Raw genomic sequence first — 125,623 nt, 5'->3', positions numbered from 1 at the left:
TGGACCTAATCTTCTCCCGGCTTTGCGCAGTACATGACTTTACTAACTCTCCCCTTCCACTCTCTGACCATAATCTTCTTTCATTCTCTGTCAAGAACTGTGACTACTCAAGAAACCCCCACTTTCCACACTTATAGAAATGTACTCGCCATTAACACCCAGAAATGTATGAAAAAGTTGCAATCATCATTGGCCCCAATCTCCTCCCTCTCATATCCAGACTCTGCATTGAAGCATTATAACGAAATATTGCTATGCGCCCTGGATGACGCCGCACCTCCTACACAATTCGACGCCGCACCTCCACACAAGAACAATTCGACATAGGCGGCGACAACCCTGGCACACGCCTCAAACACATCTTCTCCAGAGGTGCTCCAGGTGCGCTGAACGGCTGTGGAGAAAATTAATCTGCCCGAAGATTTCCTCAATTATAAATTTATGCTGAAAACATATAACTCTGCCCTTCACCCCTCCAAACAAACCTACTTTAACAATCTCATCATCTCACTTTCCAATAATCCTAAACGCCTCTTTGACACGTTTCACTCTCACAGGCCCCGACCACCGACCTCAGCGCTGACTATCTGGCCAATTATTTCAAAGAAAAAATTGACCATATCCGACAGGAAATTTTCTCCCAATCCCCAAACGTTATGCATGCTCTCCGCCGCCACATTGTATCTTGCTCACTTTCTGACTTCGAACCAGTCACGGAAGAAGAAGTGATCAGGCTCCTTGCATCTTCTCGCCCTACTACCTGCACCAGTGACCCTATTCCCTCACATCTCCTTCAGTCCCTTTCTCCAGCTGTCACCACTCACCTAACTAAAATTTTCAACCTCTCCCTCTCATCTGGTATCTTTCCCTCTTCTTTTCAACATGCCAGCATACATCCATTACTTAAAAAAACATCCCTTGACCAGAACTGCACGGCCAACTACAGACCTGTTTCCAATCTTCCCTTTATCTCTAAACTCCTGGAACGCCTGGTCCATTCCCGTCTAATCCGCTATCTCTCAGACATCTCTATTCTTGACCATCTACAATCTGGTTTCCGCTCTTTACATTCTACTGAATCTGCCCTCACTAAAGTCTCTAATGATCTACTAACAGCTAAATCTAATGGTCACTACTCCCTGCTGATTCTCCTGGATCTCGACATTCGAAACTGTGGATCACCAGCTCCTCCTCACTATGCTCCGCACTATTGGCCTCAAGGACACTGTTCTCTCCTGGTTCTCCTCCTATCTCTCTGACCGCTCCTGCTCTGTGTCTTTTGCCGGCTCCTCCTCCTCTCTCCTTCTCCTTACTGTCGGGGTTCCTCAAGGTTCAGTCCTAGACCCCCTTCTTTTCTCCTTATACACCGCTCCTATTGGACAAACAATCAGCAGATTCGGTTTTCAGTACCATCTCTATGCTGATGACATCCAATTATACACCTCTGCTCCGGACATCACCCCTGCATTACTACAAAAGACCAGTGATTGTCTTTCTGCTGTGTCTAACATTATGTCTTCCCTCTGCCTAAAACTGAATCTGTCAAAAACTGAACTACTCGTATTTCCTCCCTCCACTAACCTACCTGTGCCCGATATTGCCATTTCCGTTTGTGGCTCAACCATTACTCCCCAGCAACAAGCCCACTGTCTTGGGGTCATCTTTGATTCAGATCTTTCCTTCACTCCTCACATCAAATCACTCGCTCGTTCATGTCATCTACACCTCAAAAACATCTCAAGAATCAGGACATTTCTCACCTTTGACTCGGCAAAAACTTACTGTAGCTCTTATTCATTCTCGTCTCGACTACTGCAACTCTCTATCGGTCTCCCTCTTACTAAACTCTCCCCTCTCCAATCTGTCCTTAACGCAGCAGCAAGGATCATATTCCTTGCCAACCGCTACACCGATGCATCTTCCCTGTGCCAGTCATTGCATTGGTTGCCCATCCAATATAGAGTTCAATTTAAACTTATCACGCTTACCCACAAAGTGCTCCATGCTTCAGTACCCCCCTACATCTCCTCCCTTGTCTCAATCTACCACCCTACACGTGCCCTCCGTTCTGCCAATGACTTAAAACTAAAATCCTCCACAATCCGAACTTCCCACTCCCGTCTCCAAGATTTCTCGCGTGCTGCGCCAATTCTTTGGAATGCACTACCCAGGACAGTTTGATTAATTCCCAATACCCACAGTTTCAAGAGGACCCTAAAAAAACATTTCTTTAGACTGGCGTATCGCCTCAACACACTATCTGTCCGTCCCAGTTTTCCCCCATATTAAAATCTTCTTCAACTTCAGATTCATACCATCCATGTACTTAATAGCCTCGGTCAGGACTGTACATATACTGGCTGGCGACCAGTCCATGTATTATTATTTATCCTATTTAGTATATCAAGGTATCAAGGCTGCATTATACAATATATGTTCATTCTATCTTTTGTATCTCCCCCATTTCCTCATAGACTGTAAGCTTGCGAGCAGGGCCCTCACTCCTTTTGATTTGAGAAATGCTTATTCTGTATTGTTTGTATAAGTCCCCCCTAAAATTGTAAAGTGCTGCGGAATATGTTGGTGCTATAAAAATAAAAATTATTATTATTATTAGTTCCCTACCCCTTCTGGGAAGGCACCTGCTGTGAATGGGGAAGTGTGCCACTTTTTCTATTTAACTCTAATAATCGAGTACACTTTCTCCCATAGAAGTCAATGGCCTGCGTCATCCGAACAGTTAGATGGAAAGGGCTCTATATCAGCCCATCAGCCAAAGGGTTTCCAAGACTGCTGGGGGCTTTCATTAGGACTCTGCCCTTTTGGTACTCATTTTAGTCTAAAACTGTCTTCTGACAGAGAGTATAATGCACTGCAATATAAAACAATCCCTAACTTGCTGTTTTTTTTTTTCTCAAACCCCCATAATGAATGAAAAATACTCAAAAAGCTACATGTACTCCAAATTGGTACCAATGAAAACTACTGTTATGGATCCGGGTGGTGGAACCTCTGCTGCGATGCAAGGAGGGACCAGAGGGGCGTAGCTAGGTATCAACTCGGACCGACCAAGGTCGTACGGCGGTTCAATTGACTCTGTGACCAGGGAAGGACCGAGCAGAGGGACCAGGTGCTACTCTGGGACCGACCTTGCATGAGAGCAGTTGACTCCCACGGGTCAGAAGGCAGGGACTGACCGGTACAGCAGAGGAGCACGGCAGGCAGGCTGACGGGTGATCCGGGCAGACGGACTGGCAGACACGGCAGGTAACAAGCAGGAGCTTCCAGGTAGGCTGGCTGGTAGGCACGGCGGGTAACAGGCAGGTGCTTCTAGGTAAGTGGGCTGGCAGGCACGGCAGGTAACGGGCAGGTGCTTCCAGGTAAGCAGGCGGGCAGAGCCCATAGACAGACTGTCGGGCTGGACTGGTAGTCAGGCTGTCGGGCTGGACTGGTAGTCAGGCTGTCGGGCTGGACTGGTAGTCAGGCTGTCGGGCTGGACTGGTAGTCAGGCTGTCGGGCTGGACTGGTAGTCAGGCTGTCGGGCTGGACTGGTAGTCAGGCTGGTGGGCTGGACTGGTAGTCAGGCTAGCAGCGGGACCTGAGGGCTGAAGCAGAGTATTACACCCAAAGCTACAACCTTGCACAGGCACCTCCATTTTGGAGGAGGTGCCTTTTATATGAAAGGTCCTCCGGCCATTGGCCGGGGACTCCTTAGGACGGCGCGCGTGGCCCCTTTAAGAGGGAGGGAGCGCGCGCCCTAAGCACAGTGCCCGGGAAGCTGCATGTGCCGGCAGCAACAGAGGCAGGAGCGCCGGAGGACGCCGGGCAGGGAGTGCGGCGGTAAGTGGGACGGCGTCTCTGCCTGTCAGGGGGCAGAGATGCCGATACTACAGTACCCCCCACCTTTACGCCCCCCCTTTTTTTTTAGGCCTGAAAGAAATTTTTTAAGGAGAAGCGGGGCGTGGATGTTCTCCCTGGGTTCCCAAGTTCTCTCCTCTGGGCCAAACCCCTTCCATTCCACCAGAAAAAAGGTTTTTCCTCTTACTCTCTTGGTGGCCAGAATGTTCTCTACCTCATAGACGTCCTCAGCGGAGACCGGAGCTGGGGAGGTACCTGGATTGTCTGAAAAAGAATTAAGCACAACTGGTTTGAGGAGAGATACGTGGAAGGAGTTGGGAATCCGCAAGGTGGCCGGGAGTTTTAACTTGTAAGCTACTGGGCTGATTCGCTGGAGGACTTCAAATGGGCCGATGAACCGTGGACCCAACTTATAGGAGGGTATTTTGAGACGAATATGTTTGGAGGAGAGCCAAACCTTGTCTCCCGGACGGAATTGAGGCGGATCCAGACGTCTCTTATCAGCATGTCTATTCATCCGCTCGGAGGATTGAAGAAGTGCGGACCTAGTGTCCTCCCAAATGGTAGAAAATTCGCTGACCAGAGACTCCGCGGCAGGGTTGTCCACAGCAGCACAAACGGGAAACGGAATCTGGGGATGTTGACCCCCAGTGAAGAACCTTCTTACGATCCGGAACCGCTACAAACGTCTTACCGGGTGGGAGACGAGAAAGGTCCAAGGGGGCCACATTCATCACTTTGGAGGGATCGATGATATGCATAGGCTCCTCCTCTTGATCAGACGACAGGAAGGATCGGGACAATGCGTCGGCTTTAACGTTCTTGTCCGCCGGGCGGTAATGTAGGGTAAAGTTGAAGCGGGCGAAGAACAAAGACCACCGGGCCTGACGCGGATTGAGTCTTTGGGCATTCTGTAGATAAGCCAGGTTTTTGTGGTCAGTATAGATGACCACCGGGTGCAGAGTCCCCTCGAGCAGGTAACGCCACTCATCCAGCGCCAATTTGATGGCTAGCAGTTCTCGGTCTCCTATGGAGTAGTTGCGCTCAGACGAGGAGAAGAGCTTGGAGAAGAAGCCGCAGGTTACCATTCTCCCGGATGGAGATTTCTGGGTGAGCACCGCTCCGGCTCCGGAAGAGGAAGCATCAACCTCCAGAAAGAACTGTTTGTTGCTATCTGGACGGTGCAGCAAAGAGGCGGAAGAGAAGGCTTGTTTTAAGGAAAGGAAGGCCTCCTCCGCTTCGGACGGCCATTCCTTAGGATTTGCTCCCTTTCGGGTGAGCGCGGAGATGGGAGCAGTCCGGGAAGAGAAATGTGGAATGAAGAGACGGTAATAGCTGGCGAAGCCCAGGAATCGCTGAATCGCCTTCAACCCCTCCGGATGGGGCCACTTTAAGACGGCAGAGACCTTCTCGGGGTCCATCCGTAGACCAGTTTTAGAGATAATATAGCCCAGGAACATAAGGGAGGTCTGCTCGAAGAGGCACTTGTCAAATTTTGCATAAAGGTGATTCTGCCTGAGCCTAAGCAGGACCTGACAAACATCCCTCCGGTGTGTGGGAAGATCCGGAGAGAAGACCAAGATGTCGTCCTGGTACACCACCACGCAAGAATATAAGAGGTCACGGAAGATGTCGTTAACTTATTCTTGGAAGACGGCGGGAGCATTACAGAGGCCGAAGGGCATCACACGGTATTCATAGTGACCGTCCCGGGTATTGAATGCCGTCTTCCACTCGTCTCCTTGGCGGATCCGGACAAAGTTATACGCCCCACGAAGATCGAGCTTGGTGTAGATCTTCGCGCCTTTAAGGCGGTCGAACAGCTCAAAGATGAGCGGCAGGGGGTATTTGTTTTTGATAGTGATTTGGTTGAGACCTCTATAATCGATACATGGGCGTAGTGAACCGTCTTTCTTTTTTACGAAGAAAAATCCGGCTCCAGCCGGGGAGGAAGATTTCTGGATGAATCCCCTAGCCAGATTTTCTTCGATGTACTCTGACATGGCCCGGGTTTCAGCCAACGACAATGGGTAAATACGCCCACCGGGTGGAGTGGCACCGGGTATCAGGTTGATGGGGCAGTCATATGGCCTATGAGGTGGCAGTGTCTCTGCCTCCTTCTTGTCGAAGACATCGGCATAGCACCAGTAAGGTGCCGGTAGACCGGGTAAATTAGTCGGAATAGATGGAGGTCGAGCCAGGCGAACCGGAACCAGTCAGGTCTTATGGCAATCCTGCCCCCAATGGAGCACCTCACCGGATTGCCAGTTCAGAACGGGTTCATGTCTCTGTAGCCAGGGTAGACCTAGCAAAAGAGAGTGAGAGAGTCCGGAAAGCACATGGAAGGAGATACTCTCTGAGTGCAGCATTCCCACCTGCAGGGTTACGGGCTCTGTGACGAGCAAGATGGTCACCGGAAGGAGTCTTCCATCCACGGAAGCGACTACCAATGGTTCAGCCAGAGATTTGGTAGGAATCTGATATTTCTGTACAAGGGACTGGAAAATGAGATTCCCAGTGGCTCCGGAGTCCAGATGGGCGTTCTCAAAGAAGCGGTTCTCTCCACAGGAGATAGAGACGAACAAAGTCAAGAATGGAGAGGATTTACTCTTGCCCAGGACGACCTCTCCGAGCGGTCCTAGACACTGGAGTTTCCCGGCTTCACCGGGCAGGAACGGATCAGGTGCTCCTTACTACCACAGTAGAAGCAGCTCCCCTCGGCTCGGGGTGTTTCTTAGCAAGACTTGACCATCTTGGTCTGGTTGATCTGCATAGGTTAGAGCGAGCGTGCCCGGGGAGTTGCTGATTGGGAAGCCGGTTTCTGGAAAACAGGAGCAAGACGAGGAAATCTTCTCTCCCGGGTAGTCTCCTTAGCACGTTCTAGGAAACGGATGTCAATCCGGGTTGCTAGTGACACCAGGTCATCCAGGGTGGTAGGAATGTCCCGGCCGGCTAACTCGTCCTTAATCCGACCGGAAAGGCCCTCCCAGAAGGTGGACACCAGGGCCCCGTTGTCCCAGGCAAGCTCAGAAGCGAGGGTACGGAACCGTATGGCATACTAGGCCAAGGTGAGACTCCCTTGGCGGAGACGGAGCAATGAGGAGGCAGTAGAAATCCTTCGTCCGGGTTCATCGAAGACCTTCCGGAAGGCAGTGAGGAAAGCCGAAAGATCGGACACCAGGGAATCCCCTCTCTCCCATAGAGGGTTAAGCCATGCCAATGCTTCCCCGGTGAGGTGAGACATGACATGAACGCCACCTTGGCCCGGTCGGAGGGAAACTGATGTGGCAGAAGTTCAAAGTGCAACGTGCACTGGTTCAGAAAGCCCCGACATAGGACGGGGTCACCTCCAAAACGAGGAGGCGCAGAAAGCCGGGGTCCTAGGCTGGATGCCGTGGTATTGGTAGGCAGCGGTGCTGCCGGAGCAGGTGTCGCTTGACTTGGGGCGGACACAGATGGAACAGACAGCGTGTCCAGGCGAGAGTTGACAGACCGCAGGTAGGTCAGGATGGTTTCCTGTTGGGATCTCTGACGAGAAACCTCCTGTTACAGGTCAGCAAGCGAAGGGGCCTGGGGGCTACCCGGGTTCCATGGCCCGTGCAAACTGTTCCGGGTGGTGGAACCTCTGTGCTGCGGTGCAAGGAGGGACCAGAGGGGCATAACTAGGTATCAACTCGGACCGACCAAGGTCGTATGGCGGTTCAATCGACTCCGTGACCAGGGAAGGACCGAGCAGAGGGACCAGGTGTACTCTGGGACCGACCTTGTATGAGAGCAGGTGACTCCCACGGGTCAGAAGACAGGGACTGACCGGTACAGCAGAGGAGCACGGCAGGCAGGCTGACGGGTGATCCGGGCAGACGGACTGGCAGACACGGCAGGTAACAAGCAGGAGCCTCCAGGTAGGCTGGCTGGTAGGCACGGCGGGTAACAGGCAGGAGCTTCCAGGTAAGCGGGCTGGCAGGTAACGGGCAGGTGCTTCCAGGTAAGCAGGTGGGCAGAGCCCATAGACAGACTGGCAGACTGGACTGTAGACAGACTATCGGGCTGGAGAGTAGACAAGCTGGCGGACTGGACTTGTAGTCTGGCTGGCGGACTGGACTTGTAGTCTGGCTGGCGGACTGGACTTGTAGTCTGGCTGGCGGACTGGACTTGTAGTCTGGCTGGCGGGCTGGACTTGTAGTCAGGCTGGCGGGCTGGACTTGTAGTCAGGCTGGCGGGCTGGACTGGTAGTCAGGCTGGTGGGCTGGACTGGTAGTCAGGCTAGCAGCGGGACCTGAGGGCTGAAGCAGAGTATTACACACAAAGCTACAACCTTGCACGGGCACCTCCATTTTGGAGGAGGTGCCTTTTATATGAAAGGTCCTCCGGCCATTGGCCGGGGACTCCTTAGGACGTCGTGCGCGGCCCCTTTAAGAGGGAGGGAGCGCGCGCCTTAAGCACAGTGCCCGGGAAGCTGCGCGTGCCGGCAGCAACAGAGGCAGGAGTGCCGGAGGACGCCGGGCAGGGAGCGCGGCGGTAAGTGGGACGGCGTCTCTGCCTGTCAGGGGGCAGAGACGCCGATACTACAACTACTGCTCGTCCTGCAAAAAAAAAAAAACTTCACATAGCTCCATTGATGGAAAAATAAAATAAATTTTGATTCACAGATTATGGCAATACAATATTGGATATTTACTATTGGGATGGGTGGTGGTTGGAAGAAGCAAGATATTTAATATTCAGTGTGCTCACCCCTAATTAGCCTATGGTCCAGTTACAGACTTGCGACTTCAATATTACAATCTAGGCCATCCTGGAAACTTGAGCGCAGTACCAGGCATATAAAAGATGGGATACACAATAGAAAGGGGTTTGCATGAGAAGGTCAGTTTCAGCTGGCTGTGATCCATAAATCCTTTTTCCTACCCGCAAGGAAAAAGAATAACTTTAGACTAAAACGTTTAGGTATTTGTGTTATTTCACCATTTTGCGTTTCGCTTTACTTTTCTCTTTTTATATCTTTTCTTGTAAGCACTGTATTTTGTTGTATTAAAGCTTAAAACTTTATGCTTTCAGAGAGTGTGTGGCCTTTTGACTCTTGGAAAGTCATAAATATTTTGGGAACTCATCACCCCGTGTGTTTGATGAGTGGCGGCAGCGTGTTGTGTAGCTGGGGTGTGATTTATGCTCACCTTGAGACCTATAACAGAGGTTGAGTGCAAGATTGAGTGAGAGGAAATAAACTACCTCTTGCGGTCACAGCTCATGTCACGGGCTGAGAAGTGTATATGTTACAATCATAATCTTTTTTTAAAAAAATAATAATGCATAATCTTGCAATTTTCACACTGGCCACTGGGGCTATTTTAGACTTCGAGTATGTGCACATGATCCTTTCTGGCAGCGCTTTGAAGGCAGTATACTTTATGCTGCGTCCAAAGTTCAGCACGCAGGTGTATCCGCATGTGCTGATTGAACCATGCGGATTCACCGCATCCTATACATTGTATTGATCTAATTTCTCTTTCTGAGACTAGCGGCTCCGCAAGAGAAATTGACATGCTGCGGTCTGGAAGGACACGCCGCATGTCCATCTCTGGGGATGATCCGCAGGTGCACGGAGACACATAGTGGGCATGGCATTTCTACAGATACCATCCACTATGCTGTAACATCTGGCCGCTGCGGATTGCACACAGCTCAAGTGCTCTGCATGCAATCTGCAGTGATTACTGATCGTATGCACATACCCTTTTTCTTCCTGTTCTTTCCAGAAGAGTTTTCAGCTAGGCTGTAGCAGTATTACAATGACGGGTAACACCGAATCCACCAATCCCCTATCTTTAAAATGGCTTTTACACAGGCTTCAATACAAAAGATAGGGTCGGACTCCGTGGTCAGTGTGAAAATTGCAAGACTGCTATTTGTTATTTTAAATACAGATTGTAATATGGAAGAAAAACTGCCAAAATTAAAACAATACATTTAGAGGGGTATTCCATCTCCAAGATCCTATCCCAGTATGTGGTATGTGTAGTAGTAGTAATAATAATAAATTAATGAATAATATTAGAAAATGCCTCCAAATAGAAATGTAGTATAGTTCTTCTGGCTCACTATGTCGCTTACCTCATGTGGGGCATTGCAGTAGTTTAGGTATCCATAGTCACGACCACCAGGAGCTGTCTGTCACTGTATGAGTGGTCATAACCATGGATACCTAAGCTACTGCAATGCCTGCACATGGGGTGAGAAACATAGCAAATCAGAAGAACTATACTACATTTCTAATTGGAAGTATTTGCTGATATTATTATTACACTTACTACATAGATCTTGGAGATTAGATTACCCCGTGAAGGTTGCTTCCCATAGAAGTCTATGGAGAAGAGACAAGGAGAAAGAAGCTAGAGAATGACACAGATAAACCTATTAGTAGGTGTAATAATATTAGCAAATTCCTCCAATTAGACATGTAGCATAGTTCTTCTGATTTGCTATGTTTCTTATCCCATGTACAGGACATTGCAGTAACTTAGGTATTCATGGTTATGGCCACTCATATAGTGACAATTTGTTGTTAATGGTCATAACCACTAAGCTACTGCAATGTCCTGCACATGTGGTAAGAAATATAGCAAATCAGAAGAACTATACTACATTTCTAATTGGAAGTATTTGCAAATATTACACCGACTACATATTGGGATAGGATCTTGGAGATGGAATACCCCTTTAACACAACCCGATTTTAGCAATATAATCTTTTTTTCTAATATATTTAATTTAAGCTACGGTAATTTAATCACCCAGCAGAGTTGACAATATCCTAGTCAGTGCGCATAGAGAAATTAAGTGGTTACAGATAAAAAATTCTGTTTATGCCACATATAAATCATATGTTTGCCAATCTTTATGGTAATATTAATCATCACTAACTATATAATATATATATTGTAAATGATTAATGGTGAATGAGACTTCATATGCAGATATCCTAAGCCAGCACCAGGCAATCATGCTGAGATAAGATTGGGCCACTATGTTCTGACTCACAGCCACCCACAAAGTGTGGACACATGGCTAACATGTAGTAGGAGCATCGGAAGCAGCATAGCCATAATTTTTAGACTAGGTTTAGAACCTGGAAAAGAGGTAATTTTCTTAGTGTGGACTCAGTTTTTATAGCTACAGTGGTGGCCAAAAGTATTGGCACCCCTGCAATTCTGTCAGATAATACTCAGTTTCTTCCTGAAAATGATTGCAATCACAAATTCTTTGGTATTATCTTCATTTAATTTGTCTTCAATGAAAAAAACACAAAGAATTGTCCTAAAGCCAAATTGGATATAATTCCACACCAAACCTAAAAAAGGGGGTGGACAAAAGTATTGGCACTGTTTGAAAAATCATGTGATGTTTCTCTAATTCGTGTAATTAACAGCACCTGTAACTTACCTGTGGCACCTAACAGGTGTTGGCAATAACTAAATCACACTTGCAGCCAGTTAACATGGATTAAAGTTGACTCAACCTCTGTCCTGTGTCCTTGTGTGTACCACATTGAGCATGGAGAAAAGAAAGAAGACCAAAGAACTGTCTGAGGACTTGAGAAACGTAATTGTGAGGAAGCATGAGCAATCTCAAGGCTACAAGTCCATCTCCAAAGACCTGAATGTTCCTGTGTCTTCCGTGCGCAGTGTCATCAAGAAGTTTAAAGCCCATGGCACTGTGGCTAACCTCCCTAGATGTGGACGGAAAAGAAAAATTGACGAGAGATTTCAACGCAAGATTGTGCGGATGGTGGATAAAGAACCTCGACTAACATCCAAACAAGTTCAAGCTGCCCTGCAGTCCAAGGGTACAACAGTGTCAACCCGTACTATCCGTCGGCGTCTGAATGAAAAGGGACTGTATGGTAGGATACCCAGGAAGACCCCACTTCTTACCCCAAGACATAAAAAAGCCAGGCTGGAGTTTGCCAAAACTTACCTGAGAAAGCCTAAAACGTTTTGGAAGAATGTTCTCTGGTCAGATGAGACAAAAGTAGAGCTTTTTGGGAAAAAGCATCAACATAGAGTGTACAGGAAACTCAAAGAAAAGAACACGGTCCCTACAGTCAAACATGGCGGAGGTTCCCTGATGTTTTGGGGTTGCTTTGCTGCCTCTGGCACTGGACTGCTTGACCGTGTGCATGGCATTATGAAGTCTGAAGACTACCAACAAATTTTGCAGCATAATGTAGGGCCCAGTGTGAGAAAGCTGGGTCTCCCTAAGAGGTCATGGGTCTTCCAGCAGGACAATGACCCAAAACACACTTCCAACAGCACTATAAAATGGTTTGAGAGAAAGCACTGGAGACTTCTAAGGTGGCCAGCAATGAGTCCAGACCTGAATCCCATAGAACACCTGTGGAGAGATCTCAAAATGGCAGTTTGGAGAAGGCACCCTTCAAATATCAGGGACCTGGAGCAGTTTGCCAAAGAAGAATGGTCTACAATTCCAGCAGAACATTGTAAGAAACTCATTGATGGTTACCGGAAGCGGTTGTTCGCAGTTATTTTGGCTAAAGGTTGTGCAACCAAGTATTCGGCTGAGGGTGCCAATACTTTTGTCCAGCCCTTTTTTGGAGTTTTGTGTGAAATGATCAATGATTTGATTTTTGCTTCATTATCTTTTGTGTTTTTTCCTTGCAAGCAAATTAAATGAAGAGAATAATACCAAAGAATTTGTGATTGCAATCATTTTCAGGAAGAAACTGAGTATTATCTGACAGAATTGCAGGGGTGCCAATACTTTTGGCCAGCACTGTATGTCCGATTCAAGAAACACATTGTAGTGATGTACCGAAATTATCCTCTGCGTATGATGACCTTGGTGGGGAAAGATATGGCACCAACCTGTAGTATTACAAGTACACATGTAATAAAATTACATATATAGTATTTTTTTTTCAAACCCGTCTCCTGACTATTACAAAACTTCCTATTAAATCTTGATGGCGAGAGGGGAGGTGCAGAGTGCAACAGCCACAATTTTCACTGCATCTCAGGCCTCCGGCTAGCACCTGCTAGAAGTCACCAGCTACTATATCAATGGGGATCCATAATTCAATGACCATGCATATTATGATGCCACGTCTTTATTTAAAAATGATGATGTCTAGAAATGGATGTACAAGGCCATGGTGGAGGGACGGAAGTGTTAGTTTGTTAATACTGTACTGCGTGACATCTTGGCTTGTTAACGTATGATTTCTTCCTGTAACCCTCCATGTCTTGATGATTCAGATAACGGTTGCTGTATGACCCAAGTACAACAGTTCCTTCTCCCACAATGTCTGCATGCTGGTGACTCCGCTGAAAATCTGAAACAGAACATACATTACAACACAACTCCCACCCTTAGAAAAGCAAAACTATACAAAAAAAACAACCCTAGCGCTCCTACATACAAGTATATTATCTCAGAGTCGGGCTCAAATAACATGTATTTTTTTCCTCAAAATTGTTACTTTTCATCGTTCTGGATCTGATCTTGATAAGTTTTTGGTCCACAAATTGGACAAAAGGAAGACACTTTTTCGTTTCCATCTATACAGAACATCGATGCGCAAAACAGAAACCTGACGGGACTAGCCCCACAGAAAGTGCGTTAGTGTGCTGTCCGTGAAAAACACTGTCTCCGTCATGCCTTCCATCTGAAGCCTAAAAAATGGGATTCGGACAGATGGAGTCAGTTTGTGCTCCATCTGGCCTCCAATCCGGAAGTGTTATGTCTTTTTTTAATTTTATTTAGGTGGGCACAAAAGCGAGGTAGATGGCAGCGCTATTATGCCTACTTAAAAAGATGGACACTGCTAGATGGAGCACTGACTCTGTTTTAGTGAATGGTTCCATCTGGAGTTCAGGCAAAAGCCCCAATTGAGCCATGAATGTGTGGCCTGAACATAATGTGAACTCCGCCTTAGGTAAAAACAAGAGATTATTCAACGTACTGAGTTTCATAATGCATTTTGTATCATAAACTCAACTACTCTAGAGCATGTGATGTTGTTGATCCATATCACACTAATTTGTGGCAATAGCATTGTATCTATTTCTTCATGTGGTTTTACATTTATGTAAGAAAAAAGAATTAGCAACTTTGTTATAACTTCCACAAGAGCGATGTCTTTTATATGTCACACTTAAAGAGGTTGTTCTCATTCAGCATTTTATCTGCCAACATGTGCAAAATGGCCATCCAAGAAATGATCGAATAGCTTCTTATAAATCCTGACCGCCTGATTCTGCTCTGATTCGCAGCTATGGCAGGCGAGTCTGTAGTTTTAGTCTCTCAGCCACAACGTCTGCCCCCTTTAAGCTCCTGAGAAGTATTTTGTCTATATTATTAGGCTATAATATTATTCTTAGTAGTAGAGATGAGCGAACCCGAACTTTAAAGTTCGGTGTTCGTACCGGACACCTAGTGTCTCCTGGAAGTCCGTTTCAGTGTTCAGAGGTCCGGGTGAAGGAGAGAGAGAGAATTTTACAACTACAAAATTTGGGTCCCCATTGACCTCTATGGGGTCCAGGTTCTGGTACCCGAACCGAACTTTGGACTAAAGTTCGGTCTAACCCAATTAACCCAGACTTCAACGGGTCCGATCATCCCTACTTATTAGCCATTGTGTAAATTTCAAGATTTCAGATTTTTTTTTTTCAATATACTGTTATATGGGGGGGAAAAAAGTAAACATTATCAAAAATGTAAAAAAGAATATATTTAAAATGAAAACCTGATTAAAACAATAGGATAATTTCTGATGACACTTTCCCTTTAATTTTGTACATAACTGATAACGTGAGTGCTTAAAGGGGTTGTTCACGACTAGGAGAACCCCTTCTTGATCTGAATGTTTGCCACCGTGAAAATAAAAACATTTATACACTCCTCCGGTGCCGGTGTCATTCCAGCGGTGTCGGCAATCGTGTTCCTGGGGCTCACATGCGGCTGTTATGACACGTGAGCCCTGCGTCCAATCATGGCTGGCGTCACTGTCTCTGCCTTCAGACGTATAAGTAATCAAGAGGTGGTTGTCCTAGTAGTGGACAACTCCTTTAACTGTTATGTAATAAGTTATGACCGTCTGCATCTTTGAGTAGCCCATAGCCATGATCTCTGCATTTACAGGGATGTATGTTTTTACTTATTGAGAGATCGTGAGGAAGAAGAGGCTTGTCTTACAATCAATGGTTGTCAGGAAGAGCCGATGGAAGTAGAGATTAGGAGCCAAAAGTGATTTCCATACAGGCATAGACCTGTAGGCTCCATTGCCCAGGTGACAAAGAATTTATCTTTATGTTAACTAATGTCGCTGACAGGTAGTAGCTTCCTCATATGGCACTAAATGAAGACCAGAGAAGTTTGCAGTACAAAAATTTGCAGACAGGATTGCACATTAGACTTCAGTCTCTTTTTTTAATTTTTTATGTTTTTAGGCTAGTGTCGGACTGGGGTGCCTGGGGCTCACAAATGCAATTGATTCTCAAGCCCACCATACATGGAAATATTACATGTTCATATTTAGACCTCATGTACGTGAGAATTTTAGCACATAATACAGTGCACAAAACAACTATATTGTACACTGCTAATAAAGGACAGCAATATACTGCACATAAAAAAAGACCTCCATGTAATAAAGGACGGTGCTATATATAAGCAAGAAATAACCATCTGCACATGCACCATCCCTGGAAATGACAGCGCCTGCGTGGAGTGAGCAGATAACAGAGAAGAGTGACCTGTCAATCGCTGGTAGGAGGTCGCCGACAGCAGGAGACAGAGGCCTGGGAATCCAAAGAGCTGTAAGTGCAAACCAAGCCCCTGTGCTTGTAAGCTCAGTTGCAGAACAATTACGCTGATAGACTACAAGACACCAGAGACTTGGATTTGTAATCTAAAGGTAAAGAAGTATTTAGCATTATATAGGTACTTTGCAGATGGGATATAAAAAAAAAACTTCTGACGGGTTCCCTTTAAATATACCCTCCTCTTAAAATTGCAACACCAAGAAGGGAAAGTCATGGAGTTATGCAAATCACATGATTGATAGATATGTTAATGATATACAAATGATTAACCCCTTAATGACCGGAGCATTTTCCGTTTTTGCGTTTTCATTTTTTGCTCCCCTTCTTCCCAGAGCCATAGCCTTTTTATTTTTCTGTCAATATAGCCTTGAGGGCTTATTTTTTGCAGTACAAGTTGTACTTTTAAACGCCATCACTGGTTTTACCATATTGTGTACTGGAAAATGGGACAAAAATTCCAAGTGCAGTGAAATTGCAAAAAAAATGCAATTCAACGGTTGTTTTTTTTTTACCACGTTCACTGAATGCTAAAACTGACCTGCCATTATTATTCTCCAGGTCATTACGAGTTCGTAGACACCAAACATGTTATTTTTTTATTTAAGTGGTGAAAAAAAATCCAAAGTTTGCTAAAAAAAAACAATGGCGCCATTTTCCGAGATCTGTAGAGTCTCCATTTTTCGTGATCTGGGGCCGGTGAGGGCTTATTTTTTGCGCGCCGAGCTGAAGATTTTATTGATACCATTTTGGGGTAGATCTGATGTTTTGATCGCCCGTTATTGCATTTTATTGCAATGTTGCGGCAACCAAAAAAACGTAATTCTGGCGATTAGAATTTTTTTCTTGTTACACCGTTTACTGTTCGGATTAATTCTTTTTTTCATATTGATAGATTGGGCGGTTCTGAATGCGGCGATACCAAATATGTGTATGTGGGGCTTTTTTTTTATTATTTTATTTTGAATGGGGCGAAAGGGGGGTGATTTAAACTTTTATATTTTTTTAAAAACATTTTTTTTCTACTTTCTGCTTGCTTCAATAGTCTCCAAAGGAGACTAGAAGCAGCAGTTAACTGATCGGCTCTGCTACATAAAGCAATGAGCAGATTGCAGCAGAAATGCTCATGTACTAAGAGCTCCGACCACTAGGTGGCGCTCATAGCAATCGAGACATGACAACCACAGGGGTCTGCTGCAGACCCCAGGTTGTCATGCCAACCGATTGGTGACCTGCGATCATGTGACGGGGTCACCGATGGGCGGGCTAATGATGCACTTCCGGCCCGGCGATGTTAAATGTCGCTGTCAGAGACAGCGGCATATAACTGGTTAACAGCCGCGGGTGGATCGCAATTCCAACCGCGGCTGTTGCGGGCACATGTCAGCAGTATAAATCAGCTAATATGTGCCCGGTTCAGTGCGGGCTCAGCCGGGGGTTACGACGTGATGCATACTATTACGTACCACGTCGTAAAGGGGTTAAAAAATGAAAATACACGCACTTACACACCTTGGCGTGCTATCAGTGAGGTTATTAAGGGTCTGAGGAATGTTCTGCCATACTGAATGCACTTAGGAATGCAAATCATGAAGATGCACAGCTGGCAGGTTCCTTTGCAATTGCAGACCAATGACTCGTGAATGAATCCTAGATGTGCTCAATAGGCGACAAATCTGGAGATGCTGCATCCCATTGTAGCACGTTTAGGCCATACAGGCTGCTCACAGTAACCTGAGCAAAAGGCAGCCCGATTGTCTTTTATCCTTGCATCATTTATACACTACATCAGTTTTTGTCTAGCACAAAAAACATACTGTCACATTTACGCCACTCTCTGTGCCCTAGGGACATTGTGTGTGACAGCTCAGCCTCCTTATGGATAACAGGGCCATGTTGAGCTATCAGTGCTGTGATTGACAGCTCAGCTGCCCTATGGATAGCAGGGGCGTGTCGGGCTTTTAGTACTGTGTTTGGGTTTCCCCAGGTATTTTCCTTTCCAGATATCTGCCAGGCTATCTAACTGGCTGGCAATGCCAGATCATTGCCAATTGTAGCTTCAGCTCAGTGGTGTGCTTACTCTGTGCTATCTATTTTGATATTCTGATCTTTTGTTGCCGTACCTTGGATTTGCCTTTCAAATACATGTTTGAATATTCATAGAATCATAGAATGGTAGAGTTGGAAGGGACCTCCTGGGTCATCTGGTCCAACCCCCTGCTCAAAGCAGGATTCACTAGATCATCTCATGTCTGTCCAGCCTCTGTTTGAAGACGTCCATTGAAGGGGAACTCACCACCTCTCGTGGCAGCCTGTTCCACTCATTAATCACCCTAACTGTCAAAAAGTTTTTTCTAATATCTAATCTGTGTCTCCTCCCATTTAGTTTCATCCCATTGCTTCTAGTCTTTCCTTGTGCAAATGAGAATAAAGATGATCCTTCTACAATGTGACAGCCCTTGACATATTTGTAGACAGCTATTAAGTCTCCTCTCAGTCTTCTTTTTTGCAAGCTAAACATTCCCAAATCCTGCAACCGTTCCTCATAGGACATGGTTTGCAGACCAGTCACCATTCTGGTCGCTCTTCTCTGAACTTGCTCCAGTTTGTCTATGTCTTTTTTAAAATGTGGTGCCCAAAACTGTACACAGTATTCCAGATGAGGTCTGACCAAAGAGGATTCCCTTTTGCCTTTGACGTTTTCTGACTTTAGTTACCAGACCCCGGACTTTGCCCCTGACTATCCGTTTGTGTTATCCCACTGTCTTTGACATACTTTCCTGGCTTTTGACTGTGGACCTCTTAACCGCTCTGCCTCACAGCTAGTCCATGAGTAGTGACTAGCGTCACACATATATTTTTTTTATCAGTGTGCTGGATTCAATTCTTGCTTGTCTTTTGTTCAAGAGTCTGCGTTTTTACCATCAGTATGTCATCCATTTTTATCGGATGCAAAAAAAACTGAGACGGTTGCAATTCGGATGATAAGTGTACTGTCCATCTTTTTTTTTTTTTTTACCTTACCCATTCACTTGAATGGGTGAGTTTGGACCACAAATTGTTTTTTTTTTTTTTTCCACTGCAAAATGCAGTTTCAATAACTCAGGAGAGCTAGAATAAAGTTGCAGACTCATTTCTTCTTGACAGCATAACAGCATAAAAGACCACACATAATATAACTAAAAGGTTTGTCTGAAAATGTTGTTCATGCATTGATTGCATAAATGCATGCTTACACTGCTATATAGTGACTAGCTATTGAACCCGTTCTACGCCTGGGTGGCGAGCATTTTTATTGGTATATGGTCTCCATCCTGGTCCATGCTCCGTCATCCTACTCCCCCATCCTGTTATGTGCACCTGCATCCTGTTATGTGCTGCCCCCATCCTGTCATGTGCTGTCCCCATCCTGCGCCCCCATCCTGTCTTGTGCTGCTCCCATCCTGCGTCCTCATTCTGTCATGTGCTGCCCCCATCCTGTCATGTACTGCCCCCATCCTGTCATGTGCTGCCCCCATCCTGTTATGTGCTGCCCCCCTTTTGCGCCCCCATCCTGTCATGTAATGCCCCCATCCTGTCATGTGTTGCCCCCATCCTGCGCCCTCATCCTGTCATGTGCTGCCCCCACCCTGTCATGTGCTGCCCCCACCCTGTCATGTGCTGCCCCCATCCTGTTATGTACTGCCTCCCTTTTGCGCCCCCATCCTGGTATGTGCTGCCCCCATCCTGTCATGTGCTGCCCCCATCCTGCACCGTCATCCTGTCATGTGCTGCACCCATCCTGTCATGTGCTGCCTCCATCCTTCGCCCCCATCCTGTCATGTGCTGCCCCCATCCTGTGCCCCCATCCTGTCATGTGCTGCCCCCATCCTGCGCCCCCATCCTGTCATGTGCTGCCCCCATCCTGCGCCCCCATCCTGTCATGTGCTGCCCCCATCCTGCGCCCCCATCCTGTCACATGCTGCCCCCATCCTGCCATGTGCTGCTCCCATCCTGTGCCCCCATTCTGTCATGTGCTGCCCACATCCTGGTATGTGCTGCCCCCATCCTGTGCCCCCATCCTGTCATGTGCTGCCCCCATCCTGCGCCTCCATCCTGTCATGTGTTGCTTCCATCCTGCGCCCCCATCCGGCGCCCCCATCCTCCTTTGTGCTGCCCCATGGTGAGGCCGGGGGGAGAAGTGTGGCGCCAGAGTACGCGCGTGCCCATACCGCGGTGTCAGGCGCCATTTTGTTGAAGACACACTGCAAATGTGCCTTCACTAAGATGGCGCCAGATAGTGCACTATGCGCATGCGCTGATTCCGGCGTAGCACTCCTGTCCCGGCCTCTGACCCGAACAGAGGCGCCGCGGCAACACTCCTCCCGGTCAGGTATGTACTTATGGCGTCGGAGATCCCAGTATGCATTCAGTGTCTATGAATACTGCGATCTCCAGTGCCATCCACTCCTCTTACCTGTAACGGCTGGATGCGTTCTTCTGTCTGGAGCCAGACTGCGCAGGTGCATCGCGCTTGTGCAGTCTACAGAGGCTTCGGACAGACGGACACATCTACCGTTATATTATAGATATGACCCACTTCCTAATATTTGTCAGAATTACCATTAAGGGGCCTGAGAAAAATGGGTGATTTAACCAGCTCAATACCAGGCCATTTACCCCCATTCCCGACCAGGCACATTTTTTGCTCGTTTTTTTCATACACGCGGTTTACAGCTCTCTAAAATTTTTCTTGTATGGTTATACATTTAATTTTACATCTTCTTTTCGTGATACATAGGGCTTATTTTCTTAAGTCGTTTTCATACTCATACTTTTTTTTTCCGTAATCACAAAAATACATTTAAAAATGTGTTCCTTTCTCTGTAACAACTATTTCTTTACATTATATATTTTCCCTATAGAGACAGGACTTGTATCAGCAATTTAATTGATGGTGTCTTTTTTTTATTTAATTTTTCTATTATTTTTATTTATTGTTTACCTACTTTTTATTTTCTTTTCATTTATTTCACATATTGTGCACCATAAGGTCATAAAAGACCTTTGTAGGGGCATTTCAATATTACATTTTTTGTGTTGCTTCTTTTTCCCTAATTTCTTATGTAACTGGGGCTGGCATTTTGGGCCACAATTACAGCTCCTGCTCCCTCCCTAAACCTAGCGGTCATATAGCAGCACTTCGTATTACAGCATACACAGTGCTTGTTCAGCACTATACACCTATCAAGAAGGCAGAGAAGGAAACAAACTGTTCCTACTTTCTCTATGGGGAGGCCGGCTGTGTCACACAGCCAGATTCTAGCTTCTGCAACTGGACAATATTGGACTGGACAGTAGTATGAACAGTATCACAGTAGGTGAACATAAGAAACATTGCAATATATTTTATTAGAGAAATCAGCTGCCTTCCCCACTTATTAGCCACTTCTTCCACTCCCTCGCCTCTTGAACTTGTCATTTACTTTGCAAAAAAAATAACAACTCAAATCTGTCTTTCTCAGGCAAGATGGACTGCAGGCTTACTGTGGAGTCATGTGACTCAGCCCATTATTCTTTAGGGAGAGGGTAATGGGGAGGAGGCGCACCCTAATAATGGGTAACCACAGGGGATGACAGTGCTGTTACTAAAAAAAAAAAATCTCAATACAAAGACCAACAGTGATATTACCACCATATAGTGGTAGATACCAGTGCTGCAGAACCCATAAAAGACTACAGTACAGTTATAGATAGTGACTTACAGATGACGTTCTTTCTGATGGAATCGTTCACTTTTCCATCTGGCACAGACCGTTTGATGGCACCAACACTGTACAAAGGCCTCCATATAGTATAATGCACTTCCCAAGTTCGCTACTGCAGGAAGCTTGTGGCGGCAAGAGTGGGGCAATGCTGAGGCAGGAGTGGGGCGATGCTGAGGGCGCTGGACTGGGAGGAGGAGGTGTTAAGCGGTGCGAGGCTGCAGCGGGACCTGGGCTTTCAAAAAATGTCGGGACTCCCCACACTTCCCATCCTCTTCACTGTGGTGGACTTCGGGAAAATGGCCGCCGGAGGTCCACCACAGTGAAAAGGATGGGAAGTGCAGGGACTCCCGACATTTTGTTAAAGCCCAGGTCCCACCGCAGCCTCACAATGCTGAACACCTCCTCCTGCCAGCTCAGGGCCCTCAGCATCGCCCCACTCCTGCCTCTGCCAACACCACCAGCTTCCTGCAGCAGCGACCCTGCCTCCTGAGACCCCGCTCCACCGCAGTCGCCCCCCCTCCTAGTAAGCTACATTCAGATTATAAAACGCATCCCCATTTCCCCCCCAAATTTTGGGGATAAAACGTGCATCTTATAATCCAAAAAATACGTTACTTTCTAGGCTGTATTAATAGAACTGAATTCAATTGCAACCAAAGTGTAAAAGGTTTTAATATGGCTTCCCTTGTGACAGGTAGGATAAAAAATGAATTTTGGGTATAAATCAGTTATAACTGGTGTTATATCTAAAAGTATAGGATCTTCAGCATGGCTATTTGTGGGTTTCTTAATAGCGAAATGTCTAGTGAGTGCCAGTTCCCTAATGTAGGAATTTAGGCCTGCGATCAGGATAAACTCGTTTATAGGCCCTGTGGGCAGAAACAGAGGTCTTTGTTTAGAATGTGTATCTTGGAATCCTTAAGGGATTACTTTGACAGGTTAAATATCTTCACTGTATTGTTTTGATCCATTTGTGGGACCTATTATCCTTTCTATACCCTTTGTATTAACTCTCTCTGTTTTTTTTTGTTTTAGCACAACGGGACTGAATAATTCTGTGATCCTTGTACTGTGTGTGTTGGGTTCTCCCGTATATGGTACCTTGGTGTAAATGTTGGGGGTGTTCTAAAAAACAAAACAAAAAAGACTCAGTATTCGATTGAATTGTGCAATGGAATACACTAAAGTAGTAGAAGTGGAAGACAGAGTAGGGGCAATAAAGATGGAATGAGATGCTGACAGGGTGTTTAGATACAATAAGCAAAGAGTCCTCTCTAATGTACCGTTAACAGAGTTATGGCAGACATCCTAATCCTCATTATTATTGTCTGAAATTGTTTCAGAGACAGTGGCATAAGTAGTAGGCAGTAAATACAACCCCTGGCAAAAATTATGGAATCACCGGGCTCAGAGGATGTTCATTCAGTTGTTTAATGTTGTTGAAAAAAAGCAGATCACAGACATGGTACAAAACTAAAGTCATTTCAAATGGCAACTTTAGGGCTTTAAGAAACACTAAAAGAAATCAAGATAAAAAATGTGGTACTCAGGGTAATTTTTTTCAGATCAAGCAGAGGGAAAAAATTATGGAATCACCCTATAAATTTTCATTTCCAAAACTAACACCTGCATCAAATTAGATCTTCTCGTTAGTCTGCATCTAAAAAGGAGTGATCACACCTTGGAGAGCTGTTGCACCAAGTGGACTGACATGAATCATGGCTCCAACACGAGAGATGTCAATTGAAACAAAGGAGAGGATTATCAAACTCTTAAAAGAAGGTAAATCATCATGCAATGTTTCAAAAGATGTTGGTTGTTCACAGTCAGCTGTGTCTAAAATCTGGACCAAATACAAACAACATGGGAAGGTTGTTAAAGGCAAGCATACTGGTAGACCAAGGAAGACATCAAAGCGTCAAGACCGGAAACTTAAAGCAATATGTCTCCCAAACAGGAAATGCACAACAAAACAAATGAGGAACGAATGGGAGGAAACTGGAGTCAATGTCTGTTACCGAACTGTAAGAAACCGCCTAAAGGAAATGGGATTTACATACAGAAAAGCTAAACAAAAGCCATCATTAACACCTAAACAGAAAAAAACAAGGTTACAATGGGCTAAGGAGAAGCAATCGTGGATGGTGGATGACTGGATGAAAGTCATATTCAGTGATGAATCGCAAATCTGCATTGGGCAAGGTGATGATGCTGGAACTTTTGTTTGGTGCCGTTCCAATGAGATTTATAAAGATGAATGCATAAAGAGAACATGCAAATTTCCACAGTCATTGATGATATGGGGCTGCATGTCAGGTAAAGGCACTGAGGAGATGGCTGTCATTACATCTTCAATAAATGCCCAAGTTTACATTGATATTTTGGACAGTTTTCTTATCCCATCAATTGAAAGGATGTTTGGGGATGATGATATAATTTTTCAAGATGATAATGCATCCTGCCATAGAGCAAAAACTGTGAAAACATTCCTTGAAAGAAGACACATAAGGTCAATGTCATGGCTTGTAAATAGTCCGGATCTCAATCCAATTGAAAATCTTTGGTGGAAGTTGAAGAAAATGGTCCGTGACAAGGTTCCAACCTGCAAAGCTGATCTGGCAACAGCAATCAGAGAAAGTTGGAGCCAGATTGATGAAGAGTACTGCTAGTCACTCATTAAGTCCATGCCTCAGAGACTGCAAGCTGTTATTAAAGCCAGAGGTGGTGCAACAAAATACTAGTGATGTATTGGAGTGTTCTTTTGTGTGTTTGTTTTTCATGATTCCATAATTTTTTCCTCAGAATTGAGTGATTCCATAATTTTTTCCCTCTGCTTGGTCTGAAAAAAATTACCATTACTGAGTACCACATTTTTAATCTTGATTTCTTTTAGTGTTTCTTAAAGCCATAAAGTTTCCATTTGAAATTACTTTAGTTTTGTGCCATGTCTGTGATCTGCTTTTTTTCAACAACATTAAACAACTGAATGAACATCCTCCGAGCCCGGTGATTCCATAATTTTTGCCAGGGGTTGTACATGGCCATAATGAGGCTGTAATACTTATTAAATTGATACCTGTTGTGAAGAAATCTGTTTGTGGTTTTTGATTAATCAGCGTTTGAAGTTTTCTTGTAGTGACAGTTCAGTGCACCAGGGCGGGACTGTGGGTAGGGTCTTTTCTTCCTACTCTGGCCCGTCCGTCTGCCTCCTATGTTTCAATGACAGGGCACTGATCTGTCTGTGACCTGCCTCCTATTGAAAATCTCACGCCAGCGCAGTCATTGTAGTGGTCGCCAATAAAACAGTAGGTCTCCAATAAAATCACGCCGTCGGCGGTGCATGTGCAGCTGCCTCTAAAAGTCATTGCTCCGAACTCTTATATTATTGATGCCGAGGTCACCTTCACTGGCAAGCTATCCATAGCACCAACGCTATGAGTGCCCTCTTCTGCGTGCTCCTGCACTGGTTGTTTGGGCACAGTGGGTGGCGCATGCGCAGATTGAGAATTTGGAGCACTGACTTTTAGAGTGTGACACACACGGATACACGGGACACGGATATCTCCGGTACCGGAAATATATGGACCTGTGAAACCGCCTTTAGAGCAATGTCCCCTTTGTAAAAATTAGCACGATAAAAAGGGCCATATCTCTGGAACCGTAATTCATCCTGTGTCATAGACGTTGCTCCAGGTAAACAAGTTGGGACAGAAACATTTTGCAGCATGAATGTAGATGGATTTTCACTCTGAAATGTGTGAGTCCAAAAGGATTAAATGAACAATTGAGTTTGGAAAGTTTTATTTTACCTCATTTTTATTACTCTTTTATTACTCTTACCCTCTATTCTCTTTTCTCTACCTTTTCTTATCCTGTATCTGGGAACCTGCTGATGGTTGTATTAATCTTGAATGATTACGTCTCTTCACTGGTCAACAGCATTTTTGGTGCCAAAGATATTTCAACGAATTTAGGGTAACTTTGGGGTGCTGATTCTGAATATGTCATCAGTTTTGCCAGATTGGCTCTAGTTCTTGATATTTTCTGTAAAATGTGTAAAAAAATGACGTAATTTGCTACACGCGCATTAACTTTATTGATATTGTCATGAATACTATAAATTAAACAAAGTAAATGTTGATTATAGTTTATTTTAACTAGTTTTAGAAAGTAATCTTCAAAAATGAACAAGACATGAAAGATAGGAGACATTTAATCTCTGGAAAAGCGCTTTTTATATGATTTTCTTCTATGTGAGCTTTTCGGGCAGTCACGCTGTAGATTCCAGCAGTAATCAGCCATCATATGTCTGTCCCATCTGCCTTGGTACCTTTCCTCCATCACCATACTATCCTGATGAAATCTCTCCCCTTGTTCTTCGCTAAAATCTCCAAGATTTTCTGGAAATCTGTCCAAGTGACTGTGAAGATAATGCAATTTAATGCTCATGTGTACACCCAGATTTCTAAATCTCAATAGCATGTTTTGTACCAGTTCTTCATAATTGTCTGCCTTTTTATTTCCCAAGAAGTTCTTCACTACCAACACAAAACTACACCATGCAGCAGCTTCCATGTCATTCATTTCCTTAGGAAAATTTTAATCTTTAATGAGTTTCCGAATTTGAGGACCATCAAAGATTCCTGCCTTCAGTTTTTCGCTACTAAGACCAGGGAAAGATCTGCAGATGTACATGAAGCAATTACCATCTTTGTCTAATGCCTTGACGAACTGCTTCATTAATCCTAACTTTATGTGAAGTGGTGGTAGAATGATTTTTTCCCTGTCCACCAAAGGTTCGTTCACTATGTTTGATGCTCCTACTGTCAAGGTGTCCCTTGGAGGCCAATTCACTTTCTCCCAGTGCTGATGTTTTGCTCTACTATCCCACATGCAGATGAAGCAAGGATACTTTGTGTATCTACTTTGCTGTCCAAGTAAAAAGTTGACCATTTTTAAATCAACACATATCAGCCACGAATGTTCATGGTAGCACAGTTTCTCCAAGACCATTTTGACATTTTTGTATTGTTCTACAAGTTTAGTTGAGTGAGCTACTGGAAGAGATGCACACTGATTGCCATTGTTCAACAAAACACATTTCAAACTCCTTTTAGAACTATCTATGAAAAGCCTCCAGTCTTCAGGACGATATACTTGTAAACCCATTTGCAGCATCAGGCCAGGAATATCCTTACAATATACAAGTAGGTCATCTTCACAGAAAAATTGAAGAAGTGCTTCTTCTCTGGTCCTGTAAGATGTAATTTTAGTTCCAGGCGTCAGACAATTTTTCTCACTTAGCCTGGAAGCTAAAAGTTCGGATGCACTTTTTGAGAGGTTGAGGTCTCTTATTAGATCGTTGAGCTCTCCTTGGGTAAATTGCGCAGGTGTTCTGAAACTTCTTTCATATTCTGGTTCACTTCCAGAATTAATGCTTAGCTCCATACCCTGCATTTCATCATCATCAGGTGGGGGAAGGTCAGGTAACATGGTAAACACAGGTACAGGCACATCTTCACAATGAGGGACAGGCCTTCTTGCTGATTCCATGTTAGGATACTCCCATTTTCGTTTTTATGCTTATTGAATCCTTGCACTTACACTGCACAGAAATAACAGTCATCATGATGATTTTTTTGCTCTCTCCACACCATTGGAACACCAAATTTGAAGCTTTTTCTTTGTCCTTTGCTCCATTTTCGTAATAATTCGATACATGCTTTGCACACTATGTGTGGTGCCCAAAACTTGTCTTGGTCCCCAAGCATAACCCCAAAATAGGCCAAATACACTTTTTTTACGAAGTCTGTTATGTTTCTTCTATGTTTTGGCAGTGTATATTCACCACAAATGTAACAGAATGAGTCTGGATCGTTAAGGCAACTTCTTCTTGATGAGTTCATGCTTTTCACTGGAAAACAGACAACAACATAAAGTTAGTATAAAAATCAAGCTATGAACAAACTTCTAGAACACTAATTAACACAAAACTATATTGAGAACTGCTCAGTTCAAGTACTAATCTAAAGAAATTAATGAGATGACGCGTCGCATTTACCAACATGTGCTATAAATAAGATACCAAAAATCTCAAAAACTAGAGCCAATCTGGCAAAACTGATTGCATATTCAGAATCAGCACCCCAAAAAAAACCTGGGTTTTCTAGTTTTATGATATATGCTGGTTCCTCTGAACTGCAGGTCAGCATATTCATGTCTTTTATTTGTATAACGTCCTTACTATGCAACAAATGATATTATCATTCACACTTTTTTTTGCTATTCACTGTCAAATCCAATAGGAGTAATAAATTAATATATTCCTTCAATTGGATTTGACAGTGAATAGCAATTTTTAATAATTGGGGATACTTTAATATCAATAGATAGTGAAACAATATTATTCACACTTTTCCATTTATTCACACTTTTCTGTCTTACGGTTACGCCCTTATGCCTTGGTGGTCCCTGAACACTACGCAGACTTGTACATGGAGTAGGATCCTAAGATTGATGCAATATATAACCGTTACTTTAGACCTGTACTACTATTTGTTGTTCCTGTCCTTGTACTTTTGGATATTTTGTGAACTACTTTTTAGATCTGGACATTTGTACTAATGACTTCATTTATCTAAATAGTAATGTGAAGTAATCCAGTTTGTTTTGTGTATCGCTCTATTCATCAGAATATTGGTGTGAATTATTTTCACAAAGGTTCAATAATTTTTAATATTTTTTTTTTTTTACTTTTTCAAGATATAAGAAAAAGGCCCATATCTCTGAATCCGTATATCGGATTAAAAAAAAAAAACCCTCAAGGGAGTAGAAATAGAATAAGAGCAAAAACTACTTCTGACCTGTAGAAAGGTTTTCTTTAACGGATGTATGCGGAACCAGAAGGACCCATTCACTACCATATATATTTTTATGCTGTTAATTTGCCAGGACAAAAAGCAAAGTCAAAATATACCTTTTTTTGTTCATCTAACCTTTCAAAAACAGGAATATTAAGTGTTCAATACACCCCTAAATAGTATTAATGATAACTATCAGCTGTTCTGCAAACACACGCTCATACAGTGTCTTCCAAAAGTATTCATGCCCCATGAACTTTTCAGCATATTTAACATATTGCCCACAAACGTACATGTATTTAATTGGGATTTTATGCCAACAAACAGTAGCACTTATTTGTGAAGTGTAAAGGAAATGATTCATGGTTTCATGGTTATAAATATACTTTATACAGTATATTAAGTACTGAGAGGAGTGATATCCTGCAGGATGGGGCTGTATATAGAAAGTTGAGAGTAATGATGTACTGCATGATTGTGCGGTATATAGAGGAGGATGAGAGGGGTGATGAACTGCAGAATGAGGCTGTATATAAAATACTGAGAGGAGTGATGTACTGCAGGAAGGGGCTGTATATGGAGGGCTTAGAGTATATAGGAGGCTGAGAGTAGAGTACTGCAGGATGCTGCTGTATATACAAATGAGAAGGAATTGGGGAGAGGTTGAGGGGAAAGGTTAGAGCTGTTCACACAGGTAACATGGATGAATCCGTTGCAGTGATTAGAAACCAGTGGGTGCCGTACCTGCTAGTGATTGCAGCTGACAGAGAGAAAAACGAGGGTAGTTTCCGGCACAACCGACTGGATAAAAAATATACAAGTTTATTGAATCAAGTTAAAAGTCCATCAAAAGTTAAAAACCTGATGCATTTTTGGCATACTAGGATGCCAGAAATGCGTCAGGTGTTGAGGTTTTTAATTGTTAATGGACTTTTAACTTGATTCAATAAAATTATTTTTTTTTTCCAGTTGGTTGTGTCGAAAACTACCCTGGTTTTTCTCTCTGTATATACAAATGCTGAGAGGAGTGATGTACTGCATAATGGCGCTGAATATAGAGGATACTGAGAGTAGTGTACTGCAAGATGCAGCCGTACATACAGATGCTGAGAGGAGTGATATATTGCATCATGCTGCTGTATGTTGAGGGGATAAGAGGAGTGATGTGCTGCATGATGGAGCTGAGGAGTGATGTACTGCAGGTTGTGATTGTACTGTATATAGAGAGGGCAGAGAGGAGTGATGTACTGCAGGTTGGGATTGTACTGTATATAGAGAGGGCTGAGAGGAGTGATGTACTGCAGGTTGGGATTGTACTGTATATAGAGAGGGCAGAGAGGAGTGATGTACTGCAGGTTGGGATTGTACTGTATATAGAGAGGGCTGAGAGGACTGATGTACTGTAGGTTGGGATTGTACTGTATATAGAGAGGGCTGAGAGGAGTGATGTACTGCAGGTTGGGATTGTACTGTATATAGAGAGGGCTGAGAAGAGTGAACCATCTGCAGCTGCATCATTTGTAAGACAAGTCTATGCAGCAGCATGTTACTTCATGCTACCCGCCGGAACACAGCCAAGATACGCCATTGTCATTGGCAGTCTGTGACGACAGGTGAGCTTGATCGCTCATACAGTTTATTGAGCACTGTTGTCAGTGTGCCACTTGTCTGCGTTATGTCATACCAACTGGTTATGTATTTAATGTAGCATAGTAGCACAGCTGCTGATTGATACTGGTGATGTGTACATACAGTATTTCTACAACAGGGGTGCACTGTGGGGGATGTTATAATCTGGGGTAGAGTGTGTTTAATTATTTTAATATAGGTGATCACTACAAGTGGATATAATATTATGATGGGAGATGATTTATTAATATACTTATGAGGGAATTATTACCGCAAAGGGGGAAAGTGTTGATGGGGATTCAAATTGCAGCGTTTTTCCACTGTATAATTAGAAATGAAGTGCTGATTGCTTTCTTGTTGTTAATGGTGGCACGTTTTTGCAGACATTAATGCCATGTGCACATGTTCAGTATTTGGTCAGTTTTTTACCTCAGTATTTGTAATGTCCAAAACCAGGAGTGGGTGATAAATACAGAAGTGGTGATGTGTTTCTATTATACTTTTCCTCTGACTGAGGTAAAATACTGACCAAATACTGAACGTGTGAACGTGGCCTAACATTAATTAATTATCCCATTTGTGATTAATTTCCAATGATACAACAGAGAAAGGCTGGATTTTCTGGAATGAGTTGTTAGTGGCCACACAGTGGACTATATGAGACCCGGGCTAATGACGGGCCTCACCTCTCCTGGGACTATGCTTTTTGGTTGCCCCTCAGGCCACAAGTTCCCCGTCCAGCCCCTGGGGCAGACTCGCCCGTGCTATGCCATTATTGGATTATCACACCCGACACATTCGATATAGAAGTCTGGCCTAAAGCATGTCAATAAAAGGTGTATGATTTTATCAGACAGGTTCATGCTTGAAACCCTCCTCCCTCTTACAGACTTAAATTCCTTACACAATGCAGATGTTGCTGCTGCTTCATATAACACCACAATGGCTGCAGCTCTCGACTCCATCGCCCCTCTCACACATACCAAATCTCGCACAATCAACAGGCACACCAAACTTACTAAAGAACTGCGATGGGCCTCCAAGGATGCGGAGGCCCAGATGGAAAAGGTCTCACTCCATCGAGCACTTCATCGCATTCAAACAATCCCTTACTATTTTCAAGTCCGCACTCACTACAGCAAAACAAACCTACTTCTCATCTCTCATATCCTCCCTGTCTCACAACCCTAAACAGCTATTTAACACTTTCAATTCTCTCCTTCATCCCCCAGCACCTCCTCCCTCTTCTCTCATCTCAGCCGAAGACTTTGCCTCATTCTTCAAGCAGAAGATTGACACCATCAGACAAAGCTTTTGCCTAAAGTCCGCACAACCCCTCCTCATATCTACTCAACCTTCCTCCTCCAAACCCCACTTTTCCACCATTACAGAAGGTCAAGTCTCCTCTTTACTCTCTAAATCACACCTCACCACCTGCGAACTTGACCCAATCCCATCCCACCTCATCCCTAACCTTACCACAGTCTTCATCCCAACCCTAACCCACCTCTTCAACCTGTCACTAACAAACAGTGTCTTCCCCTCATGTTTCAAACATGCCGCAATCACACCCATCCTTAAAAAGCCTTCCCTTGACCCATCCTCTCTGACTAGCTACCGCCCCATATCACTTCTCCCCTTTTCCTCAAAACTACTAGAACAACATGTCCACCTTGAACTGTCCTCCCACCTCTCCTCCTGTTCCCTCTTCGACCGCCTACAATCTGGCTTCTGACCGCATCACTCGACTGAAACTGCCCTAACCAAAGTCACCAACGACCTACTAACCGCCAAATCCAAGCGACACTACTCCATCCTCCTCCTCCTGGACCTGTCATCTGCCTTCGACACAGTCGACCATTCCCTCTTACTACAGATTCTCTCATCTCTTGGCATCATGGACTTGGCCCTATCTTGGATCTCCTCATACTTAACAGACTGGACATTCAGCGTCTCCCACTCACGCACCACCTCCTCATCTCGCCCCCTATCTGTCGGTGTCCCCCAAGGTTCAGTTCTAGGACCTCTGCTCTTCTCCATCTACACCTTTGGCCTGGGACAGCTCATAGAGTCTCACGGCTTTCAGTATCACCTCTATGCTGATGACACAAAGATCTACCTCTCTGGACCCGATATCTCCTCCCTACTAACCAAAATCCCACAATGTCTGTCCACCATCTCATCCTTCTTCTCTGCCAGATTTCTAAAACTCAACATGGATAAAACAGAGTTCATCATCTTTCCACCCTCTCATTCATCCCCCCCATCTGACCTATCCATCAACGTCAATGGCTGTCCACTCTCTCCCGCCCCGCAAGCTTGCTGCCTTGGGGTAACCCTGGACTCTGATCTCTCCTTCAAACCACATATCCAAGCCCTTTCCACTTCCTGCCGACGCCAACTCAAAAATATCTCCCGGATCCGCACATTCCACAGCCAAGAATCTGCAAAAACACTAGTGCACGCCCTCATCATCTCCCACCTTGACTACTGCAACCACCGGCTCTGTGGCCTCCCTTCCAACACTCTTGCGCCCCTCCAATCTATCCTAAACTCTGCTGCCCGACTAATCCACCTGTCCCCCCCCCCCCCCCACACACACACTATTCTCCGGCCTCTCCTCTCTGTGAATTTCTTCACTGGCTCACCATTGCCCAGAGACTCCAGTTCAAAATCCTAACCATGACATACAAAGCCATCCACAACCTTTCTCCTCCATACATCTGTAACCTAGTCTCCCGGTACTTACCTGCACACAACCTCCGATCCTCACAAGATCTCCTTCTCTACTCCCCTCTAATCTCCTCTTCCCACAATCGCATACAAGATTTCTCCCATGCATCCCCCCTACTCTGGAACTCTGTACCCAACATATCAGACTCTCGTCTACCGTGGAAACCTTCAAAAGGAACCTGAAGACCCATCTCTTCCGACAAACCTACAGCCTGCAGTAACCACCGCTCCACCACACCGCTGCACAACCAGCTCTGCCCTCACCTACTGTATCCTCACCAATCCCTTGTAGATTGTGAGCCCTTGCGGGCAGGGTCATCTCTCCTCCTGTACCAGTCGCTAACTCGTTTTGTTAATTATGTAAATGTTTTTTGCTATGTACAGTGCCTACAAGTAGTATTCAACCCCCTGCAGATTTAGCTGGTTTGATAAGATGCAAATAAGTTAGAGCCTTCAAACTGCAAACGAGAGTAGGTTTTATGAACAGAAGCATAAATCTTACAAACCAAAAAGTTATGTTGCTCAGTTGAATTTTATTACATTTTAAACATAAAAGTGTGGGTCAATTATTATACAACCCCTATGTTTAATATTTTGTGGAATAACCCTTGTTTGCAATTACAGCTAATAATCGTCTTTTATAAGACCTGATCAGGCCGGCACAGGTCTGTGGAGTTATCTTGGCCCACTCCTCCATGCAGATCTTCTCCAAGTTATCTAGGTTCTTTGGGTGTCTCATGTGGACTTTATTCTTGAGCTCCTTCCACAAGTTTTCAATTGGGTTAAGGTCAGGAGACTGACTAGGCCACTCCAACACCTTGACTTTTTCCCTCTTGAACCAGGCCTTGGTTTTCTTGGCTGTGTGCTTTGGGTCGTTGTCTTGTTGGAAGATGAAATTACGACCCATCTTAAGATCCTTGATGGAGGAGCGGAGGTTCTTGGCCAAAATCTCCAGGTAGGCCGTGCTATCCATCTTCCCATGGATGCGGACTAGATGGCCAGGCCCCTTGGCAGAGAAACAGCCCCACAGCATGATGCTGCCACCACCATGCTTGACTGTAGGGATGGTATTCTTGGGGTCGTATGCAGTGCCATCCAGTCTCCAGACGTCACGTGTGTGGTTGGCACCAAAGATCTCGATCTTGGTCTCATCAGACCATAGAACCTTGAACCAGTCTGTCTCAGAGTCCTCCAAGTGATCATGAGCAAACTGTAGACGAGCCTTGACATGACACTTTGAAAGTAAAGGTACCTTACGGGCTCGTCTGGAACGGAGACCATTGCGGTGTGTAATGCACACGCCCGGGCTGAGCGGCGTGTGCGTGTGATTGTAGTGATTCCACTGGACCGTGCCGGAGAGTGAATGCCTGGAGGTGCGTAACTAGGTATTCACCCGATCCGACCAGGGTCGCACGGCGGCATACGACGCCAGTGCACCAAGGAGGAACCGAGCAGAGGGACCAGGTGCTACTCCAGGACAGACCCCGGACACGGCTGTTGACCCACACAGGGGAATACAGGAACAGACTGGTAGGCTGGCACACAGACTGGTGGGTATAGGCAGGCGAGTATGCAGGCAGGGGGGTACAGGCAAGCACAGCTAGAGTGCAGACAGGGAGGCACTAGCAGGTAGGAACACAGGCGGGATAGGACCCAGTACACACTGGGACTCAGGAACAGAACCACAGATGTGGCGGACAAACATAGCAGAGTGAGGCCGCCCAGAGAGGTGAGCGAGAACAGGGCAGGACAAGGCCGCCTGGAGCGGTGAGCAAGAGTAGAGCAGGACAAGGCCGCCAGGAGCGGTGAACAAAGGGTCAGAGCTGAGCGAGACTGCCGGAGCAGTGAGCAAGAGTAAAGCAGGACGAGGCCGCCTGGAGCGGTGAGCAAGAGTGGAGCAAGACTGCCGGAGCAGTGAGCAAAAGGATAAGAGCGGAGCGAGACTGCCGGAGCAGTGAGCAAAAGGGTCCGAGCGGAGCAAGGCTGCCGGAGCAGCGAGCAAAGGAGTCAGAGCAGGCTAGAACCGCAGGAGCGGTGAGCAAAGGAGTCAGAGCAGGCTAGAACCGCCGGAGCGGTGAGCAAAGGAGTCAGAGCAGGCTAGAACCGCCGGAGCGGTGAGCAAGGCAGAGCAGGGGGGACAGGGCTCTGTTCACACGGAACAGACAGGAAGAGAAAGGCAGAGCCAGATACCCACAGGATACTTGCAGTGAAGTAGCGAGTGGACCACAAACTCACAAACGGGAGTACAGAGACAACAAGCAGGAGTTAGGTACGAGTGCAGACTCTGCAGAAAAAGGAAGGGAACGGACATAGAGGCAAAACAGGTAAAGGATAGGAAAGAGTTCAGACTGGAACTGAGTGTACGGAGGAGACCGACACTGCAGCGGGATACAGGAGCGGGTCTGGGAATACGGCCCCCAGAGAGGCGGGACGAACAGGCAAGGAGCGTGTTCAGACAAGATACAGGAACAGGTCTAGGTAATCGGCCCCTAGAAGGCGGGAGGAACAGGCTAGGAGCGTGTTCAGACAAGATACAGGAACGGGTCTAGGTAATCGGCCCCTAGAAGGCGGGAGGAACAGGCTAGGAGCGTGTTCAGACAGGCCTGGAAATACAGCCTCCAGGATAGGCAGACAAGAGAACACAGACAGGACTCAGTTCAGACACGGGAACTGATACCGCAAGGCAGGAGACATAGACAGGACTCAGTTCAGACACGGGAACTGATACCGCAAAGCAGGAGACAAAGAACGGGACTCAGTTCAGACACGGGAACTGATACCGCAAGGCAGGAGACATAGACAGGACTCAGTTCAGACACGGGAACTGATACCGCAAGGCAGGAGACATAGACAGGACTCAGCTCAGACACAGGAACTGATACCGCAAGGCAGGAGACATAGACAGGACTCAGCTCAGACACGGGAACTGATACTGCAAGGCAGGAGACATAGACAGGACTCAGTTCAGACACAGGAACTGATACCGCAAGGCAGGAGACATAGACAGGACTCAGTTCAGACACGGGAACTGATACCGCAAAGCAGGAGACAAAGAACAGGACCTGGCACCTTCAGCGTGCAAGCACACACTGAATGAAACACTATGCTCAGGCAGGGATAGATGGGAGCAGCTGAGCTATATACCAGGTGACAGACAGCAATAGGCTGAGGACGCACAAGGGGTGTGACCCACAGCAGGTACAAAAAGCAGGAAGTGATCGGGCGCCGCCCTTAAGCAGCAGAAACAGACACAAACAGACAGCATGGAGGGAAGCCAGAGAGACATTCTGGACTGGAGCTCAAGTGCGCGCTCTTGCACAGTGGGAGATGGACCACCATGCAAGGACGCCGCCAGGTATGTTACACGGTGGAGTACGTTACTTATGGTATTGACTGAAACCAATGTCCCCACTGCCATGAGATCTTCCCAGAGCTCCTTCCTTGTTGTCCTTGGGTTAGCCTTGACTCTTTGGACAAGCCTGGCCTCGGCACGGGAGGACACTTTCAAAGGCTGTCCAGGCCGTGGAAGGCTAACAGTAGTTCCATAAGCCTTCCACTTACGGATGATGCTCCCAACAGTGGAGACAGGTAGGCCCAACTCCTTGGAAAGGGTTTTGTACCCCTTGCCAGCCTTGTGACCCTCCACGATCTTGTCTCTGATGGCCTTGGAATGCTCCTTTGTCTTTCCCATGTTGACCATGTCTGAGTGCTGTTCACAAGTTTGGGGAGGGTCTTAAATAGTCAGAAAAGGCTGGCAAAAGAGATCTTTAATCCACACATGTGAAACTCATTATTCTTGGTGCCTGAACTACTTCTTAATACTTTAGGGGGACCAAACAGAATTCTTGTGGTTTGAGGGGTTGAATAATAAATGACACTCTGAATTAACTTTTTACGTTTTAAAAAAACAAACAAAAAAAATTTGCTGCAGTGCATTTCCCACTTCCAGGCTGATCTACAGTACAAATGTCACAATGCCAAGTTAATTCCGCATGTGTCAACCAGCTAAATCTGCAGGGGGTTGAATACTACTTGTAGGCACTGTATATCCCTATCACATGTAAAGCGCCATGGAATAAATGGTGCTATAATAATAAATAATAATAAATAATAATAATAAACCAACAATTGCCACCATTCATAATATTTTGTTTCCTAAACCCTGACTGCCACCTGCTAGCACCACCAGTCTTAGTAATGCTAGGTGGGTCACGTGCCCTCATATTTCCTCATGTTTTGCGTCACTAGAAGCACCAAGTAGGAAGGCAGTGACTATACACTGGCAAGGAACGGGTTAACCGGGAATTTAGTCACAAGTTTTGGGCGAGGGGGCGGGAGTAAGCGGTAACTAGGCACGACCTCCAGCGCTCTCCTGATTGGTGAGTGAGTTGTCAATCTTCCTGGGATCAGGGCTAATGCGCCTGTGATTGGTCCGTGGCCTTGCTACGGGATTAGAACCCGGAATATAACGCGACGCTGTAGTGGCAGCCTGGAGATGGGCAGCGGCGCATATTATGATAGCAGCCACCGCCATGGCTGACCGCAGCTGAGCAGGACAGTGCTGAGTATGGCGGCACGTGTGTGACAGCAGAGGCTGGAAGCTTGTCCCTGGCAGTGCTCACAGCTGAGCAGGATGGCAGACTCTGCGCCCACCCTGAAGCTGCGCCAGAAGCTGGGCTATGCCACTGGCCACTACCTGAACGACCTCTGCGCCTCCATGTGGTTCACCTATTTCTTGGTCTACTTTCACTCGGTGCTGGGGTTCGACTCTTTCTACGCCGGGCTCCTCCTGCTGGTTGGGCAGGTAGCCGATGGCATCTGCACCCCCCTGGTTGGCTATGAATCGGATCGGCACTCTGTCATTCGGTCGTATGGGCGCAGGAAATCCTGGCATCTAATAGGTATGTGTCGGGTATGATGGGGGGAGGTGGGCAGTGATGACAGCCCCCACATACTACTGTGGATGAAGCTGCAACACATTAGAAGTTCCCAAGGATGGTGGGCATTGTGTGCCAAGGCAAGAATGTACCCCTGAGATGCTAGAGCCTATACAATCTGTAGGGTTTCCTATAGGGCCAGATCATGGGGGACTACTGACCAGTGGCCAAAGCAGTACCATCAGCCTCAAACCACTGATCTGATAGTCCAGACACCGCCATGTCTAGGGGTCCATATCATTTAGCTGGGTGGGTACTTGTCATGTCCTGTAATGCAGTCAGTGGGGTTTATTAAACTGGTGGTCCTGGTATTGAGGCGTTTCCACATCAGGCATATTACGAGGCCTCATTCGGCCGTCTCACCTGTTTCCCTTACCTGTTCTGTGGCTTTCACAAGTCCCTACTGTTATGGGGTTGTGTTTGGGATGCAATTTGCAACCAGATCACTCCCCCATTCTAGTGAATGTCTATGATGTGCTTTTACTGTTTAATAAGCAGGAGAAGCTTGGGTGGGGGGGTGTCTTATATTTACAAGAAAAACTGGTAAAGACCTAAGTGCTCATCCAGACCTCAGCGGCTCACCATTAGTGTGTGCACATGACGTCTTTTAGATGACTCTACCCATTTAGTCATCGTTTTCTGATCGTTGGTTTCGCCGATGTATGCGTTTTTGACATTTTGAAACTGAGTGGTGTCCAAATGGAAGCTGCTGGAAGAATGATCAGGTCACTTATATTAGCCCCTTCACGGCTTTCAAAGCCTGACGCTGTTAATAGAAGCTGAAAAGGACTAAATGGAAGACCTGTAGCTGAGTGCAAAGCACTTTAGATAATGTTCTTGAGGAGATCCAGGTAACTTCGGCAGTCCAGGGTTTCTCAGTTTCAGTTTTCTAGGTTCCCCCAACAGGTCATGTTTGAGTATTTCGTTAGTATTGCACAGTGCCATGCATTTATTGCCGCCCTCCATAAATTGCCATAGGTGTTCTCTTAAGGATATCCTCAAATCATGACTTAAGTACTGCAGTATGAGGACTGGTGATGAGAAACCCTGATTTAGTTTATTTTATCACATTGGGCAAAGTGGTTAGACCAGTACCTGCAAACATTAAGCAACTAGCTGCCGAGGTGTTATTATAATGTGTAACACCAGAGCCACTAGCAGGAGGCTGCAGAGGAAATGTGGTTTTGTAGGGAGGGGGACATGTGACAGTTATCACCCATCAGTTATACAATAGGAAGTCGGCGTGGTGCATTGGGGTCTATTATGAAACCAGCTCCTACAGGTTTATCTCAGGCGGACAGACATGGGCCTTCCGTATTCTCCTTCATATATCTGATGCCATAAACCCGATTTTTGAAGCTTCGTTCTGACCAGATGTTCAGAAGGAAGCGAAAGATCAGTCAAGGATTTCAGCATGTGCCGCAAGATGTCCAAAACGCTATGCTGTTGTGTTTTGTAATGAATGCTTTGTGGGGGTAAATGACGCTTAACATGTTATATTTTATTAGTTGGCAGTGATACAGTATCATTTGGACAGTTTTTCAGTCTTCTAATACCATGTGTCAAGTTCATATACCGTGGTATTGCTGGCTGTATGCCTCTGACTGTTTGTGTACCCTCAAAATGTCATGGGACACCTGGCATTGTGTAGATGACACCACATCCTCATCAGCATGACTAGCTATATTCTCGGGCCAGCTGGATATGGGAGTGCATTAAAAATGTGTGTGTGTGTGTACCAGTATTTCTAAAGGTGCTGGTGACATGAAATTCTCACCAGATGTCGGTAACAATCCATCCAATCCACACAGGCAAAGATCTCAAACAATTGATGTCCATAAATGAAGTTAGTGGCCCCTTCTTTATTTTTTTCCTAAATCAAATTGTATAATATTTGCACATGGCAATATTATTTTACTCTTGTTGCAAAGGCAAAATTATTGCTGTAAAGTAAAAAATGGTTATAGCCCACCTATCAAGATTTATTCATATCAAGTGAAAAAACTGTCCATGCACTATACAAAAATTATATTGGCCTGTAATGACTTTTTGTAACGGACCATAGTTTTTAAATTTTCTTTGACACTTTGTCATGGTAAAAAAAAAAATCATAAGAATAGTTAAGTGCACATGCACACTAGTTGTTCATTGGTGATGTCAGTTTTTAATGCAGGCAGCACATGACTCCATAGCATTTTAATGGAAGTTGCACATCTGATTAACCACTCCCTAAGAAGATTTTTTTTTTATTTTATTTTTTTATTCCCATGTAGCTTTGTCCAAAGAACACTACAAGGCAGGATTCAAGTATGGCACAGCAGACGAGGAGGCAGAAACAAAACACTGGCTTTATTAAATAAGGGGATATATGCTGGAAGATAGAAATAACAGTTTTTATAACAATGATGTTAATGGGAATATAAGGAGAAATGGCTGAAGCATATCACAAAACTATGCTTTTCCTGAGAGAACATCAGGTCCTCTTATCTCTCCTTATCAGGACACGGGCAAACGTCCTGTCTGTTACCTCAGATGCACACAAGGTCTCCCTCACATCCTGGTTCTTCTCCCTTGAACAGCACACACCAAAAACGGGGAAGGTGACTAGTCCAAGAGCAATAATCAGAGGGAAGCATGGTCTCTTAAAGTGTCATTCAATGTCCAGTAAGGGCTGATCCCCCCCCCCCCCCCCCTACACCCACACTGCTGGTTTTCAAAATCTACCATTTCTCAACCTTGTAAAAATGCAGACTTTCAGGATATCTCCAGGTCTTTGTTCCAATGGGGCGGAGATCCAGATTGCTGCGGTATCCTTTACTCAAAACTACAGCAAGCAGTGTTAAAGTGTTATCCACAGGGGATTATTACTGAGAGGTCCTAAACTGACTACATGTCATTTTTGTTTTTTGTTTTTTTTCTCATCTGTTTTGTGGATTGGCTTTGACTACTAACGTTTATAGGGATCCATTAAAAATGGTGTAACGATAGAAAAAAGCTCTTAAAAACTGAGCAAAAAAAATGAGTGTAAAGGAGATGACACCATACAGGGGAGAATAAATCCATCTTTAGTGGATGTGGTCTAAATTGATGTGTGGATGTTTCTGGCAGGGCTGTGGAGTTGGTGTCCGTTTTGGTGGAGTCGGTATAAAATGGACTGACTCCAACTCCTAATATATAATCGGGTACAGTAGTTCAATGCAGTTTGTGGGGAATATTTTTTTCATAAGAATCTGGGAAAGTTCTGAAATGTCCTATTCCTGATCTAAGGGTCTAGACTTTTTAGCTGAGATGAATTTGTGCTACAGTAAATTTATCACTTAAACAGGAGCCGTGTATCAGGGAGTCGGAGTCGTGGAAATTGAGGAGTCGGAGGTTTGGCTTACTGACTCCACATCCCTGGTTTCTGGGGGCTCATCCACATTATGGACTGTTGCAGATGTTGCCTGCTATTGCATGCACTAATCTGTTCTGTAAGAAGGATCAACTAGTGCAAGCTATGACCGCTTTCTATTTTGGGGGGTCTGTGTGGAAAAGCACTTGTGTGCATGTCAACTTGCATTGGTCAGTGTCCTTTCTGTTGCAAACTGACCAAAAAATACAGCCTTTTGAGGCCTAAGAGTAAAAAATTCTGTTGTCTAGGACTAGTAGCCTAATGGATAGGTTATCAGCATATAAAATCAATGGTCCCGCTGTGTTAAGTTGTACACAGTGTACAGAGCCAGGACATCATGGCTTCACACAATAGTGGCCATTCCTGGGTACTGCAGCTAAGGTATGATTAATTTCAAAAGGATCTTAACTACAGGCTCAAGAATGGTCCTCCCCAAAATGTATAGGGTTCTGGTGCTGTAGATGCTGTACACTTGGCCACTGCAGGACCTGATGACTGTTGATGGGTGAGGTTGTGGGACCTTTGCAGTATATATTAGTAACTTTTCTAAAGATGAGACCTAAATGTAAGCGTCCTGGACAATCCCTCTTAGGTGGCAGTTAAAGGCCAAAACAACGTTTAACACTTCTTTTGCATAATGGATAGTAATTAAGAAACTGCTAGACAGTGCAGCTTTCCTCTTTCTTCATACAATGCTTTAAACACTCAGCAGCAGTGGTCGGCTATATATCGTGTGTAACACCCTCGCCAATAAAGCAAGCTGTTCTGGAAGTTAGCAGCCTTATCAGAGGTTGCCAGGCTATGAATGACATGTAGAATTGTCCATACTACTTGGGCCCTCGTTTGCTGCATAAGAGTCCCAGAAATGTCGACAACCTCTTCCTGTAGAATAAACCCCTCAGACAGTACTGACCTTTGTGTTGAATATTTAACCAGGGTGTATTTTTGCTGGTCTTGCAGTCTATGGAGGTTTTTTTTTCTTAACCCCCACCTCCCCCCAATTACATTTGAAAAAGTTCTGTAATATAAAATAGGAACTTCTGCTTTCACATTCCTATTAAAGAAAACTTGACACTAGATTCAGGCAGCATAAATCATAGCCTCACTGCATCATTGCACCCAGGTATGCTTTAGTCCAAAATGCACCAGTTTGAAAAGCTGGCTAGGGATTACAGCCTAAAGCAGGACTTGCCCTATGTTCACCTGTCCAGTAGTGATCAGTTACAACGGATCCAGCGGCAATTCACTGGCAAAAAGTTGTGCCGACACCACTTTATTGCAGCAGTAGTGATAAACACTATTGAATTTAACCATATTAAATGTAGCAAATAAAATATAACTTTTACTAATTGATTAAAGAGCAATCAACAAACACTTTAAAAATAGTAAATTGTGGGATGGTGCTTTACAGTCTTGCATAGGGTATAACCTTCAAGAATAGACAATGTAGCCAACAACCACCATGTGAGAGGTATGAAGATGAGAACATGTTAAACGTCCAATCTTTGGTTGTTAGACTAATTTTTAAACCCATCTCAAGAGCATATATCCTCAAAAAGGACAGTTTCAGAAATGGGTAGTACAACAGTCACATACAAGCATCTATACAGAACTCATAGTGCAAGTGTATATACTCAATTGAAAAAGCAACGACCAGCCACTCCAATGGTGGATCAGCATATTCAAATTGTTCAATTTATTTATTACTATCTCACCAAAAGATAAATTTCCATAGAGCAGGCTGGGGTATTCACCTGGTATGTTTCAGCTGCCACATCGGGATCAATGGGCAGTACTGTCCCTGGGGGGTCTGCGCTACCCTATTCCCCATAACTCCCGCCATTGCAAGGGTGGTCCACAGCTGACGCTATTGTACACTGCTCAAAAAAATAAAGGGAACACTTAAACAGAATATAACTCCAAGTAAATCAAACTTCTGTGAAATCAAACTGTCCACTTAGGAAGCAACACTGATTGACAATCAATTTCACATGCTGTTGTGCAAATGGAATAGACAATAGATGGAAATTATTGGCAATTATCAAGACACCCTCAATAAAGGAGTGGTTCTGCAGGTGGGGACAACACACCACATCTCAGTACCGATGCTTTCTGACTGATGTTTTGGTCACTTTTGAATGTTGGTTGTGCTTTCACACTCGTGGTAGCATGAGATGGACTCTACAACCCACAGAAGTTGCTCAGGTAGTGTAGCTCATCCTGGATGGCACATCAATGCGAGCTGTGGCAAGAAGGTTTGCTGTGTCTGTCAGAGTAGTGTCCAGAGGGTGGAGGCGCTACCAGGAGACAGGCCAGTACACCAGGAGATGTGGAGGGGGCCGTAGGAGGGCAACAACCCAGCAGCAGGACCGCTACCTCCTCCTTTGTGCAAAGAGGAACAGGAGGAGCACTGCCAGAGCCCTGCAAAATGACCTCCAGCAGGCCACAAATGTGCATGTGTCTGCACAAACTGTTAGAGACCGACTCCATGAGGGTGGTATGAGGGCCCGACATCCACAGATGGGGGTTGTGCTCACAGCCAAACACTGTGCAGGATGCTTGGCATTTGCCACAGAACACCAGGATTAGCAAAGTCTCCACTGGCACCCTGTGCTCTTCACAGATGAAGGCAGGTTCACACTGAGCACATGTGACAGTCTGGAGATGCCGTGGAGAGCGATCTGCTGCCTGCAACATCCTTCATCATGACCGATTTGGCAGTGGGTCAGTAATGGTGTGGGGTGGCATCTCTTTGGAGGGCCGCACAGCCCTCCATGTGCTCGCCAGAGGTAGCCTGACTGCCATTAGGTACCGAGATGAGATCCTCAGACCCCTTGTGAGACCATATGCTGGTGCGGCTGGCCCTGGGTTCCTCCTAATGCAGGACAATGCCAGACCTCATGTGGCTGGAGTGTCCGCAGTTCCTGCAAGATGAAGGCATTGAAGCTATGGACTGGCCCGCCTGTTCCCCAGACCTGAATCTGATTGAGCACATCTGGGACATAATGTCTCGCTCCATCCACCAACGTCATGTTGCACCACAGACTGTCCAGGAGTTGGCGGATGCTTTAGTCCAGGTCTGGGAAGAGATCCCACAGGAGACCATCCGCAACCTCATCAGGAGCATGCCCAGGCGTTGTAGGGAGGTCATACAGGCACGTGGAGGCCACACAATACTGAGCCTCATTTTGACTTGTTTTAAGGACATTACATCAAAGTTGGATCAGCCTGTAGTGTTTTTCCACTTTAATTTTTGGGGTGACTCCAAATCCAGGCCTCCATTGGTTAATAAATTTGATTTCCATTGATTTATTTTTGTGTGATTTTGTTATTGGCACATTCAACTTTGTACAGAACAAAGTATTCAATGAGAATATTTCATTCATTCAGATCTAGGATGTGTTATTTGAGTAGTGTATTTGGCCTTGCACTTTCCCTTTAACAGTTGCCCTGATGCATTTCCTCCGCTGGATTCATCAGAGGACTTGTGTGCTTTTTGCCCAAGGGGGCTAAGTTATAATGCTACACCTAAGAGCCACTTAAACTTTCACTAGCTTGAGGTAGTGATTTCTCCCCCACCCCCTCACCTGTGTAATTTGCCCAATCATAAGCAGGTAGAAAAAATGCACACTAAACCCCCCCCCCCTTTCCCCACCATAGCTTGGGGTTTCTCAGTGTGACATGTAATGATACAGCGCTCATCTCCTGTTCCCATCTCCCTGCATTTTTAGACACCGGAGATGAGGTCCCTGTGGGGCAAGGAACAGCAAAGTTAAGCTGTGTCACATTATAAACCCCTTCTATCAGCTCTCCTCTTCTCAGTCCTATCAGCTTTGCTGTACTGCCCTTCCACCACACTACCTATCCGGAAAGAAGTTGCACTTATGTCAGTTGTTCATGATGCAGTTCTGGGAAAAATTTGGTGACAGGTCCTCCTTTAAAGGGTTAATGTAACTTCACCCTGTGTTGTACACTTGACTGACTAATGTGTGAATTGATATGGGCTGACTCCTATGGAGGGATTTCTCAGACTGATTAATTTTGATGCAATGTTTGCTAAGTTAGGGGAGACCAAACTTCTAGCCTTTTGAGAAGAAAGCTTGCTGTGATATATAATCAGGGAGCTTTCTTGGGCTATGATCACATGTTCCTTTTTTTTGCTGGGTTTTACAGTACCAGTAAAGTCTGAAATTTAAGAAATCTCATATGCGTGCGCACACCCCTTATTATTTTTTTCCTGACTGTTTTGTCAGAGCTGTGTTTTTGCTAAATGCCAGAGCACCATCAAATTTAAAGAACATGGTACCACAATAAACCAGCCAAGAAAAGGCCACCCACCAAAACTCTCAGCCCGGGCAAGGAGGGCATCAATCCGGTAGCACATGGACCAAAGGGAACCTTGAAGTAGCTGCAGAGACAGGAGTATCTGTCCATATGACCACAAAAGCCGTACACTCCATAGCCATAGTGTTTATGGAAGAGTGGCCAGAAAAAGCCTTTACTTGCACACAAACTGTAAGGCTTGTTTTTGAGTTTGCCAAAAGATGTTGGAGACTCCCCAAATATACGGGGGAAGGTGCTGTGGTAAAATGTAACTTTGGCCACCAAGGTAAACGCTATGTCTGGCGCCAAACACAGCTCATGACCCCAAGAACATCAGCATCATGTTGTGGGGACTTTTTTTTTCGGCAGCAGCAACAGGGAAAATGGTTTGAGTCAAGGGGCAGATGGATGGTGCGAAATACAGGGATATTCTTGAGCAAAACCTGTTTCAGTCTGTCGTTGATTTGAGACCTGGGGCAGAGTTTCACCTTCAAACAAGACACAATGACCCAAAGCATACTGCTAAAGCAACACAGGAGTGGTTTAAGGGGAAACGTGTAAATGTTTTAGAGTGGGCTACTCAAAGCCCAGAACTTAATCAAATTGAGAATCTGTGGTCAGACTTGAAGCTAGATGGTTTCCTCTGAACAGCTTGAAACTTTGAGGAGCAGTTTTGCATTGAGGAATAGGTTAAAATCCCAGTGGCAAGATGTGGAAAGCTCATGCATATCCAAATGGAATTGCAGCTAAAGGAGGCTCCACAAAGTACTGACTTAATGGGGGGTGAATAGTTATCCACACTGAAGTTGTTCATAATTTTATCCTATGGTTTGTTTGTGACACAAACAATGTTCAGTTATAGGCATGTTCCTTACATGAACTGATGCAAACCCTAACAAGAAAAATGGCAAAAAGGGTGGGGGAATGTGAACTCTTGCAAGTCACTGTATAATACTAGCTGGGAAAACTGTTCACTCCATTATATTAAAATGCGTATTTATGGTAGATATGAAAACCAATGCAAGGCAAAAATGGAGTTGTACTTAATACTGACCGGGTTCATTACACCTTTGTGGTTTTAGGATTTGTTTTAATGTATGTTTCCTTCCTAACTGAATTTTTTTTTTTTTTTCTTCTTTGCAGGGACATTGAGTGTTCTTATCTCATTTCCTTTCATCTTTAACCCATGTTTGGGCTGTACAGAAAATACACCGCAGTGGGTTGACTTGATATACTTCATCCCTTTCATTGTCATTTTCCAGTTTGGATGGGCGTCTACACAGATCTCTCATCTCGCATTAATTCCAGACCTGGCTCACAATGAACATGACAAAGTGGAGCTTACAGCATTCCGGTATGTTCTAATGTATATAAAAATTTTTAGTGTTGGCACCCTTGACATTGTTCCAGAAAATGCAATAATTTAAGAGAAACACATCAATTACACATGTTTGTTTTCCTTTGTGTGTATTGGAACAACACAAAGTGAGTAAAAAGGCACATTGAACATAATTTCACACTAAAACCCCAAAACTGTTGGCACCCGCAACTTATTTGTTTGCACATCCTTTGAAATAAATAACTGCAACTAATTGCTTCTGTCAAGGATGACACCAGAGATCACACAGATCCCACTGCTGCCACCAATTGTCAAAGATCACAGCCGGGGGTGTCACACTGAACCCACCACTTCTTTTTGTCACAAACAACCCTCTGCTGCCCCATATTGTCAGAACAATTACACAATTAACCGATCAACTGAGGCCGCAGGCACTAATAGGCTGGTTATTGGAGAACTAACAGTGTGTGTGTGTTACAAAGGGGACAAAACAATACAGCATATGCAATTACAAAAGGATAAACAATCGAAAATAACTAAACCTGCTCACTGCAATGGCTTCAGAGATTAGTGGATGGAAGCAATTTGATTGCAAAAAAAAAAAAAAAAAACACGTGGATCATGCCTACATGGCAATGTATCTTTTGGCATTGAACACCGATAATTGGCTTGTCTTTTTGTCAGCACCTAAGTCACCCCTACTTGACAACTCATAACAGGGCTGGTCATGGAATGTGGCTTCAGTTTCAGAAAATGATGATATTCACAATATCTTCACTCCCGACTATCACAGGCATTTGATATCGCCGTTATATATATATATATATATATATATATATATATAGGGATTTTACCTTTTCATAGATGGCTGACAACAGCCATGTTTCCTATTGGCCACTATTGATTTGGGGCTTATAGGCATGCCTCAGTTATGAAAAAATATGCAGTTTCTTCTATTAGTGGAAAACGTATATTCCATCAATACTGGATCTGTACAAACCACAATATTCATAATTTTCCACCAGTGCCTAGTTGCAGATAACTTTTCTTCCCTTCAGAGGAAAAGAGACATCTCTAACAGTTAGATTTTCTTCTTCTCTGCCTCTTAAATCTACGAATCCTAGTCTGGGTGGCTGTTACCCACAATAGATGTTCTGTTTTAATCACCTGTCCACTGCAGTGAGTCTGGGCTTCAAAATGAGTTTTAATTAGTTTTGCCACTTAGCTATAAGTAATTTACTCTCTTCCCTTATGTTAAACTTGTGGTTTAGATTGTAAGCTTTCTCCTTCTACAGATTCTGGGAGGGGGTGAATGGCTCCCTCCCTAGAGTGGCCTTAGGGACTTTTTAATTTTTCTATGACTGCTTCTTACACCTCCCAACTGGAAGTGTGGACCACTGTTTTGCAAACTGCTTAGGGTCTCTCGTATTTGAAGGGTGCCTTCTCCCAACAGCAATTTTAAGATCTCTCCACAGGTGTTCAATGGGATTTATGTTTGGGGTCCTTGTCCTGCTGGAAGACCCATGACCTAGACACAAACCCAGCTTTCTAAGACTGGGCACTACATTGCAAACCAAAATCCTTTTGGTAATCATCAGATTTCATGATGCCTTGCACAGTGCCAGAGACTGCAAAACAACCCCAAAACATCTTTGAACCTCCACCATGGTTGACTGCTTTTCTTTGTAGGCCTCATTTTTGTTTTCAGTAAACGGTAGAATGTGATTTACCAAAGTGCTATCTTGGTCTCCTCTGTCCACAAGACTCTTTCCCAGAAGGATTTTTGGCAAACTACAGTCTAGCTCTTTTAATGTCTGTCATGATCGATGGATAGTTCGTGCTGATGCTGATGCACTCTGAGCCTGCAGGACAGCTTGAATTTCTTTGTAACTTGATTGGGGCTGATTATCCACCATCCAGACTATCCTGCGTTGCAACCTTTCATCAATTTTTCTCTGCCGTCCACGTCCAGGGAGAGGAGCTACAGTGCCATGGGTTGTAATCTTTATGTTGCGCACTGTGGACAAAGGAACATCAAGATCTCTAAAGTTGGACTTGTAACCTTGAGATTGTTGAAAAATATCAACAATTTTGGTTCTCCTTTTATTTTCAGTTCTCTGTGCTTAGTGTGGCACACTCAGACACACAATGCAAAGATTGAGTCAACTGCTCCCCTTTTTTATCTGGTTTCAGGTGTGATTTTCATATTGCCCACACCTGTTACTTGCTATAGGTGAGTGTGAACGATCATCACATGTTTGAAATTAGTGTGCCAACAATTTTGTCCGGCTGTCTTTTGGGGTTTAGTGTGAAATTGTGTCCAATTTGTGTGCGTGTGTTTGGCTTTTTTTTTCTTCTTTGCATTTAAATACACATGTATTCAAAATAAACACTGGTAATTGCAATATTTTTTTTGTGGAGAAACGCTTAATTTCCTGGAACAATGTCAAGGGTGCCAACACTTTCGGCCATGACTGTATTATATGCACCCTGAGGAAAGAAGTAGAACCCATTTCATGGAACAGTTGCCTCATGCAAAACTCAATAAAAATCGTGTGACACTTGCAACACGTTTGCTTTGGCGTTTGTCATCTTCATCAGCATTTTTAAAAAATGGAGTACTGTGACCTGACAATTGCATTAAAATTTATGCTATGAGACCTAAACTGTAGCAGAAACAAATGATGTACCATTTCTGTCTTTGGCGCATGGTAGGCCAAATGTATTGTGATGCACATGCATTAGGAGTGGTGTACAATCCACCAATCTTGCTGAATCTGCCCAATAGTCTTCTCCCTTTTGTAATGCACATGAGGTAAATGGTGCTGTTAAAGTGGTCAGTGAGAACTTAAAACTTGGGCTGTTAACATGTGTTTTCCCCTTCTCCCATGACAGCACCACCTGAGAGAGGGTATCCGCCCACTAAGGACAGGAACCTACTGAATAAAAAGGCGGTACCTCTCCTCCGCATCAGTTTTTGGTTCCTGTCCCTGATGGGAGCCTCACCAGGTGGTACCTCACGTACCTGGATTATGGACGGTGCGGCCTGGAGGCCGTGGAAGCAGCAGATGGTCCCTGTTCCCAGCCCGTCTGGCTGCTGCCCGGGTCTGCGTGTGGGGAGGAGGTGCTGTTTCTGGATTCCTCCCCGCGTGCGCCGGGGCCTGCGGCCGGGTCTGCGCCTCGCAAAGATGAACTGAGCGCGCCGGCCGGCAGGTCTTCCGGGCTGCGCACGTGGGGGTCGCGTCGCACCCTCTGACGGAGCGCGCCGGAAGTCCGGGTTGCGCACGCGCGGGGTGCTGACGCGCCCTATCACGGAGTGCGCCGGAAACCGGGTCAGCGCATGCGCGGGTGGGAAGCTGTCATCCCGCTGCAAGCGCACCAGGTGCCGCTGGGCTGCGCACGCGCAGAGGCAGGTGGATCTGCGGGTAGTGCGCCAGCTGGCTAAAATTTAAAAAAAAAAAAAAAAGGGAGATGAGCATGCTGCCGGAAGGGGAGGAGCCTAAAGGAGGTGGAGCCCTACTGCTTTTAAGGATGGGGAGCAATCAGGATGGCGGTGTCTGCATCCCCGCCATGATGGATGAGGAACCGCAGTCACCTGGGCAGCAGCTGTCACCGCCACAGGAAGTACAGCAGCAGCCACAGCCATCAAAGCAGCGCAAGCAGCTCAAACAAATGGAACGGGAATCTTCCCATCGACAAAGTCACAGCAGTGAGGGGCGTACGAGTTCCGGCAAGACTGGTCAGAAAAGACTTCGTCAGTCCACCTCCGCCAGATGGGAGCCCTCATGTGAACGGCAACCACCGCCTCCGGTACCCTAGTCTGAATGGCAGTGTGGTGAGTGATCTTCGTGAAAGTCTCACCTTGAATAATGTGCTCTTCTCTCTCTCTCTCTTTTCCTCCTTCTCCTTTTATTTCTTGGGGCAGGAGGCGAAGAAGTGTAGTGCTAAAAATAAAAACAGGGAGTGTGCTTTATGCAAAATCGGTCTTCCCACCTCCTATGCCAAAAACCTATGCTCAGACTGTATTCAGAAAACCATTGCAGAGGAGTCCCCCAGGTTTTCTTTAGAATTAAAGGATCTAATCCAGACAGAGGTCAGAGAGTCTTTAAGAGGCTTAACCTCACTCAAAAAGAAGCGAAAACTAGTTTCTTCAGAATCAGAGGAATCAGTGGAGTCCCGTTTTACGAGAGAACTGCCTTCCTCCTCTAATCACTCCTCATCGTCATCGGAGTCTTCGGATGATAATGGGGGGGGGGGGCAGACCTTGTTTTTCGGTTGATAATACTGAGAGACTAGTTAAAGCCGTCAGAGGGACTATGGGTATTACCGATACCAAAGTGCCCAGAACAGTCCAGGATGTTATGTTCGGGGGCTTAGACCAAAGGAGGAGACGCTCATTCCCGGTCAATGACAGGATTAAATCTCTGATAGAAAGGGAATGGAAGAAACCGGAGAGGAAGGGTCAGCTGCCGTCATCCTCCAAGCGGAGGTACCCCTTTGAGGATGAGGATGCGGCTAAATGGGACAAAACCCCTAAGATTGACGTGGCCATTTCAAAATCTTCAAAAAAATCCACTCTGCCCTTTGAGGATTTAGGAGCCTTAAAAGACCCGCTGGATAAAAAAGCGGAGTCCTTCCTTAAGCAAACCTGGGAGTCGTCAGCAGGGGCCCTTAAACCGGCAGTAGCAGCGACCTGCACTGCTAGATCTATGATGATCTGGCTTCAACAATTGGAAGACCAGATCAGGGGGAATGTGTCCAGGGAGAAAATTCTATCAGACCTTCCTCTTATGCAGGGAGCGGCTGCATTCCTGGCAGATGCATCGGCAGATTCAGTTAGGCTGGCTGCCCGGTCTGCAAACCTCTCTAATGCAGCCCGTAGGGCGCTATGGCTCAAGAGCTGGCCAGGAGATGTGCAGTCAAAGTCTAAACTGTGCTCAATCCCTTGTGAGGGGGACTTCTTGTTCGGCAAAGGTCTAGATGACATCCTAGATAAAGCCGCAGACAAAAAACATGGATTTCCCACGGTGTCTGGTTCCCGATTTAACAGTTCCTTTCGGAAGAGAAAATACAGCCGCAGTAAAGCTCCCAGAGACCAAGGTAGCTGGAAAGACTGAAAGCCGTATAGCAGAGGCTTCATGTTTGGGGGTCCCTCCTCCGAGAATAAGAAAGCCCCTAAGTGACAGTTCCCCCCAGGTGGGAGGAAGATTGTCCCACTTCCTGCCTGCTTGGAAGGACATTTTATCCAATTCTTGGATCTTAGGGATAATCAGGAGGGGGCTCACATTAGAGTTCAAAAGCAGGCCCAAGAACACTGTCAAAATATCAGCCCCCAGAGGTTTAGTGGAACAGATAGCCTTACAGCAGGAAGTTCTCTCTCTGCTCATGAAAGGAGTTCTGGTGGAAACACCTGCACCCGAGCAAGGAAGAGGATTCTATTCGACTCTCTTCCTAATAAAGAAGCCGGATGGCTCCTTCAGGACCATTGCGAACTTAAAGAGACTGAACGACCATTTAATCTACAGGCCTTTCAAGATGGAAACAATAAAATCTGCCATAAAGATGTTATTTCCGGACTGTTTTATGTGTCCTCGATCTGAAGGACGCCTACTACCATGTCCCGATTTTGCCAGATCATCAACAGTTTCTAAGAGTAGCTGTACAATTCGGCAGGCACGTAAGGCATTTTCAGTTCGCAGCTCTTCCCTTTGGCATTTCCATGGCGCCGAGAGTCTTCACAAAAATCATTCTGGAGGTCACGGCGCACTTGAGGGAAAGAGATATTTTGGTCATCCCTTATCTGGATGACTTCTTAGTAGTGGGCAGATCAAGTCAACTCTGTGCTCTAGCCCTGGCGGACGTCATGGCCAGTCTAAGACGCCTAGGTTGGCTGTTAAATCTGGAGAAGTCAAGGCTGGAACCAAAGAGGGTTCAGTCTTTCCTGGGTCTCATTCTGGACTCAGAAAACCAAACCTGTCTTCTGCCAGAGGAAAAGAAGCTGAAGATCAGATCCCTAACATCTCAGGTTGTCAGCAATCCGACCATGACCCTGAGGAGTGCAATGTCTCTGGGTACAATGACATCTTGCATCCCGGCGGTTCAGTGGGCCCAGCACCATTCCAGATGTCTTCAACAGGAGATTCTGGCAGCGGACAGGCGGCTCAAAGGTTGCCTGAATGGGAAAATATCTCTTCCAGATGTTGTGATCAACTCCCTGGACTGGTGGACATCTCCGGTCAACCTATCTTTGGGGGTTCCTTGGACCTTCCAGGTGTCGGATACAATTACAACAGACGCAAGTGCGGAAGGTTGGGGAGCTCACCTAAGGGATCGTTCTGTACAAGGCCTCTGGTCGGACAGCGAGACAAGTCTCTCTTCCAACATGAAAGAGCTGTTGGCAGCCAGAAACGCGCTAAAAGAATTCAGTTCTGTTCTTCAGGGTCCTCACGTCAGGATAATGTCAGACAACAGATCAACAGTCGCCTACATCAATCAGGGGGGTACCAGGTCTCTCCCTCTGATGTTAATAGCGGATCAGATCTTCAGGTTTGCCGAGAGTCGGCTGGTTACGCTCTCGGCACTGCATATAAAAGGGGAAGAGAACATAAAGGCCGAGTTCTTGAGTCATCACATCTTGAAACAAGGAGAGTGGGAGTTGAATCCAGCCGTTTTTCAGCAGATTGTGGATCGGTGGGGACAGCCCCAGATAGATCTGTTTGCAAACAGACACAATCGGAAGACCGAAACCTTTTGCTCCCTGAATCCAAAAGAGGGGGCATTTGCGGTGGACGCGCTGCAGATTCAGTGGGATTTCACTCTAGCTTATGCCTTTCCCCCTTTAGTACTGATCCCTACTATCCTGAGGAAGATCCGAGAGGAACGGGCGAGGGTTATATTGATCGCCCCGTTCTGGCCCAAGAGACCATGGTTCACTTGGATGAAGAGAATGTCCCAAGCAGATCCATGGGTTCTTCCGGACATCCCAGATCTCCTCAGGCAGGGCCCAGTCTGTCATCCCCAAAGAGCGGGCCTGCATTTGACGGCTTGGATTTTGAGAGGTCGCTATTGACGCAAAGGGGGTTTTCTCCGGATCTTGTTACTACCCTTCTAGCAAGTAGAAAGCCGATAACAACTAGAATCTATGGTAGAACCTGGGCTAAGTTCTTGTCTACCTCAGGTCAGTCTGCCAAAGGGAGGATTCCTATTGAGGCCATACTAGAATTCCTCCAGAAGGGGTTAAACATGGGACTAGCCACCAGTACTCTTAAGGTACAGGTATCTGCTCTGGGGGCACTGTATAATTATGACTTGGCAGCAAATAGATGGATCATTAGATTTATTAAAGCCTGTCATAGATCCAGACCTATTCCTGTTCCAAGAATGCCTCCTTGGGACCTTAATTTAGTTCTGGAAGCACTAACCAAACCTCCCTTCGAGCCCTTAGAGAAGGTTTCAGAAAAAATCTTAACTTTAAAGACTGCTCTATTGGTGGCCCTGACATCAGCTCGTAGAGTCAGTGACTTACACGCACTATCCGTTAACCATCCATTCACTCAAGTATGTATGGATAGAGTAATCTTAGGCCGGGTCTGGTCTTATCTTCCAAAGGTAGCCTCCAAGTTCCATAGGACGCAAGTAATCACTTTCCCTTCCTTCTATCCTAATTCTAGGGATTCTGAGGAACATAAGCTTCACACCTTAGATGTTAGGAGGGTGTTAGTCCAGTATTTGGAAGTGACAAAAGCCTGGAGAAAGAGTGACGCCTTATTTATATCCTTTCAGGGGGCTAGGAAAGGACTTAAGGTTACAAGGGGGACCATAGCTAGATGGGTCAGGGATACTATTACCTTAGCCTACTCTTCTAGCAATCTGCCGGTTCCTGAGAACCTGAAGGCCCATTCCACCAGAGCGGTAGCTGCTTCCTGGGCTGAGAAGGCGGATGTGCCCATCGACATTATATGTAAGGCGGCAACTTGGTCATCCCCCGCTACATTTTACAAACATTACCGTCTTGACCTTTCCTCTTCTACTGATCTGTCCTTTGGTAGAAGGGTGTTGCAAGCGGTGATCCCTCCCTCTGGTATTTGATCTCTATAAATCTCTCAGGTGGTGCTGTCATGGGAGAAGGGGAAAAGATCCTAGTTACTTACCGGTAACGGGATTTTACAGAGCCCATGATAGCACCCTATTAATTCCCTCCCCTTTATCACTGTGGTGTGCACTTTTTTTTAAGGTGTTTAGTACATATGTTGAGGTGGTGGTTATGTATTAACCTGTCTTCGGAGGCCCTCTCATGCTCTGAAACAAAACTGATGCGGAGGAGAGGTACTGCCTTTTTATTCAGTAGGTTCCTGTCCTTGGTGGGCGGATACCCTCTCTCAGGTGGTGCTGTCATGGGCTCTGTAAAATCCCGTTACCGGTAAGTAACTAGGATCTTTCCTTCTGTGTCTGCTCCCCGATATAAGAGCTCCTTTCGGAAGAGGAAATACAATCGGAGCAAGTTTCCTAGAGACCAAAGTGGTTGGAGAGACAGGAAGCTGAATAACAGAGGCTTCATATTCGGGGGTCCATCCTCCGAGAGTAAGAAAACCCCTAAGTGACGGACCTCCCCAGGTGGGAGGAAGGTTGTCCCACTTGGGAAAAAATATCGTCCAGTGCTTGGATTTTAGGGATAATCAGGAGGGGGCTGAAGTTGGAGTTCAAAAACATTCCCAGGAACACCATCAGGATTTCAGCCCCCAGAGGCCTAAGGGAGCAGATGGCCCTGCAGCAGGAAGTACTCACTCTGGTTGTGAAGGGGGTTCTAGTAGAAACACCTGTACCCGAGCAGAGGAGAGGGTTTTACTCAACTCTTCCTAATAAAGAAACCGGATGGCTCCTTCAGAACCATTGTCAACTTGAAGAAGCTGAACAACTATTTGATTTACAGGTCATTCAAAATGGAATCAATAAAATCGGCCATAAAAATGTTTCCAGAATTCTATATGTGCGTCCTCTATTTACTACCACTTCCCAATCTTTCCTGCACACCAACAGTTTCTGAGGGTAGCTGTACGGTTCGGCAAGCACATAAGGCATTTTCAGTTTGCAGCTCTTCCCTTTGGCATCTCCTTGGCTCTTCACAAAGGTTATCCTGGAAGTCACAGCACATCTAAGGGAAAAAGATATCCTAGTCATCCCTTACCTGGACGATTTTTTAGTGGTGGGCAGATCAAAACAGCTCTGTGCACTGGCTCTGGCAGAAGTCATGGCCAGTCTAAATGGCCTGGGGTGGATGTTAAACTTAGAAAAATCGAGACTAGAACCTAAAAAGGTTGTCATTCCTGGGTCTCATTTTGGACTTGGAAAACCTGTCTTCTGCCAGAGGACAAGAAACTGAAGATCAGCTCCCTCATATCACGCGTAATCAACAATCCATCCATGACATTGAGGAATGCAATGTCTCTATTGGATACAATGACCTCTTGTATCCCAGCAGTTCAGTGGGCCCAGTTCCATACCAGACTTCTTCAGCAGGAGATCCTGACAAACAAACGGCTCAGAGGTCAACTGGATGTAAGAATATCCCTTTCAAGTTTAGTAATCAACTCGCTGGAGTGGTGGATGAATCCAGTAAATCTATCTCTGCGGGTTCCTTGGTCTTTCCAGGTGTCGAATACGATTACGACAGATGCAAGCGCAGAAGGCTGGGGAGCACACCTGAGAGATCATTCAATACAAGGCCTCTGGTCAGACAGCGAGACAAGTCTCTTCTCCAACATGAGGGAGCTGTTGGCAGTCAGAAATGCGCTAGTAGAGTTCAGTTCTCCTCTTCAGGGTCATCACATCCGGATAATGTCGGACAACCGAACGACAGCCGCCTAAATCAATCGTCAGGGGGGTACCAGATCCCTCCCTCTGATGTTAGTAGCGGACCAGATCCTTCGCTTTGCGGAGAGTCATCTATTTACACTCTCGGCACTGCATATAAGAGGAGAGAACGTAAAAGCCGATTTTTCTAAGCCGACACATCTTGAGACAAGGAGAATGGGAATTGAATCCAGCGGTATTCCAGCAGATTGTTGGCAGATGGGGACAACCTCAGATCTGTTTGTGAACAAACACAATTGGAAGACCAAAATATTTTGCTCCCTGAATCCAAAGGAGATGCAGTTTGCGGTAGACGAGCTGCAAATTCCTTGGGACTTTACCCTGGCCTATGCCTTCCCCCTCTAATGTTGATCCCTACTATCCTGAGGAAGATCCGAGAAGAACAGGCTAGGGTTATATTGATCGCCCCTTTTTGGCCCAAGAGACCATGGTTCACTTGGATGATAATGTCCCAGGCGGATCCATGGGTTCTTCGGACACCCCCAGATCTCCTCAAGCAGGGCCCAGTCTTCCATCCCCAAAGATTGGGCCTGCATTTGACGGCCTGGATTTTGAAAGGTCACTACTGACGCAGGAGGGGTTCTCTCCAGGTCTAGTTACTACTCTACTGGCGAGTAGGAAGCCGGTGACTACTAGGATCTATGGCCGAACCTGGGCTAAGTTTGTCTACCTCGGGTCAGTCTGCCAAAGGGAGGGTTCCTATTGGGGCCATCCTGGAATTCCTTCAGAAAGGCTTAAGCATGGGGTTAGCCACCAGTACCCTTAAGGTACAAGTATCAGCTCTGGGGGCACTATATAATTGCGACTTAGCAGCGAATAGCTGGATCATTAGATTCATTAAAGCTTGCAGTAGATCTAGACCTATTCCTACTCCCAAGGATGCCTCCTTGGGACCTTAATCTGGTTCTAGAAGCACTAACAAAGTCCCCCTTTGAGCCCTTAGAGGAAGCTTTGGAGAAAATTCTCACCTTTAAAAACAGCCATGCTGGTAGCTCTAAGTTCAGCTCGTAGGGTTAGTGATCTGCACGTGCTGTCAGTTAACCATCCGTTCACGCAAATGTGTATGGATAGAGTAATCTTAGGCCGGGTCTGGTCTTATCTTCCAAAAGTGGCCTCCAAATTCCATAGGACACAAGTAATTACTCTCCCTTCTATCCTGACCCTAGGGATTCGGAGGAACAAAAACTTCACACTCTAGATGTTAAGAGGGTATTAGTCAGTATTTGGAGGTAACGAAGGCCTGGAGAAAGTGACACCTTATTCATTTCAGGGGGCTAGGAAAGGGCTTAAGGTTACAAGGGGGACCATAGCTAGGTGGGTCAGGGACACCATTTTTTTTTTTTTATTTTTTTTTAGCATACTCTTCTAGCAATCTGCCAGTTCCAGAGAACCGGAAGGCCCACTCCACCAGAGCTGTAGCTGCTTCCTGGGCAGAGAAAGCGGATGTGCCCATCAACATTATATGTAAGGCGGCAACTTGGTCATCCCCCGCTACATTTTACAAGCATTACCGTCTTGACCTTTCCTCTTCTACTGATCTGTCCTTTTGGGAGGAAGGTGTTGCAAGCGGTGATCCCTCACTCTGGTGTCTGGTCTCTGTCTGTCTCTCTGTCGATCCTAGTTACTGACCGTTAACGGGATTTTACAGAGCCCATGACGGCACCCTGTTAATTCCCTCCCCTTTATCACTTATGGTGTGCACTCTCTCAGGTGGTGCTGTCATGGGCTCTGTAAAATCCCGTTACTGGTAAGTAACTAGGATCTAAATGTTGTGAAATCTTTCCATTTATTTTACTTGCTGGTTTATTTCCCATGTGTGTGGTGTCGTTGTCCCCCCCACTTGTCCTGCAGTGATGAAGTCGCATACATGCACTGTGGAGATATTTGCAACCAAAATATTTGGCAGCTAATTAATTTAACTTTGTTAATTTCGCTGTGCAGCAGCTATTGCATTGTGGGGGGAAAAGGTCCTCTAAGGAAACCTGTTGTGTGAAAAAAAAAAAAAAAAAAATGCTATTAACCTGCAGATATGAGGGTTAATGGCGTTATGAACCTGCCAGGCGCCGACACTTACAGCCCTGCTGCCGGGAGGAAACTAACCTTATTCCTTCCCGGCAGTGTCTTGGTTTTCTGTCACTGGTGGCACTGGCACGACTTCTGTCACCCCTGTGTATAGAGCGGCAGCTGTAACCGCACCCCGGTGCTTACTGCAGCACTGCATTAGGGTCGGCTGTCATCCATGATGGGGGCACTGTTACTGCCAACTATTTATACACAGAGGTGACTGAATTGGCACCGGTGCCACCCCCATGACTGAAGCCTGAATGCTACCGGAGGGAATGAAGTTCATTTTGTCCCATCAGCGGGGGGTCTAAGTGCCAACACCAGGCAAGTTCACAATGTTATTAACCTGCAGGTTAAGAAATGCACATATTGCATTAGTATATTTAGTGTAACACAATTACAAAGTATAAAATACCATTTCATCCTGCTCATGGGGTCCTCATGTTTTCTCTTTTTTCTTTTTTTATACTATATGCAGGTTTGCAGGAGTGGTAGTTAAAGGTGTTGTCTGGCCTTACTCTGACTGCAGACTTGTGACTCCTCACATCGTATGTGCTGTGAGGACTCGACAGTGTCAGGAGCGGCGGGCGCATGAGTATGTGATTTGCATACACGCGGTCATGTGCTGGCTAGATGGGCGCTGATTCAGTCAGTGCAAGTGTATTGAGCATGATCAGCTACAGTTTAGTTGCAATGTGTCCGGAAGTATGCAAATCTCCCAGCACCGGAGAAGCCTCACAGCGTGCAGTCTTGTGTCAAACCCTCGAAGTTCCATTTACACTGCAAGATCACTGAATGAGTTGTTAAAAACGCTTGATTCACAATTATTCTGCCATGTAAACAGGCTACCAATTAACAAGCAGAATGTTTGTTCGTCGGTGAAGACCATCGCTTGGTGTGGTGCATTGTTTGACTACCTGGTTACACAGGCAGACCAAAGCAAACTACAGTCTATCATGCCACCAGTCAGTATAAATAGACCTGGGTGGGACATGCTGGCACTGAATTAGATTGGTCATGTAAGACCAGGGTCCATGTCTGTCTAATTTCTGTAGCGCTGCTTCTTCAATCCTGATTAAAGAAAGCTGTACTCTGCAATGTGAATCTATCCCATAAATACTAAATGGTCATGCATGACTGTGCTGCTCCTCTCAGTCAAGCTTTAACAAGTTATTTTCCAAAATTTAACAAAATACAATTTTACTGAATAACTCATATTACAATATGAATATATCAGATAGCCAGTAGATGGCAGCACATATCTGTTTACTTTCCGCCTATTCATCAGTATTCCTGAGTAAAATATTCATCCAGCAGTAGGCCCTGCGATTTCTACAACGAAATCACAGTACCAAATACATATTGGGCAAAAAAAACACCAGAGACAAAATAAAACAAATTGTATATTTTACCCCTGTCGTACTGCAATGCTGAATCCCCACTACACATTTGCTGTGCCTTCTCCCCCAGAAGGTGGCAGAGCTGAAACACATGTTGGGGATTTGGCACTGTATTACAAAGGGGGTAAAATACAATCGGTTTATGCCCCCGCCCCGCCATCTACTGGCTAATTGATATATTCATATTGTACTTTGATATTCAACAGTTCCTGTAGTGTATCCTCCAGAATATTCCAAATTTCCATTTTTACTCTTGTTGGTCAACAATCTCTTCTTGTACTGAACTATTGATTACCTATCTTGTGATTACACAATGTATTTTGAGATTTAAATGCCTCCTAAAAATAGATAGTTAAAATAAGTGTGAGCACAGATGAGCCTTGTTTTTCATCCCCATTTCCTCATTGCAATTTCACAGGTATGCCTTTACAGTCCTGGCAAACATTTCAGTTTATGCAATAGCTTGGTTGCTGTTGCATTTCGAGTTGGGTGCAGCAGAGGACACGGAGCGTTTGGGATGGCACGATGTTCCTATATTCAGGGTATGTTCAAGCCTTTAACCTTCAATCTACTTTTTTATAGCCATTAAAAAGAACAATAATCCAGAAGTGTTAACTCCTGCACAAGAGATATATCTCTTTCCCCCCCCCCCGACACCCGGGGCAAGACTTCAGTTTGGCCCCTCCATCCCAAGCACATTTGCGATTTGCATACTTGGGAAGAGCAGCTTGTCGGCACGTGACTATTTCTCTCAATGTCAGTTAACCCCAAGTTTACAATTTTCAAAAGGGGTAATGAGAAAATGTTACACAACTTCTCTTGAGTGCATCAATACCTCATAAGTGTCTGAAAACTACTTTTCAGGCACAATGCAAAGCTCCTAAGGGAAGGAGCACCATATTAGTGCAGATTTTACTGTTGTGGTTTGCCGGTGACATGACCCACTGGGAGACTCCCTGAGGTCCCAGAACAGCAGAACCCCCTCCCCCACCCCCATAAGTGACCTCATTTTACGAACTACACCTCTCAATGAATTAATCTAGGGGTGCAGTGATCATATTGACACTACATGTGACTCACAGAAATTTATACAATTGGGCAGTGAAAAACAAGTTTTTACCACAAAATTGTTTTAGCCTCAGATTTTACATTTTCATACAAGGGAATGGGTAAAAATGGTGCCAAATGTGTCACACAATTTCTTCTAAATGTGGCAATACCCCATAGGTGGCTGTACAGTACCGCTTAGCCATACAGCAAGACCCGGGAGGGACTGAGCACTATTTGAGAACAAATTATTGTAGAATAGTTTTGCGGACTCCATACACAGAGCCCCTAAGTGCTAGAGCAGAATCCTTCCTCAAGTGACCCCATTTTGGAAATTTCATCCCTCTAGGAATTTACCTACAGGTGTAGTGACTATTTTGAATTCATTGGTGTCTTCCAGAAACAAGCAGCAGTGGATGTTGCTGAGTGAAAACTTCAAACTGCCGTTGAAATGATCAATATGTTGTAGTGACCAGTACGTTGTGCCCAACTCATTGCTTCTGAAGACATGCACCTGTAAATTAGGCAGGCTCTCATCGCTACAGGAATGCCAAACATGTGGACCCTACATGTAGTTTAGGCACACTGTGGGGCTCAGAAGGGAGGCGAGCATTTGGATTTGGGAGCACAAAATTTTCCAAATTTATTTTGGGGTGGGGGCGACAAAAGCCATTTGGCTTTTCCAGAGCCTTTGTGCTACCAGTAACTTGGAAGTCCCTTTTATATTTTCGTTAACAGATGACAGACCTGAGTGGGGACTAGCTTTTTTTGTGGGCTGAGTTGAAGCTTTTATTGGGAACATTTTACGTAACGTTTAGCCGGCGCTCTAGGCTGAGCACTTACATTGTTTCCATCTAAATCTCTAAGTGATGTAATTCAGATGAAACCCCCACAGGATCCATTCACTGTAATGAGGCAGCAGATTTACTCTGGACTCCGTCTGGCCTCTGTTTAGCGTGGTCCCTTTTTTTTCAGAGGTGCACAACTCTGGCCAACCACACTTTTATGCACACCTAAAAAAGACATTGTGGGATCATAGGTAAGACTGCATCCACGGTGCCTCTGACGCGCCCCTGGGCCTGTGTCGCGCTGCGTTGCGCACGCGGGAGCTTACCCGGAGCGGGATCTGTTGAGGGTTGTAGTCTCGTGGCGGTGATCCGGTCCGTGCCCAGGGAGTCAGACTAAGTGGCGCTGTTTTAGCGGTAGATGTTGAACGACTACGCCACCCGTTGAGTGCAGCCAGGGAGCTGCTGCTGCAGGGCAGACCGCTGAGGCCGGTGGTAGGATTGTGCAGCGTGATAGTATAACCCCCAACGGGAGGGGTATGGCCTCAGGGCAGCCGACGTGGATGATGGGGGGTAGCAGGAACCACTCGGAGACGGTACGGTGTAGTTCAGGGTCTTTACTGGTGACAAAGATAGACCCTCCCGGAGTACTGGCTAGCGATTGGGGCCTGGTCAGTCCTTGAGCAGATGGGATCTCCCCTGGCCAGGCGGAGTTGTAGGCCTCCCAAACTAACGATACTCTTCTGGCTACCTTGCTAGAGGCGGGTATAAGTAGCCCACGTCCCTGAGTGTACCGTGTGGTGCTCACCCGTATGGCCGGTGACTCGGGGCCTTCTAGTAGCTTCCGCTCCACGACGGCGGTGCTGGTCCCACGCGTGTGACCGTGCCTTCGGGTTTCTGGGCCAGAGGACCTGCAATCCCCTGCCGGTCGGTTTCTGCTGTTGGATAGGAGTTAGTCCCCACAGCCTCGGACTCCGGGTCCGGTGATGGCTTCTCAGTCAGGGCGAGCTCTGCAGCTGCCAGCCCCTGACTCCTTGTAACACTGCTCCCACAGAGCTCCTGTTGTTTCTTCCTATATTTGCTTCTTTTCTCTGCTTCTCTACTCACTAACCCTGCCTCAGCCCTAGGTTTATATAGGGGAAGTTCTTCCCCCTCCCAGGACTGGGCAGGAGGTGTGGCATGCATAGGATCCCTGACCAAGAGACCTCCCACCTGCTCTCAGACATAACAGGGCTGTTACCGTGGAAACCAGACCCCTGGGGTGCCACACCTCCATCTGCTTCATTACAAGGAATCTTCCGCCGGGGGTTCTGTCTGAATCACGTATTTCAGAGATTTACACGGAAACCCCGGCGTGAGCGCAGGATTAGTGTGTGCCGAGCCTTACTGCGATCTTTGGGAAGCAGAATTAACAAATTGGCAGCAGGTGAACAATTTGGTTTTATTTTTTACGCTGTTTCTCGTGTGGTATAAGTGATTAGACTACTTTATTCTTTGGGTCGGTGCAATACCAGATTTATATTGGGTTTTTGTTTGGCTGCTGTCACTCACTAAATGATATATATATTTTTTTTTTTTTGCAAAATCTAGTTTTTGCGTCACCATATTTTGAGCTATAATTTTTTGCCATATTTCGGCCGACAGTCATGTGAACGCTTGTTTTTTTTCCAGGACGAGTTGATTATTTTATTGGTACCATTTTTGGGTACATGACGTTTTTTGATCACTTTCTATTCCTTTTTTTGGGAGGTAGAACGAACAAAAAACAGCAATTCAGGATTTGTTTGAGGTGTGGGGTTTGCTTTTTTTTTTTTTTTTTTTTTGCCGTTCCACGTGTGGTAAAATAGCTTTATTCTGGTCAGTACGTTTACAGCGATACCACACTTGAATATATATATATTTTTTTGTTTTGGCGCTTTTACACAATGAAAACTAGTTTAAAGTAAAACAAATTGTTTTTGCATCGCTATGTTCTGAGAGCTATAACTTATTTTTCGGCTGATGGAGCTGCATGGTGGCTCTTTTGCAGGACAAGATGACGTTTTTAGCGGTACTATTTTTTTTTATTTCTATTTTGGCTTTTTGATTCCACTTTTTGTTTAGCGGTATGATAAACACATAGCTTTTTTTTTTTTTTTTTTTTTTTTTTTTTTTACAGTTTGAAGACTCTTTTTAGACACTTTTCTTACTTTAGTCCCTGTATGGGACTTAAACTTTTTATTTTTCTAATCACTGTTCTCATGCAATAGACATGTATTGCATGGGAGCAGACAGTTTTACACTGTCATATCTCCTGCTAGACTTCAGCTGCTGGCTGATTCTTGCAGGACACCGTGCATGGCAGACCAGGAAGTTATCATGTAACCTCCTGCTGCCATGACAATGCCAGGTCCTATCACTGGGGCCGTCGGAAAGGTGAGTGGACGACCCCCTCACTATCTCCTAAATGCGGCATCTAGAAGATAGCAAAGGGTTAACAACATTGGGACCTGATCCAATCAGGTCCCGATGTCCCCGGTCACTGCTACTGATCTGAACCGCAACTGCAGTGGCTGCAGGATCCTGGGAGGGGGGGCTCCTGAGCGCTGCGGACCACCGACCGTTCATAAACGTCATCACTGCACAGAGCCCAGGCAGCGCCAACATTTATGTACAGTGGGCGGTTTTGAAGCAGTTAAAGGACTTTAAAATAGGACTCCTTATGTTCCTGTGGGATACAAGTTCAGACAAGGATTTAGAAGATGGTGAATTTAGAGGGTTTTTATTTGGATGTCTCATTTTCATCCTCCTTGGACAATGAGGGCCGTCCTTGTTTCCCAGCAGAGGACACAGATCAGTCAGGGCAGTTAGGGCCACAGTGAAAATTGAGGACATTAAGGAGCCCAGAACCGTACAGGGCGTAAAGTTGGAGGGGAGGAAACAAATGTTTCCCAGTTCATAAGAACGTATCCTCCCTGATAACTGAATGGAAGAAGCCAGATAATAATAGGTTTCATTCCAAAAGGGGTTAAGAGTACCCTTTTGAAGCTGATTTCTCAGAGCTGGGAAAAGACCCCAAAAATTGATCCAGCTATTTCTTGCGTATCCTGTAAATTGGCAGAAAGCTTCCTAAAAAGGGCCTGGGAGTTGGGGGCTGCTGCATTTAAACCAAAGATCGCTGCAGCTTGCACTGCAAGATCACTGATTATATGGCTGGATCAGCTGCACTTTCAGATAAAGAACAAATGCCCGCGCGATCAAATCTTAGCCATTTTCCCAACCATTCCGAAGGCGGCAGATTTTTTTTGTTTGTTTTTTTTTAGCGGACGCAGTAAGACTCACTGCCTGCTTTGCACTCTATGCAACTCTGCTCACAGTGCTCTTTGCAGAACTCCTGCCCAGTATTTTTTAACCAATCAAAAAGTAAATTATGCAAGATTTCATGTCAAGGAGAAATCCTTTTTGGGCCAGCCCTAGATGAAATACTGGGGAAGACAGCAGATGCCAAAAAGGATTCCCCAACAAATTCCTTTCAGATGAGGTCCTTCTGTCCCTCAGGAAAGACTGTTTTATTGTACAAGAGCCACGGACCCAAGATGGAAGGGCCAGAGGAGAGGGAAAGTATTCTTTAGGCTGTGTGCCCACGATGCATTTAAGTGTCTCCGCAGTGGCAATTCCGCTGCAGAAATGCTTAAAAAAAGCTTGGTAGAAGGTCTCCCATGTTCCCCAATGATGATCAGCATGTGCTGTGCACATGCTGCGGAAATTTCCGCTGCGGATTATCATTGCGGGAAAAACACAGCACTACCAATTATTTTGCGGAAGCGCTGCGTTTTCGCCGCCATTGACTTGCATTGGAACGCATGGATTCCGCATCACTGTATATGTAGATGCGCATTCCATGCATTTCAATGTGCGGATGGTACCCGGGTCTAGAGGAGAGGAGACTCGTGACTGGTCACGCGGCTGCTGATGTCGGCAGGTCCTTTCAGTGTACCATGAGCTGCCGGCAAGCAGACACAAACACCGCGGGCCATCAGAAGGTAAATATATATATTTATATTTAATTTTTATTTAACATTCTTTCGGTCACACTATAAATCCATGCATGGATTTATTTAGTGTGACCCAAGTTGTCACGCTCTTTCCAAGTGATGCTAAAAGCGCTTATCAACGCAGAAATGCATGTGAAGAACGCTTCACATCAGCTTGTCCCTGGCAGGAAAAACGCATGTACAATTCCACCAATCTCCCTGATCCCGTTAGTTCTAAGGAAGATTTGGTCGGACCAAGCCGAAGTGATCCTGATTGCACACTTTTGGCCCAAAAGGACATGTTTCTCCTGGTTAAGACAAATGGCAGTGGGGGATCCATGGGTTCTCCTGGAAATTCTGGATCTACTATCCCAGGGTCCAGTGGTTTGCCCAGGGATAGAGCATTTCCTTCTGATGGCATGGCATTTGAGCGTTTGCTCTTGGCGTCAAAGGGTGTTTTATTTTTTTTATTTTTTTTTTCAATCTAGTTTCTACCCTTATAGGGTGTAGGAAGAAGGTAACAACTAAGATTCATGCAAGGGTCTGGAAGTTGTGTTTTTTTAATAAATTTTCCAAGATAAATCCCTTTGTAAGTAACTCCGTACCTTGGGCTAAGATCTTAGAATTCTTACAGAAAGGACTGGAGTTGGGTCTGTGCGTTAATACCCTTAAAGTACAGATATCAGCCTTGGGTGTCTTGTTTGACAAAATTGACCACCCATGGGTAGTGAGGTTCATAAGGCAGGTCTAGACCAGTGGCTCTCTCAGGTTCCACTATGGGACCTTAATCTAGCCTTTAGACACCCTAACTAGATCCCCAGTTGAGCCTTTAGCGGATATACAACCTATAAAACAATTACTGATGGCCCTCACTTCAGCTAGAAGGATGGGTGAATTACAAACTCTTATTAGTCAGCCCACCGTTCACCAATATTCTCTCTGGTGGTCATTAGATCAGACAGACATCCAGAAGGTGTTTAATACAATACTTGAAAAACATGTCTGTCAGAAAACTGCTTCTTTGTTCCTTTTTCAGGGTCCAAACAAAGGCCAGGCGGCGTCTGTTATTCAGGTGGACACCTCCGCTCCTGAAAATTTGAAAGCCCACTCTACAAGAGCAGTACCTACCTCATGAGCAGAAAGGGCCAATGCCTCTCTTGATCAAATTTGTAGAACAGCAACTTGGTCTTCATCATCCATGCTTTTTTAAGCGCGATCTATTAGATTTGGGTGCTTCTGATCTTTCCTTAGCTAGAAAGATTCTTCAAGCGGTGGTCCCTCCCTAAGGTTTTTTGTCATCTCTCATTTGGTGCTGTTGTGGGGATGGGGAAAAATGATGATTTCTTACCAGTAACTTTAAAACACTTTTCTTTTGTCATTTATTACACCACTTACAGGTTCTGCTTAGAAATAGGAGAAAGCCACTATTGCTAACTTATGACATGTATCCTGCTCAGGACCTATTCATGATACTTATACGTGCCCAATGGCTTTATGTACTTTCGAGGCCTTTTTTCCCAGTTTATGGTAGCAAGAGCTTCTCTTTAAATCCCCCTCCATGCACATTAGATGGCTGTCCGCCAAAGCTCTTTTGGCCTACAGCTATCTCCCCAGGGAAATACTCAACTGAGCGCTCTTGTTTTCTAGGACTGCTACTACTAGAGTCCTTATGTTTATCAACATCTGTTGGGGAAGAGTCTAAAGGCCCCCCATTCTGTGTGTGTAAACTTTTAGTGTTTGGCTTGTGCCATTTGAAAAGACTTTAGTTTCTTTTGAGACTCTGAATAATGGCTCTGAAAACTTAATATGGTAGACAAAGTGATATCTAAGGGGTAACCTTTCTCATTGCAGAGAGCGACATGTTAAGCATGTCACGGTGAGGAGACTCTTAAAGCTGCAATGCTCCTCTGGGGAAATATGCAAATTCTCTTCAGAGAGGAAGAGAACCAGAACTTTAGTGCTACCTACAGGAAGTAGCAATTCTAAAAGTTGCCCCTTAGATACCTGTCTGACGACTCTCACCCAGCCAAACCAGAACTCACACTTTGCACTGACAAGGAGCAGTACCCTGAAACAGTGTCTGCAAATTGAGTTTCTGGTTCTGGCTTATATCACAAGTCATGTGATAAGGCTTGTTAAAGGGTCACTAGTGCAACCTACAGGAAGTAGCAATCCTAAAAGTCAATAGAGTTCTGGTCCTCTTCCTCTCTGAAGAGACAATTTGCATATTCAAAGTGAATGATGCCTCAGGTTCCTGGACTTTATTTTCTTAGTCTATACCCTTCTGTTTTGAATTTACCTCTTTAACTATCTTTATCTCATCAAAACACCCATCAGAAAGGTCTTCGTGGCATCCCATACCACATTAATTGGCGCCAAACTCCAATTTATAGCAAAAATTGCTCCAATATCCCTCTAATGTGATTATTATCTATAATTTTCAGCCAGAACGGATTTAGCTTCCAACCTTGTAAAAATCTAGCCCTTTATCAGGTCTGCTTTCATCTTGAACTACAAGAGAGTTAAAGATCTAGGGGAATATTTAATATAAGTGAGCACTGGTATAAGGGTTGCATTATAATAGGTCAATTCTGGAGAGGGAGTGATGGGTTCATGAGATGCAGGAGTAAACCTTTTTTGAGTTGGGAAACGTCTCCCTAAAGATGTGACCCAAGCCAGTCTCCGCTAGAAGACTGACAAATGGGGAGATGGAGTCCTCGTTTCCAGGAAATCTGTCCCTAGATGGGTTTCAAATATTATTGAAGTCGATCATGATTCCACTGGTATACAGTGATTCTTGGCGCACACTATGCCTGAAAGGTTTTATATTAAAGAAGTTGTCCACTACAATGTGTAGTGTCAGATTGATGAAAGGCTCATTTCCAAGGCTTAAAATCGAATACCTTGTCTCCAAATGTGCCTGTGAGTGGCACTATCGCTGTCTGCTCATCCCACATCTCGTGACCCCAGCTGCAGCTGCCTCTGATGTTCAGTGAGGTCACATCAACTTCTGGAATTGGAAGCTGACCCGGCGTCACTGAGGTGGGACCCAGTCTCCCTGAGTGACCTGTCTGTGGGCAGAGTTTCACCGCACGTCAGTGCAGCGTCGCGCGCTCTCCTGCACGGCTTTCATTAACAGAGCGCTGCAGGCCCGCGTGATGTTGGGATGTCAAAAGACAAATGCCATAGCTTTGAGTTTATCATACACAAGCCACATTGGGGGAATGCATTATTTTCATGGATGAATGGTCTCAAACTAGAACCAATTCCGCAAAACTAATGGAATTTTTGAATTCAGCACCCTCAAAATACTCTAAATCCATTCAAAAAACCTTGGCACCGGAGGTTTTTTTTTTTTCCCATTTGTAGATCTGTTATTAAAGGGATATCTAGCCAATTCGCTAGATTCATTATCATTTTCCGGAGTGGAACATTCGAATAAGGAGGGGGAACATTTACTATGAAAATGGCACATTCAAAATGGGAGATTAAACGAGCACCTATAAACCTCCCCTCATCCCTGAAATCTGTACATTTAAAGGGAATGCTTTTATGCACTATAAAACTAACACATCTGGAGTAATTGGTATGCAGAGTGCAAGCTGAACCCCCATCTAGGACCTATGCATCAAACCAACAAAATCTCATGTAACCATATTGCTTGATTGACCTTTTTTTACATATTCAAAAATTGCATGCCTTTTTTTTTTTTAATTATCCTTCAGACCTCTTAACTTTTACCCCCAATTTACACAAAGATGATGAGCAGCCCAAACACAATTGTATTGTTCAGAATTTTAACTTTCCAAGCACTCCACAGATTAGCAGGTTTGCATATCAGATGGGCCATACTCACCCATCCACCTTTTTATTTGACATTAAAACTACTCAAAACCATTCAGTGCATGCTGTAGCAATGAGGAAAATGTCTGTCTACATATGGACTCCATGTCGCACCTCGGCACCTGCTGCATTAAAGGGAATCTGTCACACAACCCCCCCCGCAGCCAAACTGGGCCAGAGGGAAACAAAGCACGCTCCATTAGAGTGGCGCTTTGCGCATGCACGGGAGGGGAGGCAGAGCAGGGCACGTCACAGGGCCGGTCATGTGCAGGGGAGGAGGGGAATATGGTAATTTAGCACAGAGGTGGCAATTTAGGGGAATAGTAAGCAGATAGGAGGGTTTGCTTGGTGTCCCCCGGATGCCAAACCTCTGGAAAACGGACTTTATAAAACCAGATTTCTCTGCATTCAGACCTCTGCTTATGGGCCATACAGGTAAGTATAGATTTACTTTGGTATCACCTGTATGGCCAAAGTAGAGGTCTGATATCGCCCAGGGGGGTGCCACATTCCCTTTAAAAGCCAGATCAGATATCTTGCGCATAAACTGAGTTAAACAAATCACATAATGAATAGAAAGCTCCACATTAAACCAGTCAGGAGAAAGTTAGACATGTATGTTAAAACACTCAATGATCAAACCACAGAGCCAGTATTGCCCACAGTGGCTTGAGGATCATTCGTTCACATTGCCTCATGTTGAATCTGGCGTTCAGGAGCATCCAGCCATCTCAAAGCATCCATTGGGGATTCAAAAAAAAAAAAGTAGAACCGAGGGCAATTGTTCTGTTTCGCTGGGTAGATCATAGAGTATTGCACTCAGCACCCTCAACCTACTATTGATGTCCATGAATAGGGATCTTTTGTGCTGGACCTCCACAAAAAAGGATATCTTCTGTCCTCCAAGCAAAATGTCCTGCTTTTCTCTGGCTTTCCTCAGGATGATGTCCCAGTCCTTTTTATAGTGTGAAATCTCGATCAGAGTGGGTCCAGGAGGTCTACCCACTGGGCCAGGTCTCGTGGGGACTCTGAAGGCCCTTTCAACAGCAAACAAAGGAGTAAGGGCTCTTAAAAAAAAAATCTGGTCTCCCTTCCATCTTCTCGGTGACTCCCACTAGCCTTATTGCACCTCTGGCGATTTTCAAGATCCTCAACTTTGTCCAGTAAGGTGATGGTTGAATATGGCTCGGAATGTCTATATGGAGGGAGAGCATTCACCAACTCGCTGACTTCGCACCACAGTGGAGGGGAATGTTCTGCCACTTTTTGTACATCATGCCGAACTATCGATAGTCTCTTGGACTTGGCCTGTTAGCCTAGCCAGTGTGGCATTGCATTTATCAACAGTGTTTAGAACATCCAATCTGAGTCCTCCAGGGGATTTTCACCAGGGACAGTTCTTAAGGGTTAACGATGCAGTATTGTGCCCCTTGGTAGCAGATGTTCTAGCTTGAGGGACTTCCTCTCCTCCCTCCTCTTCCAGTCCTAGTGCTGCAAACCGGGACCTTTTTTTTTTTATTTTTTTTGGAGGAATCTCCCTGCTTTGTCTGTCACTGACCTCTGGACCTGTGGGGTACCGCTCTGAGCATATTGCTCCAGTCTGGCAGCAGCTTCTCCTTCAACATCATGGTCTCTTGCCACAGGACTTGTGGGCGCCATCTTGGATTTCTGAGGACTCCACATCCTACACTCTGCAGATCTTCGTGCTTGTCATTTCACTGTTGCCTCCTGATATCTTCAGGCATCGGGTAGGTAGCTTTCTGTGCCCCAAGATGGAGTTTGCCAGCTGAATACAGCGGGTGCTCTCTGGAGTCATTTACTCACTGCATGCCTGCTAGGTCATGCCCCCTTGTTTGTCCAGTTAAATTTTTTTCCCTATCTTAGGTAACATTCTGTATGTCATCTGGCGCTCTTCTTATCTACCAGTCTCAAATGGCCTCATTATACTCCAACTCTCTTCTGTGAGCGTTTGGTGGCACTCAGGGTTTACAATTTTGTTGGATCAAGCTGGCTTTCCACAAGGCGCATCATACTAAAGGTATGGCTCCTATCTTCCATGTCTCTCCATCAAAGCTGTGAGGGCCTCTTTGGCGTAAGGCTGCTACCTTCTCTCCATACATTTTTTCTGTTTCTAAATCTTTATAGGGTGGACCATTTACAACAGACTCGTCTGAGTCTCTTGCAGCAACCCTGTATTACAGATGGTTGTATCTTCTGTTCATTACCCTGGGGGCTGTTTTTGGACTTCTCATTGCTTTGTGTTCCCACAAAGATTTGTGCAAGCACGGTATTTTAGATGTGGCTAACAAAATCCTGTGTTTTGTTTTTTTTCTTCCCCTGGAAACATTGTACCCAATGTAGACACCATGTTGGTTATTTGGTTATGTAACGTCAAGTGGACTAGATCTATTCTGTAGAGTCTATGAAGTGGTATTCAATGTGTGGGGTAAAAAAAATTCTAACTTTTTTTTTTTTCTTTCTGTATTGCAGACTTTGGCCCTCATTGTAGTGGGCATTGGGGCATTATTTTCTCTATTATTCCACATTGGAACTAAGGAGAATTCACATTTTCAACGCCTTCCAGAAACAGATGATGAAAATGGAGATCATCACAAGACACTTTCCAGCTCACCTGAGCCGTTGCTTCTGTGGAAACACTGGCTTTTAGAACCTTCTTTCTATCAGGTAAATTGTCTGAAGTGTGATTTTATATGCATGTAGTGGTGGCAGTGACCATGTATTTATGAAGGGTTTTATTCCATCTTCATTTCACCCAACTTGTTTTCAGGTGGCTCTTTTATACATGTGCACTCGGCTCATAGTAAATTTGTCACAAACGTATATAGCGGTCTACTTGACCTATTCCTTGCATCTTCCAAAGGTAAGATCTTTTTCAAATTTATTATCCTGCTCCTTTAGAGTAAGATCTCTTCAAAGTTCTTGAGCATTTTCCAAAGATTCTAACGGCTTGTAGAGAAAGTCATCATGTAGTTTGTCCTTGCATGTCATCGAACGGGCTGCTCAGCTCATCTGTGGAACAAAAACGTACAATTTTCCAAACGTTTACATTAAATGTATAACTGAAACTAGTATGTAAGGTTTCCTGTGAATGGCTTTTAATCTTGAATTTTGATTTGTATATAGGAAGCTGTCAACTTCTCCCTGTCTTTTTTAACCTGCATATATCCTCCCTGAAATCTGTGGACAGCAGAAATCATTTTATTCCAGTTAGCATGTTACTAGTAATTTACTAATGAGTATGCACATATCCACAAAAAAACTACATACTGTCAGGCTGACACTTTATTACATATTTTATACTAAAGGTACTTGTTCTAAACTGATCCAATGTGTTTTCATACGCATGTTCCAGGGTTTGTTTCCATTACCTTGCATAAAAGCCCGCTTAAGTGAAGTTTTCTGAAATACCCTTACAATGCACAAAGTGAAGTCTTTGGCATGTAACAATATTCCTGACTCTACAGAGCTCCCACCCAAAAATGAATAGAAATGTTTTTTGTTTCTGTTCTGTCACTTAGTAGGGGAACTAGCAGAGACAGAAAATAAAGGTGATCTGCCGTGAGGTGTATGCAGTCTCATCTGAGGGAATTATACAGTAGACATCAGGCACCCTGATTCTAAAGCTGGGCTAATTTTTGAAAATTTTTGAAGGCTATCTGAACATCGTAACTAGCAGGTGGCTACACAGTAAACGGTTTTGTATAAACCAGAATCGGGGCCTCAGTCCCTATATATTTTGACATTTACATTCCACCTCTTCCTGCAAAACCTCATAATGTATGTTAAAACCAGGGCTGTGGAGTCGGTAAGCCAAACCTCCGACTCCTCAATTTCCCTGACACTGACGCAGACTACCTCATACATGGCTCATGTTTAAGTGATAAATTTACTGTAGTAAAATGGTAACATCAGGCTTTTAATCATTATTATGATACAATAATCAAGCAATTTATATAGCTCCTAAATGTATTAAATGTTCTAAGAGGGAAAACAAACTAAAACATCAAGCATACAGAGACCACATATACTAGACTATTGACTTATGCACAGATTATTGAAAGTTTAGATATGCTTTAAGTACTTACCTTTAATCATGCTTTCCTGTTCACTCCAGCAGTTCTGAGGTGTGTGTGTGTGTGTGTGTGTGTGTGTGTGTGGTTTTTTCCCCCCTTATCTGTAGAGGAGCTTCACTACTTATGTACATAAACTGCAGCACAGACTTGTCTCAGCTAAAAGTCTAGACCCTTTGATCAGGAATAGATCAGACATTTATAGGACACTTCAGAACTTTCCCAAATTCTTATGAAAAAATATTCCCCACAAACTGCACTGAACTACTGTACCCGATTTATTATATAGTTTAGGAGTCGGTCCATTTTATACCGACTTCACAGCCCTGGTTAAAACGGCAGGTGATTTATTGCAATCTGACACAATTGCATCAGATGGTTCAGGAGTTGTGCCCATGCCACCTACAGCAGGGGCCAGCTATTCACAGGCAGACTGCTGCTACAAGTGCTGAGCCAGGACAAAGTTCCAATCTTGGCACTTGGACCCCTCATATGTCAGAGTAGTTACTTTGACATTTTGAGAAATCTGAACAAGGGAGATGGCGCTCCTTTGTCAGACCATAGGCTTCCTATTCTGCCGTTTCCCTCAGCCAATCAGATCTTGCCAACTGTCAGTTCAAAAATGGAAGTACTATAGTACATGTCATGATGATCAAATTCCCTTGTGGGATCAGTAAGTATTGTATTAATAGGCTTTCCTCCAAAAAAAATAAGTGCTTTTCAAAAAAAAAGTGACAAAAAAAGAAACTCGTCCTGCAAAAACAAGCCCTTGCACGGCTCCATATTCAGTGTCGTGCCAAGTGTGTATTGTACAAAACAGACTAAAATTATATCTCAATATTGTTACTAACCAACAGAATAAAGCCAATACTTTGTGTAGTTCGGCAAGCCGCCTACAATTTAAAACTCTAAAAGAAAACTGGCTGAAGTGTTTAGTTCGTTCCCATAGAGTTAATATGTTAATTTTATATGTACTCCAAAATGATGCCACTGACAAATACAACTCATCCCAGAGAGGGGGAAAAAAAATCCCTCCTAGAACGATCACCCATGAAGATATGGCTCCTGGGACATAACAAATATCTCACAGGCCAAAACTGACTGTAATGCCAAAGGGTTAAAGTAGAGTATCCAGAGCTTCTAGAATTTGTTTTATGTAAATCACTGAATAGGGGGCCAACACTGGCTATGGGAAATACTTATTGAAAAGTGCTCCCTTTAAAGAAGCATGGCCTTCTAAGTTTTTACCCTCTTAATATATTGCACTCATCATATTATACAGCATTGCGTACTTACAATTGCTCATTTTGCCTTTCTACCCAGCTAATTCTTCTCTGCTCTGTGTAGAAACAGGAAGTCTCTTGTTCCTGCATCTTTCATCCCCCTGCCAGGCACTTTTACAGTGACTCATGACTCGTACAGGGAAAATTAACCTTCTGTTTCTACATGGAGCTTAGAAGGATTCAGCTAGTCAGTTTTTAACCCCCTTTTAAAGCCTGGGGCGTATTAGTGCCATCACCCCCGGTTCAGTGAGGGCTCCGGCTCTGAACCGGGCACATGTCGCCTGATTCTTACAGCTGACATGTGCCCGCAACACCCGCGGCTGGAATCGCGATCCACCCGTGGCTGTTAACCAGTTACATGCCGCTGTCAATCTGACAGCGGCATTTAACAGCGCTGTTCCGGAAGGGCTGCCTTGGCCTCGCCCATCAGTGACCCTGTCACGTGATCGTGTCTGCAGCAGACCCCTGTGGTTATGTCTCACTAGCTATGAGCGCCACCTAGTGGTCAGCGCTCTTGGCACGAGCATTTCTCCTGCATACAGGCGATCTGTTCATCGCCTGTATGCAGTAGAAACGATCAGGAAACTGCAGCTTCTAGTCTACTATGGAGACTATTGAAGCATGCAGAAAGTGTGTGTGTGTGTGGGGGGGGGGGGGGGGTTTAAAATATATATAAAAAAAAAATGTTTAAATCCCCCCCCCCCCCCCTTTCGCCCCATTCAAAATAAAATAATAAAAAAAAAATTCCCACATACACATTTGGTATCGCCGCGTTCAGAATTGCCCAATTAATCCGATCGGTAAACGGCGTAACGAGAAAATTCTAAACGACAATTACGTGTTGTGTATGTGTGTTTTTTTTTGTTTTTTTTGTCGTTGCAACATAAGGCAATAACGGGCGGTCGAAACATCGGATTTATCCCAAAATGACATCAATAAAAACGTCAGCTCGGCACGCAAAACATAAGCCCTCACCCGGCCCCAGATCACGAAAGATGGAGACGCTACGGGTCTCGGAAAATGGCTCCCCTTTTTGTTAAAAAAAAGTTTTGGATTTCTTTTTCACCACTTAAATAAATAACCTATACATATTTTTGTTGTCTACGAACTCGTAATGACCTGGAGAATAATAATGGCAGGCCACTTTTGGCATTCATTGAACATGGTAAAATAAAAAACAAAACTGGAATTGCATTATTTTTTTATTTTTTTTGCAACTTCACCGCACTTGGATTTTGTCTTCCAGTACATGATATGGTAAAACCAGTGATGGCGTTTTAAAAGTACAACTAGTCCTGCAAAAAATAAGCCCTCACTTGGCCATATTGACCAAAACAATAAAAAGGCTATGGCTCTGGGAAGAAGGGGAGCTGAAAAACCCAAGGTCCTTAAGGGGTTAATCACATGATGTCATAGTCCTAACGGGAAAGGAAGACTTAGCTGGGTAGAAAGGCAAAATAAGCAATTGTAAGTACATGGTGCTATAGAATAGGATGACTGCAATATGTGAAGATAAAAACTTTGGGAGGGTTTCTTTAATAAGTTGACAACTATGTGGACTGGGGACGTGTCCCTACGCTTTGACAATGGACGTACATTTGAAAAGGGAGATACGGCAACAAATTGTCAAGTTACTACATTTTTTTTGGAGTTATAACAGGAATGGGACAACACAAAATGGCTGCTCTATATATTTTTTTTAAACCAATTTTTATTAAAATATAACAAATCATGAAGTTAGAATAGATGGAATGAAAACGTTCCTATAACTGATAAGACCTTTATCTTAAAGCTTAATACAAACACGCATAACAAATTTGATAGGGTCAGGATAGAAATAAACCGGTTTTCTTTTTTAGGCATTCCCTCCTCAGACACTTGCAGTGAAAGATGGCTGCACATCTCTCAACTTACAACAAGTCGGGGCCCTGTTCTTGAAATTGGTTCCCTTGCTGCCAGAAATATCCGAGAGTGAAAGCGTTTTGTGGGCATAGCCAAAATGTGGCAAATGGGTTTTGCTTTGAAGTACTGATGGTAGCAGTTCTTTCTTACATATATATTCTCTTTCATTAGAATTACATTGCTACGATTCCACTGGTCATGTATGTGAGTGGGTTTGTTTCATCATTCCTTATGAAGCCAATCAACAAATATATTGGACGCAATGTGAGTTTTTCAGTCTTATCAGAAAATAAAATTTATTTATTCTTTTTTCAGTTGCATTTTGTGAACCTATTCTTTTCCTCTCTAGATTACTTATTTTATAGGTCTCCTGGCCATTGCTGCTTTTTCTGCCTGGGTAGCACTCGATCCTGATCTCAGTGTGGCAGTGTATGGAGCTGCAGTTATTTTGGGATCTGGGTCGGCTACAATCTTGGTCACATCTCTTTCCATGACTGCTGATCTCATTGGACCCCACTCGGTAAATATATACGGTAGTTCAATGTCCGTATTCTGCAATACATATTTTATCCATTAGATGGAAATGGTGAGCTATAAAAGCGGAGCCAATGCATGAGTTGGGTCTATAGTTTGCACAACATGGACAGAATTAAAAGTGGTAATCTCAGACTTTGCTCCATACAAAGAAAAAAAAAAATACAAGCAAAGGCCTTACAGGCAAGTACAGTGGGTACAGAAAGTATTCCGACCCCCTTTAACTTTTTAATTGCAGCCATTTGGTAAATTCTATAGTTAATTTTTTTTCTCATTAATGTACACTCTGCACCCCATCTTGACTGAAAAAAAAACAAATGTAGAAATGTTTGCAAACTTATTAAAGAAACTGAAATATCACATGGTCATAAGTATTCAGACCCTTTGCTCAGACACTCATATTTAAGTCACATGCTGTCCATTTCCTTGTGATCTTCCTTGAGATGGTTCTACTCCATCATTGGCGTTCAGCGGTGTTTAATTAAACTGATAGGACTTGATTTGGAAAGGCACACACCTGTCTATATAAGACCTCACAGCTCACAGTGCATGTCAGACCAAATGAGCATCATGAGCTCAAAGGAACTGCCCAAGGAGCTCAGACAGAATTGTGGCAAGGCAGAGATCTGACCAAGGTTACAAAAGAATTTCTGCATTACTCAAGATTCCTAAGAGCACAGTGGCCTCCATAATCCTTAAATGGATTAAGTTTGGGACCACCAGAAGTCTTCCTAGACCTGGCTGTCCCGCCAAACTGAGCTATCGTAGGAGAAGAGCCTTGGTGAGAGAGGTAAAGAAGAACCCCAAAATCACTGGCTGAGCTCCAGAGATGCAGTAGGCAGATTGGAGAAAGTTCCACCAAGTCAACTGTCACTGCAGCCCTCCACCAGTTGGGCCTTTATGGCAGAGTGGCCTGACGGTAGCCTCTCCTCAGTGAAAGACCTATGAAAGCCTGCATAGTTTGATCAAAAACACACGAAGGACTCCCAGAATGAGAAATAAGATTCTCTGGTCTGAGACGAAGATAGAACTTTTTGGTGATAATTCCAAGCGGTATGTGTGGAGAAAACCAGGCACTGCTCATCACCTGCCCAGTACAATCCCAACAGTGAAACATGGCGGTGGCAGCATCATGCTATTGGGGTGTTTTTCAGATGCAGGGACAGGACGACTGGTTGCAATTGAAGGACACATGAATGTGGCCAAGTACACAGATATTCTGGATGAAAACCTCTTCCAGAGTGCTCTGGACCTCAGACTTGGCCGAAGGTTCACCTTCCAACAAGACAATGACCCTAAGCACACAGCTAAAATCACAAAGTGGCTTCAGAACAACTCTGACCATTCTTGACTGGCCCAGCCAGAACCCTGACCTAAACCCAATTGAGCATCTCTGGAAAGACCTGAAAATGGCTGTCCACCAACATTCACCATCCAACCTGACGGAACTGGAGAGGATCTGCAAGGAAGAATGGCAGAGGATCCCCAAATCCAGGTGTGAAAAACTTGTTGCATCATTCCCAAGACTACTCATGGCTGTACTAGCTCAAAGGGGGCTTCTACTCAATACTGAGCAAAGGGTCTGAATATTTGGACCATGTGATATTTCAGCTTTTCTTTTTTAATTTGCAAAAATTTCTACATTTTGTTTTTTTTTCAGTCAAGGTGGGGTGCAGAGTGTACATTAATGAGAAAAATTAGCTATAGAACTTACCAAATGGCTGCAATGAAACAAAGAGTGAAAAATTTAAAGGGGATCTGAATACTTTCCATACCCACTGTAGTTGCTAACTACCTGCCTGTATTGCCCCACGACTAGCTCTGTTTACTCAGGCAGTGACACTCCAGCTTCTTTTTTAAATCACGTCAACAGAACTCTTCCAGCCTGCTGTCAACAGGGCTTCACTACCGACATGCTGATGGGCAGCGGGGAGCAGGGTGTCAATCTGTATGACCTCTCCATGACGGAGTGGAAAAGATGCTCTGTCTCAGTGACATTGGCGACCAGAGTGGTCCATGACAGCTCTGAGCTGGCAGAGATCAGCGCCAGGCAGAACAGGCAACTACCTGCCTGGAAGTTCTTGGTCCCATACAAAAAATAAGCAAATTGCCAGATAACCCCTTTTAACTGAACTTTAAAGTCATATTTATATATCAAAAGTATGCAGATGACATGGGAAAACCATATGCACACAACAATCACATGATTTTCTCCTAGTGTTTATGGCTGTACAGGGTACTTGGAGCTATGTAAAGGGAGAAATCACTCCAACCACTGTAAAAATGCACCAAAGGTAAATTAAGAGTAGCAGTTTGCTCCTATTTTGTCTGGTGTTTCAACGATTCCCTTAGTATTCATATTTGGCTTTCCTGATACCATTTTGTAAAGCTGTAACCCAAGATAGTTAGTCAAAAAAAAATCTGACTTTTCTAATCCCAGACAAACTGCGTTTAACTGCCATAATCTTAGGGTTTTTTTTTTGTTTTTTTTTTTATATAAAGGTGGGGAGAAAAAAAAAATATGCAGGAGTCAATTTTTTTTTTCTTTCCAATTCACATTGAAGTTTGATTTCAAATATTGTTTTATCTTCAATTCCACAGCACAGCGGGGCCTTTGTGTATGGAGCAATGAGCTTTACTGACAAAGTAGCCAATGGCCTGGCTGTAGTCATTATTCAGTCTTTACACCCATGCCAGTAAGTATTTATAGATTTATCATTAAACAGACAGTAGACATGTAGTATGTGTATAGGCTGGCCAAACTCCTAGTTGGTATTGGCCCAACTCATGAAGGCTTTCACACCAGAATTCTGGCATAAAAGCTTTGAAAAGTTGCAAAATTTAGGCAAAGCTCTTGAGTGGAGTTCATATTTTGCTACTTTTGTAATTTTCATGCCAGTTTCCCAAGAAAATGTGTGGGGCAGGACGTCACAGGTTGTCTAATGCATGAGCTGTAGTCTTCCTCATCCTCACTCCAGTAACTGTAGTAAGATTTCTGCTGTAGTACACAGGCGCACACCTCATCAGATGCTCCAGAGTTTTATACTCCTCGTATTTTATTTATTTTTGGGTGCTTGATATTTCGGAGCCCAGTCTCCTTTTAAGAAAGTCATACTTTGAGATTGTACTAAGAATTACTTAACAGCCTGATGCCTTCTTTTTGTTCCCCTTAGGACGCAGTACTGTTGTCCAGCCTGTACTTCATTTTATCACTGGGTAATGGTGACCATAACCGGAGCTGTAACTCTAGTGGCTGCTTTGTCACTGAGCTCCATAATGATCTGGCCTATAAATGTTCGGTTTTGTAAGTACATGTTGTTAACTCCTTTTTTGACATTTGTACACTTGGTCTTGGTGTCCACTAATGTAGTAATCCTATTGCAGCCTGAAGTGTTGAAGTCAGTGGAGGTCCACTGGCTAATGTTTATCCTTGTTGGTCAATGTCTAGATCTAAGTTTTGGGCCTCATTCAGACATCTGTGAATCGTGGACAGTCTAGCCTTGATTTTCATGGCTAGAACACATACCCGTTAGTCTTTGGCGCTATACATCTGTCCATGAGGGTGTTTTTGTTTTTTTTTTTTTTTTTTTTTTTTTTTTTTCTTCACCATAAAATTCACTGATTACTGAATGGAGTCTTGGCAAGCTATAGTTTGTTGCTGCTTTGATATGTTGCAAATTTTATACAAGTGATAGCCAACTGAACTACCTCTTGAAGCTCATCAAGAGAATGCCAAGAGTGTGCAAAGCAGTCATCAAAGCAAAAGGTGGCTACTTTGAAGAACCTAGAATATAAGACATATTTTCAGTTGTTTCACACTTTTTTGTTAAGTATATAATTCCACATGTGTTAATTCATAGTTTTGATGCCTTCAGTGTGAATGTACAATTTTCATAGTCATGAAAATGCAGAAAAATCTTTTAATGAGAAGGTGTGTCCAAACTTTTGGTATGTATGTATTCTTTTCATATGTGGTCCTTTAAGTCAGGGTTCCCCAACTCCAGTCCTCAAGGCCCACCAACAGGTCATGTTTTCAGGATTTCCTTAGTATTGCACAGGTGATGGAATTATTGCCTGTGCAGGTGATGCAATTATCACCTGTGTAATACTAAGGAAATCCTGAAAACATGACCTGTTGGTGGGCCTTGAGGACTGGAGTTGGGGAACCCTGCTTTAAGTGACTGCTACAATGCCCACTGTCAATTGTCTGGGAGCCTATTGTGCTCTGTGACTGGGCACAATGCAGAAGCCTTTTTGCTGGCTGGGTCAAGGGCCACGTACACAATATATAGCTGCCAGACTTCTCTGCTAAGTGCTTCTGTTTTCTGAGAGCTGCTCATAGAAAATTTACCCAAGAGCAGAAGGATCAGCAGTCCAAAAATTGGACATGTTAAATTCTCATTCAGGAGAATCAGAAGGTCCCTTTTTAAACATTAAACTCTTAGCCAAGCCCACTGATGTTGTTCTGTGTATAGGATCCTTAAGCAGTTGCCTTTACCTGAAGCTTGGGCCATTCATCAGACAAATGCATCCTTCAAATTTAGAACCAATGACCTTGATATTTAAAAAGGTACTTCAGGGAGAATACTTGTGGATAGTACCTGCTATACACTGTTACAATGGAGCCGCCTCTGCTCCCCTCCTCTCTGGGACATAATGTCAGATTATGGGGCATGGCCAGCCGTCTGATAACATCTCCTTCCATGCAGTCGGAGATCAGGGGGTGAAGCCAGCCCCTTTCATTCTCAGGGCTCTGCATGCCCTACCCCTCCAGTTTACACTCTGGATTCATGCCTGCTAGTTTCACAGCTTCTTTGACTTGTCCAGGACCATGGAGGGAGCTATGACTGTATTTGCAGCTTCTTTTATTACAGACTGTGACTGACTATGCACTGTCAGGGCTTGTACAGAAATGCGCCTCTGCTCCCTGCTTGACACCTGACAGTTCAGAGTGCTGACCCACAAATGTCAGTGCATGTGTGATGCAGGAGGAGTCGTGGCAGTACATTTCTAATACGATCAGTATTAGTAACAACACTAGATATTGGCTTTATAGTTTAAGGTATGTTCAGGATTTTACCTTATCTCCCTGCAGTACCCTTTTTAAGGAAAATGATGATTCTTTTAAATTCTAGTGTTGATAGCCTGAAAGTACAGTTCAATTTGTGTGGGGCTTTTTTCCCCCATCTTGGTCAAGCTGAAAAAGAATGTTGCAAAAATATACATTATTGTGCACTTCCTTTCCTCTAGTTTGTTGCTTTGCATATTTTTGTTTTAGGCTACTAGGCCACATCCAGCTTTAAGGTGACCATTAGTGATGAGCGAGCATGCTCGCCACTGCTCGGTACTCGCCCGAGCATCTCAGTATTCGAGATGCTCGGAGCTCGCCGAGTACGTTCGAGATGCTCGGGTCCCCGTCCTGCATGTTTGGCGCTATTTAGAGCACCAAGGTGGTTGTGGCATTACAGTGATTGCCCAAATCGATGGGAACAGTGCTCACAGTGAAACATGAAAAGCCGGCAATTCAGCAGCGGCATACACCGGTACCTGACAATTTAGAACAGAAAGGATAGAAGAGAGAATCGCACATAGATTAGATAGAAACATGTCAGTCACATATATAAGAAGTACAGTGACAGTGTTGGTTACTGTACTTGTCATTTAGTGTTAAAATAAAGGATTTACTAAAAAAAAAAAAACAATTGGAGTGGGGTTCCCCGTAATTTTAGTCTCTAGTGGAGGTTATGCAGACGGCTGGGGCAGATGTTTGAAGCCTGGGAAGGGGGTAATACCCATGGAGCTTCCCAGGCTACTAATATCAGCCCCCAGCTGAATACCTAGCCTTTACCAGCTATTAAAATGGGGGACCCCCCAAAAAAAATGATGTGGGGTCCCACCTATTTTAATTGCTAGCAAAAGCTAGGCAGACAGCTGGGGGCTGATATTAATAGCCCAGGAAGGGTGCCATGAATATTGGCCCCCTCCCAGGCTAGAAACGCCAGCCGTCAGCCGCCCCAGAAATGGCGCATCCATAGGATGCGCCAACTCTGGCACTTAGCCTCACTCTTCCCACTGCCGTGTAGCGGTGGCAGTGGGGTAATAGGGCTGGGGTTGATGTCAGCTTATAATGCCAGCTGACATCAAGCCCAGGTTCGCAATGGAGAGGAGTCTATAAGACACCCCCATTACTAACCCCATAGTCAAAGTTAAAAAAAAACACAAACACCCAGAATAAAGTCCTTTAATTGAAATAAACACACAATTCTTTAATGTTCTAAATTAAACCATACTTACCATCACTCCCATTCCAGCTGAAGCCAACAATCTCCTGCAATAAAAATAAAATAATTAAACCAACCTCATCCTTACCTTTCCATGGTTCCCAGGATGACTCCTGCTGTACTACATTCACATGACAGGCTCGATCGCAGCAGAAAGCTGTCACCCAGCTTGCCATGCCGCAGACACTGAAGCGCAGGCATGATTGCGCTCCTCAGTGTCTGGCTGTGACGGCATCCAGATGAACAGAGTTCATGTCTAATGAACTCAGCTCGCCTCATGCACGTCACTGACAGCGTGGGAGAATTCTCCTGCGCTCACGGCAAGCGCAGGAGAATTCTCCCACGCTGTCAGTGACGTGCATGAGGTGAGCTGAGTTCATTGGACATGAACTCTGTTTATCTGGATGCCGTCACAGCCAGACACTGAGGAGCGCAATCATGCCTGCGCTTCAGTGTCTGCGGCATGGCAAGCTGGATGGCAGCTTTCGGCTGCGATCCAGCCTGTCATGTGAATGTAGCAGAGCTGAAGCTGTCCTGGGAACCATGGAAAGGTAAGGATGAGGTTGGTTTATTTTACTTTTTATTGCAGGAGATCGTTGGCTTCAGCTGGAATGGGCGTGATGGTAAGTATGGTTTAATTTAGAACATTAAAGAATTGTGTGTTTATTTCAATTAAAGGACTTTATTCTGGGTGTGTTTTTTTTTTTTTTTTTAAATACTTTACTAGAAATTCATGGCGGTCATGTCTAATATTGGCGTGACCCCATGAATTTCGGGCTTAGGGCCAGCTGATACCCAGCTGGCCCGGACCCCTTTATTACCCAGTGAGCCACCGCACCAGGGCCCTGGATGAGTTGGGTACAGCGGCAGAAGATGGCACTTCTATGAACGCACCATTTTCTGGGGGGGCCTAGAAAGCTTGGGCCTCCCTACGCTGCGGATTCCAGCCCCCAGCTGCCTAGTTGTACCTGGCTGAACACAAAAATAGGGCGAAGCCCCATGTCAATTTTTTTTTCTTTTTTTTTTTTTTCTCTAAATTATTTCATGAAATTCAGAGATGTACCGTCCCTGCACACAAGCACTTGTCCTCGTGTCCGTGGTTAGGTGGACTTTCCCAGTAACTGCGTTGTTGAGGGCACGTCTAATGTTGTGGGACACGTGCTTGTGTAATGCAGGAACGGCACATCGGGAGAAATGGTGGCAGCTGGGGAACGAGTACCGAGGGACGGCCGCCATCCGGTTGGGGAAAGCTTCCATCTCCACGAGACTAAAAGGTAACATTTCAAGTGCAAGCATTCGTGAAATGTGTGAATTTAATATGTGGCCTGTGGGGCGCTGGCTACGTATTTGCACTTGCATTCCAAGGACTGTCTGCGGCCACCGAACTGCTTCTTCCTGCCTGTTGTGGTGCTACGCCTCCCTCCCACTGTGTGCTGCTGTCCTTGCTCTGCATGTCCCCCTGCCAGGTTGGGTCAGTTACTATATCATCCACCACCTCTTCTTCCACTTCCGCACCCTGGTCCTCCTGCTGACTTTCTGGCAATTGTCTCATCATAATCATCCACTTCTTGTGACAGTAATTGACCTTTCCCACAATCGCCTTCGTGTGACCGTGGCTGCTCCAATATTTGGGCATCGCTACACGCGTTCTCCTCTTGACTCGCTTGAAGCTGGCGGGGCGAGAGGCCTAAATCTACAAATGGTTAAGTGAACAGCTCTTCGGAGTGTCCAAGTGTGGGATCAGTTGTCTCTGGGCACTTGGCATGGTGAGAGGAAGGAGGATCAGGGTTAGGAATATGCTGTCCAGACTCACGGCTACTGAGACTTGACTGTGTGGAAGATAGGGTGGTGGTGGTGGTGATGGCAAAGTGACTGGAAGCGTTATCTGCTATCCAACCAACAACCTTTTGACACTGCTCTGTTCAATATTGGTCTTCTGTGGCCCCCTAGTAATTTGGACAGGAAGGTCGAAGGACAAGATGTGGGTGTTTGTTGTGGCACAACTTCAGTTTGTCCTCGGCCTCTGCATACACCATCACGTCCACTTTTAATGGAGGACAATATTTTCCACATTCACGAGAAATGGCTAATTTTGAAATGCAGTTATGTGATGCATCTGACAGAACCACAGTTTTAAATAGCAGGCCTGTAATTTGCTAATACTATCCTTCAGACACCTAGTGTGAATAGCTTGACCAACAGAATGTAAGAGGAGGCCAATATATTCCACGTTCAGTTTAAATTTCTGGATTTTTATCACTGAAATATGGAACAGATCTGACTTTATTCTGCAGTGAGAGCAAGCAAATGGAGCAGAAAAAAATGGTGTACTCTGGATTGCTTTTTAAGCAAATAACCAGGATTAAGAGAAAAATAAAAATTTGCCCTGGCCCCTGATATCTGGGGCTTTGTCTACAAATATCTGTAATTATTGCAGCAGCAGCAGACAGGACGTTCAATGGACTTTCTTGCGCTATATGCACTGCAGTCTGCCACATAGCCAGCCTGCCTAACTCCTGCAATCACCACTGAATAGATGCAGCTGGATTAGTCCTCAGAAGGACTGTTAGTTCAGATGGATATATGTATACGTTGTGGAATACCTATACTAAAGCCCCCGTCTCACATAGCGAGATCGCTGCTGTGGCACGGTTTTGGTGACGCAACAGCGACCTCACCAGCGATGTCTCTGTGTGACACTTTGCAGCAATCAGGCCCCTGCTGTGAGGTCGCTGATCGCTGCAAAGTGTCCTGGACCATTTTTTGGTCGTTGCCCTCCCGCTGGTCAGCACACATCGCTGTGTGTGACCAGCGGGAGCAGCGATCAGTCTGGTAACCATGATAAACAACGGGTTACTAGGTGCATGTGTGCCCCTAGTAACCCGATTGTTTTTACCATGGTTACCAGCCTGCTCCTGTTTCAGCAGGCTGGTAACCAGGAGCAGGACATCGTGGAAAGATTCTTTCCACGATGTCGCTGCTCCCCTGATTGTTGGTGAGCATGCCTGTTTGACAGCTCACCAGCGACCACATAGCGACGCAGCAACGATCCCTGACAGGTCGTATCGTTGTCTGGATCGTTGCAGCGTCTCTAAGTGTGACGGGGCCTTAACTATAAACAAGCAAATCTCTCCCTAGCCCAGCAGCACCTCTCCCTACTCTGCCTGATTCTGGGTTAGACTGTGATGAGCATGATGGCGCCCGGTCTTATATAGACCTGATTTTGCTGTGCAGCCAGCCAATTGCTGTAATGTCCACAACCAGCATGGCTACAGTATTACAGTGCATGGTAGGCAATCCCTGCATGTTCATTGGCTCTCTAAACCGCGCCAAACGGGGAGGAGACCAGAGTTCCCGCCCGAGCAACCCAGAAATACTCGCCGAGCTTGTCAAGCACCGTGCTGCTTGGGCGAGTACTGAGCAGTGGCGAGCACATTCTCTCATCATTAGTGGTTACTGATCTGTTGACACAAACGTGTCCAATCATTAATTTTTCTACATAATTTTGTTGACACAGCAGTGAAATCCTTGACAGGTTTGACTAGAATGCATAGGTTTATGCAGGGGCTTTTAATCTGTCAACACTGATTCAGAAGATGTTTTAGAGCCCATTATGGGAATGGTAATGCCTAGTTGTCAAATTACAAAATATCTCCAGGAGGGATAATACAGTAATGACCATGTTAGGCTTTGTCCTGTAATCATCAGTTAATACGGATCCGGCAGCAATCCGTTGACAAGTTATGCAAAAGTTTCTGTCCCCCTGAACACAAACTGAATTCAGCTGATTTATTTTTAAGTGGCCATCTGTTTTTCTCCCATTTGAAAAGTTATTACTTTTTTTTGCTTGCTGGATCAGTTTCAAATAGAGGATTACTTGAAAGTTCACATGCCCAGTAGTATGTTAAAGGGAACCTGTCACCAGTTTTGTCACACAGCAGCTAAACATATCACACTTATTCAGCATCTGCGCTGCATTCCCTAAATCCTCATTTATCCACCTGACTCCCCCTGTATACCCCCGAAAAACCTTCTTAATTTCTCCCACGCTGTGGGGTAATCTGGTTCGTCCGATCCGATGGGCGATGCTTTGGGCCTCTGCTCCTCCCACCCCCTTCCTCTCCCTGTTGCTGCTTGACATGGATGACTCCTCCTGCGCACTTCTTCTGTTTTTTGGCTTTGTGCAGTATGCTTTGCCCGACTGCAGGCAGACGTGAGACGTGACTTGTTTGCGCAGGAGTGAGATTTCTCATCTGGTGATGAGGATGACACCGTAGGCGTCAAGGACCCCGGAGCAGCAGCCAGGAGGAGGACTAGAAGCCCGAATAATCGCCCATCGGAACGGACAGACCCTCCCCTGGAGTCCGTTCTAAAGGAAGATTACTGGACATGTGAACTTGGCCTTAAAGATTCTACAAAATTTGTTTTCTAGGGAATTTAAAGGTTTCTAAAACAGACCTGTCAGTAGAACAATCACACGCTTGGATCTATAGATAATGGAATTATACCGTGAGATACACTTGTCATGGCTGGCCACAACCCTATTATAAATTGTGCATACTTGCCCTGCATGCAGTCATGCCAGGCTAATTTCACTGGATTAGAGCAATAAGCTGCTAAAAGATGATCAGTGCCAATTCTTTACACTGTAATGCTACAGCACTCAGAAAAAAGGCTAAATAAACTACACCAATCAATTTGTTACATGCATTTATAAATACTTTCTTCTAAAGAGAATATAGCATCACAAGTGGTACACTGACTCTAAAATGCTGATTTCTCCCCCCCCACCCCCCTCAAGTCTCTCAATTTGACTAGTTTTCTTCTATTGCTGGTCAGGAGTTCAATCAACTATGATGCAAAAAATATGCAAACTTTTTTTATTTCATTGTGACACATGGAAGCAAAAAATGAAATTCTCGTAACTAGCAGGATTGTATAGAGCCAGGCTAATGGCACGCTTTGCTTTGTCTGTGCAGTAATGCCATTGTATAAAGACTTCATAATACATGCCATGGATGGACGTACCATTGGTGCAGCCGCATAGAAGCCCAATGGATAAGGGGGCCTACAAACCAGGTTTAACTGTACATTGCGATGACATATTGGACTTTAAGGGGTTCATATATTCTTGCACAGACACTTTTCTGTTTCTGCTCCTGCTGCATTCAATGTTTCAGTTCCTAAGCTGATGTTTTTTGTACTGTGATGTGCTTCGTATAAAGGCTTTATGGGTACTGCTGTGCATTGAATGTGTTGCTTTTCAAGAGCAGTTGGTGTTTGTTGCAGTCAGCATGTCTGTAAAATTGTGCTTAACTTGTTATGAACCTTGTCTAAGAATGTGGCACTTCTATTGTGAATCTGTCATTTTGGCTGACAATGGTTTTTGAGGCAGCTTTCCTGGTAGCACAGTTGGCGAAATGGTGGTAAAGCTGCAATAGTTTAATAAACCATTCTACTGTATCTAGTATGTACTCTAGCACTAATAAGTATTTGATTAGATGGGCACACTTATAAAAATGTTAATGTTGTAAAAATAACAAATATTTTCAGTTCTTTAGAACATGTTACCAAATAACCTAAAAATGCTTTAGGCTGTATGCCCACAATGCGGATTTAATGCGTTTCCGCAGCAGTATTTCTACCGCGGAAACGCATTCAAATTGCTTAAGAGGTCTGCCATGCTTCCCAATGATCCGCATGTGCTATGGACATGCTGTGGAAATTTCTGCTGTGGATTATCATTGCGGAAAAATCCGCAGCACAACAATTTGTGGGATTTTGTGGCAAAATCGCCGCCACTGACATGCATTGAACCGCATAACATCCACATGTATACATGCGGATGTTATGGGGTTCAATGCGTGGATGGTACCTGGGTCTGGAGAAGAGGAGACTCTCGTCCAACCCGGGTAAAGTTTTAAAAAAAAACAAAACAAAAAAAAAAACATACACACCTCTCCCGCAGCCCCTGGTCTGCTCCTGGCGGTGTACTGGCAGGACCTGCGGTGATGTCATTTAGTCAGCTGATTGTCATGCGACCGCTGACATCAGCGGTCAGGTGATTGTCATGTGACCCATTAGCTGACTAAATGATGTCCCCGCAGGTTGTGCCAGTACACTGCGGGCCACTGAGGAGAGAGGACTCTGTCTCGTGGGAAAAAGGGTTACGGTATATACATACTACATATTTAAAATAAATTGACAGGTACATACCCTGCCCTCACAGACTTGCAATCTACAGGGTAAGGCCACAGCCCCACTATCAGTATTTGGTCAATATTTTTTCTCACCAGTGGGAGCCAAAACCAGGAGTGGGTGACAAATGCAGAGTGGGTGATAAATGCGGAATTGGTGACTTGTTTCTGTTGTACTGACCAATACTGATAGTGGGGCCGTAAACTATTGGGGAAAATATTGTGTAATTGCTGTCCCATGTATCTGTTGGAATTGTGCTATTACAAGTAAGCATTTACACACCTGAACACAATTGTTGGTGCCCTTTTTAAAGTAATAAAACCCACAATGGTCATTGAAATAGCTTTTGAATCTGACAAGTAATTTATATTAGTTGATATTCAGTAAATTTCAGTTTGGTTTTTTTTTTTTTTTTTTTTTTTTTTTTTATATACCACAATTCATAAGCAAACGAATGACAATAGCTTGGAAGAGTGATTGAAAATAATTATACCATAGGGACATGTTAAACTATGTCCTGTAATTGGCATCACAAATTTGTAATCAGACTGCTTATTTAGAGGGTGTAAAGTAGTCACTGTGCTGTTTTGGTATCCTAATGTGTACCACACTGAACATGGACCAAAGAAGGCTTAGAGTCTCAGGGGGTTGAAAAGAAAATTATAGGCTAACATGTTAAAGGTAAAGGCTATATGACCATCTCCAAACAGCATGCTGTTACTATAGTTGCACATATTATTCAGAAGTTTAATGTCTATGGGGTTGTAGAAAACTTCTCTGGACTTGGCCACCAGGGATGTGGAGTCGGTAAGTCAAACCTCAGACTCCTCAATTTCTACGACTCCCAACTCCCTCATACATGTCTCATGTTTAAGTGATAAATTTACTGTAGCACAGATTCATCTCAGCTAAAAGTCTAGACCCTTAGATCAGGAATAGGACACACATTTATAGGACATTTCATAATTTTCCCAAATTATTATGAAAAAATATTCCCCACAAACTGCATTGAACTACTGTACCCAATTTATATATTTTAGGAGTCTGAGTTAGTCCATTTTATACCGACTCCACCAAAATGGGCTCCAACTCTGGTTTACAGCCAGATTGAGATCTATATACAGTATTATTGATTGTCTGATATCTTCTTGAGTATCTGGGCCATTAAGATAACTGACTGTTAGAAAATGAGTACCCATTAATTTCCAATTTTTTTGATTTACCACATGTACAGTGGTGGTGGCCCACTTGTCTTGGGGAGTGAATGGTGATTACACTCTTGCGTCCCCTTACACGGACTCCCACCTCTCACCTAATCAGGGACTTATAGGGTCCTTTAGGGTGAGCCAACGAGGAGCGGGGACGCCATTTGCGTTCAAGAGGGTGCCAGCCTCCGCTGTGAGGTAGGGACAGGTTGGGGGTCAGCTTAGGGCATTGCCCCTTCCCCACTCTGAGAATCTTTTTGGGCTGAGAATACTTTACAGACTTTTTAACCATTTTTGTTTTTTTGTGGTTCAGTTACAATTGAATTTTGAATTTTTAACGATACTAATAAAATTAAAATTTTAGGTGCATTTTTTCGGTGACCTTGTTTAAGTACTATACACTTCCATTATAATCATTAATGAAAAATCAAACTGACAAGTAATTTTCAGTGTTCATTTTAATGTAAGAAGTTATTTCAGTGACCATTGTGGAATTGTTTTTTTTAAGAGTAACAGCAAATTTTTTTTTTTTTGGGTGTATGTATGATTGTTAAATCCCATGTGTGAACTAAAATACCATTCATAGGGCAACAATAAAAATTGTAAGGTGCAAGTGTAATTAATCTGCAGTATATTAAGCCCTAAATGACTTTAGGAGATAAAACGTAGAGGTGCAAAGTGCTGTCCGCCCTCTGAGAATTTGACATTGCTAGGTTAGAAATCACATACGTCACTAAAACAAGAATAATCAAACACTGGCCTTTTTATAACTGTGCCCATTATGTGGTTGAGAAGGAGTCATTGTTGTGTAGTTATTGAATATGGTCCATACGCAGGATGTTTCTTAATGAGTTCCTTTGTATTTCTAGGGTATGAGAAAGGAAAGCACACGCGGAACTGATCTGCTACGACTTCCAAAGATTTTAATATTTTGAGAGCCAAGTGGCTCATTGTTAAGACTAAAGTGTCAAACTTTATTTTATAACTTTTTTTTATATTTTTGAGTCTTCACTCAGTTTTTTTATTGTGCTGCCATCTCAAGTTGGCACTCAAATTTACACTGCAGGTCTTGTTCATGAAGTAGTGCAGCCAAAGTATATAAATTGCCCATGACTGCTCCGATTGCAGCTGTCATTTTACCAGTCTAACTGAAAAGCCTAATCTGGCCATGCTTCTGTGTTACACAATGCTCATACCGCAAAGTGTTTGTTTATATATTTTTTTTTATGCCGCTGAATATTGCACATCGCTTGAGTTGTCCAGTTGGCATCCTTATATAGAGACTTTCTTCTAGAATTGTATTTACCTTTATGAAAGTATAAGAAAGCAATAAAGTTAGATATGGCAGTAGTAGTTTGTACCTGTCTGGTGGGACAAGCTGTGTTCAGGTTGCCACTACTAGACAAGGTGCAAGTCTCCTTGATGGCTTTCAGCTTAGACTCTGCTCACTGCATTGGAGGCTTTGTCTGGGGTCTGCTTCGCAGAGTCGACCAAAAAATAGTAAACCAGTTTTGTCCGGTAAAAGTACAGACTCGTGATAGAAACTTCATGGACTGTGTAAAACAGCATGTGCCTCCTAATGAATTTGGCTCATTTTTCAGCTTGTATGCGCCACCACAAGAAATGTCCTACTGTCAGGGACCAGCTGACACTTCTGTTGTATTTTCACCACTTTTGTGGCATTAATAATGTTACACAGATCAGAGCCTTTTATTTAGTCTCATGCTACCTGTATGGTGACGTTAGTCCTGGTAATGTTGCTGAGGCCGGTGACAACATCTACAAGACAGTCTCTGCCTGGATCAGACTTTCCTCCAATCTCTGCAGTTACAGCAGCAGTGCAGCTGTTGCCACCATCACCACCATCACCCTCCTCCTTCTGTTGATTCTGTGAACATAATGTCAGTATCTGCACCATCACCTTGATATATTATGTTAGAACCACTTTTGGTGCCCACTCGCCGTCGGGGCCCAGGCCGCTCCCCCAACATCTCTGCAGGACCTATGGCGCTGTTTGATTGCTGGCACTTCACCAGACATGGCCGAGTGAAGTGCGTTATATGGCTGTTTGCTAGTAATAACGGCAGGAGTGACACATGCACAATTAAAGGCGCAGTGCCACACCTACCTTGTCATTCCTACCAGACACTGCTCACTGCACGCAGCCATATCTGGTAAAGTGACTGCAATCAAACAGCACCAGAGGTCCTGCACAGATGCTGAGGGAGAGGCCTTGGCCCTGACAGCGAGTGTGCCCTCCTGATGGTCCAGGGCCCCAGTACTTGCCTGGGTCCTGCCCCCTCCCCCACATAGTATACAGTATATAAAAATTCCCCTTCCCCCCACATATAGTATACAGTCTATAGACAAGTCTTCCTCCAACAAAATTGATACAACTAGATCCACTATTCTATTGCGCACATTAATTGCTCATAAAATAACATTTAATAATATAAACTGCTTCCACTCAGTCTTCTGTGCCCACAGGAGTCTTAATAACATTAGCAGCAGACAGAAGATGGAGATCCGGCAGCTGCTGCATGCTGGGTAATGATTCTGTCAGGGTCAGCACTAGTGATGAGCGAGCATGCTCGGTACTCGCCTGAGCATCTCAGTACTAGAGATGCTCGGAGCTCGCCGAGTACTTTTGAGATGCTCGGGTGGGTGCTCGGGTCCCCTTCCTGCATGTCTGGCGCTATTTAGAGCACCAATCATGGAGGGATTGTCTGCCACTCACTGTAATGCCACAGCCATGGTGGTTGTGGCATTAGTGATTGCCCAAATCGATGGGAACAGTGCTCACAGTGAAACATGAAAAGCCGGCAATTCATCAGCGGCATACACCGGTACTCGACATTTTCTGATTTTTTAAAAAAATAAAAATAAAAAAAAATTATTTGTTTAAAGATAGAATAATAAAATACATCTTCAGTACAATAATTTCTTAACAAAAAGAATCCCTCCCCTTTTACGGACAACAATAATCCCTTATCGTTATATAACATATATGTTTCAATGTCTTATAATCATTACAATGTATTTTATACTGTAATGTAATCATCGGATTCTTTCCTCCGAAAGCATTAACATTAACACACCTTCCATGGTGCCCATAGGTTGTCACGGAGTTTGGAGTTTTTCCTTTTTTAATTTTTTTCCTCCATTTGTACCACATAATCCACCTGCCTTATGTACTCCTGTCTAGAGGGAGGTTCCGGTCGCACCCAATACCTATTACCTTCCTAGCTGCATATAAGAGTCTGGCAATTGCCAGTTTAGCGACATCATTCCCCACAAGTTCCTCCACATATCCCAGCAAGCAAACCACTGGATCTCTAGGAATTATACAATGATACCGTCCTTCAATTAGGGCAACTACTTCAGACCAATAGTTTGCAAGCTTTGGGCAACTCCACATAACATGCAATATATCAGCATTTTCTGACCCACATCTCAGGCAATCCAAATTCTCCCGTACCCCTATCCTGAACAAAAAATCGGGTGATCTATATGCTCTATGTACAAGAAGTAATTTGGACATTCTGGCAGGTTCATTTAGAGACAACTTAGGAATATATTCCAAAATGGATTCCCACCTGACATCTTCAATGGTACCAACATCTGCTTCCCACCTCTCCCTTGCCAAAACAGGATAGTTCAATAGAAAGGTGTGGAGCATATCGGCATACACCCTAGATAGAACGCCTGCTGTACAACCCCCCCCCCCCCCATACAAATAGTCAATAACAATATCCTTTTGAACAGACAGGTTCTTGATTTTCCTTTGCTTAATAAATGCATGTTTAACCTGTGTATACTGATAGCTGTGTCTGTCTAATAAATGAAATTCCTCTTTCAGCAGCTCTAAAGTTTTCATGTTTTGATTGTCCAACAGTTGGTAAAAGTACTGTATACCCCTTACCACCCATCCGCTCAGCTCTCCTATCTTATAAAATTCACCTAAATTTTTGTTATCCCAAATAGGAGTATACATAGACATTCCTACTATACATCTAATCCTCTTCACCCTCCTCCACCGTTTATGGACTAGACCAAATGTCGGGTATGACCTGCCTCTCTTCCCAAAAAGTCCCGACTCTAGGCCCACTACCAATGGACTCTTTTTAAGATGAGCTTCCAAGACCGCCTGGATAGTCCCCTTCACGGCCTTCAGTGCCCACCCTCTAATATGCTGAGACTGTGCTGCCAAAAAGTATATCCACGGGTTTGGTAAGGCGAGACCCCCCCCCCCCCCCCCTTTCGGCCTCTGGAGAGTCTCCAGCTTAATCCTGGGTTGTCCTCCACCCCAAACCAGATCCCTAAATATTGAATTAATACGCTGGAACACCGACCAAGGAATCCACACAGGGGAGTTGTGTAAAACATATAGCAATTTGGGCATCAGCACCATTTTAAGAAGATTGGTGCGTCCCACCACCGAGAGGCGCATTTTGCTCCACGTAGATGCTTTCTTTTAATTTCCCAATTATCGGGTATACATTCAACTGAAGGTACTCCTTTACTAGTAATGATATCGTAATTCCAAGATATTTAAACTCTCGTACTAATTTAAGTTGTGTACGTTCCACTTGTTCAACATCTAAGCCATCCAGGGTATCTATTTCCATAATATGAGATTTCTCCCAATTAATTTGCAGCCCAGATAGCAGGCCAAATCTTTTGATAGCTATTGCGCCATGTAATGACGCCTGAGAGTCCTGTAAGAATAATAAAATATCATCTGCGTACAACGCTATCTTCTCCTCAACCAGCCCATACCGAAATCCCTTTACCACGTCTGACTGTCTCATTACAGAAGCCAGTGGCTCTATGGCCAAGGCAAATAATAGCGGGGAAAGGGGGCAGCCCTGTCTGGTTCCTCTTGTCATATCAAATTTATCTGATTGTTCCCCATTTACTCTTATTCTAACCACAGGATGCGTATACAATAACTTTACCCAGGCCACAAAAACCGGACCAAATCCCATCAATTGGAGAACTCGCCAGAGATGGTGTAGAGTGGAGCTATCAAAGGCTTTCCGTGTGTCCAGTGAGACCACAACTCTATGCCCAGCACTGTCAGCGGCCAATTGCATATTAAAAAATAGTCTCCTCAAGTTAATGGCCGTTGATCTATCTGGCATAAAACCTGACTGATCTGAGTGAATAATACTAGAAACTGCACGGCTTAACCGGTTAGACAATACTTTAGCTAAGATTTTAATATCAGCCGGTAGTAGAGATATGGGTCTATATGAATCTGGCTGTGTCCGGTCCTTATCTGCCTTGGGCAAAACCACTACTGTAGCCTCCCGCATTGATTCTGGTAATTCTCCCACCTCCAGGGCCTCCAGAAACACATCCTTCAATTTTGGCAATAGTATATCTCTAAGATGTTTATAAAATTCTGTTGCTAGGCCATCCGCTCCTGGGGCTTTATTATTTGCCATTGAAGCCAGAGCTTCCTCCATGTCCTCTGCTGTCAGGGGGCCTTCCAAGCTATCCCTAGCCTCCTCACTAAGCTTAGATATCTGGGTTCCCCTCAAGAATTGGTCTGTCATCTCCTGAATTACTTAACTTAGTATGATATAGATCACCATAGAAGTCCCTAAACACCTTCAAGATATCCCGCGTTTCAGTGACTAAGGTGCCAGTTGGATACAGGAGACCGTATATATATCCCGGTTCTCTCTGTGCTGCTGCTATAATAGACAACAGGTGGCCAACTTTTTCACCTTCATAAAAGGCAATTTTTTGAAATTCCCTCTTTTTTTTTTTTTTTTTTTCCCCCCCCCACTGGCTAGAAATACTTTATCCACCCCTTTTTGAGCCTCCTTCATGATCTGTTGCGCCTCTACGGTGGGGTTAAGCACCAATTCCTCCTCTGCTTTCCTCAGCGCAGCCAATGCCTCTTTCCTCCATTCTGTTCTGATTTTTACATCTGGAGATATCTCTGATTAGTAAACCCCTAACATATGCCTTCATTGTGTCCCACACAGTTCTTATGGCTGTACTTCCCACGTTATTCTGGAAGAATTTCTCCACTTGTCCTGCTATTTTCTGAATATCCACCGTTTCTAACCATACTGGGTGAACCTTCCATTCTTTCCGTCCACAGCCCCCACATATACCGGACCTCAGCTCCACCAACAAGGGACAATGATCAGAGAGTATCCTAGGTAGATATTCAATATGCATAATGTTTTGGTCAACCATCCCATTTCCCAAGGCCAAGTCTATTCTAGACATAGAGCCATGCGTCGAAGAGTAGCAAGAGTATGTCACTCCCACATGTCTCACTCTCCACAAATCTATCAGGCCCACCTCTGATACATACTTGGCAAAGGATGTCTCCTCTTCTCCGTCATTTCTTCCCGATTGCCTATTAGTTTTATCCCAAATTTTATTCATTATGTTAACATCTCCAATCGGCAACACAAATCCCTATCCAATGCCTCGTAAGCTCTATAATCTCCTGCAGTTTCGTCCCAGTATATGGCGGTGGAAAATACACTGCCACCACACAATATAATTTGCCATAAAGTCTGCAAACTAGAAAAACGTATTGCCAGTCTTTATCTATTTTAATCTCAACCTCCTCGAACGGAGTCCCTGCATGCACCAGGATAGAGACCCCCTTTCATATGCAGAATATGTAGAATGGTATGCTCTTTGAACCCACTTCCTCGCTAAAAAAAACAACTTTGTCCCTAGTCAGGTGTTTCCATAAGGCAGATAATGGAGGGCCCTTGAGCCAAAATATTTTGAAGATTAGTGGCCCATCTTGCGGTCCGCCAAACCACGCATGTTCCAGCTTAATACCTTAACCATACCCGCCATTGTTTATCAGAATCAATATCTGTGTATATAACCACATCATACATTGCCCCCCATGCCATCCGCCTCCCCCACCCATACCCAAAACCAAAATAACTTCTAACGCTTCGAACCACCCCTATCACCCCCGATCCGCCTTCCAATTTGCGTTCCGTTCTCTCTCTCTATCCAAGAGTGGGTGAATGAAACCTGCCTACTCCACCAGATGATCCCTCCTGCCTAAACTACAGATAGACAAAAAACCGACTGTCTTCCCCAAGGTCTTTCCCGCCTTATGAAAAACATATTATATAGCAAATATATAAACTATATGCATCTCCAGCACACCGCCATTGTCCAGATTCAAACTTGTATCTTGCAACAAGCAGTTAAATGCATTTGAAAAAGGACAGCAAATGATAAGTATAAACACATGCACAAAACATATATTCTGCATCTCTTCAGCTGTCTTTGAATTCCTGCACTCTTCTAGAATTCTCTTCAATCCAGTCCAGAGCTTCTTCTGGAGATTGCAGAAAGTGTACTCTACCCCAGTGGTCCCCAACCTTTTTTGCACCAGGGACCGGCTTGAAGCAAGATCATTTTTCCATGGCCCAGCAAGGAGGGGGTGGGGTGGGCGGGGCTTTGGTCATATGGGGGCGGGGTAATGGAGGGATTTGGAGTTTAGTGCATACTTATCATATAGTGTAGACCAGGTCCCCGCCAGGAGCTATGCCAGGAGCCGCATCACTGAGGCCCCATCACGCCCTGCAGCAGGACAGGGCAGCTGTCCTGACAGCTGCTGTTCAGCTGCATTTACTTCATCCCAGGGGCGGACACAGACTGTAGTTGGCCCCTGTGCAAGAAATTTTTGGGGGCCCCCCCCGCCCTTCATAAGGCAACAAAGTTATGTAAACATAACCCCCCCATGTGCATCTCTCATCCCCCTCCGTGCATCTCTCATCCCCCTCCGTGCATCGCTCATCCCCCTCCGTGCATCGCTCATCCCCCTCCGTGCATCGCTCATCCCCCTCCGTGCATCGCTCATCCCCCTCCGTGCATCGCTCATCCCCCTCCGTGCGCATCGCTCATCCCCCCTCCGTGCGCATCGCTCATCCCCCCTCCGTGCGCATCGCTCATCCCCCCTCCGTGCGCATCGCTCATCCCCCCTCCGTGCGCATCGCTCATCCCCCCTCCGTGCGCATCGCTCATCCCCCCTCCGTGCGCATCGCTCATCCCCCCTCCGTGCGCATCGCTCATCCCCCCTCCGTGCGCATCGCTCATCCCCCCTCCGTGCGCATCGCTCATCCCCCCTCCGTGCGCATCGCTCATCCCCCCTCCGTGCGCATCGCTCATCCCCCCTCCGTGCGCATCGCTCATCCCCCCTCCGTGCGCATCGCTCATCCCCCCTCCGTGCGCATCGCTCATCCCCCCTCCGTGCGCATCGCTCATCCCCCCTCCGTGCGCATCGCTCATCCCCCCTCCGTGCGCATCGCTCATCCCCCCTCCGTGCGCATCGCTCATCCCCCCTCCGTGCGCATCGCTCATCCCCCCTCCGTGCGCATCGCTCATCCCCCCTCCGTGCGCATCGCTCATCCCCCCTCCGTGCGCATCGCTCATCCCCCCTCCGTGCGCATCGCTCATCCCCCCTCCGTGCGCATCGCTCATCCCCCCCTCCGTGCGCATCGCTCATCCCCCCCCTCCGTGCGCATCGCTCATCCCCCCTCCGTGCGCATCGCTCATCCCCCCTCCGTGCGCATCGCTCATCCCCCCTCCGTGCGCATCGCTCATCCCCCCTCCGTGCGCATCGCTCATCCCCCCTCCGTGCGCATCGCTCATCCCCCCTCCGTGCGCATCGCTCATCCCCCCTCCGTGCGCATCGCTCATCCCCCCTCCGTGCGCATCGCTCATCCCCCCTCCGTGCGCATCGCTCATCCCCCCTCCGTGCGCATCGCTCATCCCCCCTCCGTGCGCATCGCTCATCCCCCCTCCGTGCGCATCGCTCATCCCCCCTCCGTGCGCATCGCTCATCCCCCCTCCGTGCGCATCGCTCATCCCCCCTCCGTGCGCATCGCTCATCCCCCCCTCCGTGCGCATCGCTCATCCCCCCCTCCGTGCGCATCGCTCATCCCCCCCTCCGTGCGCATCGCTCATCCCCCCCTCCGTGCGCATCGCTCATCCCCCCCTCCGTGCGCATCGCTCATCCCCCCCTCCGTGCGCATCGCTCATCTCTCCCCACTCCTAGTTAATTGTATTTAAAAAAAAAATAAAACTTGTTATACTTACCCCCATGCGATCCCTGCAGAATCCTGGCGCTCGTCCAAATCGCTGACACCAGGTTCCCCTGACTTCCGGCCATGTGACGGCGCCGTCACATGACCGGAAGTCAGGGGAATCATGAAGGTGCTGCCGCAGCAGCGCAGCGCTAAGATGTCCCGGACCCGGCGCTTAGCATGCGGCCGGGGGCCCCATGAGGAGAGAGACGCACAAGAGGGGGGCTCCGAGGGGGCTCCTACCGGCCGGGCCCCATACTGGAGTCAGGGCAGTCATGCCCTGATGGCGGCCCTGCTGGAGGCTGGAGGGGCCCCCTCTCCCCGCGGACCGGCTGAAAAACCCCAACGGCCTGGTCCTGGTCCGCGGACCGGCGGTTGGGGACCTCTGCTCTACCCAATGCAACCAGTCTCAGCTTGGCCGGATACATCATAGAATATGCAAGTCCCATGTCTCTCAATTTTTTTTCTTTACATCGCTGTAACTCATACGTAATTTTTGCACCATAGGTGAGTAGTCTGAGTAAAACGAGATATCTTGACCATCTATTGTTAACTCCTTAGTCTTTCTCGCCATACGCAGGATAGTGTCTGTCTCTATAATTTAAGATCCTAGCCAACATGGCTCGGGGAGCTGCTCCTGGAGGTGGGGTCTCAGTGGGACTCTGTGAGCTCGCTCTACAACAAAGTCTTTTGATAGTTTATCAGCTCCAAATTTTTCCAACAGCCAATTCTCAATAAATTCTGTAGGGTTTGATCCTTCTGCTTTTTCAGGGACCCCCACTATCCTGACATTACGTCTCAACCTGTTTTCCAAATCGTCGTTTTTAGCAATAACATCAGTTAATAGCTTGTCCTGCTTTTTTTGAGCAGCTTGTACAGATATTATGGTGTCCTCAGCCGTGCTCACTCTTTCCTCTACCTCTCCTGTGCGGCTTTCTGCATGGCAGCTTTAATATTAGTAATTTCTGCTTGCACACCAGTAACCTGCTTTGACAGCTTAGTAAGCGTTTGTTTGCAATACGACATCACAGTGAACACATCTTTCAATGTGGGTTCCCCCACATCAGGATTAACAGCAGACTCCACATTTTTGTCCTGCCCATCTTCTCCAGAGCCATCAGCCTCGCAGTCCACTGTACCTATTGTGCTCTCCTGATCCTCCATGTCATTTTCTGCCCCAGCCTCCCCCTCTGAGAGTCCAGCTTTATTATTACTTGCTTCCACCCTCGCAAACCGCTCCAGGCGTGCAGCAGCCGTCATCCTCCTGGAGCACGCTGTGTTCTCTGGCTGCCTCCTCCTGAGCTACGGCGCCATCTTGGCCCCTACCTCCTCTTCCAGAGCCTGGATCCCGCTGCCTGATGCGGGTCATTACGGCAGCCTTGCTTATCAGGAACGCTCCCCGGGGCGACAGGAGACCTTCCACCACGATCCAGCGGTACTTCAAAGGCTTTGCGGCGTCCTGGCTCAACGCACACAGCTACGGTCGGCGGGAGAGTTCCAGACCTCATCCTCTCACATCGCTGGCTAGGCCACGCCCCCCACTGTCTGACTACAGGTCACTATGAGGCTCCGCCGGCCGGGAGACCGCAACTCTTTCTCTGGGACAGTCCCAGCCTCTCAGTACCCGACAATTTAGAACAGAAAGAATAGAGCATCACACATAGATTAGATAGAAACATGTCAGTCACATATATAAGTACAGTGACAGTGTTGGTTACTGTACTTGTCATGTAGTGTTAAAATAAAGGATTTATAAAAAAAAATTGGCGTGGGGTTCCCTGTAATTTTAGACTCTAGCGGAGGTTAAGCAGACAGCTGGGGCAGATATTTGAAGCCTGGGAAGAGGGTAATACCCACAGAGCTTCCCAGGCTACTAATATCAACCCCCAGCTGAATACCTAGCCTTTACTAGCTATTAAAATGGGGGGCCCCCCCCCAAAAAAAGACATGGGGGTCCCCCCTATTTTAATAGCTAGCAAAGGCTAGGCAGACAGCTGGGGGCTGATATTAATAGCCCAGGAAGGTGCCATGAATATTGGCCCCCTCCCAGGCTAGAAACACCAGCCGTCAGCCGCCCCAAAAATTCTGGCACTTAACCTCGCTCTTCCCACTGCCCTGTAGCGGTGGCAGTGGGGTAATAGGGCTGGGGTTGATGTCCGCTTATAATGCCAGCTGACATCAAGCCCAGGTTAGTAATGGAGAGGCGTCTATAAGACACCCCCATTACTAACCCCATAGTCAAAGTTACAAAAAACCACAAACGCCCAGAATAAAGTCCTTTAATTGAAATAAACACACAATTCTTTAATGTTCTAAATTAAACCATACTTACCGTCACGCCCATTCCAGCTGAAGCCAACGATCTCCTGCAATAAAAGTAAAATAATAAACCAACCTCATCCTTACCTTTCCATGGTTCCCAGGACGGCTTCAGCTCTGCTACATTCACATGACAGGCTGGACCGTAGCTGAAAGCTGCCATCCAGCTTGCCATGCCGCAGACACTGAAGCGCAGGCATGATTGCGCTCCTCAGTGTCTGGCTGTGACGGCATCCAGATAAACAGAGTTCATGTCCAATGAACTCAGCTCACCTCATGCACGTCACTGACAGCGTGGGAGAATTCTCCTGCGCTTGCCGTGAGCGCAGGAGAATTCTCCCACGCTGTCAGTGACGTGCATGAGGCGAGCTGAGTTCATTGCGCTCCTCAGGGTCTCTGAAGGCTGACAAGCTGGATGGCAGCGCTCAGCTGCGATCCAGCCTGTCATCTCAATGCCATCCCAGCGTGGGAGAATTCTCCCATGCTGTCAGTGACGTTCATGAGGTGAGCTGAGTTCATTGGACATGAACTCGGCTCATCTGGATGCCGTCACAGCGAGACACTGAGGAGTGCAAGCATGCCTGCGCTTCTCAGTGTCTGCGGCATGGCAAGCTGGATGGCAGCTTTCGGCTGCGATCCAGCCTGTCATGTGAATATAGCAGAGCTGAAGCCGTCCTGGGAACCATGGAAAGGTAAGGATGAGGTTGGTTTATTTTACTTTTATTGCAGGAGATCGTTGGCTTCAGCTGGAATGGGCGTGACTGTAAGTATGGTTTAATTTAGAACATTAAAGGAATGTGTGTTGATTTCAATTAAAGGACTTTATTCTGGGTGTTTGTGTTTTTTTTTTTTTAACTTTGACTATGGGGTTAGTAATGGGGGTGTCTTATAGACTCCTCTCCATTACTAACCTGGGCTTTGTCAGCTGGCATAAGCGGACATCAACCCCAACCCTATAACCCCACTGCCACCGCTACAGGGCAGTGGGAAGAGCGAGGCGAAGTGCCAGAATTGGCACATCCTATGGATGCGCCATTTCTGGGGCGGCTGACGCCTAGGGTGTTTCTAGCCTGGGAGGGGGCCAATATTCATGGCACCCTTCCTGGACTATTAATATCAGCCCCCAGCTGTCTGCTTAGCCTTTGCTAGCTATTAAAATAGGGGGGACCCCACATCATTTTTTGGGGGGTAAAAGGCTGGGTATTCAGCTGGGGGCTGATATTAGTAGCCTGGGAAGCTCCGTGGGTATTACCCCCTTCCCAGGCTTCAAACATCTGCCCCAGCCGTCTGCTTAACCTCCACTAGAGACTAAAATTACGGGGAACCCCACTCCAATTGTTTTTTTTTTTTAATAAATCCTTTATTTTAACACTAAATAACAAGTACAGTAACCAATACTGTCACTATACTTGGATATTTTATATGTGTGACTGACATGTTTCTATGTAATCTATGTGTGATGCTCTATTCTTTCTGTTCTAAATTGTCGGGTACCGCTGCTGAATTGCCGGCCGGCTTTTTTAAAGAGACTGATGCATGAAAACACTATTTATTTTTTTAAAATAAATCCTTTAACACTAAATGACAAGTACAGTAACCAGCACTGTCACTGTACTTCTTATAAATGTGACTGACATGTTTCTATCTCATTTGTGTGATGCTCTATTCTTTCTGTTCTAAATTGTCCGGTACCGGTGAATGCCGCTGATGAATGGCCGGCCAGCTTTTTTTTTAAAGAGAAGGGTGCATGAAAATCGGAGGGCACTAGTGTGTTCCAAGTGCCCTGCTATGTTTTTCATGCACCCTCCTATATACCCTGCCTGCTTGTCTGCCTATATATTCTGCCTGCCTGACGTTTAATTGAGCACTGTTCCCATCGATTTGGGCAATTTTTGACCTTCTGCAGACCGCCGCGGAGGGGGACTGCCAGAAAAATGCTCGCGTTTCCCATAGACTTAAATTGGGCTCGATGCTCGGGTCGAGCACCCGAGTATTCCAATGTGCTCGACCCAAGCTTCGAGCACCCGAGCATTTTAGTGCTCGCTCATCACTAGTCGGCACCAATCGCAGCACAGCCTCACCAAGCTCCTGCTCTAAGGTGCCAGAGAGGCGTAAGGGGCCTGGTGCTGTGGTAACCTCCTGCAGCCCCATGCCACAGGATCTCATTGTGCTGGGTGGGGGAGGGGAGTGGCACAAGCCACCGGTCAGATCCACACCTGCAAGAGAGATGTCACTCACAGCTATGCGCAGCTCCACTAATCCATGTCCATAGCAGCACACTCCCGCCCCCCACCTGCTGTGCTGGCCCTAGGTGTTGGAGTCAGGCTGACATCTGTGCATGAGGTGTTACTGTCTAGATCTCCTCTCATCTCCAGACGTAAACCAGCTCTATCTGCCCTGTATAAGTTCCCATTGCAGTAAACTGTGGGTGACTTGGTTTCAGCTGCATGTCAGCATATGGCGCATGGTCACTAGAAAAGCACCAAATACAACAAAAGGTATTCATTTAGCTTTATTATGCTTTTTAAAGCCGCAGCGTTCCTCTGCTACTTGAACCCTTTAGAGATTGGTCAATCTCTAAAATAGTTTAGAGATTGCAATAGTTATGTGTCGCAGGGTATTAGACCTGTCTGTTGCACTGGAAGGAGGCCTGATGGATCACATAGTGGGGGAGCTGATTGGGTGAGGGATCCCTCTCATGGATTGTGGTATCTAGGGGGTTAAACTGCCAGGGACCAGCCCTGGCTGCTTAACTGACTGCCAAATGCCTGCAGTAACAGAGTTCCCAGCAGTGATCGTAGGGGTACAGGCAGCTCTTGTGCCTGCATAATCACCATGATGTAACTGTAAATCATAAGGCAGAAACACCTTGACCATTTATGAAGTACATGTATGTGACATGTTGGGGGGGGGGGGGCATGGCCCTTTGAGCCCTCTTTTTGTCCAGGCTGATGTTCTTTGCACTTGGCTTTGCAATATTTTGCATACATTTTTCCTTCTTTCCACCATGTCTTAGAAGGTTCTTCCCTGTTCAATGAGTAGCAAACTTGTGAACAGTTTGCACTGTTGAAGCCAGGATGTCAATAAAGGTCTTTAAAGGGAGCAAGATTTTTAGACCCTGCTTGGTAATTCTTTCCTACTCGGGCTTTTCCTTGTTATATAGTTCAGTGTTCTGTTCTTTTCCAGTCCTTTTGGTGTTGCTGAGCTTTTCACCAATTTGATTTACTTTGACAGATCTGTAGGATAAGTGATCAATTTAAAAAAAAAAAAAACTGATTTAAAGCCTAAAAATCAACTTTAGTTCTGTGGGTGCGAAATACATAACATGAATCTATGTGACAGCCCTGGTCTCATACCAATATGAAGCATAGTCTGACTTGGACCCCAACAAGCTATCTTCTGTAATTGCAGGTTTTGTTTCAGCAGACCTTTTTTGTACATACGTCTTGTGCTGGTAAACTTATTTGCATATATTCCAGACCCAATGCTCAGGGCATGTCCTATTGTTAACGCTTCAGCCCTGTTTTTTTTTTTTGGGGGGGGGGGGGTTTAAATTGATCTACATACTGTACATGGATCAATGAAACTGTATGGGCCTGAGAACCTAAAAGGACAGCACGCATACATGCATCAAAGTAATCTGGAATAAAATGTTATGGGTGCATTCAGTTGCACATATTTTGCAAATGTTGATTTGGGGCTGGAATTATTTCATTGTTTTAATTAAATAACCAGATCAAGAATTTGTGCAAAAGTTTTTTTTGTTTCTATATATTGCACCACATGACCTTGTGCAGTGAGCCTTGGACCTATTGGACCTGGTGTGTCACATTACTACAAATTAAACTTTAGGTGCTCTGACTGATAATATCTGGTTTCTTTTATCTTTCGCTGATCTTTTATGATAAAGTTTACATACTATAGTGTGCACCTTTGTGATGTTTTATTACGGTTTTCAAATACTTAAGGCTGTTTTCAGAGTTCTTGTGCAGTGTTCACTTAAAGAGATTATCCAGGACTCTAGATAGACACACACAAATGGGCAGATGGCTGCTTCCTACCTGTTCACGGTGCTGATCTGCCAGCACAAAGCAGTCATAGACTGCTTCTGGCAGTGATTCAGCAGTGACTTCTCTTCCACTTTGCTTTGTTGACAGGGCGTGACTACCAACTCCCTCCCTGCTGCCTAACTCTGGGGATCCATCAATCCCCAAACACCTGCTGTCACTCCTCCATCGACGGAGCAGCCTGAGAGTTGCTCTGATTTGAATCGCAGTCAATGACCACTTTGCACCAGGTAGAACTAACAGGTAGTCGGCCACTATCTGCCTGTATTTTTGGGTTAGGCCCTTAGTTAAACTATATCCAGGGTTTTTGGTTGTTTTTTTTTTTAATGCATGCTCCAACGGATATCCTGGTGCATATGTTCAATGAATTGCAAGGCCCCCATTCCCTGTAGGAAGAGTGCCCAAATGGCCTTTTATGGCGTGTGTTTGACAATTCAGATATTTTTAAGGCTTATGCCTAAGGACATCATACGGGTCTGTAAATCTTTTGAGTTGTAGAGTCTTCATAGGGCATCCATGGACTTGCAGTGGGTACAGAAAGTATTCAGACCCCTTGAAAATTTTCACTTTGTTTCATTGCAGCCATTTGGTAAATTCTAAAGTTCATTTTTTTTTTTCTCATTAATGTACACTCTGCACCCCATCTTGACTGAAAAAAAAAAAAAAAAAAAAACGTAGAAATGTTTGCAAATTAAAGAAACTGAAATATCACATGGTCATAAGTATTCAGACCCTTTGCTCAGACGCTCATATTTAAGTCACATGCTGTCCATTTCCTTGTGATCCTCCTTGAGATGGTTCTACTCCTTCATTGGAGTTCAGCTGTGGTTAATTAAACGGATAGGACTTGATTGGAAAGACACACACCTATCTATATAAGACCTCACAGCGCATGTCAGACCAAATGAGCATCATGAGCTCAAAGGAACTACCCAAGGAGCTCAGACAGAATTGTGTCAAAGCACAGATCTGCCCAAGGTTACAAAAGAATGTCTGCATTACTCAAGGTTCCTAAGAGCAGTGGCCTCCATAATCCTTAAATGGAAGAAGTTTGGGACAACCAGAAGTCTTCCTAGACCTGGCAGTCCAGCCAAACTGGGCAATCATGGGAGAAGAGCCTTGGTGAGAGAGGTAAAGAAGAACCCCAAAATCACTGTGGCTGAGATGCAGTAGGGAGATGAGAGAAATTTCCTCAAAGTCCCTGCAGCCCTCCACCAGTCAGGCCTTTATGGCAGAGTGGCCCGACGGAAGCCTCTCCTCAGTGCAAGACATATGAAAGCCGCATAGTTTTCTCAAAAACTCATGAAGGACTCACAGAATGAGAAATAAGATTCTCTGGTCTGATGAAACGAAGATATCGCTTAGGATTATCACCAAAAAGTTCTATGTGTGGAGAAAACCAGGCACTGCTCATCACCTGCCCAATACAATCCCAACAGTGAAACATGGTGGTGGCAGCATCATGCTATGGGGGTGTTTTTCAGTTGCAGGGACAGGACGACTGGTTGCAATTGAAGGGCACATGAATGTGGCCAAGTACACCGATATCCTGGAGGAAAACCTCTTCCAGAATGCTCTGGACCTCAGACTTGGCCGAAGGTTCACTTTCCACCAAGACAGACCCTAAGCACACAGCTAAAATCACAAAGGAGTTGCTTCAGAACAATTCTTGACTGGCCCAGCCAGAGCCCTGACCTAAACCCATTTGAGCATCTCTGGAAAGACCTGAAAATGGCTGTCCACCAACATTCACCATCCAACCTGACGGAATTGGAGAGGATCTGCAAGGAAGAATGGCAGAGGATGCCCAAATCCAGGTGTGAAAAACTTGTTGCATCATTCCCAAGAAGACTCATGGCTGTACTAGCTCAAAAGGGTGCTTCTACTCAATACTGAGCAAAGGCTCTGAATACTTAGAAAAACTGAAATATCATGATCCTTTTTTAATAAATTTGCACCCAATCTTGACTGCAAAAATTCTGCATTTTGTTTTTTTTTTGTTTTTGTTTTTTCTCTCCAGAGTGTACATAAATGGGGGGAAAAATGAGCTTTTTAGAATTTTACCAAATGGCTGCAATGAAACAAGGAGTGAAAAATTTAAAGGGGTCTGAATACTTTCCGTACCCACTGTATATGAAGTTCCATTATACCTCCTATATGCCTCTGACTTCATTCCATACAAATCTAGCAAAGTGGGCAATGCTCCATGAGTTCCGCAGCTTTTCATTTTTTTTTCTCTCCTTCCCTGTCTAATTTCAACAAATAAGGGCTGTAGTTTTAAGTTCTAGAACTTTCCAATATACATGGTCTCGATAAACTCACTTGCTGCCGTAGAGCCTTTCCATTAGTTCAGACTGCTGTAGACTCTCGTCTATGAGAATTGGGCTGATTATGCAGCTATTTTCTTACACTCCACTCTCCTCCGGCATACACTGTCCGAGGGGGCAAAAATCTGATGTCCACGTCCCCATAGAATAATATTGAATGAAATATTCTCATTGACTACTTTGTTCTGTACAAAGTTGAATGTGCGGACAACAAAATCACACAAAAATCAATGGAAATCAAATTTATTAACCAATGGAGGCCTGGATTTGGAGTCCCCCCAAAATTAAAGGGGGAAAAACACACTACAGGCTGATCCAACTTTGATGTACTGTCCTTTAAAACAAGTCAAAATGAGGCTCCGTATTTGTGTGTGTAGGAGACCTCCACGTGCCTGTATGACCTCCCTACAATTCCTGGGCATGCTCCTGATGAGGTTGCGGATGGTCTCCTGTGGGACCTCCTCCCAGACCTGGACTAAAGCATCCGCCAACTCCTGGACAGTCTGTGGTGCAACGTGACGTTGGTGGATGGAGCGAGACCTGATGTCCCAGATGTGCTCAATCGGATTAAGGTCTGGGGAATGGGCGGGCCAGTCCATAGCTTCAATGTCTTCATCTTGCAGGAACTGCTGACACACTCCAGCCACATGAGGTCTGGCAGTGTCCTGCATTAGGAGGAACCCAGGGCCAACCGCACCAGCATATGGTCTCACAAGGGGTTTGAGGATCTCCTTTCGGTACCTCATGGCAGTCAAGCTACCTCTGGCGAGCACATGGAGGGCTGTGCGGCCCTCCAAAGAAATGCCACCCCACACCATTACTGACCCACTGCCAAACTGGTCATGCTGAAAGATGTTGCACGCAGCAGATTGCTCTCCACAGCGTCTTCAGACTGTCACGTCTGTCACATGTGCTCAGTGTGAACTTGCTTTCATCTGTGAAGAGCACAGGGCGCAAGTGGCGACTTTACCATTCCTGGTGTTCTGTGGCAAATGCCAAGCGTCCTGCACGGTGTTGGGCTGTGAGCACAACGCCCATTTGTGGACGTCGGGCCCTCATGGAGTTGGTTTCTAACAGTTTGTGCAGACACGTGCGTGCACATTTGTGGCCTGCTGGAGGTCATTTTGCAGGGCTCTGGCAGTGCTCCTCCTGTTCCTCCTTGCAACAGGTAGCGGTCCTGCTGCTGGGTTGTTGCCCTCCTACGGCCTCCTCCATGTCTCCTGGTGTACTGGCCTGTCTCCTGGTAGCACCTCCAGCCTCTGGACACTACGCTGACATGGCAAACCTTTTTGCCACCGCTCGCACTGATGTGCCATCCTGGATGAGCTGCACTACCTGAGCAACTTCTGTGGGTTGTAGAGTCCATCTCATGCTACTACGAGTGTGAAAGCACAACCAACATTCAAAAGTAACCAAAACATCAGCCAGAAAGCATTGGTACGGCGATGTGGTCCCCCACCTGCAGAACCACTCTTTTATTGAGTGTGTCTTGGAATAGACAATAGATGGAAATTATTGGCAATTATCATTTGCACAACAGCATGTGAAATAGATTTTCAATCAGTGTTGCTTCCCAAGTGGACAGTTTGATTTCACAGAAGTTTGATTTACATGGAGTTATATTCTGTTTAAGGCTATGTGCCCACGATGCAGAAATGCTCAGGATTTTTTCCTGAGCGTTTCTGCATCTCCCTGGCAGAAAAAAAACACATGTGGATTGTACATGCATTTTCCTGCCAGGGACATGCGGAAATGGAGCGTTATTCACTGACATTTCCGCATGCGGATTGACAAGCGCTTTCCAAGCGATTAGCATCACTTGGAAAGTGCTTGTGACAACTAGGTCACACTATATACAGTTATATGAAAAAGTTTGGGCACCCCTATTAATCTTAAGCTTAATGTTTTATAAAAATTGGTGTTTTTGCAACAGCTATTTCAGTTTGATATATGTAATAACTGTTGGACACAGTAACGTTTCTGCCTTGAAATGAGGTTTATTGTACTAACAGAAAATGTGCAATCTGCATTCAAACAAAATTTGACAGGTGCATAAGTATGGGCACCCTTATCATTTTCTTGTTTTAAATACTCCTACCTACTTTTTACTGACTTACTAAAGCACTTTTTTTGGTTTTGTAACCTCATTGAGCTTTGAACTTCATAGCCAGGTGTATGCAATCATGAGAAAAGCTACTTAAAGTGGCCACTTGCAAGTTGTTCTCCTGTTTGAATCTCCTCTGAAGAGTGGCATCACGGGCTCCTCAAAACAACTGTCAAATGATCTGAAAACAAAGATTATTCAACATAGTTGTTCAGGGGAAGGATACAAAAAGCTGTCTCAGTGATTTAACCTGTCAGTTTCCACTGTGAGGAACATAGTAAGGAAATGGAAGAACACAGGGACAGTTCTTGTTAAGGCCAGAAGTGGCAGGCCAAGAAAAACATCAGAAAGGCAGAGAAGAAGAATGGGGAGATCCGTCAAGGACAATCCTCAGACCACCTCCAGAGAGCTGCAGCATCAACTTGCTGCAGATGGTGTCACTGTGCATCGGTCAACTATACAACGCACTTTGCACAAGGAGAAGCTGTATGGGAGAGTGATGCGAAAGAAGCCGTTTCTGCAAGCACGCCACCAACAGTCGGCTGAGGTATGCAAAAGCATATTTGGAGAAGCCAATTTCTTTTTGGAAGAAGGTCCTGTGGACTGATGAAACCAAGATTGAGTTGTTTGGTCATACAAAAAGGCGTTATGCATGGCGGCAAAAAAACACAGCATTCCAAGAAAAACACTTGCTACCCACAGTAAAATTTGGTGGAGGTTCCATCATGCTTTGGGGCTGTGTGGCCAATGCCGGCACCGGGAATCTTGTTAAAGTTGAGGGACGCATGGATTCCACTCAGTATCCGCAGATTCTTGACAATAATGTTCAAGAATCAGTGATAAAGTTGAAGTTACGCAGGGGATGGATCTTTCAGCAAGACAATGATCCAAAACACCGCTCCAAATCTACTCAGGCATTCATGCAGAGGAATAATTACAATGTTCTGGAATGGCCATCCCAGTCCCCAGACCTGAATATCATTGAACATCTGTGGGATCATTTGAAGAGGGCTGTCCATGCTCGGCGACCATCAAACTTAACTGAACTGGAATTGTTTTGTAAAGAGGAATGGTCAAAAATACCTTCATCCAGGATCCAGGAACTCATTAAAAGCTACAGGAAGCGACTAGAGGCTGTTATTTTTGCAAAAGGAGGATCTACTAAATATTAATGTCACTTTTCTGGTGAGGTGCCCATACTTATGCATCTGTCAAATTTTGTTTGAATGCAGATTGCACATTTTCTGTTAGTACAATAAACCTCATTTCAAGGCAGAAACATTACTGTGTCCAACAGTTATTACATATATCAAACTGAAATAGCTGTTGCAAAAAGACCAATTTTTATAAAACATTAAGCTTAAGATTAATAGGGGTGCCCAAACTTTTTCATATAACTGTAAATCTATGCAAACAGCATGGATTTATTTAGTGTGACCCGAGAGAGTGCTTAAAAATAAAAATAAATAAATATATACTTACCCTCCTATGGCCCCCGCTGGCTTGTTTCGCTCGGTCCCGGCTGCCGGCAGCAGTGGATTGAAAGACCTGCCGACGTCAGCGTCGCGTGACCTGTCACATGACTCTGACGTCAGCGCAGGTACTTCAATCCACTGCAAAGTGCCGGGAAGCAAGTAGGAGCGCTGCGCGGGCCGTCAGAAGGCAAGTATACATTTATTTTTTAATTTTTTTATTTTTACAGATTTTTTAATGGTACCTGGGTGTGGATGAGACTCTCCTCTCATCTACACCCAGGTACCATCCGCACATTAGAACGCTTGGATTACGCATCTACATATACAGTGATGTGTAATCCATGCAGTCTAATGCAAGTCAATGGCGGCGAAGACGCAGCACTTCCGCAAAATAATTGGTAGTGCTGTGTTTTTTTCCGCAATGATAATCCGCAGCGGAAATTTCCGCAGCATGTGCACAGCACATGCGGATTATCATTGGGGAACATTGCTGCCCTTCTACCGTGCGTTATTAATGCGTTTCTGCGGCGTTTATTTTTGAGCAGTGTATAATTCCCCCCCCTTCTAAGTCTGTCTGCCTGCCTGCAAAGAGAGAGAGAGCGCAAAGCCCAATAGGGTTACACCTCTAGACATAGATAATAATAGTAAAATGGTGGTTCTCGCCTGGTTGGGTTGTGTGAGGACACAACTACCATAACATATAAAAGGCAGCTGCAGCGGATCTCCAATAGGTGTCCCACAGGACCAGAATAAATCCAAAGGCGGTGAAGGTAGAGATATACGTCCGCGCCGCTGAAAAATCCTCAAATCAGGAAAATATAGGGAACATATAATAAAATCCTTGTTTATTGGTAAATGCCTACGTGGTTCTGGGTGTTCCACACCCCCTCATCAGGGCACCAACAGATATATCAATGTATGCACTGAAACACTCCATTTATATACAGACATAAAGTGAAGAAAAAAAAAGTGTTCAAAAAGGAAGAGCAGAAAAAAACAACATAACCTTTGCACCTGAGGCCGTGTGCAAAAAACTTTCAACAAAACTTTATCAATGAGTGTCACCAATATAAAATGTGAGTATAAAAAACATGTATTAAGACACGTATTACAAATGTAGTGTAGAGATGTATAAATGATCAATATACAGGATAGTCAAATGGAGTAAATACATGAAAGGAATATTGCTTACTAATAAGTAAGCGTTCAATTAGGTAAGAACGATTAAAAAAAAAAATATATATATATATATATATATATATATCTCATTAAAATCTCTAATGAGAATTCACCCATCAGCTGTAGTTCCATAAAGGGAGATAGAAAACGAAGGAACAAAATAAAAATAAAAAGTACCCCCATGTAAAAAATAGCCCGTAATAACCTCTATCAGCGGAGGAATGGTACAAGGAACAGGTTATCTGACCTATATCATGTAGTGACATAGAGACCTAGTGTGTAGTAATAGGACCCAAAGAAAACGCTGCAATGTAGTGCAAAGGCTGTGGCACAGATAAAGGAGATGCACAAACAGGTAGTGAATCACCTGACGTGCGGCGGCGTAGAAGGAAAGAGGTGTGTGATTGTAGCAACCAGCAGAGCGCTACGATGTGGGTTTGAGTTGTACTGCTCCAAAAAGGAAACCCTAAAAGAGGGAATATTTATAATAGCGTGCAGGATTTTAGAGGAACACTGTGTCAGTAAAAACTATGATAAATGTAAAAACACAGATTTGTGTATATGTATATATATATATAAAAACTTCAGAGACATCATTCAGACCAAAGGGCTTAAGAGTATTCAGTCTGTAAATCCAATAAATTTCCTTTCTGTTTAGTTCTTGGAGTCTATTAGGATAATTCTCGGGAATTTGATCAATAGGGCTGATCTTTAGACTTAAAAAATCTTTATTATGCACCATTGTGCAATGTCTAGAAAGACCTTGTTTAAGAACATTATGCCTATGGGAGTTGAGGCGTAGGTGGAGAGGCTGTATCGTTCTCCCCACATATTGTTTATTACAACTGCATTCTATTAGATGGATAACAAAAGTAGAATTGCAGGTGAGATTTATTGATCTCAAAAATCTCCATATTAGTCTGATTGAAAGTGACTAAGACCATGTGTAATACTTTTACAACATAGACCAGTTTTGTTGCCACATTTATATATAAATGGAGTGTTTCAGTGCATACATTGATATATCTGTTGGTGCCCTGATGAAGGGGTGTGGAACACCCAGAAACGCGTAGGCATTTAACAATAAACAAGGATTTTATTATGTTCCCTATATGTTCCTGATTTGAGGAGTTTTCAGCGGCGTGGACGTATATCTCTACCTTCACCGCCTTTGGATTTATGTCTGTGTGTTAACATGCCAACCTACCATCGCCTATTCTGGGATCCAGCGCCGACCTGCTTGTGTTATCAGTGATGTCGCTGCTCTTCAGACTGCGACTCACTCAATGGTTTATTCGTGAGTAGGAAGTCTTTCTACACTGTGTTCCAAATTATTATGCAAATAATATTTTCTCAGATTTTCCCAAATTACCTATATGAATTGCAGTCATTGTAATTTTCCAGTCAAATAACTATTAGAGTACAATTGAAAGGTTTTTGTACAAACTGCCTATGATAACAGGATATTTTTAAAAAAATAAACTCAAACTGCACTCAATGCATGTTCCAAATTATTATGCACAGCAGAGTTTTCAACCTTTTCATTTTAATTACGAACAAAAAAATGGTCATTTTTGAAATTATAAGCATTAGCAGGTTATTAAAAACTGAAATCAAACAGTTTTCAACTCAAAACTTTATTCTAGGTGATGTTACACTTGCACATAGGACCCCTTGTTCGAAAGAAGCTTCTGAACTCTCTCGTCCATTGAATTTATCAGGTTTTGGATGGTTTCTGCTTCAATTGTTTTGCATGAGGACAGAATACCCTCCCAGAGCTGTTGCTTAGATGTGAACTGCCTCCCGCCATCATAGACACTCCTTTTGATGATGCTCCAGAGGTTCTCAATGGGGTTGAGGTCAGGGGAGCATGGGTGCCACACCATAAGTTTGTCCCCTTTTATGCCCATAGCAGCCAGAGATGCAGATGTGTTATGTGCAGCATGAGACTGGGCATTATCATGCATGAAATGATCTCGATGGTCCAGAAGCGCTGCGTTTTCGCCACCATTGGCTTGCATTAAAATGCGCCAATTCGGCAAGACTGCATCTGTACTTGCGTGATTGGTGCGTTCTAATGTGCCGATGGTACCCGGATGTGGAGGACAGGAGACTCTCCTCCACACCCAGGTACCATTAAAAGCTGTAAAAAAAAAAAAAAAAAAAAAGATTATATTCACCTTCCAACGGCCCCCGGACTCCTTCCCTGTGCTTGCCGGCACATTGCGAAGGACTGAAGGACCTGCGCTGACGTCAGTCGTGTGACGGCAGGACTTTTAGTACAGCGGACCGCGATCTGCCGGCAGCCAGCACAGGAGCGCAGCAAGATAGCGCGGGTCATCGGAAGGTAAGTATAGGTTTATTTTTTTATTTTTAACCATTCTCTCGGGTCACACTATATAAATCCATGCCAGTTGTATGGATTTATATAGTGTGACCAAGTTGTCAAGCACTTTCCAAGTGATGCTAAAATCGCTTGGAAAGCGCTTGTCAATCCACATGCGGAAATGCAAGTGAAGAACGCTTCACTTCCGCTTGTCCCTGGCAGGAAAACGCATGTACAATCCGCATGTACAATCTGTATGCGTTTTTTTTCTGCCAGGGAGATGCAGAAACGCTCAGGAAAAATCCTGAGCATTTCTGCATCGTGGGCACATAGCCTTACACACACTACTACATGCACAAATATTCAGAATTTGTAAAAAATCTTCTTCCTGGGAATGCTCCTGTTAAGATTGCTACATCCAATAGGTGTCACAAGAGCCTAACTTCCTCTCTGCAGGGGCTATTTGCTTTAGTAATTTGTGTTCTTTTATTGATAGCATTTTTGCTTTTTACATTATATATTTTTTACTTTTTGAATTGTGGAATGGACAAATGTAGGGCAAGTTTTATCAATTTCAAATGCTTCAATTTTATGTATATTGGACGATGCCATTCACTTTGACACCTAAGAACTTTGAACAGAAGCTCATGTGATGTGATATTACCTAATAGATAGAAATCTATACATATGGACTTCTCTTTCTGGTGAGCCTGTGACAGATTTTTGTCCAGAGCAGTTACCGATTTAATCTGCAGAGTTTGTGAGGAAGGGATGGGTGCTGCAATCTGAATCCGTTAAGACCACCACAGATTGACTACATACAGCGTAACAATCTATGTTGTAGCTATAGATTACTGCACTGCCCTAATGAAGCTAAAGAAGCATTCAAACAGCATCAAGGCAAAGGCACTAAAGAAATAACAGGTAAAAATCTATAGATCCTGACTTGCCAGTTATAAAGCTAAAAATATTCTAAATTGAGTTTCTCTGATTTTTAGAAAACCCTTGTTTCCTGGCAGAATGTATGTCCTTTTTGCTCTTCCTCCATGGGTCCAGTGTCAGTTATGGTCTGCTGAACTGACGTCACGTCTACTATTCTGCAGCAAATAACTGAACTTCGCTATTTGGCACAGCTATTGAGCTCAGTTTGCAGCACTGACGTCATGCCGACAGCACTGCAACCAAACCGTGATCTCGGCAGCTCATGCCATCTACTTGGGCAGAGCTGCTGAGCTTGGTAATTGACTGCAGCATTGTTACTGTCTGCAGCACTAATGTCACATTGACAGGCAGTGGCAGAGATTGTGCGTTACTCGCCCTTCCCAGGGTACAGTGCACTTTTTTTTATTTGATTTAGATTGGTGGCTCTAAAAGCCCTGACCCTACTCTTGTACTAACCTGCTGCTGTCTTCACCTTTGATCACTGACGCTCCCTTCGGTCTCTGGCAGTTTGTGACATTCTGGGTTGTTCCAGTGTTTCATGGAGCGAGCTTGAAGTCACAACACAAAGTTTGAGAGCCCCGCTCTGGATCTTATAGACTTGCATTGAGGGCTTGTGACGTAACTTCTGACTTCCGGCCAATCAGAAGTTGCGGTCACAAGATGGCTCGGCGGGATCGGAGCTGCACTGAAAAAAGGTGAAGATGCCGGTGGGTGAGTAGTTTGGGGTTATTGACCTTGCGCTAGAAGCACCACTTTTCTCAGCAACGGCTTGAAGATCTGACTAGGAAAACTAGATATGAGACTAGTTTCACACCGCCCTAGCTTGCTTTTCCAAACAGCACTGCAGTTGATTGACAGGTCTCATCACATGGAAAACCTGCTAGCATAGCACATACAACATGTGACATACTGTGCAATATATGAAAGGTCCAAGATCCGCCAAAATAAACCAATAAATAGAAAAAAAAATGGTAATATTTATCATTAATATATTAATCTTTTATATTTATTGGTATACTTTAATTGGCTTGTTATACCTTTCATATATTGCACAGATTTTCTTGGCGCTTTAGACAGCATAGAAAATACAGCTTAGGACATACTAAGATAAGCCAATTAAAGTATACCAATAATATTAAAACAATAATGTATATAATTGACATTAACAAAGTGAGTACTACAATAAAAGTCTAAAAAGAAGGTAAGTGGTAACCCCATGCGTATTGTCTACCTCTTGACTTAGCCCTGAAATCACGTTCTTATCAGCACTTTTTGATTGTGGCTATAAAAGACATGCTGATTAGCCGATAACTTATCCCTGAAGTCACATGTCTGACGATACACATGGGGTTACCACTTGCCTTCTCTTGTGGCAGCCCTTCTTGGCTTTTTTTGTAGCACTCACTTTGGTAATATTTATTTTATATATTCATCTATTGGCATAGTCTTGTCAGTCACACCTGGCATAGTGCTGGGCAGCACCAGACCAGTCTAGTCTCTGCTTATGGTTCCTGGCCAGATCTTAAAACTGTATTTTCTCTGAAAAAACTGTAGCATTTCACTCGTGCAGCCAGGCTAAGATTCCTGCTGCCATTCATGCCTGTGGTTTGGGCAGCATAAATTGTCTGGCTGATTCCCTTTCAAGCTCCGATGCACATTAGACTAACATCGACTGAATCCAGATATTGGTGGGCTTGGCCAACAGACTACCATATGAATGGGTGCCCCACACTGATGTCAGATGAGATGAGGATCTAGCATTTCTGATTTTAGTCAGCCAATCTTCTTTTTTTTTTTTTTTTTTCTACCACCCATTACTTCCATTGGGTGAAAAATGCTGAAAGTGACATGCTCTATTCTGCTAAGCACAAAATACTGATAAAATTTATTTATACAGCACCAACATATTCCGCAGCACTTTACAATTAAGTAGGGACATATACAGACAATATAAACAATAGAATGTATCATATTTCAACAGTTAGGCTATGTGCCCACAATGCAGAAATGCTCCGGATTTTTCCTGAGCATTTCCTCATCTCCCCTGGCAGAAAAAACACATGCGGATTGTACGTGCGGATTGTACGTGTGGATTGTACATGCGTTTTTCCTGCCAGGGACATGTGGATATGAAGCGTTCTTCACTTGTCAATCCGCATGCGGAAATACAAGCGCTTTCCAAGCTATTTTAGCATCACCTGGAAAAGTGCTTGACAACTTGGTCACACTATATAAATCCATGCAAACGGCATGCATTTATATAGGGTGACCGTAAAAGAATGGTACCCGGGTTTGGAGAAGAGACTCTCCTTCCCGGACCCGGGTGCCATAGTACCTGTGTTTTTTAAAAAAAAAAAAAAAAAAAAACATCAAACGCTGACATGCAATCCATGGCCTAAGTTCTCTTGAATCAGGGCCATTAGAGTTCATGCTTCCTTAAGCACTTAAATGTTCACAACCCCTTTAGGGAGTTAAGGCCACCATACACATTAGACAAGTTGTCCAAACCAGTAGATATCAGTGGGACGTGCCAAGATTCAGAGATAGTATATTGGGGCCTCATGACTCCCTCCCATGTCGTATATTGGGGCCTCATGACTCCCTCCCATGTCGTATATTGGGGCCTCATGACTCCCTCAACCATTCCCTCCCATGACATAAACTATCATGGAAGTTTTAATTTCAATTCAATCCTTGTTTTTAGGGAAGATAAATGGAGTAATCCAATTTTTTTATTTTTTTTTCTCAATGGGGTGAAAGGAGAAATCTGCTGCTGAGACTTATGCTTTTGTGTTTTGTAGAAATGGCTGTATCGTGTAAGGTGGCAGAAGGCTATAGGTGCCAGTACACTTCAGAGAGCAGTCAACTAAATACTCAAAGCGAGAAGAAAAAGCTGCTGCCTGATGCCTCTTTGTAAAGTTTCAATTTAATAACTAATATAGATATCTGTGAATTTTTCTATGAGTATAGGTAGTGTCTACCTAACCTCCACACTTTAGGATTATTCTACTACGCCATCCTGGACCTGTTGGCAGTGAGTTTATAGTCTCTTCTGGACTGGAACCACGCCTCTGCACTTGATGATTTCTCCCACTGCCGTTGGGGCATTAATATCTAGATGGGACATGAAATGCAAGTTAAAGGGCTATTCCCATCTTAAAGATCTAATAATTAATAATGAGCTACATTTCCAATTGAATGCATTTGATATTACACCACAACATACTGAGATAGGATCTTTGAGATGGCAGTACCCCTTTTTAAGGGTGGCTGCTGGTGGGCTGCAGCCGGTACTTGATGCCGCCTCTAGATGTGGATGCCTCAGGACCGGCAGGGGAAACGGTACCCTCCCAGGATTATGTAGTTAGTGATGCAGTCCAATGTCCCACCCCAGGATTTTGCAGTTGTATTCCGTAAACATGTCTCTTATGATTATGGAGTTGGTGAGGCAATAAATTGGCCTATTTTTTCCCCCTCTAGTCCAGGATGTTGTAGTTGGTGAAACAATCAATCAAAAAGTTGTTCAGTTAACTAAGGAAATGACTTGCACCCACAATTGAGAAATTGGAGGCTGTCCCCTTATCCGTTCCTGTCTATGCCACAAACAACACAATGTAACAGAGGGATGCGGTCTCCCTACAGCTGCTGCAGAGGCTGAAGGCTATCGGTCAGAACTGGTAGTGTAGAGAAATGCTAATCTTCTTACCTCTGGCTGCCTTGCGGTCCCTCTCCTATCCGAATCCCTCCCCTTCCAGAAAATGCTGGTTTTGCAATGAAGTCCGATGTGAAGGGGTATAGTGTATGTATGTTATATTTATCACACCTCCCTCTACACTGAATTTCACTGGAACTTTAGTGCCTATGTCTAGTGCCAAATACAAGCCTTCATGGAATGTGTTTAGTAGATTTAATGGAAAGGTGTGGTATGATGCAGCTGAAATCACCTTGCTACACAACACTACATCCAGCCAAGGGACCTGCCTCGGACTACTTTTTATTTGTAGCAATGCATGTTAGTTTCGGCAGGGGACTGTACAGTTTGGTTGACTTGTCTAAATTTGAATTGTGTAGCCTGTAGTTTAGGCAACATGAATCTGGCTACAGATTTTCGAATGTTGCTCATGACGTGCCCCCTGGGCTGTGGGGTACTCGGTGCCGGGCCGGTCGTTTGGGAAGATGTCACAGTGGCGGTGACCCGGTCCGTGACCCAGGGTGGTCAATCAAAAGGGGTTATTTACAGGGGATTAATAAAGTTCTAAATATATATAGTTCGTGACACCACCTGTGGTATGCGGCTATGTGGAGCCGCCACTGCTGTGCAGAACCTCTGGAGCTGATGTTAGTGCAACAAGGTTGGTTCAGCTCTCCACAGGCAGAGCTTAGCTCCAGAGCAATGTAGAGATTTTGTAGATGTTATAGGTGATGCTGGGCGTTGTAGTGCGGGGTTTGATGGCGCAGCAATAATCACAGAGACAATGGGGTGCAGTCCTCAGTGTCCTTACTCACGGTTGTTGCAGTCCAAGTTACAGGTACCAGTGTAACGTCTCTCGTCGTGCTGCGCTTACTCAGGGAGGGGTTCGGGCAACCCTCAGATATCTCCGGAGTACTTGGCGGGACCCCCTTCTGTGTGTCCTCTCTGTGGCTGGCTGTTTCCCTGCACCTCATACCTAGTGTCCCAATCCGGTACCTGCGGGCCTTGTCGGGCGACGTCTGTTCCGTCCCCTGGGTCCTCTATAGCTACCTTCTTGGTGAGACTGATATGGACTGTTGGCTACAGGACTTGAAATACTGCAGCCTCCGGTTTCTAGTTGAGTCATAAAGTCCTCTGTTAGTTGAGGGACCGGTCTCCTTTGTGTGGCTTGACCCCTCCACCTCCTGGCAGATTAATAATAATAATAATAATAATATTATTAATTTATATAGCGCCATTGATTCCATGGCGCTGTACATAAGAAAGGGGTTACATACCAAATACAGATATCACTTACAGTAAACAAACTAACATTGATGGAACAGTACGGAGGGAAGAGGACCCTGCCCTTGCGGGCTTACATTCTACAGGAAAGGGGCAGAGACAGTAGGTCGAGGGATTGCAGAAGTTCCGGTGTTGTTGGTTGAGGTGGCAGCAAGCAAGGTCATGGCAGGCTGTAAGCTTGTTTGAAGAGATGGGTTTTCAGGTTCTGTCTGAAGGATCCAGGTGTGGTGGATAATCTGATGTGTTGAGGCACAGAATTCCATAGGACGGGGGATATTCGGGAGAAGTCTTGGAGGCGATTGCGTGAGGAACGAATGTGTGGAGGAGAGAAGGAGGTCTTGAGAGGAACGGAGGTTACATGAAGGAATATATCGGGAGATTAGTTCAGAGATGTACGGAGGAGAGAGGTTGTAGATAGCTTTGTAGGTCAGTGTTAGTAGTTTGAACTGGATACGCTGGGGGAATGGGAGCCAATGAAGGGATTTGCAAAGGGGGGTAGCAGAGGAGTAGCGAGGTGAGAGATGAACAAGTCGTGCAGCAGGGTTGAGGATGGACTGGAGGGGTGCGAGAGTGCTAGCTGGTAGGCCACAGAGGAGGATGTTGCAGTAGTCGAGGCGGGAGATGATGAGGGCATGCACAAGCAGTTTAGTAGGTTGAGGAAAGGACGAATTCTGGAAATATTTTTGAGGTGGCGAGAGCTTGGATGTGGGGTTTGAAGGACCGGGCAGAGTCAAGGGTTACTCCGAGGCAGCGGATTGTCGGTACAGGGGAAAGAGTAATGTCATTTATTGTGATAGAGACATCAGGTGGGAAAGATAAGCGAGATGGGGCAAAGATAATGAGTTCAGATTCGGGCATACAGGTGGCCTCCAGCACTGCCCATGCCCCTGGGGTCCCTTCCTCATTCCTGGAGCCCTTCTTGCTCCTCTCCTTCTCTCTTCAGTCCTGGGCCTCTCCTCAGACCCTCTGCCTGAGCAGAGCTCCTGCAGAGCCCTGCTCCACTCGTCTCACTGTAGACTGTTTTCACTCACTGCTCACTGTTCTGACTGGACTGGCTGTCTAAACAAGATGTCTTCTCTATTTATACCTTCCTTCCATATGCTCCCCTAAGCTACTTCATCCACCCACACCCACTACATAGCTCCTCCCAACAGTTAGGGACCTGGGACTGTGCTCTCCCTTAGGAGCAAGCTCGCCTACCCCCACTGCGGGTATGTGTTGGATGCAGGGGTTAGGGTCCCGAGCTGTACTCCCTCCTTACCTGAGAGTGAGATACCACACCTCTGGGTGAGATGCAGTACCTCTGTGGCGACCGAACCCTCAGGGACGCCACACTCAAACATCACATGGCAGTCCGTCAGGTAAACTATAGATAGACGTTTGTCAAGTCCACCAAAATTGAGATTAATTGAAATTGCCAAAGAACCACTGTTTTGAGATGCATGGGTAATGGGGTTCTTTTTTGGAGGTGAATTTAATTACTGTAAGTGTAAATACTTCTTTGCATGGAATAGCTCTACCAACCACCCTGTATATGTGGGATTGGTAGACTTGCAGTTGACTTCTTGATGCCTGATGTTTAGAGGTTTATATATTAACCACCTTATTTTCTTCTAGGTAAAGTCTCTTCATCGTCAATACAGGACACACCCCAGGTCGACAGCACCGATGAAATCTGTACAGTAGATGCCTGAATTCCAGAAATGCGTCACTACGTTTACTTGTATTTTGCACAAAAAAAATAACGAAACATATTTCCAAGCCCTGACATCCTGCCACTGATTTTATAGTTCTTGCATATATATATATATACATATATATATAAATTTTTTTTTTTTTTTATAGTAAAAATGACGTGCTAAAATTACAAGTTATTGCCAATCTACAGAAAAGGTGATTACTTACTGATGGCAGGGGTTCTGAGCACCCAATTGATCTTTCAATCCGTGACACTACACCCATTCCTGAAGAGTTGCAGTCGAGCACAGTCTTGGATTGTCCGATATAGCGAAGGCTTGCACTTGCCAGTCCTATAACTATGCATGGAGCCGCTGTGCACATGCTCGGCCCCTTCACACCAGTCGCTCTTATGGATAGGCGAAAAACTTTAATCTTTAGTACAGTCTCTTTAATTGTGTAACATGAAAGCTGCACGGGACACAGATGCACATGTAAATTGATAACCTTGACAAAGAAATTATAAAATAAAGTTATTTTACAGTTGTCTTTTGTGGACATGATTAAATGCAGTGAGGAGGGTTTGTGTATTTTGGTGGTTTGTTTTCCTTTTTCATGCTTGGGCTCAATGGCTTTGAACAGAAGTATAGTTTAGGGTTATTGGTTCAGTTCCAAAGGTAAGTGGCTGTTATAACTGCAGCAGAAATGTTATCAGAATAATCAGGGTACCACACCAGAGAAAGGGTTTTCCTGTTTGTGATGTTGCTAATGTACATACTTGTGACACTGCAAAAAACAAATCTAAGCACTCTTGCTCTATAGTGTAAGGCCAATGTTTAGGTCAATGATTTCAGTTTTGGCAAATACACTGGGAAGTATCTCTTTCAGCTTACTTGCTAAATTTTAGTAGTTGCATTACATTAGCTTAAAGCGCACCTGTCAGCAGGATTGTGCTCAGTAAACTACATACACGGTCAGGTGGGGACATTACACTGATTAATATGATACCTTGGTTGATGAAACCCGTCCTGTGCTTCTTGTGTAACTTTTTATTTTCAGTTTGGAGATAATGATATGCTCGTGCTTTGAGGTGGCCTGTGGGGGGCGCTCTATTTGGCGCTCTGCTTACATATTCATCTGTATGCTCTTAGGACAGCTCACTGTGCCTTCACTGACCTGCCTCCTATTTTACCTAACCCCACCCTACTAGATGCATTATGTAAAATAGGAGGCAGGTCAGTGAAGGCACAGTGAGCTGTCCTAAGAGCATACAGATGAATAAGTAAGCAGAGCACCATATAGAGCCCACCCCACAGGCTGCCCCGAAGTACAGGCATATCTCCAAACAAAGTAAAGATTACACACAAACCACTGGAGAGATTTCATCAACCAAGGTATAATATTAATCAGTGTAATGTCACCCACCTGACAGTGTATGTAGTTTTACTGAGCACAAGCCTGCTGAAACGTGCGCTTTAATGGAGACTAAAATGTCCTCTGCATTCTGATGTATGCCAGCAAGACTATGTGTATTAACTTGTGTAGTAGCGCTTTTTTTTTTATAAACTAGGCATTGTGTAGAAAAACAAAGTTGGTGACCAATTCCACCACTCAGGAGGAATCAACAGGCATTACATAGCAAAATAGTGAAGAGTGTTTAAAAAAGGCTGCCGATGAACAGGCAAAATGCTTGTTGATCTGGTTAAATCTCTTATGCAGCATGAATGATTGTTCTTGGCAGTGTAAACAGAACTCGCGCTGCTGAGAATGTAGTATAGATCGCTCAGTGTGCGTTGTATACTTTGTCTGCCTGTGTAAACAGGCATTCATAGAAAATGTTAAACCTGTAAGAGGTGGAGATTGGGCTAAAACGGTCATAAGGGTGACGGATTCTGGAATTTTATATACCAGATATCCCAATGGGATGAACTTCCTTTCAGACCTTCCTACATTTTAAGTTTCATTACCATAGT

At 44.8% G+C, this 125,623-nt stretch overlaps 1 protein-coding gene across 1 annotated transcript; it reads left to right on the top strand.

The window, feature by feature from the left end:
* Positions 1-37,084: 37,084 nt before the first annotated feature.
* MFSD12 (major facilitator superfamily domain containing 12) lies at positions 37,085-124,196 on the top strand. Its single transcript, XM_073655191.1, has 10 exons — positions 37,085-37,565; positions 46,459-46,669; positions 60,407-60,530; positions 72,167-72,361; positions 72,465-72,557; positions 77,124-77,216; positions 77,302-77,472; positions 80,088-80,182; positions 80,660-80,790; positions 123,591-124,196. Exons 1-10 carry the CDS (start codon positions 37,298-37,300, stop codon positions 123,665-123,667), a joined length of 1,458 nt encoding a protein of 485 aa, XP_073511292.1. The 5' UTR covers positions 37,085-37,297; the 3' UTR covers positions 123,668-124,196.
* Positions 124,197-125,623: the final 1,427 nt, after the last annotated feature.

Source organism: Phyllobates terribilis, unplaced genomic scaffold (assembly GCF_046119375.1).
Source record: "Phyllobates terribilis strain yellow unplaced genomic scaffold, ASM4611937v1 Scaffold_1__5_contigs__length_1240528914, whole genome shotgun sequence".
Classification (NCBI taxonomy): domain Eukaryota; kingdom Metazoa; phylum Chordata; class Amphibia; order Anura; family Dendrobatidae; genus Phyllobates; species Phyllobates terribilis.
Note: the sequence above shows the minus strand (reverse complement) of the source record. Positions and strands in the feature narration are given on the sequence as shown.

Excerpts from the sequence above, each read along its gene's own strand:
- MFSD12 (XM_073655191.1), top strand. The coding sequence starts at position 37,298 with ATGGCAGACTCTGCGCCCACCCTGAAGCTGCGCCAGAAGCTGGGCTAT. Across the intron at positions 72,362-72,464 it reads TAGAACCTTCTTTCTATCAG|GTGGCTCTTTTATACATGTG; the intron begins GTAAATTGTCTG and ends ACTTGTTTTCAG. Across the intron at positions 80,791-123,590 it reads GCCTATAAATGTTCGGTTTT|GTAAAGTCTCTTCATCGTCA; the intron begins GTAAGTACATGT and ends ATTTTCTTCTAG.